The sequence below is a fragment of the Lepus europaeus genome, chromosome 14, assembly GCF_033115175.1.
Source record: "Lepus europaeus isolate LE1 chromosome 14, mLepTim1.pri, whole genome shotgun sequence".
NCBI lineage: Eukaryota > Metazoa > Chordata > Mammalia > Lagomorpha > Leporidae > Lepus > Lepus europaeus.
In genome coordinates, this window is record NC_084840.1 from 87,273,590 (window position 1) to 87,417,768 (window position 144,179).

Consider the following 144,179-nt stretch of genomic DNA (forward strand, 5'->3'; position numbering starts at 1 on the left):
AGAGAGAGAGAGAGAGAGGTCTTCCATCCAATGGTTCACTTCCCAATTAGCTGCAACGGCTGGAGCTGTGCTGATCCAAAGCTAGGAGCCAGGAGATTCTTCTGGGTCTCCTTTGCGGGTGCAGGGGCCCAAGGACGTGGGCCATCTTGTACTGCTTTCCCAGGCCATAGCAGAGAGCTAGATGGGAAGTGGAGCAGCCGAGTCTCAAACCAATGCCCATATGGGATCCTGGCACTTCAGGCCAGCAGCTGTGCCACACCGCCGGCCCCTCCCACAAACTTTTTGAAGTACACATAAATAATAGTTCCCCTTCAAAGCCTAGAAAAGCCCTAGAGAAAGATATAGATTAGGTTCTTTACTTAGGTTTCTTTATCTTGCTTATATCAAGACACTTTGAATCTATATCCTTGGGCTGATATGTGGCATAGAGAGTTAAGTCACCACACGCCATAACCATATCACAGTGTCCGTTCCAGTCTGTCCCATCTTCTCTGCTTCTGACCCAGTTGGTATGCCTAGGAAGGCAGTGGCTCATGGCCTAAGTACTTGGGGCTTAGCCAATCATGTGGGAGACTCTGCAGGAATTCTTGGTTCCTGGCTTCAGCCTAGCCCGACCCTGGCTGTTGTAGCCATTTTGGGAGTGACCCAATGGATGGAAAACCTCTCTCTCTCTCTCTCTCTTTCTCTCTCTCTCTCTGACATCTGCCTTCAAAATAAATAAGTAAATCTTTAAAAAGTAATACATGTGTGCATATTTCAAATATATTATATATATAATCTTTTAATAATAATGCATTTTCAGTGCCAAAATTAAAAAAAAAGGATTGTTTGATTTCCCCAACTACCAGCATGATAGTTCTTTTGATGACAAGAGAAGAAGGAAGTGTTTAACTAATACATGAACATTAAAGATTCTCTGGGGGATTGGCTCACCTTAGCCAAACCCTGTCTCTCTTCATGGAGAACATAAACCTGACTGTGGTCTTTATGTTGTAGACTTTCAGAGGAGCTTCTACGGGATCATGGTAGTAAATGCATTTTCTTTCTTTCTTTTTTTTTTTTAAAGATCTATTTATCAGAGTTACACAGAGAGAAGGAGAGGCAGAGAGAGAGAGAGGTCTTCCTTCCGCTGGTTTACTCCCCAAATGTCCACAATGGCCATAGCAGCACGGATCCAAAGCCAGGAGCCAGGAACTTCTTTCAGGTCTCTCATGTGGGTGCAGGGGCCCAAGGACTTGGGCCATCTTCTATTGCTTTCCCAGGCCACAGCAGAGAGCTGAATCGAAAGTGGAGCAGCCAGGTCTCGAACCAGTGCCCATATGAGATGCCAGCACTGCAGGTGGCAGCTTTACCTGTTAAGCCACAGCGCTGACCCCACAAATGCATTTTCATATTTCTTAGATGCTTCTTGGCAGCCACAGTAAACAACAGGTGTGCTGTTGCAAACATGATAATTAACTTTAGTCAGTTATTTTAAAGTCTATAAGAATCTGTTCTGCTTTCAATTATAAAGTTATTTTTATTATGAAATTATGTAACCACAGAGTAGGAAGAAAGGAAAACAAGGAAAAACCTCATAATCCACTATCCTTTCAAAGAAAATCACTTCGTCAGCAAAAATTCTACCTGCATTTATTTGGTATAACATGAAAGCATATCAGTTGGTATAATGCAGATATCAGTGGTGGGATTGGGGGCAAACCCTTGGTATCCTTTCTTAGCACTGCCAGATGTGAAGACAAAGAGTCCCAGTGTCTTCATGAACTTTTTTATATCCAGAGGCTGCCTCAATGGGTAATGCCCCTAACGCATCCTATGTCAACCCAGATATAAATCTGATTTCTTCTACCAAATCCCTGCCCACCCGTCTCCCTCAAACACACACATAAACAGACCATCAAGTACAAATGCATCCACTCTCGTACACACATTAGGTATGTAGGGATTATGCCATTTTTATGAACTGCCAACTCTGTGCACCTTTAAAGAGAATATTTAAAGCACCCAGATCAGAAAGTGTTCTGGCTTCATAATTACTCAAAATCATTTTGTGTTTTACTTGGCTTACGATTAGATTCTGACTTTCTTGTATAGATTCTTTGGTGCTTTGCATTTCTGATACCAGATCTCATTCTCTCTCTCTCTCTCTCTCTCTCTCTCTCTCTCTCTTTCTCTCTATCTCATCCTTCTGTTTCTTCTTTAACAAAAGCAATATATCTCTTCATTTCATCAGTAAGTTTCTACTACTTACTTCAGAGGTTTTATTTCAGTATATTTCCTTGGAGTTTCTTTTTATTTCCTCCTCTAAGATGGAATAATAATAATTTTCTAAGCCTGATATACTATTGCATTCTATGATTTTTCCTTTTTCTTTCTCAGATTAGAGCTATGATTTCACAAATGCCATTTACTCCTCATTTTCAGAACTATAGGTTGTTTTGTTTTGCCATAGATCTTTCAGAGTTAGTTTAAAGGTGCTGTAAATAGGAGTTTACCTCCTGATGGTCCACAGACAAATCTGATTTGTTTGATTTGGATTTCATTTTTTTCCTTGAGATATTCTATATATTCCCAATTTTCTCCCTGTGCTACCAATTCATTCATCTTTTAATATTACTGTAGGTAAGTCCATGTATAATCCCAGTAAAGTACTCCTTATTCTCAATGAAAGCTCCTTGTTTTCACTGGTATCACCAAAACCATAGGTTCAATGATTTACCCTCAGAATTTTAATTAAAGTTCCGTTAGTTTCTAGTACTCCTCTACTATTCGTGAAGAGAGAAATCAGAAGCTGGATGTTGTGTTTCTTTTTCATTGTTATTTTAGCACAATATAAAAACACATGCCCTTTCTCAGTTCTAGAAAGTTTGACACTTTTGTTAGCTCTTCCTCCATTTTCTGGGTTCTCTCCTTTTTTGTAAAAATTAGAACTTTATTGATTCATTTATTGGTCTATTGTGTTCTCACATATTTCCTGTTTCTTTATCATTTTGTCCAAAATCAGATTTCTTTGACTATTTCTCCAATCCTTTCCATAGATTTCTAAGTTTTCTCCTTCTGAAATGCAGTCCTTTAAAAGCTGAACAGAAACCGTTTCCAGAATAGCATGTAAGGAGAGGAGAAGTTGTTTCTTTCATCACACAATAAAAAGAAAGCTGAACAAACCAAAAATCGGCAGGTTTGCCCCAGGATTGAGTTCGGGGGCAGCCTGCAGATGAAACGTGAAGAAGCAGACTGGTGGGTATGGATAATTATAACTTAACGGGGCCGAGCCTCCTGACCACAAGCCTCTGAAGAATCATGTACCAGGGTAGGACACCTGAACTGTAATGGATGAACCCTGGATGCTGCATGTTGACACATCTGCAAGATAGAATTTCCAGACACCCAGTCTCCTTGAGACCCCCCCACCCCCCACTTTCATGAAGTTCACCTGCAGAAAATCTCCCAGTCCCTATGGTGAAGACTTGTAAACATTAGCGTCAGAAGGGGAGGAGGAAGCAGCCACTTTGGAATGTGCCAGAGCATACTGTTCAGTACAACAATGCTGCCCTTTTACTGGAGCCTAATCTGCTGACAGTAGATCAGAACCAAACCTACCTGAGGGAAGGAAAAGACCGAATTCCAGCCCATGCTAATCTTCCTGTCTAGCTGGAGGGGAGGGGTGACAAGAAGAACACTTGAAGGTCCGAGTTGAGGAGGGAAGCCTACTAAAAGTCAGACTTGGGGCCGGTGCTGTGGCATAGCGAGTTAACTCCCTGGCCTGAAGTGCCACCATCCCATATGAGCACCGGTTCTAGTCCCGGCACTCCTCTTCCAATCCAGCTCTCTGCTATGGCCTGGGAAAGCAGTAGAGGATGGCCCAAGGCCTTGGGCCACTGCAACAGTGTGGGAGACCCAGAAGAAGCTCCTGGCTCCTGGCTTCAGATCAGTGCAGCTCCGGCCATTGCAGCCATCTGGGGAGTGAACCATAGGATGGAAGACTTCTCTCTCTCTGCCTCTCCTCTCTCTGTGTAACTCTGACTTTCAAATAAATAAATAAATCTTTTTTTTTTTTTTGACAGGCAGAGTGGACAGTGAGAGAGAGAGACAGAGAGAAAGGTCTTCCTTTGCCGTTGGTTCACCTTCCAATGGCCGCCGCGGTTGGCACGCTGCGGCCGGCGCACTGCGCTGTTCTGATGGCAGGAGCCAGGTACTTCTCCTGGTCTCCCATGGGGTGCAGGGTCCAAGCACTTGGGCCATCCTCCACTGCACTCCCTGGCCACAGCAGAGAGCTGGCCTGGAAGAGGGGCAACCGGGACAGGACCGGTGCCCCGACCGGGACTAGAACCCAGTGTGCCAGCGCCGCAAGGGGGAGGATTAGCCTAGTGAGCCACGGCGCCGGCAAATAAATAAATAAATCTTTAAATAAAGAAATAAATAAAAGTCCGAAACTTTATCATAGGATTACAGAGCATTCACTTTCCCTCCCTGGTGCCATCATCGTCCCATAAATAAGGCTCTTACATGTAACAGAGGACAGAACTAAAAGAATTGTGAGTTTCAGACATTATTTAAGAAGTCTCTACAGAAACTCAAAAGCAACAGGAAGACAAAAACAAGAACACTAGAGCAAATTTTATTCTTTGATGGAGCTACAGCACAGTTAACACAGACTAGCTCCTAGACAGATAAACAAAAATCTCATGCTAAATGTCTTTTTAGTTTAGTTGCTTTCACACAATGCACCAAGTCCAGCTTGCATCAACAATCTACAAGGCAGGGATCAGCATTGAGCACAGTGAGTTAAGCCATTGCTTGAAGCGCCGGCATCCCATAGGGGCAACAGTTCCAGTACAGTCTGCTGCTGTTCTGATCCAGCTCTCCGCTGTGGCCTGGGAAAGCAGTAGAAGATGGCCCAAGTGCTTGGGCCCCTGCACCCAAGTGGGAGACTCGGAAAAATTTCCTGGCTCTGGCTTTGGCCTGGCTTGAGCCTGGCCTGCCTTCTTCTGGTCATTGTGGCCATTTGGGGAATGAACCAGTGGATGGGAGATATCTTTCTGTCTCTCACTCCTTTTTGTGACTCTGACTTACAAATAAATAAAAATGCATCTTTTTTTTTTCTAAATATGTATTTTTATTGATTTATGGGATGCTGGCGCCGCAGGTTATCGCTATGTCAAAGCCCCAGCCCCGAGCATTTTCTCCTTGAGGAAGAGGTTAGGGTTTGGGCAGCATTCTCTGGAGCCTTTCCATTGTGAAGTTCTGCAAGGCCCCGAGCCAGACCAAGGTCTGGGCAAGACGTGTTTCTGCAAATTAGACAACTCGCAGCCCAGCTCCTTCACATTGTCAGGGTGGCTGACTTCAGGAGGTGCCACCTCTTGTCCCCACCCCGTTCCATCATCTCCTAATGCTGCTGCTTAAGGTACTGGGAGGCAGATAGCATGAGGTTTGCCTCGCTGTCCTGACCCCTGCAGTGTCACGGTGAGAGTTCAACACTTTCTTGCTTATGTTCAATCATGTGATGGATCATTTCAGGGCTGGTGAAAATATTGTATGAACCTAGTACATAAAAGTTAGCTCTTGATTATACTCCCATGGGACCATGTTCTTTATATGTTTTCCTTGTTAACATATTACGGTTAGTGGTACATTAAGCCTGTGACTATAAAGTGGACTGAATTTATCTTTTTGCAGAAATTTAAAAAGAGAAAGGAAGGAGGGAGATTGAGGGAGGGACATTGGGGAGGAGGGAAGTATGATTATCTGCTTAGAATTATACCTGTAAAATCCAAATAGCCTTAGCTTACACATGCGATGACACATACCTAATGTTCTTAACTGAAAAATTATAGTTATGTGAAATTATTATTACCATGATTAAACTTATCACCTTAATATACATATATATTAATAATATATAATAAACACTTGGGTATTCATCACAGGTAACAGATTGAAAAAATAAATCTATGTACCCATCCCTTGTCCTACCTTGCCTGTTTCTTCCTCTACCAAAAGAAATTGTTGGATTTGACAGCCAAGAAATTGAGCTGATGCTTCTAACTCTTTGTTTCTGAAAGCAGCTTGAAAGGCTCCGGCTGGTGTATTAATGAGGAGCCACGACCACTTGATTATTGGATTGAAATAATGTCAGTTTTGTTTTATTCAGAAGCAAAGACTTACTCTTTGTCATCAAAATTTTAACAGTAATTTGAAATATTTATACACACATATATGCATAAATATATAGTAATAAATTGAATGGTTTAATTAATCACCCCCCCCCAAAAAAAAAAACAAACATAGAGTTAAACTTAGTTATTTGATCTCACTTTTAGCATATGGTGGATATTAGGAAACAAGTATATTGCGATGTTCAGAATAAGCCACTTTTCATGAAAAGCTCCCTTAATTGAGCTGGTATCTCAGTCTGTTTTCTGCTGCTATAAAAGAATACTAAAGACTGGCTCATCCACACAGGAAGAAAATTGTTTCTCACAGTACTAAAGACTGAGAGGCTCAGAGTCCAAGTGTGGCATTTAGTTAGGGCCTTCGTAGTCCATTATTAGATGGTGCAGGGCATTACATGGTAAGACAGAGCAAGCATGCTAGTAGGAGTATGTCACTTTTCAAAAAAAAAATTCATTCATTCATTTGAAAGTGAGAGAGACAGAGGAAGAAACACACACACACACACACACAAACACAAGTCTTCTATCTACTGTTTCATTCCCCAGTGGTTGCAATGGCCAGGGCTGGGCCAGGCTGAAGCCAGGAGTGTGGAGCTTCATCCAAGTCTCCCACACTGGGAGCAAGGTAGCAGGTACTTGGGCCATCCTCCACTACTTTCCCCAGGCCATTGCTGAGAACTGAATGGGATATGGAGCAGCAAGGAGAAGAACTGGAGCCCACACGGGATGGCAGCAGCACAGGCAGTAGCTTTAGCCACTATGCCACAGTGCCGGTCCTTCTCTCCCTCTTACAAAGACACGAACATATCACGGGGGCTCCCCCTCAGGACTTCATCTAACCCTAGTTACCTCCTGGAGGCCCCATCTCCAAATACCATCAACATAGAAATTTGGGAATCGTGTTTGTAACACATGCAATGTTCAGGGGCACATTCAAACCACAGCAGCAGGTACAGTAGTTCTAGCAGCTGATTGGCATAAGCAGCACAGCATATGGGGTGTCAGGCCGGAAATTCCACTCCAGCATCACCTCTTACCTAGCTGTTGATGACTGGGCTGATCACCTCACTTGCTTCAATTGCATATTCACAATGTGTTCATCCTTAAACATAATTAAAATGATTTACTCAAAGTCCCTACAGAGAAGTGGCTGGTCAACATTAAACTCCTTTATCCTGATTACCTAGGTTTTATTTTGTTTTTCAGACAATTTCAAAGACAAGAATCCACAGAAAGAAGTTAAAGCACTTAAGTAAATTATTATCAAGAACTTCTTTTCTGCCGGCGCCATGGCTCAACAGGCTCATCCTCTGCTTTGTGGCGCCGGCACACCGGGTTCTAGTCCCAGTTGGGGCGCCGGATTCTGTCCCGGTTGCCCCTCTTCCAGGCCAGCTCTCTGCTATGGCCTGGGAGTGCAGGAATGGCCCAAGTGGATGGCCCAAGTGCTTGGGCCCTGCACCCGCATGGGAGACCAGGAGAAGCACCTGGCTCCTGGCTTTGGATCGGAGTGGTGCACTGGCCGCAGCGGCCATTGGAGGGTGAACCAACGGCAAAGGAAGACCTTTCTCTCTGTTTCTCTCTCTCTCACTGTCCACTCTGCCTGTCCAAAAAAAAAAAAAAAAATTTCTTTTCTAGTACTTTAAAAGCACAATGTACATTCATTAATAATTAGAACAGATTACAATCATATATATGTATATAAAATATCTTATAGGATTTTACATGAGAAATAAATAATACTATCTATATGTGCATAAGTCAATAAGAGCAATAAAAGGGTTTACACACAAACTTTCTGAAATTTTATCTAATTAACCTTTATTTTTCTAGCTTCTCAACTAGTCTAAATGAATGGTTTTTCTATATATTGAAATAAGAATAAAAACCATGGAAAAGTAAATTTGTAAGGAATGGAATAAACTCAGCATATAATTTTTTTTATGCATCGGCAGTTACAGAAGTAAAATGATTTAACCTAATTTAATGATGGTGTCACCTCAGCCTGCAGCTTCTTTCTTTCTTTTTTTTTTTTTTTTTTTTTTTTTTTACTGGCAGAGTGGACAGTGAGAGAGAGAGAGAGAGAGAGAGAGAGAGAGAGAGAGAAAGGTCTTCCTTTTGCCGTTGGTTCACCCTCCATTGGCCGCCGCGGCTGGTGCACCGCGCTGATCCGAAGCCAGGAGCCAGGTGCTTCTCCTGGTCTCCCATGGGGTGCAGGGCCCAAGGACCTGGGCCATCCCCCACTGCACTCCGGGTCACAGCAGAGAGCTGGCCTGGAAGAGGGGCAACCGGGACAGAATCCGGTGCCCCGACCAGGACTAGAACCTGGTGTGCCGGCGCCGCAAGGCGGAGGATTAGCCAAGTGAGCCGCGGCGCCGGCCAGCAGCTTCTTTCTTGATTTGTGTGAACTGGTGCTCATTTCCAGTAGCGACCCTGGTACCCCGTCTTTCAATTTGCTCTCTTTTCCTCTCGCGTTCCCTTCTACACCTTTCTGTCTCTTTCTCCCTTGCATTTAGTGCATCTGTTGCACTTGATTCTTCTAACCTTAATGGCTGTGCATCAAAAAAGAATTAAGCATTTGAAACAGTATGGATGTGGAAACTTTGCAAAGGAAATTTATGCAAAATCCAGGAGGTGTCCCATTTGCTGACAGAGAGGACTCTCCTCAAAGCGGTTCTATGTTTAGAATGTACCAGTGAGCGCATACAGCATCTTGAAGAAATTCCATGTCTTGTGTTTATGCCACTTCAGACAAATATCATTAAACATAGACTTTAAGAATCATATCTTCAATATTTTTGATAAGTCATTTTAGATGCAAACCTATTCTTTGTGTGGGAAACATCCTCTATTATTGCTGTCTAAAAATGGAATCTCAGACCCCTCAGATTTTTAAGGATGGACAAATTCCAGTTCTTCTTGAGCAATTCAAAACAATTGAATTGGAGGGAATCCTCTCGAACTCCTTCTATGAGGCCACTATCACCTTACTTACAAAACCAGAAGAAGATGCAACAAAGAAAGAGAATTACAGACCAATATCACTGATGAACATAGATACAAAAATCCTCAACAAAACCCAACAACACTTCAGAAAGATCATTCACCCAGACGAAGTGGGATTTACCTCTGGCATGCAGGGATGATTCAACATATGCAAATCAATAAATATGATGCATTAATTAATAAATTGGAGAATAAAGTCTTAAGATTATCTCAGTAGATGCAGAGAAAGCATTTGATAAAATACAACATCCTTTCATGATGAAAACTTCAAGCAAACTGAGTATGGAAGGAACAATCCTCAACACATTATATAACATGGGGGCAATAATCTTCTCACCTCTTATTATAACTGAGTTGATACTGTTAAATGTAAATGTGAAAATGAAAGCTAAATTATTTTTACCTATTTAAAGAAATTTTACAATTTGTACACCACCTTCACATTCTCAGACTGTGTATGACTGCTATAAAATACTATAAAATACTGTGCTGGCTAAAATAGGAAATGCATCCTGTATTTTGTTTTGAAATTGCTTAGTCTAGACATACTTGTTTCTTAATATTACCCTTAGAGAAATCAACTTACCAGTTCTGACCAGAGAAATGTTATAGTTAGGTTTTCTTGGTTGACAAATTCACCCCAAATTTGGGGACTACAACAGCCTAGGCCAAGTAGGCCATACATATGCATATATATGTGCAAAAACATATACTCACAGATTTGCAGTCAGAGTGGCTGGTGCTGCACCTGCAAAGAGCTAGAGGACCTGGGCCCAGGCTGAACAACTCTCTCATGCAGGCTCAGGGCCTCTCTATGCGGTCTTTCTACACAAGCTTTGTGCTTCCTCACATCATGGTGGCCTCCGTATAGCCAGATACCTCCCATGATGGCTCAGTGCTCCAAAGAGGAGGGGCCTAAGAAAGCCAGACAGAAGTAGGATGGTCTTTTCTACCTTAGATGTGACTGAAGTACTTCGTCACTAAGACACATCAGGATTCCAGGGCAGACAAATTGGCCCCATCTCTCAGTTTCAAAGTGTCAAAGTCACTTATTGAAATAAGCCAGACCCAAAAAGACAATATCCTATTTTTTTTATTTATGGTAGCTAATATATAGAGTACACACACACAAAACCACCTTAATATCTATGAGTGAACATAACATCTTGTGATTATAACCCTTGTCTATATTCCTGTAAAACAGTGACGTTTCTCCTTTTTACTTGTGGAAAACGCATTGAGCCTGTGATTGTAAAGTAAATTGGAGGCATGTCATCACAAACAGAAGGAAAGAAAGGAAGCTAGAGGCAGGTGTTATTGGATTCTTCAAATCGTATCCATGAAATTCATGAACTCTGTTCTCTATGTCTTAACAAACAAAATGTAACTTAGAAAAGAGCATACAGGATAGGAGGTACTGGGTATGCTTCTTTGGGAATAGTGATGCTATTCCCTCAGAAAGAATTTCCTCCAGGAAGTGAATGTCTCAGGAGTTGTATGTTACAACATATTGTAATGTTTTGTCTTCTGAAATCTACACACATAAACACCCCATACACTGGATTTCAGAGATCCATCGTCATTAGCAAAGGATGTCAAAGGGAAAATCCATGATTCTTACTGGAATTTTTAGTCCAACAGATGAACTCTCATACTGGATGAAATCTAGCATAATTAACTGCCTCTGCAAAGTCATCAAAAGGAGGCCATTATGTATCAAAGAAGGCACATTCATTTTTGAAGAAGGAACTACTTGAAAACTTCCCTGGTTCAGATTCAATAAAAAGGGAGCAGCTGCCAATATCGTGGTCCATTTAATTAACATGGGCCGCTATGAACTCCAGCCTTGCCAAGTTGCTCATTCAGTAACACCAGACCTGGATGTCCAGTTAATATTTACTATCTCTTTGCAATTTAGAATTTTTTTTAGTAAAGTGTATTCATAACCTCATCAATAATGTGTCAGACTTTGGGATAGAATGTTTACTGATTAGCTCTGAGGGATTTTCCTGAAGCCTCTCCTTGATTCTCTAAAATTAGTGCTGTGCAGAAGACCCTCCATTATATTATCCCTATATATATATATATATATATTTGACAGGCAGAGTGGATAGTGAGAGAGAGAGAGACAGAGAGAAAGGTCTTCCTTTTTGCCGTTGGTTCACCCTCCAATGGCCGCTGCGGCCGGCGCATCTCGCTGATCTGAAGCCAGGAGCCAGGTGCTTCTCCTGGTCTCCCATGGGGTGCAGGGCCCAAGGACTTGGGCCATCCTCCACTGCCTTCCCAGGATATAGCAGAGAGCTGGCCTGGAAGAGGGGCAACCGGGATAGAATCCGGCGCCCCAACCGGGACTAGAACCCGGTGTGCCAGCGCCGCAAGGTGGAGGATTAGCCTGTTAAGCCATGGCACCAGCCTGATATTATCCCTATATTAACATGTGTGTCATCATGATTGTCTTGTCCATCGTTGTAGAAGGCAGCACTCACTTCTTTTGAAGATTTTGCAAAAGCACTTCAACCTGTTGAAGCTATTGAGAAGCCCTGGCAGAAAGAAATCCAGTTAATTCCTTTCAAACTCAGCATTTTATAACATAACTTGATGTTGACAGTTTTCCCACCCAATATATTGAGCCTCTCTCACTCAATGCCTCTCCTTCTGTACCTTGAGAGAGCCAAGTTTGGATTATAAAGTTCTGCTCAGAAGGTGAATCTGATTGTTCTATGTCACGGGAACAACTGTCTGCAAAGGCAAACGCATTTCCACTGAGAAGTCTGTGAAAGCACTCACTATAGAAGTAACAATTGTGTCCACGCGCAAGAAGCGGGATGTGGAATCGGGAATTCCTCTGTGCTGCCATCACCTTGCTATTGCTATTGATGGAACAGTTTTCTTCACAAAGGAGAAAGGTCTGAGTGGGAACACTGACAAACTTGGTTCATTACAATGAGATAATGATGACCCAAGAAGGAAAGAATTGGATTAGGAGTCAGAAAATAAATATTGTGGAATTTGGATGGACCTCTTGCAGCAATTGTTTAAGCACGTTGATTACAGCACTACATGATGCAGACCTGAATGCTGGGTGCAAGACGACTGTGATTTAAGCAGTGCTCTCTGAACAGTGAGAAACATACTGTGAAGTGCCTGCTCCCCTTGAACCAACAGAGAATAGCAACGATGATGCCACTGTTACTATGAGATACCTTTATGTACCAGGGAACTTTGAAAATCTCATTATGTTACCATCTGCTTCCCTTGCTTAATATTTTTTTTTTCAAGTTGATGTGAGAAGCAATTTCAATAATGAAAAGAATTGTCCTGAGACATGGATGATCTGAATTCCAATCCGAGTTCTTTTGCTCATTTGCCTCAATGTATGTGGATAAGTCGGAGTGTTCAAGGTCTCAGTTTCTGCAGCTGTGAAAGGAAAAACGCTCTACCACCCCTGCGAGCATCACAAATCGGTGATTCTGCTCACTGCTTTGAAGGTTCAGTCCATTCACTACAGACTTTCCAAAAGAATACCAAATGACTCTTCCACAAACCGGTTACGGTTTCTGCAAAGCACAGATTAGTACTGCTTATTGACAGTTTTCCAAGTGATCTTTTGCTTTTTTAAAACTACATTTAAATTATTTTTCTCTCAGGTAGAAATTTTAAGTGCTTGTATTTATTCAAAATATTTTAATTATTCAATTGAAAGAGTTACAGAGTGGGGTGGTGAGTTGTGGGGTTGGGGGAGGAATCTTCCATCTTCTGGTTTGCTCCCCAAATGGTCTCAACTACAAGGGCTGGTCAGGGCTGAAGCTAGGAGCCAGGAGCTTCTTCTAGGTCTCTCACCTGTATGCACTTGAGCCATCCTCTGCTGCTTTCCCAGGCCATTTTCAGGTAGTTGGATCAGAAGCGAAGCAACTGGGACATGAACCAGAGCCCTATAGGTTGCCAGCACTGGTGTCAGTGATAACCTACTACTCCACAATGCCAGCCTTGTGGCTATATTTTGCAAAGCAACTGATATCATAAAGCTGCCTAAAACCCAAAGATCCCAATTTGCATGTTCCATATCATTTCACCTAGTTCTGATATGCGTTCCTGTGGCTTTCATTGGGTTCGCTAAAGTAACTCAGCAATAAAACTGTCTGACATAAAAATGATCTTGGCCGGCGCCGTGGCTTAACAGGCTAATCCTACGCCTTGCGGCGCCAGCACACCAGGTTCTAGTCCTGGTTGGAGCTTCGGATTCTATCCCGGTTGCCCCTCTTCCAGGCTGGCTCTCTGCTATGGCCCGGGAAGGCAGTGGAGGATGGCCCAAGTCCTTGGGCCCTGCACCCGCATGGGAGACCAGGAGAAGCACCTGGCTCCTGGCTTCGGATCAGCGAGATGTGCTGGCCGCAGCGGCCATTGGAGGGTGAACCAACGGCAAAAAGGAAGACCTTTCTCTCTGTCTCTCTCTCTCACTATCCACTCTGCCTGTCAAAAAAATAAAAAATAAAAAAAGGAAAAAAAATGATCTATTATTTCGGGGGCTGGCACTATAGCATAGCAGGTAAAGATGCCGCCTGCAGTACCAGCATCCCATAAGAGTGCTGGTCCGAGTCCCAGCTGCTCCATTTCTAATCCAGTTCTTTGCTATGGACTGGGAAATCAGTAGAAGATGGCCCAAGTCCTTGGGCCCCTGCATCAACGTGGGAGACCTGGAAGAAGCTCCTGGCTTCTGGCTTTGGATGGGCACAGCTCTGGCCGTTGTAGCCAATTAGGGAGTGAACCAGCAGATGGAACACTTCTCTCTCTCTCTCTGCCTCTCCTTTTCTCTCTGTGTAACTCTGACATCAAATAAATAAATAAATCTTTTAAAAAATGATATATTATTTCCTTAAATTTCTCTTTTTCAGGTTCATTGCAGACCTCAGAATAAAGTCAGGGGATATATATTTATTAGAGAAAGAGAAAGAGAGAGACAGAGAGTTTGATCTTCCATCTGCTGGTCCAGTCCTCAAATTTCCATAACAGTTGGAGCTGGTGTTGAAGCAAGGAGTCAGAGCCTCCATCTAGTCTCCCATGTGTGTAGCAGGGACTCAAGTACATGGACCCTCACCTGCTGTTTCCAGGGTATGCATTAGCAGGAATCTGGATCAGAGCAGAGGCAAGACTTGCACACCAACACACTGATACGGATGTGTCTCAAGAGGCAGCTTAACCCACTGTGCCACAGCACCCACTCCAATAAAGGATTTTAAGTGCTCATATTACAATTGCGTTCATACATAGAATCTTTTTTTCTTTCCTCAGTTTCTAGTAGAGTACTTACTTCTCGCTTTTTTTGTTTTTGTTTTTGTTTTTGTTTTTGTTTTTTGACAGTCAGAGTGGACAGTGAGAGAGAGAGACAGAGAGAAAGGTCTTCCTTTTGCCGTTGGTTCACCCTCCAATGGCCGCTGTGGCCAGCTCACCGCTCCGATCTGAAGCCAGGAGCCAGGTGCTTCTCCTGGTCTCCCATGCGGGTGCAGGGCCCAAGCACTTGGGCCATCCTCCACTACACTCCCGGGCAACAGCAGAGAGCTGGCCTGGAATAGGAGCAACCGGGACAGAATCCGGCACCCCGACCGGGACTAGAACCCGGTGTGCTGGCGCCACTAGGCAGAGGATTAGCCTAGTGAGCCGTGGCGCCGGCCCTTACTTCTCATTTTATACTGACATTTATTTTTATGAACTTTTAGTGTTCCTTGTGATTTCCTAACAAATAATAAGAGATGGAGATTATAGTAGCAATTCTATTTCTGAAACACCTTTTTCATTTTATAAATATGTATATATCCATCTTCCATAAAAGTCAAAAGTATATTTAATTGCCATATTAGCCTGAAGTTTTGTCTTCAGTTCCAAATAGACATGAGATGCTTTGTTCTTGCTTAGTTGATTGCACAATGTATCTTAAGTCAGAACATTCTGTGATGTCAACTCAGTGTTTACATGGCTACTTACTTTATGTACAAAATACATCTTAACATACACTTGATGAAAGTTGGTGATAATTGATGAAAAATGGCACCAAGAACATTTCAGTTTAGTATAATTAAAGCTTCACATTACTATATCAGCATTAGATTTTACACTAAAAGAAAAGTTAAATTTAGGAGCTCTATTGTATACAAGCTTTGATATGTCATTTCCCCTCCATTAAAGCAACCAAAACCTTAACTTCCTATTTTAGCATATAATCTGTACCAACCAGCAGATTTCAGATCTCAATTCTGCCTGTTGAATTACAAAAAAAAAAAAAAAAAAAAAAAAAAAAAAAAAACCCTCAGTTTAATTAGTCTTTTCAGTGGAATTTTAAGTAATTCCAAGAATGCAAATAGCTAACAGCAAGCATCAGATATTAGTCAGAACAGTTTCACCTTCTGTAACAAAATTAGATCTCAGTTAACATTTGCAGATTCCATGGAAGGAAAAGTGAAGCAGAACTATTTGCATGTTAACAAAATGAAATGCCTTGCTGATCACAGTTTAGTCTGTGGACCAGCCTTTGCTAAATATCACTTACAGTGACGTGCTTGCTATCATTGGAGGCCAGGTGGACAGAAGTGAGTTAAATACTTTCAATTGATTAATGAAGACACCTTTGTTCATTGGGAACTTATCATAAGCTCCAGGAATGGAACAACACAAAGAGGACTGATTTATATTCCACTTCCAAGGAGTTTAGTAATGAATTGAATAGAAAATACACATAAATGTTTTAAATATCTGCATGGTGAAAACATTATGAAATGAATGTCAAGTGAGTAACAAGGACTAAAGTATCAGGAGTTCAGGAAAAAGAACCCATTGCTGAAGAAATCAGAAACTAAATAAATGACTGCAGAGTTTTGTCACAGTGCTATCCAATAGCTTAAATTGCTTCAAATTTGACTGTGAACACCATTCAGATGGAGTTCAAAATATTCTGTTGAATATGAGTTGGGTGGATTTTATGAACTTGTGAAGGATATAATGATTCTTATTTTGTCAACTGAAATATGTAACATTATTATATGGAACAGACCCCGATTGAAACAGAATTCTCTAAGAGTAATATGAAAGTGACAATCTTTTAAACCATCACATAGGATCAACCTGGGTTACTTATTTCTTTATCCAATTCTTAGAGATACTTCTAAACCTGAGTGTTTTTAAGGTTGAATTAAAACCATCCAAATTTGCCAGAAACAAAGAAGAAAGCACCATAGTTTTTCCCTAACACATGGAAGCTAAGAAGAACCTCTATCTGAACACAGACTGGTGATTACTGGCGGCTGGAAGGGATAGCGGGAGATAGAGGGAGTTGGGATAATGGGTACCAACTCAGAGTTAGCTTGAAGGAATAAACTCCTAGTGTCACACAGCATAGTGGAGAGTCTACAGCTCATAGTAACCTAGTAGATGTTGTATGATCAAACAGAAGAAGCTCCAAGACTCCAACCAAAGAAGGAGAAATGTTGGTTATTCACCCTGATCAGCACACACTGTATACATGTATTGAAATGTTATGCTACAATACATAAATATGTTCGATTATTGTAAATAAAAATTTTTAAAAAGAATTTAAAAACTATCCATGAGTTGTCTGTGTTTGTGCATGCAGGCACATATAATTTAACATGGTAAAATATATACTGGATTTTGACATTACCTTTTTGTCTTCAATGAAACTGCTAATATTTCTTAAATCCTTTGGAAAGCAGTGTAGCCTCAGTTTTGGTTCAGTGTGAATCTTCTTCTGGGTGTCCATACCATCCACCTTGGAACATGAATTCATTCAGCAAATAATGGTAAGCACCTGTTAGTCTGGTTTCATTCCAAAAGTTGTGCTACAAAGAAAAAATATCCCTGCCAACAAGGAGAATAGCTTATTGCAATTAAATATCAATATAATAAATAAGTAAATTTATACTATTTTAGAAGATGGTAAGTACAAAGAAACAACCAGGAAAGGATGTCTGAGTTGTTGGATTTGAGAGAGAGATCTTTTCACCTTTTATTCACTCCTTAAATGTCCGTAACAGCTGGGACTGGGCCAGGCTGAAACCAGGAGCCAAGAAATCAACCCAGGTCTCCCGGGCAGGGACCCCACTTACTTGAATCATCACCTGCCGCCTCCAAGGGTGTGGATTAGCAGGACGCTGAAAGTAGAACTGGGACACTAAACTAGTGGGGTGTGGGTGTCCCAAGTGGGACTTAACGGATGCACCAAATGCTGCTGCTGGGTTACAATTTTGAATAAACAGCACAGAGTAGTTTTCATAGATAATTTTTGGTAATGTTTTATGAGAGGTGAAGGAGTAAGCTTACAGGTGTCTTCCTGGAAACAATGTGTGATGATGAGAGGACCAGAAAAGGAGTGAGGAATGTGATGAAGCTGGAGAAGTACAAAGAAACCACAATAAGAGATGGGGTTTTAATTACCATGAAAATGTGAGCCACTGGAAGGCTGGAGGGTGGGAGCTGTGTAATCAGACTTTTGTTTTAGCAAATTGCTGTGTCGGGGGTGAACGTTTTCCACAGTAGTTAGGTTACAACTTGTAATACCTGCATCCAATATTGGAAAGCCTTTTCAAGTCCTAGCTCTGCTTCTCATCCAGTTTCCTGGGAAGCAGCCAGTAATGGCTAAAGTATTTGCTACCTATGTGGAAATCCAAATTAGGTTTGGGGCTCTTGACCTTGGTGTAGCCCAACCTGGGTTGTTTTGACAATTTGAGGAGTGAAGTAGTAGGTGGAATATTCCAATATTTCTTCTCCCTTTGTCTTTCAAAAGGTGGAAGTGAGTAATTTTTTAAAAAGACAAAAAAGAAGGTTATGGTGTTGAGATAGAGTGAGATGATGAAGTTTCAGCTGAGGGGCTAGGTAACACAATCCACAGAAGAGATGATGGTGTCTTGGATAATAGCAAAGATATTCAGCTCATGAAAAATTGTCTGATTGTGATTACATTTTGAAGGTAAAGACAACAGATTTTTCCAATAGTTTGGAAAGAGAAGATAACTGTAACACCAGGTTTGTAACCTGTTACAGAAAGAATAGAAATGAGTTTTGAATGATTAAGAGTATGTGGTGATTAAGTTGGAGCAGGTAGACATGGATCAACAGTTGAGTTTTAGGTATGTTAAGTTGGGTGTCTGTTGGAAGTCCAGATAAAGACAACTAGAGAGCTGGATCTCAAATCTAGCCTCTAGGAAAGAGATTGGAATGGAAGCTAAAATTTGAGAGTCATTGGTGTGTGTATGTCCTTTAAAGCATGAGGCTAAGTGAGATCTTGAGGGGAAAGAGTGAAGATGGAAAAGGGCAGAGGGAAATGTCATGCCTTGAGTCACCAGCATATCAGAGACTGGAAACAAAGCAGAAACAAATAAACCAGAGGTGACAGGACCAAGGAGCTCAGCGGATAAGAGCCAGAAGTGAGGCATATTCTGGAAGTTAGGTGAGATAACTGCTTCAGCAATGAAAAGATAAAAAACTCTTCTAGAAGAGGACTATAAATTAGCCTTTATAGTCCAAAGGAATGAGAACTTGGGGTGTTAGACAAGAGGTTTGGTGGTGATGAGGGGAGTGTGAGGTGAACATGTAGCAGTAGAAGGCTCATCAGAGAATGGAGTGAGAGAATTTGGGCACAAAATGTATGGGAAATTACTATTTAAATTTTTAATTTTATTTCAGTTGAAAGGCACACACACACACAAACACATACACACACACATCTTCTATCTGCTAGTTCACTATCCAGAAACCAGGACTGGGCAAGACTAAATCTTGGAGCCCAAAATTCAATCTAGGTCTCTAACTTGGGTAGCAAGAACTCAAACAATTGGGCCATCTCCTTCTGCCTCCCCAGGTGTGTATTAACAGGAAGCTGGATCAGAAGCAAAGCAGTTGTGACTAAAGCCAGACACTCCCATATGAAATGTGGGCATCCCAAGTGGCAACTTTAACTGCTTCTGCATGCAAAGGCAATTCTTTTAAGGAATTCTACAAAAGGGAAAATGCTCATAAGATGATAGTTGACAGGAAAAGTAGGTCAGAGGACTTACGTTTCCCAAAATGGTACAAATAGCATGTCTTGTATAGTGGTGAAAATGATTGAGGAGAGAGAGAGAGAGAGAGAAAATCTATTGAGTGGGAGATGAAATAGAGCATTTCAGGAGCTGTGTCTTTGAATAGCAAGTTGAGAGGAGATCTATGAACAAGTGAGCTGATTGATGTGGCATAAGAGTACAGAGAACTCATCCATGAATAGGTGGAAACAACATATGGCTAGAGGCAGTGCTGAGCGGATAGTTATGACAGTACAGAGGAGGAAGGTACAACAATCAACAGAGGGTGAGGATAGGGGCAGTGGAGAAACTGGAGATTTGAGTAAGTGGAAAAAGTGCAAAATGGAGCACAGTTATTAGTACCATCATGATGATTAGAGGCATCTGTCAGGATGCCGTTGTGTTTGTGACTGTCAATGTAAAATGGTACCACTCAGCATGGTTCTGCATTTTCCCCTCGCACCAAAGGCACAGCTAGAATTGTTCTTCATCAAGGGTGTGTGGCTTTGCCAGGTGAGCGTCTCAAGCATGTGAGGAGTGAAGAATAGAGGTTTAGGTACACAGAAACCACTGGATATTGTGTAAATCTCTTTAATACGAAAGGTAGTAGTTAAAAGAAACAGAGAAAAAGCACTATAGGAGTGGGCATTGTGGTACAGTGGGCTAAGGAATGCTTGGGAGACTGTCATTCCATATTGAAGTGTCAGGGATCGAGCCCTGTCTCTGCTTCCAGTCCAGTTTCCTGTTACGGCACACCCTGGGAAGGCAGCAGGTGATGACTCCAGAATATAGGCTTCTTGTGGGAGACCCAGACAGTGTTTCTGACTCTTGGCTTTGCCTGGTGCAGTTCCAGTTTTTTTGGATGTGTAGGAAGTTAACCAGATGATGAAAAATCCCCCTCATTTCTGCTCTGTTTTAAATAAGTGAATAAATTTTTTTAAAATAAAACCATAATAGAGGAATAGATCATGGAGATAAAAAACTTAAGCAAACACATCAACCTTCTTCTGGACTGTGGAATCTGAAAGCTCCTGCTTTGTACCATAACTATGGCTCTGAGGTTACATCACGGTCCATCAAAGAAAAATGCAAAAATAGAATACTAACTGCTCTGAATTTCTGAAGCCATTATTTCCTTTTTTTTTTTTTCTTTTTGACAGGCAGAGTTAGGGAGAGAGAGAGACAGAGAGAAAGGTCTTCCTTTTCCTTTGGTTCACCCCCCAAATGGCCTCCACGGCCGGTGCACTGCGCCAATCCAAAGCCAGGAGCCAGGTGCTTCTCCTGGTCTCCCATATGGGTGCAGGGCCCAAGCACTTGGGCCATCCTCCACTGCACTCCCGGGCCACAGCAGAGAGCTGGAATGGAAGAGGGGCAACCAGGACAGAATCCAGTGCCCCAACCGGGACTAGAACCCAGTGTGCCGGCGCTGCAGGCAGAGGATTAGCCTATTGAGCCATGGCGCTGGCAATGCTCTGAATTTCTGAAGCCGTGAAGCCATTATTTCCTTTTTTTTCTTTTTCTCTTTCTTTCTTTCTTTCTTTCTTTCTTTCTTTCTTTCTTTCTTTCTTTCTTTGACAGGCAGAGTTACACAGTGAGAGAGATAGACAGAGAGAAAGGTCTTCCTTCCATTGGTTCACCCCAAAATGGCCTCCACGGTCAGCGCCCTGCGCTGACCCGAAGCCAGGAGCCAGGTGCCTCCTCCCAGTCTCCCATGTGGGTGCAGGGCCCAAGCACTTGCGCCATCCTCCACTGCCTTCCCAGGCCACAGCAGAGAGCTGGCCTGGAAGAGGAGCAACCGGGACAGAATCCAGTGCCCCAACCAGGACTAGAACTCCGTGTGCCAGCACCGCAGGTGGAGGAATAGCCTAGCGAGCCACAGTGCCTGCCAACCCATTGTTTCCTTTTATAGTTTTTAAACATTTATCTGAGAGGTAGAGATGCACACACACACACAGAATGAGTGAATGAGTGAATGAATGAATGAGACACAGGATAAAGAGAGGGAGAGCACTCAGGTGCTGATTATTTTTTCGAATGATGCAATGGCCAGGGCTGGCCAAGGCCAAAGCTGGAAGCTGGAAACTCAATGAAGGTCTTCCACATGGGTGGCAAGAATCCAATTATTTGAGCCATCACCAATGTATACAGGGTCTGTGCTAGCAGATAGTTTGAGATGGGAGCTGGAGGTAGTAGAAGAACACAGTTACTTTACTGAGGGATGCAAACATCTCATCTGCTAGGCTAGTTGTATCCTTCTCCTTTGCCATCCTGAATAAAGAAGACTTATGCATTTCTTTTTTTGTTTTTTTTTTTGACAGGCGGAGTGGACAGTGAGAGAGAGACAGACAGAAAGGTCTTCCTTTTGCCGTTGGTTCACCCTCCAATGGCCGCCGGCGCACCGCGCTGATCCGATGGCAGGAGCCAGGTGCTTCTCCTGGTCTCCCAAGGGGTGCAGAGCCCAAGCACTTGGGCCATCCTCCGCTGCACTCCCTGGCCACAGCAGAGAGCTGGCCTGGAAGAGGGGCAACCGGGACAGGATCGGTGCCCCGACCGGGACTAGAACCCGGTGTGCCGGCACCGCAAGGCGGAGGATTAGCCTAGTGAGCCGCGGCGCCGGCCAGACTTATTCATTTCTTTCTTTGAGAAGCAGAGCAACAGAGAAGGATGGTGGAGGAAGGGAGAGAGAGAGACAGAGAGAATCTTCCATTTGGGGGTTCACTCCTCAAATTGCTACAACAACTAGAGGTGGACCAAAATGAAGCCAAGAGCCAGAAACTCCATTTGAATAGCCAGGCCCCAAGTGCTTGGCCCCTCATGAGCTGCCTTTCTAGATGCGTTAGCAGGAGGCTAGATTGAAAGTGGAGCAGCCAGGACCCGAACCAGCACTCTAGTATAGGATGCCGACATTGCGAGCAGCAACTTAACCTGCTGCTCCACAACCCTGGGCTCTCCTAAGTCGTTCTTGCTGAAGGTAATTTCTCCCTGGCCATCCTCCTCCTCAGATGGGTGGCCATCACGTTGCTCTGCAACACCTTCGTTCTACATTTCAAACCATTGTGTGCCTGGATTTCCACAGTCCTCTCAGGGAAATACTGAAACCTTGTTAATTACTATTCAGAGCTACACACATCTTGTTTCTCTGAAGAAGCCTAAATCATCTAGGCCAGGAAGCCTTGCCATTAATCACCAGACCAACCAAGGAAGACATTTTCCTTAGACCTAGTAGTGCAAACTTCAGGAGTCATTTTTAAAATGACTATTTCCTTTTCTTATTTTAGTGTCACTTAAAACTATCAGCTATATTGTAATTTATTGTTCAGTTGTCTGACTTTCTCATTAGAAAGCAAGATTTTGAAGACAGGTTCTGGGGTGTATTTGTTATTATTTCACTAGTATGAAACTATTTGATCCTACCTTATAATATTCATAAAAATTAATTCCAGATGTGTTACAGATCTAAATGCAAAAGAGAAATAATAAAACATTCCAATAAAACAGGAGGATATCTTCATGTTTTTGGGTGAGTAAAAAATTCTTTAAAAGTATTCTAAAAGTATTGACTATAAAAGCATAATTCACAAATTGGATTTTATTGTAATTCATAACTTTCATCCAAATATACCATTAATGGAGTGAAACAGCAAGCCACAGAGCAGGAAAAGATATTTGCAGCTCATATGGCACCAGCATTAAGGACCTATGTCTTGAATATTCAAAGAAATTCTACTTATCATTAAGAATAACAGAAAAACTTGTTACAAATATAGCCTAAAGAACTGAAGAGACACTTGATAAAAGAGGTTATACAAATAGCCGATAAACATAAGGAAAAAAAAAAAACTCATCTCATTAGTCATAAGGAAATGCAATTTATCATCAAATAAGATTTTACTACACATCAGCCAGAATTGCTAAATTGTCAATAGGATACAATGGCATGCAGGGGAAAAGCTGAGAAGCAACCTTAACTCTCGGCCACTGCTGGCGAAACTATCAGCATATGCAATGACTCTAAGGAGTAGTATTTTTAACATGGAAGATACACATGAATTATCACCCACCATTCTACTCCTAAGAATTTATCTAACCAAGATGAGAACAAATGTTCACCACAAGGTATGCACAAAAATATTTATCATGATTCTATCCACAACAGTACCAATGGTGAAACAACCTTTGCCTATGGAGAGCAGAACAAACACTGTAGAGCAGGGAAGCTTCCCAACAAATTTAAGATGTGACACAACAAATATTAAGTGTTAAAAGCAGAATGGGTCCTTTGGGAGAGCGTAGGGCTTGGAGGCATTGGATTTCTTAGTAATATTTCACTTCCTGAACTCCCAGTGGTAATGCAGAGGTGTTTGTCAGAGGGGGTTGCTTTGTGAAGATGTTCCCATCTGTGCATTTCAGTTGTGCTCACTCCTATGATTGGTGTACTAGTCAGTATGTAAGCTATACTTTAGTAAAATTTAATAGAATTGTTTATGTTCAATGGTAATTAAATTTTAGAAGTTTTTTCTAAACAGAAAGGGCAATGCTATGAGTAACTAATTGATTTGGATGCTATAAAGAACAAGTAAAGCAAGTGGTGAAGCATCATACCTGAAAAGCCGAGTTCCTTCCAGACGTTTTCTAGTTCTATAGAGTAATATACAGTCGGCCATGCTGATTAGATTTGTCAGTCTGAATATTTTTGTCCTTGTCATAACTCCATTTACTAATGAACTATTTCAGGAATTTTTATTGTGCCCATTATAAATATTGACATCAAAAGACCTTATTGCAATGTTAAAATGGGCTCTAACATTGAAGGCTGACTGTGAGCTATAATGGGGTCATGACCTTATGGTATTTGCCAGTCACAGCACCCTTAAGTCATTAATTTGCTAAATACTAAGAGCAATCTCAAATATCAAAAGTACTATATAAGCCAAAATTCTATTTTGTTTTCTATTAATCATATTTGATTAATATGATGTGAAATATCATTAAATAATTTTTATGCAGGTGTGTAGATTAAGACTACTCTAGAGCTCGCATGACATAAACATTGATAAATTATGTGCAAATTTAAGTTGCACAAGTGATTAATCTGTCATTCGGCAGTTAAATTAATTATTACACTCATATTTACATGACTGGCTCAAAATATGGCCAATCATTAACACACTGCATTTACAAAACATTATTTTTTAAAATCAATCATATATTTTATGTACAGCAAGTACAAAGAATAAGAGAAAATCAGATAAGAACTTTAATGATAACTTTTTAAGCTCAGATTTAGCTGATAATTTTTTAAATGATGGAGGATATTAAAATATTTTATTTTTTTGATCTTCACAGATGTTTAACAGGATAGTTTGATTCTTATGAAGGAAGTAGACTGAATAAAGAAGTCTTGAATGTTATGAGTCTCAAATTTCAGCATGATTTTCTAGTAAGCAATGCACTTGAGTGTTTCCAGCCTCTCTGATGAACACAAAGAATGAGTGAATAGACTGAAAGCTTTTAGGGTCACGTAAACACAGGAGGAAAGTCCAGAAGGACTGGGAGCCATCCTAGAGTTGATCATTTTGTCCTCCAGCTGGGAGAGGTCACTTGAACCACTCCAAACAGATAAGTATGAAGTTACTTCAAAAGTTCATGGAAAATGGAATTAAAAGACTATTTTTGTGCAAATTTTTTTTTTCAAATCCATGCATCTCCATGAATGCTTTGAAGGTCCTTCATAATTATCTTGCTTAGCTCTGAATGGCCAGGATATGTGTTCAATGTCTTCCATCCACTCTTGTTAAAGTTGATGTCCTAACTGGTTGCTGACATGTTTCCCAGCATCTGTTTCCTGCAGAAATACTTGGATATGAATGGTAAGTGAAAGGGTATGGGATGAAATATTTAGTGAGACGTTTGTGAGAACTAAGGCCCACAAAGGCAAATAGCTGAGTGGGTGAGAAATCAATAGATGATATAAATTATCTTTTATTCTTTATTCTATTTGAATTTCAATTTGGTTCATTTCTATTGACCTGTTGCTTCAACAGAAGAACCTGTTACTGGTTCTTTCTTGTTATGTTGAGTCTACTGGTGAGTCTTCTAAGTTATCATGGTATTTTTATTTGTTTAGCATTCAATCTGACTTTTCCTTATAATTTTCCTCTTGCTTCTAAATCTACCCCATCACTTCAGGCACTTTGTTCATTTTGTACTACAGCATTTAACATGCAAAGCATTATTATTTAAAAATTCTCTCACAGATATAACATCTGAACTATCTCTAATCTGGTTCTCTTGATCATCTTTTTTTTTTTCTTATTCAAAATACTTTTTTGTCCTCCTTGGTTTGTACTTACTACTCTTAAAGTGGGGTCAGGTATTATGTGTAAAACAGTAAGATGCAGATCAACATTACTCATGTCTGGACAAGCATGGTCAGAGGAAATAAATTTCCTCTTTAATATTCACATGCGTTTGGAGTTAGAAAAGACCCCTGAAACAAGACAGATTAACAAGAGAAGAACAAAGAAGCTTATTAATGCATGCAGCATACCACAGGAGAAATGAAAGATCAGTTAAGGCAAAGACTTAGAATTTTAGTGTACAGAATATCTTTAAAAAAATCATAGGGCTGGTGTCCTGGCACAGCAAATGTAACCCTTGCTTGCAATATCAACATCTCATATCAGAGTGCTGCTTTGAGTGCTGGCTACTGTTTTTCCTAAATTGGAAAAGCAGTGGAAGATGGCTCAAGTGCTTGGGCCATGAGACTTTGCTGGAATTCCAGGCTCTTGGCTTCAGTTTAGCCTAGCTCCTGCCATTGTGGCCATTTAGGGAGTGAATCAGCAGATGGAAGATCTCTTCTCTCTTTCTTCCTTTGTTTTTGTCAATACACCTTTCAAATAAATAAATCAATATTTAAAAATAATAAATTAATAGAGAAAATGGCAGAACAGCAGCTTTAGGTCTCCAAGGGCAGGAAACCATGTGGCAGAAAATTCGTGGGAAGAAACAAATGGAGTGGGGTCTGTTAGTAGATTCCTCTAGTGCCATCTCTGAATTGATAAGAGTTGTCTCCAGTAGAGAATAATTTATACCCTGTTTTTAGGGAGTTAATAATGTATATAGAGAGGTTTTCCTTTTTTGCTGCTTCTTTATCTCAATAATAATTTTTATATCAAAGAGGCATATTTTTGGTGACATATTTCAGATTCACTCATTGGCATGCTCTTCATTCAGGCTGTTAGTGTGGGAGATTGGGACAATCTAGTTAGGAGTTGAGTTGTTTGGGCTTTGTTATGTGTATGATTACCTTTCAGCTATCATTAGCTTTAGTTTCCTCTGGGTTTAGGATGAGGTGGAGCTGAAGGGACCTTTTTCTCTGCTCTACTGCTATATGATCAGCTTCAGCCTTCTTTGTGTGTCTGAGCTACCGGTGAGAGCCCTTCTTCATGCTCTGACCCTCCTCTAGCAGTAGGCCTCCCTGCTTGTGTTCCCCGACACCAGAGCAGGCAGGCAGGGAGGGGAGCTCTCCGTGGTCCTGGTCCAGCCTCAGTCTTAGGCAGGGTCTGGCTACGACCTATGCCTGGGTCTCAGAGGTGGGAATTTCTCAGTGAATCTGTCTGCACTCTTGGCAGAGAAGTGCTCCTTATATATTTGATGACTTTTCTATGGAAGGGGAATTCTTGGTCCTACAGTAGTAGTAGGAGAAATTGGATGTATTGGTAAAGGGTCTTTGGGAATAGTTTCTTATTTCTTCCTCCATCTTTAGTGCATCTGCACCTATGACTATCAGTGATAGGGCTTGCTTGCTACTGCTTTTCTGGAAGGTTTCAGCAGCATGCTTTCCCTTTCACACTCTCGGGTCTTCTACCCTTCCATAATCTTTCTCACAAGCACCAACTGGAGGGTCATTGAGAAACACCTACACGTAGGAGTGGATTTCTCTTCTGCCACCATGTTGAGTTCTTTTTTTTTTTTTTTTTTTTTTTTTTTGTGACAGGCAGAGTGGACAGTGAGAGAGAGAGACAGAGAGGAAGGTCTTCCTTTGCCGTTGGTTCACCCTCCAATGGCCGCCGCGGCCGGCACGCTGCAGCCGGCGCACCGCGCTGATCCGAAGCCAGGAGCCAGGTGCTTCTCCTGGTCTCCCATGGGGTGCAGGGCCCAAGGACCTGGGCCATCCTCCACTGCACTCCCGGGCCACAGCAGAGAGCTGTGGAAGAGGGGCAACTGGGACAGAATCCGGCACCCCAACTGGGACTAGAACCTGGTGTGCCAGCGCCACAAGGCAGAGGATTAGCGTATTGAGCCGCGGCACCGGCCACCATGTTGAGTTCTATGCTCTGCAGTTGGTATAGGTGCAAACTTTAATCATGTATCGAGAAATTGAACTGAGTTCTTACCTGCTTGTATGCTGCTTGGCCTCCCTCTCTCAGATGCTCACTCTCTTTCTAAATCCCTTCACTCCTTGATCCATCTCTCACTAGATTTAAGATTCCTTGGTTGTACTGCAATATCAACTTTCAGATGAGTTCAGAAAAATTGTGATTTTATATATTGTTATTTTTTGTTATTGTTGGGTTGGAACTTTTTTTTTTTTTTTTACTTTTCTATATACTAAGCTGAAGTGAGACTCATGGAAAGCAGTGTTTGAACTTGGGGTTCTCACTCAAAAATGTCTGCCATTTTCTCACATCTCTGCCTAGCTTCTAGAAGTATGCTAAGTTAACATGGCTCTGTAAGAAGCAGTTCCAGTTTACCAATAACATGTACTTTAAAACTAGCCTTTAACCAGGTCTAGAATCTTGTGTTAGTGTGATCCCGAACACCTAATTACTCATCAAACTATAAACTTCATTTTCTTTGTTTCAAAAATTCTTTCCACATACATTCACACAGTTTTACATGTTTCTACTACTGTAATCCCATTATACCGTGATATTTTCAAAAAGATCTAATAATTTACATTTTCATATTAATGTATGAGAGTATCTTTTTATGTCTCAGTTAGTAACAACAGTTATTTTTTCTCCCTGTGTAGTCAATATAAAATTATAGTTCATTGTTAACTGTAATCTACATATCTCTATTGTAAATGTGAACTTATTGTCATAAGTTTTCTAGCCATTTAGCTGTGCACTTCTATAAACTGCCTCTTTGCACTGTTTGCTCATTTTATATTGGATTGCTTGTCCTCCTTAGCTGGATTTCTGACATCTTTGGGTGGTTATATATTGGCAAATTCACCCCAAATAATTGTTTCTCTATTTGTGATATATTATATCATACAAATACTTTACTACTATAAACTAGAAGATGTAAATTTTTGTAGCTTCTAAGATTTAAATATCTGTTAAATCCTTTGATTATATTTATATGTAACATAAAACACAGATAATATGCATATTCATATTAGATCCAATCCTTAAATTATATCTGTGGCCACCCCATTTGTGTAAAGTGCACAAAGACGCAAACAGCTGTAAAGATACAAAGTATACTCGTAAACAGAGTAGCTCACTGAGATAGTGGGTGGTACTCAACTTCTTGCCATTCTGCAGAGGTTAGTGTGTTGGGTACATATGGACTCCTTTATCATTTTAGAACAGTATAGGGGCTGGATGCAGCAAACACATGTGGTGACAGAAGAAAGGGGAGCTCTAATTCAGTTCTATTAAAATACTTCCTGCCAGAAGTGGGGAAGTGAATTTCCAGGGCCATCTGGATTTGTCTCTGCTCACTTAGGTATTCTTTCAAAGCCATGTTATTCTATTATTTTAAAATATTTTGTTTAATCTCTTAGAATTTATTTTTATATGAAGCAAAATAGTGCTTAAGTTGTACTTTTTCTAAATGTCGCATTTATTAAAGAGTATTTTTTTCACTACATAGAAATGTTGTCATTATCATGTATTGATCTTCCATTCCATCTATTTGGGTATCTCTGTGCTAATCCTACATTAATTTTATTTTAATGGCTTTATGGTTTTTCTGGTATCTGGTAAGCCAAACCATTGCCTTCTGAGTTTTCATATTTAAAATTTTATTGGCTATTCTTAGACATTTATTTTCTCATATAAATATCTTGTTCATATAATTCAAATATAATTTTACCTAATAATTAGCATTATATATTACATTTTTTAAAATTAACATTTTATGTATCAAAGACTCCTCATTCAGAACATTGCATATGTTTTCATTTGTCCAAATTTTATTTCCACAGTGGGATATTATATTTAATATAGATTCTATTTTTTTTTTAATTTTATCCATAGATATCTCATGTTTTTATCATTAATGTCAGATATTTTTCTCATTTTCATCTCAGTTCTCATTAATAAGACTGAAAACATGTAATGTTTCCACATGCTTGTTTTATATTCACACACTTTATTGAACTGCAATAATTCATATTTGTTAATTTCATTTGCTTAAGACACTTTTGGATTTTCTAGTTAGAAAATTATGCAATAAAAGGAGATAATTTTATCTTTTGTAAACTTTGTCCCAATCATTTAATTCTGTATCTAATTACAAAGACTAGAACCTTAAAGGCCATACTAAATGATAAGGGTAATAGAAGGGGTATGTATTTAATTTCTGATTTTAATTTTAAAAGTTCACATTTTGTCACTTAAAATAGTTCCATTTGTTTTGTAGAAATAATCACATTTATATTTCACCCAAGCAGTCCAAATTTATTCTTCTTTAACATGAAATTTTAAACTGGAATGGCTAAGAAGAAATTTAAAGAATACTTTGCTTATTTTCTCTTTTTGTGCTTATACTTGTATAATAGATTTTACATGACCAAGTAATAATTTATCTTTCTGCCTGCTCCATGCCCACATTCCACGCTCTCCTGGATGAGTGTGGATGGAGTAAACTAAAAATCTTTAATCAAATTCTGAAAGCTATCTACCAATCATATCTCCATAGTCCTTTCACCTTTCATTCTGCTTTTCCACACACTTGCTACACTTTCCCCTACATTCTTATCCTTGGTGGCTGATATCACTTTGTGGGGAATGGAAATAAATCTGAAGTAAATTCTCGGGCTCCCTCCCACGCAGATCACCACTGCTCCTGTTCAGTGTCTCCTGCTGCTTTTAGCAAAAGCCTCCTCTAGAGGCCCTGAATTTTGGCCTTAGCCATTGCCTGTGACATCGGAATCCCCAAAACGGGCGCCAGTTGGAGTCCCAGCCATGCCACTTCCACTCCAGCTCCCTGCTAATGACCTGGGAAAGCAGCAGAAGATGGCCCAAGGCTGGGGACCCTGTCACCCTTGCGGGAGACCTGGATGGAGTTTCAGGCTCCTGGCCATTGTGGCCATTTGAGGAGTGAACCAGCAGATGAAAGATCTCTCTCTCTGTGTGTCTCTCTCATTCTCTCTGTAGCTCTGCCTTTCAAATAAATAAATACAGCTTTTAAAAGAAAAGAAAAGATCTTCCCTCTAACTTTATATTATGCCTCTCTCTTCCGGCTTGCTTAGGACATTGCTACAAACATGCTCTCTCCTTTCTTTTGATGAGTTAGTCTTCCTTATCAATATACAAACATGCTGTCAATCTTCCAATCATTAAAATTTAATTTTTTCTGATCCATTATTGCTGTTTTTATCCCTATGTTATGGTATAACTCCTCCAAGTTGTCTGCATGTACTTTCTCCATTTCATATCTCCTCTTTAAGGTAGTCCCTTCCAATTAGGTTTTGCACTCCATTGAAATAATCTTCATTTGGAAATTACTCCTTGGAAATATTGCTTTTCTATTTAAACTCTCTTTGCAACCTGAATTTCACAGCTCCAAGTAACAACTATATACTTATTCTCTCCATGCTTTTATTTCCAGATAAAAACTCAGCCTATCATAAATCAGATCTCCTAAATCCACCCTACAGTTTAATACCATGTGGATATCTAATGGGAATCTTGGACTTACAATATTTAAAATTCACCTTGTGATCTCTACTCCTTCTCAACCACATTTTTTCATCCCTCTGTCTTTCAGTCTCACTATGGCTTCTCCAGCTCTGTTCCTTGGGATAATCCTGATCACTTCTTTCCTTTACTTCATATCAAAAATTCAATTCATCAAGTTATTATCTTGATTTTATATGGATAAAAAGCATTTGCATGTATTTTCAATGAAACCTCCATGAAGATGTAATAGAGATTTTTTTTTTTTGGTCAACTTCTGTATTTCTAATACAGTGTAGAGTATATGGAACATGGTTAGGTACTCAACAAAAATATTTTAATTACTAAAGGAAAATACTGCAGGAATGCAATTTTTTATATATACGTATATTCAGATTCACACCATTCTCATCATCTTCAATGTCACCATTCTAATCTTGGGCACCGCGAATTCCTGCCTGGATTATTGCAAAAACTTCCTAATTTGTTCCCATTCAGTTCAATCCTAATATAGCTACCAAACCAAAAGAGTTTAAAGAGAAGCCGTACAATGCCAGCTCTTCATTGAAAGCCTTCCAATATCTCCTTAAAGGACAGACTCCTTATTACTTGTGATGTGTGCCCTGATACCTTTGTGATTGCATCTTTTGAACTTTTTTATGTTTGTTTTGTCCAGGTGCACTGTCTTCTGTGCTGCTCCTCAGGATTTCTCACTGTTTTTTCCCTATGCCTTAAATGATTTTCCCACAGTGTCCCCAGTCACATGCGACTGATCCTCTCTGATCTCTTGCTGACAAGCCTAAATCAATCACTCCAATACCCAGATCCTTCCCTCTTCACCACCAATTCTGTCTACATTCTCTGGTTAATTTCTCCCCCATCACCTACCATTATCTAACACATTAGGAATATATGAACTTTTTATTGTGCTTTGTATCTTGCTCTTCATACTAGGTGAAAAGCTCCGTGAGGATGTGCTACAGATTTGTGTTTTTTTTTTTTTTTTTTTTTTTACTTTGTGCCTATATTTCTGACAGTGAAGTGCATGGAACGTGTTAGGTACTCGATAGATAACATAATTCTTCACATTTTAATAAGCTTTTAGCCAGTGTCTATCAACTAGCTCTATCTACAGTCTTCTTCCATTGTTCTATCTTTATCAGATTTTTAAAAGAGTTGTATTTCCTTTGTAAAATGAATTGGGGAGGTCTTTCATCTTTTTTCCCCAAGTCCTGAAATAATTTAACTTTGAAAAGCTCTCTTTCTTAAAGGTTATATAAAATTCATGTTACATAAACCTCAGCTGGGAATCCATCTGTTCTTGGTGCCTTTTTCAATGGTATATCTTTAAGTGTCTTTTTCTAAACTCTCTTTTGGTAACTGATGTATTTAAGTTTCCCCTTTCTTCTTGGGTGAATTTTGGCAATATGTGTTTTGCTGGGAAATCATCCATTTCCTCTCAACTTTCAAATGTCTTGTCAGAAAGTTTTACATATATTTTTATGACTGCTTTAATCATTCATATATTTATGGTTATTGCTTGTTTCCCTCTCCTAATTTGGTATACATTTCCTTCTATTTTTTTCCATTAAATAAACTCATTTGGCATTGGTATAGTTAACTTCCATTAAAATTAATGTTATACAAAACAGAAAATAGTAACTATGACAATGTATAGAAACTGGAACTCTGGTGCACCATTAGTGGAGAGGTCAAATGGTACAGTTGTGGAAAACAGTATGGGAGTTCCTCATAAACTGAAAAATGGAATTACCATACTGTCCTGCAATTTTACTGCATGGCATATATCCAAAATAACTGAAAGTAGGGTATTGAAGAAATATTTGTACATCCATGTTAAAAGCAGCTTTAACTATACTACCAAAAATGTGGAATCAACACAAATGTTCATCAACCAATGAATTAATAAACAAAATGTGATATATGCATGCAATGAAATATTATTTAGCATGAAAAAAGGAAGGTATGCTGGTATATTATATAGCATGTATGAACCTTGAGGCCATTATCTAAGTGAAGTAAATTCATACAAATACTGTATGACTTCACTTATAAAAGATCTGAATTTGACTTTTGTTGCAATTATTTTCTTTATTCTTAAAATGAACACAAATACTCTTTGTTTCTTTGGTGCTTTGTAAATTACGATAGTAAGTCAATTTTAAGTGTGTCCCTCTTTTTAGGGATTGCTGGGTGAGAGCAATCTCTCTCTCTCATTCAGTCTCTCTTAATTTCTCTCTATCTCCCTTTCTCTCACTATCTCCATCTTTGCCTCTCATAAAAGTCAATGTAAAAGCTTTTAAATTTTCTGTTCAGTAAATGTATACCAGTTATATCCTATTCAGATTTCTTTTTTGTGCTTCTTTATTTGAGGGACAGTTCCCATCCATAAGTTTACTTCTCAGATGCCCTCAGTGTCTTGGAGATTGAACCTGGGAGTGGGGAAATCAATTCTGGTTTCCTACTGGAGTAGCAGGAACCCAAATACTTGAGCCATCACTACTGCCTCCAGAGTGTGCATTAGTAGGAAGCTGGAGTCAGCAGCCCGAGTCAAGGATTAAATGCAGGCACTTCAATATAGGATGCAAGCTACCCAACTGATATCTTAACCTTTAGGCCAAATGCCTGCCCTCATTTAATTGATTGTTTGATCGATTTTACTCAAAGAGGCAGATTAAAGCACATCACTAAATTTATAATACTAACAGTTTAGATTTTAAAATTTATTTTACAACAGAATGTTCTTCTTCCTCATCATGTCGTGTTTTTTAATTAAAGAAAATATTGTCTCAAGTTGCTATTCTAGCTTTCTTTTTTCTTTACATTTGTAGAATATTTACTTATTGCCCACTCTGGGTTCCCAACTAAGATGTAATTGCTATTTGATTTCCAAGGGCTTTTCCAAAAATATTTTCAGGTAGGGCATGAGTCTGATATAGTTTCCAAATACCTGCATATTCACAATATTTTCTTTTAATATTATCTTGAGATGGTATTCTTCTATTTCCTGAAGGTGCTGCTTCATTCTGTAGACTATATTATTTCTCAATTTACTTCTTCACTTCTCAAAATGTATAGATTTATTCTTCGTTTGAGGACTATGTGGGAATTTTTTCAGAAGTCCATTTCTTCTTTTCCTGCTAGATTGTTTATTATTCTTATATTCGATTATTGGATTTACTTCTAGTTCTGAATTTTTTTGTGTGTGCTTTGAGATATTTCTTATAATTGAATTTCCAAGTTTTTAATTTAGTATTAAATGATAACTGTAATTTTAAACTCATGTATGAAATGGTTTAATCATGAAATTATGAATTGCTTGCGTGTATGTGTATGTGTGTGTGCTGCACTTGAATCTTTCCAATTGAAGTTATCACTGATGGTTCTATTTCATTCTGAAGATGTGACTGTTCTTCCTCTCTCAGGTGGTTGGACCCTCTTAGATATGTGCTTGTTTTATTTGCCAACTACAGTTCGGCTTTGGTTGTTAGGACATGGGTACTACTAAAAACAGAGAAATGCAATGTGACTCATCATTGTCTGGACCACCAATGTGGAGGAAGGCAGTTGCTAAGCCACCACCTGGGACTCCAGGAAGAATCCTTCTTTCTACTTGCTAGTCTTCATGTCTCCCATGTTCAGGAACAGATAGGAGTCTGCCTCCATCCCACTGTTTTTTCACATGCATGTTTGTAGAAAGCCAATGCTGACCTCACATCTCTGAAGTCATAGATGTTTACACTTTACAAGTTCCCCTAGTCTACATTCTCGGTGACTGTGGTCACCGGCGTTGATGACATCTAGATTATGGTTCAGTCTGTGTGGAAGGGAGCCTGTGCCAATTTCCCTGCTAGTCTTTCCACAGAACTAAGGTCTCACAAAACCTCAGGCTACTGTTGCCATGTGACACAGGAGTGGAGCTTGAGGGAACTAGTCTGGCAGTGGCTAGGAGGGTAGCCCTGTTTAGGCAGCACTGTCCCAGACTGCTCCCCTCTTATCTCCCCTGGCTGTCTCCCACAAATGCCTTGTTGGTGCTATTTAAATTACTCATTCTTCTCCTCAATGCAAGCAATTTTTCATAGTTTTCAAATACTTCTAAGATGTTAAAATGATTTAAATCAATCCTCAAACTTCTTAGTACAGAATAATATCCTCAATTATCCTCATTCTCCACAAAATTATTAATTGATAAAGAAATTTATGTAAAACAAAACAAATCAAAAACCATGTTCTAGATTAAATTCCTCCTCTGAACAAATTTTTAATCTGGTATAATTATTATCCTGCCTGGGATTTTCAACATTTATTATATTAAGATGCCCTTGTTGATATACAGATCAATAAAAATAATTTAAATAATCTCTGTAACCCAAATGGTAATTTCTGATAAACATAGGATTATAAAAGAAGTTTTGATTGAATATTCATTATCTTTTAAAGATTGTTTCAATATGGTCCTAAGGCATTGAGCTTACCTGAGGTAAAAGTACCTTCAGGGGAATGACATTGCAGTGCAGAGGGGTAAGCCACTGCCTGAGAGGCTAGCATCCCATATGGGTACAGTTCAAGTCATGGCTGATTCAATTCCAATCCAGCTCCCAGCTAATGCACCTGCGAAAATAGCAAAAGAAGGCTCAAGGACTGAGGCCCTTGCTGCCCGTGTGGGAGATGTGGATGAAGCTCCTGGCTTCAGCCTGGCTTAGGCCTGATTGTTGTGGATGGATGATCTCTCTCTCTCTCTCTCTTTCTCCTGTGTGTTTGTGTGTGTGTGTATGTTTGTGTGTGTGTCTCCCTCCCTCTCTAACTCTGACTTTCAAAATAAATAAACAATTAAAAAAGAAGTACCCTGAGAACTATCAGGTGTTAAGCAGTAGGTAGGGGGCTGTGAAGGGCAAACGCTGGGTATTTGATCAGAACCAGTTAATGTCATTTATATTGAGAACACAGAGGTGTGATGATTCACCCCCAACTTACACTTTAGTTTCTGAGTTCTGTATTCCAAAGAGGAAATTTATTTTCTACCACATGAACCCCGGCCCTTGAGAACTTCATTTTGGATACCCTGAGCCGCCATCTACAAACTTCAGGTAAGGGGATTGTTGTTGCAGCTAAGTCTGGAGCAGTGTGCTTCAAGGTGTTATCTTTTGTACTCTTTCTGTCAGTCAGGCTCTTTTCAATGAAATGTTTTTGCTCATTATTGAAAGGATGAATGCAAGAAAAAAATCAGTGTACCAATTTTAGGATAAAACGTTTTCAATATCTGATTCAAATACTTCTCAAGCATGCTACACTGTGCATGGTTTTGTTTGTGTTAGCTTTTCATTTTTCTATGAGTATGATGTCTCCATTTGGGTATTTTTTATTTTATAAGTTTGTATTTTGGGATTACAGGGTTAGAGGTGTGTTGTTTACTCTTGTAAATGAAACAGACTTTTCCATAGAAAGCAGCATGTGTACCACCATTCTACATGGAGACCCTGGTATATAACGTATTTGTTGATTTGACTTCACCTATGTATTTTTTTTGTTTGTTTTATCAGTGACAACAAAGATCTTCAAAATAGGTCTTTGAATATAGTATGTCAATATTCCATACTGCTTGCTTAGATCTTCATGTAACAGATTAACAAACTAGGAACCAGATAATTAATGGGGCTCACTAAAGGGGGCAAGCTAACAAAACTAGGAAAACTAATGTTCTCTTCTACCTTCCTTTGCTTCATTTTGCTGCCTTTCTCTTTCCTTTATCTTCCCCTAAAACTACACCATCCTTCCTAGTTTTAAGATATAATTAAACAAAATAGCCAAATAGTATATGGAGACATTCCCTTTTAAATGACCAAAAATTAAGCAATATCTACTAAGTGCTACAGTTGTTGTAATTTCATAAAAGTTTTTTATATATTTATTTACTTATTTATTTATTTTGCTGCTTCTTGATGGCTAGATTATCACCCCTGGGATAGTAGGGGAGAAATTCATGTTGTATGAATGTGGACAGAGCAGGGCACTTTCCCTATTTCTGATTGTGAACTAGACTTGTGGTGGGGAATTATGGTTACCAAACTGTTGAATGAGGGTTCAGTGAACCAAATAAATTAAAGGTAGAAAACTCACAGAGAGTGACATGTGTGCTGTCCCTTGGGGGTCAAGTGCAAGTGGAGCTCCCGCTGAGCTCATTCCAATTGCATCTTGGAGGAGGGTGATGTGTTGTGGGCTCCTGCCACCTGACTGGAGACACATCTGCTGGTGCATCTCCATCTGGAGAGAATTCTCTGGCTGCCAGGCACTTCCTTCTGCAAAATCTCTCTCCACAGTCAGCCCTGCTTCTTTTAGAATTCTTACAATAGGAACAAACATCTCCTTACGGGTCCTGGATGTGCCTGTCAGATATAGCTGTTTTAGAGAAAACCTCCAGGGCTGATTGTCTACCTTGTGAGAAAGGTTTTCCCTCTGGCAGAGAGTGGAACAAGGATATTATAAGAAAATTTCTCAGTTGCAATCAAGGGCTTTTTTTAAGATTTTATTTATTTAGGAGGTAGAGTTACAGAGTGAGAGGGAGAGACAGAGAGAAAAGTCTTCCTTCTTTTGGTTCACTTCCCAAATGGCCACAATGGCCAGAGCTGCACTGCGCCAATCCGAAGCCAGGAGCCAGGTGCTTCTTTCCGGTATTTCATGTGGGTGCAGGGGCCCAAGAACTTGGGCCATCTTCCACTGCTTTCCCAGGCCACAGCAGAGAGCTGGATTGAAAGAGGAGCAGCTGGGACTAGAACCAGCGCCTACATGGGATGCTGGCGCCACAGGTGGAGGACTAACCTACTGTGCCACAGTGCCAGCCCCTCAAACAAGGAGTTTTTAAAAGCTTATTTTCCATATTTGGATTTTGTTATCAGAATCTTCTTTATTTTCTGGAAATTTCTTTTAATGGCAGAAGTGCGTTTTCTGAATACACTAGTCAGTTCAGACTTTCCTTGCTTGCAATTTGTTTGCAGTTCCGTGATTCTGACAGCAGTCGGAAGGGTGGATTAACAGAACAGTTCTGGTTTTAGGGCTTCTTAGGTCTGACTCACCAGTGCTAACATTTTACCTGAGTAAGAGATAAACAAGAGAGGTATAGGATATGGTTAATACCCAAGAAGAACAATTATCTTTTTAGTTTATATATCTGAGAGACAGAGAAAGGGGATGAACAGACAGAGAGAGAGAGAGAGAGACAGAGTTCCCATCTATCCATTGACTCCTCAAATGCCCACAGTGGCTAAGGCCAGAACCAGAAGCCAAGAACTCAATCCAGGTTTCCCAGGGACCCAATTGCTGGAGGCATTAATTGTTGTCTTCTAGGGTCTGTATTGACAGGGAGTGAAGAGCTGGAGCCATATATTAAACCCAGGTACTCTGATACGGAACATGAGCACCCTAAGCAGTGTCTGAATTGCTAGGCTAAACACTCACCACAGACATCCATCTTTTTCATGAAATATAGCAGTAGACAAGTCCCATGGAAAAATTCTGAAATATGGTTTACAATTTCCTTCTGGGAAGACCAAACACTTATGAGGAGCCAGGATGATTGAAGATAAAGGAATGATTCATTTTTAAAGTCCTCATATAGATCACACCCATAGTTTGATGTGGGTGGAACTGAATGAAATAGTGGAGATAAAACTTATGTGAGTTCATCCTTGGCAGGAATTAGATCGTGTCCTGAGGATGAGAAGCTACACTAATAACAACAGGTCAGAGGATGAAAACAGGAACCAGCAAGGCTGGGGATGGACGACATTTGCTTGCTTAGCACTCAAATGCAAACTAAGGAAAAAGAAACATGCTCTGCTAAGCGCTCAGATCCTATTTACTTTGCATGCGACACTCTATACAACATCAATGTGACTCCATTCTACGTTGATGTAAACATTTTTAAACCTACTATTTAATTGATGATGACATACAGATAGGAATGCTAATACATAAATAGAATTCAAAGGGGGAGAAAAGAACCTGCTTCCAATCCACCACTGAAACATGTCTACCATGACGATTTTCAGTACATTTTATGAAACAACTTTCTATACATTAAGTACATTCAGAAATCAGAGCAAATCAGTGAAGAATAACTTTTATATTATACTTTTAAATAGTGCACATTATGTTCTTCATTTGTGATGGTTTCATATAAATATCTGGGCTATTTTTCTATGCAGAATCAATACTGACCCAAGCCAAAAGGCTCCGGATTAAATTGTGGACCTATCACTCCCTTTAAACTGTGGAGTCAGGTTTCTCCTTGGGTGCTGTTATATAGAAGGAAGCTCATGGAAATATTTAAACACTAGTGAAAAGGTAAGAGCCAAGAGACCCTGCAGTAAGCACTGGTATTGTGTTAGTTTGCCACATACCGTATTGCTTAAACAGCAGAGGGTTCTTTCTCTTGATTCCAGAAGCTGGAAGTCCAAATTAAACTGTAAGCAAGGTTGGCTTCTGCTGAGACCCCTCTATGGGCTGGCAGATGGCCACCTGCTCTCTGTGTCTCTCACATTGTCCTTGATGTGTGTCCAAATTTCCTTTTTTTTTAATCTGAAAATGCTTTAATAAATAAACATATAATCTTCTTTATATTACTCTCCTTACAACAATTTCTGGAAGTCAAATTTTAGACATCAACTAATATTTTAACATAAAACACGTTGATGGTAGTTTTACAACAATTTCATGCTGCTTTGTACCCTGATACAATATTAGTAACCATAAAATGCAACAAGTATTATGGTCAAGATTAAAGATTCTAAATTACTAGAAATCTCTAGAATATGAAATAGTTTAGGTATTATCACTGAATTTTTAAAAATGGGAAAATTTGTAAACTTTTAAAATTATTGGCTTATTTAAAAAAATATATTAAGTTCTAAAAATAAGTATCAGGATGGGAGGCTGAAGGGGAGGCCGTGTCTGAGACGAGGTCGATGAGCAGCTGCCAGTCCCCAGTGTAAGCGGGGTCACAACTAGGCTTAGTCATGGAAAGATGTCCTCCACGGACGCTTTCCCTCTCATTTATACTACTGCTTGTCTTCCCTTTGGCTCTAGCTCCCAGTAACCCTTCATCCTAAATACACACTTTTTTAGCTTTTTCTCTCTGTTTTGCCCCACAGTTATAATACACTGAGCTTTGGTGAGCTATCAATCTGTGGAGGAGAAAAATCACAGAGGAATCAATGGTGAAACTTTACCCAAGTATGAGAGCGCTAAAAAATATAACTGATTAATCATTGTTTGCCCAAAAGCATTCTTTGTTTCTCTTCCAAGTTGAAGATGACTCTTCATACATTTCCTTTTTCCATATGGGCACCTTGGCCTTTAAATTATCAATGGCATAGCTCACAGCTTCAAGGGATGCAGCCCTGTGTGCCAAGTCGATGGAACACTGCTATGTGTGTGACTGGCCACTTCTGCCTGATGTCACTACAGATTTTCCTGACCTCGTTTTCTGCCATTGGTAGATAAGCTTCATATTCTAAGCTAACGACTTTCTTCCCTTCAAAGTTATTTCTCGTAGTCCCTACAAACAGGGACACTGCACCACAGGGTGGAGAAATTACCAACTGCGAGACCTCAACCACGGAAAGTTTCTCAGCAGTGAATTTTATTATATCCTTAGGTTTCTCTTCAACATCATCCATATCTTTCCTACATGGCTTAAATGCACTAGCCTCCACTAATGGGGGGGATAACAGCAATTTCGTCTCCGGGCTGAAGCTGGAGGAGCTGATCTCCAAGCTCGACATATTCTTGACGAACAGCAAATATCACCTGATTTCTAACATCAGCCAACCCAGGATGTCGAGCTTCTATCTCTTTCCACAGCTGCGATGCTTTTATTTCTTGGGGCACAGAAATGGTCTCGGAACGAACTCCTGCTATTTCAGCACTCTTTGCAAAATACAATACTTCAACCTAGCACCGCTGCACCATCGCTCCGAGGACCCCGGGACTGACTGACAGGCGCAGAGGCCGATGGGCAGGCCCAAATTTCCTTTTATAAGGATACCAGTTATAGTGGATTAGGAATCCAACTTATGGTCTCTTTTAACCTTAATTAAATGATCTCTTTAAAGGTATCATACTTTTCTGTATTTGTATCTAATATGTTCATATCAGGGACTAGGGCTTCACTATGTGAATCTGGGAGAGACTCAATTCATAACAAGGCCATCTGCCAATTATTTTACTTTTTAAAAAAATTTCCCTTTTCTTTTTTTCTTTTTTAATTTGAGAGCCAGAGATGGAGAGAGGTAGAGAGAGAGAAGCGGAGAAAGAGCTTTCCATCTACTGGTTTATTCCCCAGAAGTCTGCAAAGTCTAGAAGTGGGCCAGGTCAAAGCAGGGAACAGGCAGCTCAGTTTGATTCTCCAGTGTGGGCAGAAGGAACTTAATTACTTGAGCTATCTTGATTCCCAAGGTCTGCATTAGAGGGCAAGTTTGAGTCCAGAGCCAGAGCTGGGAATCTAATCCAGGCACTCCAGTGTGGGGGTGGAAGTCTTAACTGACATCTTAGCTGCTAAGCTAAATGTCCAGCCTCTCTACCATTTTTGAAGTCTTATTTTCTACCTGGTACTGAGCTAAAGCCTGTGTATAAATTACTACCTTTAATTCACATGAAACCCCATAAAATGCACTTATTTGTTTTTTTTTTTTTTAAGTGACAAAACTAAGGTGTAGAAAAGATGAATAGTCAAAGCAGTATTGCAAAATTTTAAGTGACTGGACCCTGGTTGAAACTCGACTTATTATCTCAGGTTGTCTTTCTTCCTCTCAGCTATAAGATGTATTACTTAATAAGTAAGAAAGGAGGGGCCAGTGCTATGGCATAGTAGAAAAATCTGCCGCCTGCAGTGCCAACATTCCATAGGGCTCTGGTTTGAGTCCTGCCTGCTCAATTTCCAATCTACCTCTCTGCTATGGCCTGGAAAAGCAGCCGATGGCCTAAGTCCTTGGCCACCTGCACCCCTATGGAAGGCCCAGAAGAAGCTCCTGACTGCTGGCTTCAGATTGGTCCACCTCTGGCCATTGTGGCCGCATGGGGAGTGAACCAACAAACTGGAAGACTTCTCTCTCTCTCTCTTTCTCTCTCTCCTTACCTCCCTCCTTTCCTCCCTCCCTCTGCCTCTGCCTCTGCTTCTCTGCTTTTCAAATAAATAAATAAATCTTAAAAAAGAATAAAGTAGGGTTCTTTCTCATCTCATATCACCCTTTACAAGAATCCTCTGAGGTAGAACTAATTCACCTGTTATACACATACGAAAATGGAGTACAGGCTGGACAAACAATGCAATCTCACCCAACACATGATAGAAGCCATGTTCTTTTCGGGGCACAAACTTCTGCTATATCATGATTATGGGGAAAACCAAAGTGGGAGATATTGCTTGTTTTTGTTTTATGTTTTTTTTAAAGAGACTCAGTCAGTCTTTCCTTAGTCAGTCATTTTAATTTTCTGAGCATGTAAAAATGAATGCGATCATCATTTTGGCATTTATTTTTTCATCATGATGTTCTCATAGCACCTTATTTTCATCACTTTCACATCGCCATGGATAATATTTAACGATGTGTGGCTAAGACAGCTACTGTGTATGTTGAAGAACAAGCAACGGCATTTCCTGGTGAGGGACATGGTGCTTCTCACCAAAGAACAACACTGGACCATTCTGAGCTCCTCTGGTTGTGGATACACAGCACTCCATTTGTGCTCGATACTATGCTGCATTGTGGCTTACTACTTTTTTTTATTATTGAATCTTTTTGTCTGCATGGTGTATCACTTCCGTACATTTGATCACCCCACTAGAAAAAGGGCTGCCTTCTATACTTCTCAACCTTTTTACATATTTCTAGAGTAGCGAGCATGCCACTGAGAGGCAACCTTTGCTGACCTTAAGAACAGAGAAGATGGCATGCCTATGGTGAGGCAAGGAAAACTGAAGTGATTCCACTTGTCTCTTGACAGAGGTTGATTGAGCTTTCAATTTTATTTAAATTGTGCCAAATGTTTAGATTATTTAGAGTCTATAGTAAATAATGGTAATTGGTATACTGTGGAAATATGATTAAATTGATACATAAGTAAAATATTAATTCCTGAGAAATCATAAAATATGATTAAATGTATTATTTGTTGATAAGCAAGTGATGATATTATTTACTTTAATGTACTCCTTATTTTTCAGAGCTTTATTTATTTATTTGAAAGGCAGAGTGATAGCTGGAGGTAGAGATAGAGACAGAGAATCTTCAATCTGCTGGTTCACTCCTTGAATGCCCGCAACAGTGGGGCTTGGCCAGGCCAAATTTAGAAGTCAGGAACTTCTTCTGAGTCTCCACATGGGTGGCAGAAACCTATGTACTTGGGCCATCATCTGCTGTTTCCTAGCCACATCAGCAGAGGTAGGATTGGTCACTTCAATTTGGGATGCTGGTCTCAAGTGGTAGCATAGCCTGTTGTATCATAGCTTTATTTTAAACAGAATGTTTAGGTTTACAGAAAAATTATAAAGAAAGTACATAGCATTCCAATATAAGGCCTCTTCTACACTCTCAACCAAGCGCATGGTTTTCCCTTACAATAACATGCTGTATTGTGTGGAACATTTGTTAAAATGGGTTGGCCAATATTGATATATTACTAATTAAATATATGGTTGACATGCATTAGTGCTCACTGTTTGTGTTGTACAGTTCTAAGGTTTTAACAGCTATGTTGTATCGTGCATCCTCCATTACAGTATGGGCCAAATAGTTTCATTGTCCTAACACTTCCCTCCTGTTCATCTCTGTCTCCTGTCCTGAACATCTGACAATTCATATTTTTAGTGTATTCAGTATTTTGCCTTTCCCAAAATATCATGTAGTTGAAACATTACAATAGATAGCCCTTTTACCATGCTTCCCTCACTTAATGATAGGCTTCTAAGTTTCCCTCATGTCTTTTCAACTCTTGAGTCTTATTTTGATTACTGAATAATATTCTGTTTTGTGGATGTACCAGAGTGTGATTATTCACTCATCTACTGAAGAAATTTGATTGTTTCTAAGTGTTGACAACTATGAATAAAATTGTTATAACATTCATGTGCAGCCTTTCATGTCAAAACTAATTGTCAACAGACTGGGGTGAATAACGAGGAAAACAATTACTAGGTCATATGACAAGAATATGTTTAGTTTTGTAAGCAATTACCAAGCTGTCTTCCAAAGTATCACCAGCATGCTGCATTCCAACAAGTAATAAATCAGAATGCCCTTTGTTCACCACCAGAATTTACTGCTATCCATGTGTTTAAAGTTTACAATTTAATAGGTATATATTGCTCTTTTATTGTTGTTTTCATTTGCAGTTCTCTGAGGACATATGATATGAAAATGCTTTTATAGACTTATTTTCTTTCTGTATATCTTCTTTGATGAGTTATTTGATTTGATTTACTCCCACTTCTAAATGGAAGTGTATGTTTTCTTCCTGTTGAGTTTTTAGTGTTCTTTGTATATTTTGGATAAAATCTTTTTTCATATATAGGCTTTGGAAATATATTCTCTCAATCTGTTGCTTATTTTTTCATTCTGTTAACAGATACTTTCACAGATGATAAAATTTTAATTTTAAAAAAGCACTACTTCCCCCCCTACATACTTTTTTTGGTGTTACTGGATTGTCCTTTTGCTGTTGTATATAACATTTTCACCAATCCCAAGTCACCTTGGTTTTCTCCAGTATTCTGGATATTGTTTATAGTTGGATGATGTCTATTGGCAGCTCCACATGTTCTGGGCTCCCTGGTTCCCTGGTGAGGGTGCTTGCTGAAGTATCCATGTTCATACCAAGGACTATGTGGATCCTTGAGTGGTTCTTGTGGCAGTTGAATAAATATTGTGCCCACTGGGGCTAGCACCCAAGTATTGTTCTCCTTGAAGGAGAGGAAGTGAGCATCAGACTACACCAACAGAGCTTATCAAACCTCTCCTCTAATAAAAAAAAATAGATTTACCACACCCAACATGGGTGTTACCTTGGATACTCCACTGACCCTGGAGCACTAAACAGAGATCCCTGGCCCCACTCAGCATATGCCTCTGGGTATCCACTGAAAGAGCAGACACTCCACTAAGCCACAGAGGTATAGTCCAAAGATAAAAGCCATCACAGGGGAAGAAATGAACCAACCAGTCTAAAAATAATGCAGTAATTCAAGAAACAAGAATAAGGAAGACAATAGGATGCCCCTGAAGGAACACAACAACACTTCAATGCTAGAATGTGAAGATGAAGAGATTGAAAAAATGGAATTAAAAAAAAATTGATTGTAGGATTACTCAGAAATGATCAGAAGCAAATCCATGAATTAAAGAAATCCATACATAACATGAATGGAACATTTTCCCATGAAAGTGAGATTTTAAAGAGAAATCAAAATAAAATGTTGGAAATGAAGAACGTAATAGATCAAATAAAAAATGTGGTAGCAAGCCTTAACAGACAAATCTGCAAATTTTACAGTCAGACCAGAAAAAAGAAGGAGGAGGAGGAGGAGGAGGAGGAGGAGGAGGAGGAGGAAATATTAGAAAACTAAAAAACAATGTTGGAGATCTATGGGATACTATCAAATGACCCAGCATATAAATCTTAGGAGTTCTTGAAGGCATGAAAAGAGAGAATGGATTAGAAGGCCTTTTTAGTGAAGTAATTGCAGAAAACTTCCCCAATTTGGAGAAAGAAAGGGATGTCCAAGCATAGGAAGAACAAAGAACTCCTTATAGAAATGACCAGCAAAGATCTTCATCACAACACATTGCAGTCAAACTCTTCACAGTAAAACATAAAGAAAAAATTGTGATGTGCATGAGAGAAATACCAGATTACTTTCAGAGGATCTTCAATTAGACTCATAGACTTCTCATCAGAAACCCTACATGCTAGGAGAGAATGGGGAGATATATTCCAAGTCTTAAGAGAAAAAAAATTGTCAATCAGAATACTGTACCCTGAAAAACTCTCATTTATGAATGAAGCTGAAATAAAGACCTTCCATAACAAACAGAAGTTGAAAGAATTTGTCACCACTCATCCAGCCTTAAAATACATTCCTTTGTTTGTTTTATATGTGAAGTTCCTGTTATTACAATACTATTTGTTGTAAAGTGTCACATTTTTCTATTGAATTGCCTTTACTATTTTGTCAAACATTGATTTTTATGGTTATATTTCTGGACTCATTATTCTGTTCTATTGATCTATGTTTCTACTATTGGTGAATGCTATATTGTCTTGATTATTAATATTTTATAGTAAGTTTTGAAATTGAACAAGATAAGTGCTCTGAATTTTTTCTTCTTCAATAATATGTGGGCTATTTTGGGTCATTTGATTCTCCCCTGTGAACATCAGAATTAGTTTGTTGATATTTATAAAATAATTTGCTGGAATTTTGACTGAGATTGGATTCAATAGATCAAGTTGAGAAGAACTAATATTTTAATAGTATTGTCTTCCTATTCATGAAGGTGACTGTCTTTCCATTTTATGGTTATTTGATATATTTCATCTGAGTTTTATACATATAAATGTATATACATATACATATATATCACTTTATCACTTGCACCTGTTTTTCAGGATTTATAATTTGTTTAACTTTTTTTTTTTTTTTTTTTTTTTTTTACAGGCAGAGTGGACAGTGAGAGAGAGAGACAGAGAGAAAGGTCTTCCTTTTGCCGTTGGTTCACCCTCCAATGGCCTCCGCGGTAGGCGCGCTGCGGCCAGCGCACCGCGCTGATCCAATGGCAGGAGCCAGGTGCTTCTCCTGGTCTCCCATGGGGTGCAGGGCCCAAGGACTTGAGCCATCCTCCACTGCACTCCCTGGCCACAGCAGAGAGCTGGCCTGGAAGAGGGGCAACCGGGACAGGATCGGCGCCCCGACCGGGACTAGAACCCGGTGTGCCGGCGCCGCAAGGCGGAGGATTAGCCTAGTGAGCCGCGGCGCCGGCTAAGGATTTATAATTTGTTACCAGCTTTCTTGGTGTTAATATGAGTATAAATGATGTTCTCATGTTCATTACTAATATATAACATATAATTATATCTTCTATATTTCCTTTGAATCCTACAAGCTTATAATCATTCATAAGTTTCAGAAGTTCTTTCACTGGTTCATTGGAATTATTTAAAAGGTTGAATGGCAGAATTAAAGAGACAGAGGAAACCCACAGACACATACAGAGAGGGAGAGAAAAAGAGAAAAAGAAAGAGAGAGAGAGAGAGAGAAAGAGAGAGAGAGAGATGTTGCATCTTCTGGTTCACTTCCCAAATGCCATGGCCTTGCTGGGCTGAAGCCAGGGGCAAGGAGCTTGTTCCAGGTTTCCCACCTAGATACAGGAGCCCAAACATTTGGGCCTTCCTCCATTACTTTTCCAGGCACATTAGCAGGGAGTTGAATCAGAAGTACAGCAACCACGACTCTAACTGGTGACCACGTGGGATGCTGGCATCACTGGTGGTGGCTTAACCTACTACACAACAAAGTTGACCCCTCCTTGGAGTTTCACAGAAACGATCATGTCATGTGAGCAAAGGTAGTTTTATTTCTTCTTTTGCAAACTATTTTTCAATTCTTTGTTTGTTTGTTTTATTTATTGGATAGGACTTCTAGTGGGATGCTTAAAGGGAAGGATCAAAGCAGTTATTCTTATTTTGTTCCTAATCATTGCATAAAACCATCCAATTTCTCTTTATTACTTATAATGGTAGCTATAGGTATTCTATATTAGACTGAGAAAGTTCCCCTTTATTCCTAGTTTTCTGAGACATTTTTTTTTATTTGACAGGCAGAGTTAAACAGTGAGAGACAGAGACAGAGAGAAAGGTCTTCCTTCCGTTGGTTCACCCCTCAAATGGCTGCTACGGCCAGCGCACTGCGCTGATCCAAAGCCAGGAGCCAGCTGCTTCCTCCTGGTCTCCCCTGTGGGTGCAGGGCCCAAGCACTTGGGCCATCCTCCACTGCCTTCCCGGGCCACAGCAGAGAGCTGGCCTGGAAGAGGAGCAACCGTGACAGAATCCAGCGCCCCAACTGGGTCTAGAACCTGGGGTGCCAGAGCCGCAGGTGGAGGATTAGCCTAGTGAGCTGCGGTGCTGGCCCTGAGAGATTTTTAAAGAACAGTATTTGATGTTATAAAAAAAAATTTCTGAATGTGATTACATAATTTTCTTATTTAGCCTGCTAATGCGTGGATTGCTTTCAACATCTTTTGATTTTTGAATCAGACTTGCATATCTGAGGTAAATATTGCTTGTTCAACTGAAATAAGAATAACTGGTAATTTGCCAAAATTGGTAGCTGATATCAAACCACAGATAATAGCAGTGCAGTCCCAGTGAGCTTGTGTCCCCAGAAGCCATGATCAAGAGTATTCCCCACTCTCTCCAGGATATGTTCTGTGACCTGAAATCTCTGAAGAACTAAGAAGAGTTCTTGATCTTCAATTTTTTCATCTCTCTCTTGCTCTCAGAATGCAAGTGATGGCTTTCTCAAGCTTTACATGTCAACCATTCATATTACTTTTTGAATAAAAATTTGGAAATGTTTAAGATATGCAAGAATAAAACACATAAATGTTAATATTCAGTGTAGTAGCAGTCTTTTAATTCCGTTTTAGGCTAAAATTATCTGCAATAAAACACTATAAGCAAGATATTTCAGATTGCAGCCCATGAAAGTGAATTCTGAAGGACATTATGTAGGATAAAAGACCAAAATAAACCAAAAACTCATTAAGTACAATCTCTAACTTTTGACTTTTTTCCAAGCTTTCTCAAGAGTAATGTTCTTCTTTTAAAGTTTCTGAAAAGTTCTTTTGTCTTGCCTGGTTACTTCACGGGTTTTATGAACTGCAGAAACTTTAGCTTATGAATAATGAAAACAACTGAATTCTTTATTATGGCATCACTCATTACCTATTTGGCTCCTACATAGAAAGGATCAAAAACATACAGAGCTCTGACCTTGATTTGCATAATCTAGAAATTTTTTTTTTGACAGGCAGAGTTAGAGAGAGAGAGAGAGAGAGAGAGAGAGACAGAGACAGAGAGAAAGGTCTTCCTTCCATTGGTTCACCCCTCAAAGGCCGCTACGGCCAGTGTGCTGCGGTCGGCGTGCTGCGCCAATCCGAAGCCAGGAGCCAAGGACCTGGGCCATCTTCCATTGCACTCCCGGGCCACAGCAGAGAGCTGGAGTGGAAGAGGAGCAACCGACATAGAATCCGGCGCCCAGACCTGGACTAGAACCCGGGGTGCTGGCACCTCAGGCGGAGGATTAGCCAAGTGAGCTGCAGTGCCGGCCCAACAATCTAGAATTTTAAGTCAAAACTCTGTAGAAACTGTGTATATTGTATTCTCAGTTGTTTGTTACTTTTTTTTTTTAGAGTATTTTCTTCCTACATTGAGAAAATAGTTGATATATATATATATATATATATATATATACATACATACATATATTATATGGTCCAGGTGATTCTGTTTGATTATACTCATCTTTGTGAAAGATTACTTGCCATTAACAGTCAAACTTTTTGCTTGCAATTGCTGCTCTTATTTGGGGAAGTGTAAGAAAGATTGTATATTTCTGGGTCAAAGATTTAAGAACTCTGATTTTTCCAAATTATAAGCAACCTACAGACATGTAATTCTCCATACTAACAATGAAAATAAAAACAGCTGTCATTTGTTAGATCTTTACCATACTTAAAGTTAAGACATGCATGATGTTATTCATACATTTCAGCAGGTATTTTTGTTTGTTAAGTAACCAAAACTTAGAAAGAAGTGGCTAAGCTAATAGGAAATGAAGTTGGAACAAAGATCTTGGCTGTTTTTAAAGTATATAATACAGAGCTTCTAGATAATTCAATGTTGTACAACCAAGTCTTTCAATCAAGTTCCACAACATTTTCCTCACTCCAAAAGGAACCCATTTCCACTAAAAAAGTCACTCATTATTCCTGCCTTTCCTAAGTTCATTGCAATCATCAACTTGCTTTCTGTCTGTATGGACTTATTTCTCCTAGATATTTTATGTAATTGAAAACATGTAGTGGGGCCAGCGCTGTGGCACAGTGGGTTAACGCCCTGGCGTGAAGTGTCTGTATCCCATATGGGCACTGGTTCTAGTCCTGGCTACTCCTATTTTGATCCAGCTCTCTGCTGTGGCCTGGGAAAGCAGTAGAAGATGGCCCAAGTCCTTGGGCCCCTGCACCCACATGGAAGACCCGGAAGAAGCTCCTGGTTCCTGGCTTCGGATTGGTGCAGCTCTGGCCATTGTGGCCATCTGGGGAGTGAAACAGCAGATGGAAGACCTCTCTCTCTGTCTCTACCTCTCCCTTAACTCTATCTTTCAAATAAATAAAATAAATTAAAAAAAAACACTAAAAAAAGAAAATATATAGTAGTTGACCTTAACATGTAGCTGATTCTTTTCTGACCGTTCTTAAATTCTCTATGTTCTTTTTAGCAACTCCTTGCTGACACACATTTTAGAATAGTCACTTAAACATAGTGAGTAACTTTGTAAACATATGAGCTAAATTTCCGGTAAGCAATAACAATAATAGTTCAAGAGATATCTGTGTGCATAAGTCTAAGAACACGGCAAGGTGTACTCATGCGCACATCCAGCATCACCATTGTTGTTTCTGTAACCACCTTCTCTAACTTGTCTCCCCTCACCCATGTGACCTTTTTCTTGAGTGCTTATTTTCTTCAGGTTTCAGTACATGTGTCCATGTTTTGTGTTTCTTATTTAGTTCTGCATATCATGCAACTTATATAAATGACAATATTTTGGTTGAGATTTATTATCCACATTGTTGAGTCTCTCTAAAATCTATTTTGTTTGTTTATTTTCTTTGTTTGTTTTTATTTTTTTTAATTTTTTGACAGGAAGAGTGGACAGTGAGAGAGAGAGACAGAGAGAAAGGTCTTCCTTTACTGTTGGTTCACCCTCCAATGGCCGCTGTGGCCGGTGCACTGATCCGAAGGCAGGAGCCAGGTGCTTCCTTCTGGTCTCCCATGTGGGTGCAGGACCCAAGCACTTGGGCCATCCTCCACTGCCTTCCTGGGCCACAGCAGAGAGCTGGCCTGGAAGAGGGGCAACCGGGACAGAACCGACACCCCGACCTGGGCTAGAACCTGGTGTGCCGGTGCCGCAGGTGGAGGATTAGCCTAGTGAGCCGCAGTGCTGGTCTGTTTGTCTTTTAATATTGATTTATTTATTTGAAAGGCAGAGGGAGAGAGACAGAGGATGAGGTCTTCTATCTGCTGGCTCACTCGCCAGTGGCTGTAATAGCAAGGGCTGGGCCGGACTGAAGCCAGAAGCCAAGAGCTTCACCTGAGTCTCACATATGGGTGGCAGGAGCCCAAGTACTTGGGCCATTATCCATTGCTTTTTTCAGGCCATTAGTGGAGAGCTGAATGGGAAGTGGAGCAGCTGAGACTTGAACTGGCCCATATGGGATGCCAGCATCACAGGCAGTGGCTTTACCTGCTATGCCACAATGCCGACCCATACAATTGGCTTTTTCAATAACAAACACACCATGAAATGATTGTATAAAAAAATACATTTTTGGTGATGGGCATTCGATATACTTCTAACTGCATGAGGACACTTCAAAATTTCATGGAAAATGCAATTAAAGATGCCTGGTTTAGTGCAAAATAAATTGAAACACTTGGGCACTTTTTTTCCTTTTTTTAAATTATTTGACAGAGTTAGACAGTGAGAGAGAGAGACAGAGAGAAAGGTCTTCCCTCCGTTGGTTCACCCCCCAAGAGGCTGCTATGGCTGGAACTATGCCGATTCGAAGCCGGGAGCCAGGTGCTTCTTCCTGGTCTCCCATGTGGGTGTTAGGGGCCCCTGGGCCATCCTCCACTGCCTTCCCAGGCCACAGCAGAAAGCTGGATTGGAGGAGGAGCAGCCAGGACTAGAATCCGGTATCCATGTGGGATGCCGGAGACACAGGTGGAAGATTAACCAAGTGAGCCACAGCGCCGACTCCACACTTTTTTTTTTTTTTTTAAGATTTATTTATTTACTTGAAAGTCAGAGTTACACAGAGAGAGGAGAGGCAAAGAGAGAGAGAGAGAGGTCTTCCATCCACTCATTCATTTCCCAGTTGGTTGCAATGACCGGAGCTGTGCCAATCCGAAGCCAGGAGCTTCTTCTAAGTCTCCCACATGTGTGCAGGGACCCAAGGACTTGAGCCCTCTTCTACTGCTTCCCCAGGCCATAACAGAGAGCTGTATTGGAAGTGGAACAGACAGGACTTGAACCGGCACCCATATGGCATGTTGGCACTGCAGGCGATGGCTTTACCTGCTACGCCACAGTGCTGGTCCCCTTGGGTATTTTTTATGATACACATTTTACATGAGCATTTCATAGATCCTTACTATTATTATGAATATTGCTATATATATTCATCTACACATGGATATCTATATAGAGATATGTCCTGGTAGATGAGGTGGATGGTGGAATATTCCTGGAAATGTAAAGGCTAGATGGTGGGGATTGCCTGATTTTTCAACCCTATTGTATAATGTCAAAATATACATTCTTATAAGTTTGCAAAAGTTCCCATTCACTCCATTTTCTCACTAGTACCAGTTATTTTCAGACTCATTTTAATGTCTGCCAATCCATTAGATTAGAACTTAATCTCTGTTTTACTTTGTCTTCATTGTTTACTACTGATGGTGAATTTTTTTCTTATATTTCTTTGTTACCTGAATTTCCTCTTCTGTGAAATTCTGCTTTATGTATTTCATCCAATTTTCTATTTGGTTACTTGCGTTTTTCTTGTTCATTTGTAGAAACTCTATCAGTAATATATACGAGCTTTTGTCAATGTATTAAAAGTAATCATCTCTTGCTATATGCTTATCTTTTCACTGTCTTTATGTCATCTTGATCAACCTAATTTTAAAATGTCTAGCAACCTAGATTGTTTTAGCATAACAGATTTTAGTTTAATTTATCTTCTTTATGCATTGTATTTTTTCATGTGCTATTAAAGAAACTGTGTCCTAGTCTGTGAGTTTGAAGCTATTTTTATATATTTTCTAAAATTTCTATCTTGAACATTTGTTTTCAGGGGTGTGATGTAGTAATCCACTTTCATTTATCAATAATCCTATCTCTTTCTTACTAGTCTATAAAGTGAGCCTATTGTAATTTCACACATACACCCATATATAAATTTATGTAATTTTTTCTCAGACCTATATTTTTACATTATATGTCAGTATACACATTTCACAGCTCTGGTGCTCAAGTATAAATTTAGTTATTCCTCTGTGTATATACAGTGTCATCTTCCTTCCTACCTTTGTCTCTCCTCTTCCTTTTAAATTTTAGCTTCCCTATTTTTAAGATTTTTATTTATTTATTTGAAAGGCAGGGTAACGAAGAGGCAGAGGCAGAGAGAAGAGGGAGACAGAGGGCTTCCATCCACTGGTTCATTCCTCAAATGGCCACAATGGCCAGAGCTGAGCTGATCCAAAGCTAGGAGCCAGTAGTTTCTTCTGGGTCTCCCATGTGGGTGCAGGGGCCCAAGGACCTGGAATATCCTTTACTGCTTTCCCAGGTCATAGCAGAGAGCTGGATTGGAAGTGGAGGAGCTGGGACTTGAACCGGTACACATATGAGATGCTGGCACTGTACTGCAGGCGATGGCTTTACCCACTGAGCCACAGCGCTGGCCCCTAGATTCCTTTTTTTTTTTTTTCCATTTATTAAACTTTTATTTAATGAGTATAAATTTCCAAAGTACAGCTTATGGGTTACAATGGCTTCCCCCCTCCCATAACTTCCCTCCCGCCCGCAACCCTCCCCGTTCCCGCTCCCTCTCCCCTTCCGTTCATTCCTTTTTAACACCTTTACCACCCCCATTTATTCCACCCACTGGAAGATATTCTGGAGTAGTTAATGATTAATATGTTGCTAATATAGCCTTTTGCATAATGTGTATCTTTACATAAATGCATTTTCATGTAAGTGAATGGTGTCTTCTTTCTTTTTTTAAAAAGATTTATTTATTGGGGCCAGTGGCCAGTGCCATGGCTCACTTGGCTGATCTTCTGCCTGCGGCGCGCCGGCAACCCATATGGACGCCGTGTTCTAATCCCGGCTGCTCCTCTTCCAGTGCAGCTCTCTGCTGTGGCCTGGGAAGGCAGTGGAGGATGGCCCAGGTGCTTGGGCACCTGCACTCGCATGGGAGACCAGGAGGAGGCACCTGGCTCCTGGCTTCGGATCGGCACAGCGCTGGCTGTGGCGGCCATTTGGGGGGTGAACCAATGGAGGGAAGACCTTTCTCTCTGTCTCTCTCTCTGACTGTCTAACATCCTTGATGCCCGACTTTGCTTAGCTTTTCAAGTTTACTAGTCCATAGGCACGATATGGCATCATATTACTTTAATTCAATGCCTCTGTTACTAAAGCTTTTGAACATTTCTCCATTTTCTTTATTTTCTGTTTCTATAAAAATGTTAACTCATATGCATTTATGTGTAACGTATTTATGCATTTCCTGTTAGATGTTGCTATCTTTTGCTTGTTCTTTTACAGAAATCCCTACTAAATATTATAATCTAGATTTTTTATTTCTCTGGTCAATAAAAATATGCTCTCTTATTTTGGCACCTACTATATTTCTTCATAGTGATCTTCATTTGATGAAACAAAATTGTGCCTTTCCATGCTATCTTGTTTGCTTTTATTTTTATTTTTTAAGAACATTTTTCTTACCCTAAGTCCTATGATATTTGCTACATTTCATGTATTTTTTTTCTTCATGATATAATTTCTTCAGACTTGTATTCTGGTTCACTATCATCACTTAATTTTTTTAATACAATAAATCTGAATGTCAAGTTTTAATTTTCCATTAGCACAGATTTATATCTAGAAGTTCAATTCAACTTTTAAAAAATCTACTTCATCATTTTTAAGTCATTTATCATGTATTCCTATTTAATTGAACATAGTAAGCATATTGAGTTTTATTCTATATCTAATACTTCCATATCAAAAATAATCTTTGCTGAGAAGTTTCTGTAGTCGTTTTTTCTTTCTTTCTTGCCTATACCTGTTTGTGTTTCTAGAACTTGTTTCTCTTGTGTGAAAAGAGACCTTTGTAATTTTACTTCTAGACATCTTTTGCTACTCGCATCAATCACATGACAGAGTTAACGTTTCTGCCAACCAGCTCTATTGACTTTCACCAACCGACCTTTTTTTTGGGGGGTGGGGAGGATCATAAACAGCACAAACTCAGAAGGCAAGTTTCTGTAAGGATCATCTTGTGATCGGAATTTCTTTGGAGAGACTGATCTTCCTTCACACATGAGGCTCTTGGGACTTCGTCAATTTGGGGCAAAATCGCCAACAATGTGTTTTGTTCTGAGCATCCTAATTGTAATGAAAAAGCTGTCTTGTTAGGCTTTTCCTCCTGGGTTGGGAAATAGATGTTATTGGTAGCCCAGTGGAAACCGGAGCTTGGAGTCACTGCATTCAGCCTGCCTTTGTGGCCATGCCAAGTATGTGCTTTGCGCCTCTTCCTGAAATCCTTCTCACACTTAACTATTTGATCTCAGATTGTATGTTCCTAACTTGCTATTTGTAAGCAATTTTAAAGATATTTTAAAATACATTGTTCAGACTTGCTTGCATTTAGCATCATGATTAGTTAGAGACCAACTCTTCTTTCACTTAACATAATTTGCCATCTTATAGGAAAATAAACATTGTTTTTTAGAGTCTTCATGGTGTGGTTGCATGCTCATACTTGAAGTCTTTCTCCTTATTCACATTCCACCTGAACTATCCTCTCAAACTACTTGATCTCACCATCCTGTCTTCAGTATGTTATGTTGGTCACTGCCAGTGTTTCTCGTTCCAAGTGTTGGCATTTCAATTTGACTCCACTCACTCGGCAGGTGTGTATGCCTATCAGTCACCTTGGCCCTTTATCCTTCAGAACTGTATAAATCATCTTCCTGATTCTTTGGGTGCCAGATCAAGGTGTCCTTATTCCACAAAGCATTCTCTGCCAACTCTGAGCCACATTGAACCCACAACTCTGAAATCTTTTTAAGAGGACTGAGTCAATAATATCACTGATTCACATAATTAAACTATTTATCCAGGCTTCTCACCAGATGGTAACCTGCCTGAAGGCAGCAAACATAATCTACCCTATCTGTTGATTCTCTGCAGCATCTAATACACTATTGGTTAAGAAAGCAACGGCTGTACTCAATAGCAGTTGATTCCATTTCTAATTTGGCAGTGGGCTTGATTTAACATCCTCTTTTTTATTTCAAGACAATATCATATAACTGTTTAGGGGTTGCCAATAACATGTGGGAGTACCCATCTGCCTTTGAGTTGAACTGCTCTTTTGGGGGTTGCCACATACATTCCAGATCTATGGATTGATCCAATGACTTTCACAGATCATATCTACTTAGTTCCCAGAGAGTTAACTAGAAAATTAGTTCTCAATTTGGAACTTCAACTACATATATAAAATCTACTCTCTTGATTAACCACTTCAGTCAGGTAAAGCTAGTCTTCAGTTTAATAATTTTATTAATGTTCTAAAACTATAGTAGGCAATATTAGTTTTGTTGATAGCTAGAAAACTAAACTAATTTTTTCAGCAGTATTGCCTTCACACCATTATGTTTCACTTCATCTTAGTAAAGCAGTATACGTGTAAACTCAAACCAGATGATTGTGGCCCCACGTATTTTTAAAAGGGTTGTAACGATTTAATAAAAACAAGGAAATCAGTGTCTTATTAACCAACTTAAGAAATAATGCTAACCTTACAGAAAAATCAAGCATTTTCTGTTTGAGTCACCATTGCACGACATTTCCATCAGCCAATATGTTTAAAGCCCCCAGAATTGAACAGCAACAATTAAGGTGAAGTGTGTCTTTCCAGTTAGATCTGCTCTACATATGCAGCTGAGCACTCATGTCTACTAAGTTACGGCATAGACGGTTCCAAAGGTATGACCTCCATATACCCCCAGCATCCCTGTGTATACCATGAATCTTTCCGCCACGGGAATCTTTTGAATCTATTTGCTTGTTTCTCCTTCTTTAAATAGCAAATGTGAGGTAATTGGGTGCTTGGATATTGTAAATTCTATTTACAATGCATTCTTGTTTATTCTTACCAAGGTATAGGGTCAATGTGAGTCAAAATTTAAATATATATGCTTCAAAACTGAAGGAAGGGGCTTGAAGTCTCAATCAAGCTGTAGGTCACCTGTGTGTTATCATTTAGGATTCATTATCAAAGGAATCATTGGGGGAGGTAGCCAAAGCACAGGAGCAAGGAATGCAAAAAAAAATTCAATATATCAATGAACATTATCCATGGATAGAATGGAAAAAAGAGAGCTATTGTCAGATGGCATCAAGAATCTTGTGTTATTGATTGGAACAATCACCCTGAAGGGTTGAGGCAGAACTAGTGTCTAAAATGCTGAAAAGAATGCAGAAAAAAGATGTACACATAGGGAGGAATAGTGTAAAGAAAGTTGAAAAGATTTTTCTACTGAGCTGCTTTTGGAAAACATTTATCCATTGATTTTCAAATCCTTTCCCATGGAAGGGCCTGTACTTTAGCTTTCTAATGAAACCAAAATGGAAGCTGAAATTTTTTATGTTTTATCAGAAGAGTAGAAACATGCCATTCACATTTAATTAACCCATTTGGAAAATATTGATCAGAACATCCTATTTTTCTAAAAAGTATTTAGCAATTAGTACTCCAATCACTGTACTATTAACATCATCTCCATAAAATTAGTCACTCTTCCTTTGAGTTCTACATCATGGGAGATGTCGGTTTGATTGCTTAAAAAACAATTAAAATGAGTTGTAATTTTACATCAGACATTCAACCATATATGGATTGATGAATGTTCCCAAGTCATACTTTAAAATGCAACCAAACTGGTAATTATCATATACCATCAAATATAATTATATACATGCTAATCTCCATAAAATCCTACAAGTTAATATCATATATTAGCAGTTAATCATATAGCTTAAATAGGTCCATGATGCATTTTTATGAACTCTCTAATCTGCATCAGTGAAGAATGAATAGTGTAGGGAGAAAGAAATGCAAATGAGTGCCTAAATGCGAAAGGATGCATTTTGAAACGTTAACCAATCTTAAAAGAAAGCGAGCTCTCATTCAAGAACCTGGGCTGAGAGTCTAGAATCCTGTCAACACAACAGGTTCTGTTAGGCAACACTAAGAGAAGCTGCTTAACTTCTCTCTCATTATTATACTTGGGAAGCTTCCAAAAGAGCCATCAATGGATTTGTTTTCCCCCAGGTACTTCCTTACTTCCAAAAACCTCTCCACTGATAGATAGCAAATCCACCAAGTGGTTTTTCTTGCACTGATTCCCTTTGATTTAGCCCTGACGGTACCCTAATACCGAGCTCCATCACATAGCCCTTTTTCATTTTCAGGAATTCGAAATCACTCCATCTAAAAATTCTCTGTAAGAATTCTTGGGTATCTATATCAGCACTTAAGGGCCCTGTATCACCTCCACTGAGCTGTGAGGTGCTTAATGAAAGCTTGTTGAGATAAGACATTGAAATTCATTGTGAAGGCTATTCCCATGTTGTGATTTTTAACAATTTTTTAAAAGAAGTTTTGCTAATGAAAAAAAAAAAAAAAGAAGAAGAAGAAGAAGAAGAAGAGAAAAGGAGCAGCTTTGGGAAGTAAGGAAATCCAGGCTGAAATGTTGCATTACAACGTATGTTGAGTCTATATGCAAAAGCAGAGGCAGCTTAGAGTTGCTGCTGGAAGCACTTGTTCCCTAATGGCAAAGACGAACTCCTTCCCTCACTGTGAGATTGGGTCAGGTATCTACTGTGGAGCAGAGAGTGACGTGGTCCTCCACTGTGTTCCCATTTATACTAGAAGATGGAGCCCAAGCCATTCCACAAATTATTGGAAGACAAATTGCATGTGAAGCTTAGGTCATATGGTGGGGCAGGGAGCTTTTCAAAGAACATTCGCAGAAGGAGCAGACAAGGGTGGCAAGCTACAGGGCTACTGCGTTCCCTAGGACTTGGAGATCAAAAGGCTTAGGGGTCCTCACTTCTTGCACAGCTGTCAGTGTTGAAAGGAAGCAATGTGGATCTCCAAGTGCTGCACAAAGTGCAGCATCACAGCAAGTCGAGCGTTGAGTGTGGAGCCACTGCTATATACACAAGATGGGTCCCAGCAGAAATGGAAACTTAGTAAAAGGATGTCCCTGGTGGCAGGGAGCCAGAGGTCTGCTTAGAAAAATGAACGTGCCACTGCTGCCAGAACATGCTTTGTTTGTTTGAGGTGGAGAAATTGCTCTGAGGGAAATACCCATTTCTGTCATAATTTAGTTATTAGAAAAAAATTAGTTATTAGGGAAAAAAAGAAAAAGAAAACAAAAAAAAAGAGGAAACAAAACACAAAACAACAAAGGAAAACAGGGAACAAAGAAAAAATTGTTGCTCTTTTTATCGATATAATTACATTTTAAAGATAAAGAATTGACTATTCTTTTGTTCCTGGTGGTTGCTGATGTTGCTCCTTTTTCCAGTGGCTGTAGTTGTGTTGTCTGCTTTCAGTCTGGCATTCGGAAGCAATTCAAGGGAGCCTGAGCCACTGACATGACTCTAGCTTTACAATGACTAGCAAATAGAAGAACAGGAAGAGGGAAGAAGAGAAGAGGGGAGAGGGCAACCAGATAGGTGATTTAACACCTGGGCATTCCCAGCACCCACAGGCGCCGTGTTGAGTTCTTGCAGATGATGATTCTCTTACTGTGTCCCTGGAGAGAGAGAGACAGAGACAGAGACAGAGGTTCTTAGTGATTCACAGATGAGACTCTCAGACACGAGTGTATTTACAGGCTTTCCTAAAACCAGACAATGATTTGCTATGAGGTGTCCCAGTCACATGTTTAAGACTCTGAATTCCACATCAATGATTTAAAAAGGGAAGAAGTAGCGTCTGATTGCTAACTCAGTCTGAATGTTTCAGTTTCACTGTATTAATGTCATGTCCTATGTTTCTGATGAGCATGTGTATGGGTGTGGGGGGATCAGTGAGGGAAGAAGACAGAGGGAGAGTTAGAGGGAACTTTTCCATGGAGGAAGCAACCCATCAATAAGCCTGGAAGACTAACATTGTAAGAGTGATGAGAAGCACTGGTATTCCAGAAGGCAGGAGATTTGTGGGAATAGCTGGATTTTTTGTTAAAAGATTTATTTTATGTATTTGAAAGACGGAGTTACAGAGAGAGGTAGAGACAGAGAGGTCTTCCATCAGATGGTTCACTGCCCAGATGGCCACAACGGCCAGAGCTGCGCCGATCCGAAACCAGGAGACAGGAGCTTCTTCCGGGTCTCCCATGTGGATGCAGGAGCCCAAGGACTTGGGCCATCTTCTACTGCTTTCCCAGGCCATAGCAGAGAGCTGGATCAGAAGAGGAGCAGCCAGGACTAAAACCAGCGCCCAAATGGGATGCTGGTGCTTCAGGCCAGGGCTTTAACCCGCTGCACCACAGCACTGGCCCCAATAGCTGGGTTTTATCATCATCTAAGCCAGAGTTCTCATATTGTTCCCTAAACTCATGGCTATCTAAATATTCATAAAATGAAAATCAATCACTTCATACGTTTGGGTGATTCTGCAGGCCACTTTTTTTTAACTACCTCATTTGAGATTCTGTATAAAATATTCAGAGAACTACAGGAAACAACATTTAAGTGTGTCTATTTAGACAGCTGATTTCCATGTGACAACTATAGATACTCCCCTTGCTGTGCTCCTCCCACAACATTTGTGGGTTTGTAACCATAATAAACAAACATCCGGAGGGACGTTTGCCTCGCTCCAGTTCACTAGATCAGGGAGTGACTCCTTTCCTATCTGTGGGACCGGCTTCTGGTGTCCTGTTCTATATCTGTGTTCACCCAGGCTTGGCCATGGCTGATGATGTCAGAGACATAATTCTCCAAACTGGGGAGTTACACTCTTATTCTTTGAAATTTGGAACCAAATGCAAGAGGATTCAGTCCAACCGACTGAGTGTTTAGAATTATATCAGGCAAACAAGGTGGGTGCTAGGAGGCAACCAGGTTCTGTTATATGGAGTAGCAAGATAGGGCACGAGAATAGCAGATATATGGATGAGTGGACAGAGAGATGATAGAAAAACAGAAATCAGAAAGAAGAGAGACTAGGCAAGAGAGGGAAGTAATTGTGCAGAGAAAAGCATGACTGAAAGACAAAGATTTTCATTCCAATTTTCCAGGAGCTTATCTGCATTCATACTCATTAATGAAACAACATATATATATATATATATATATATATATATATATATATATATATTTTAACCAAACTCCTACTTTAAGCTGAAAAATTTTTTTTTGGTTACCTGTGGCGAAGTCTCCTAATTAACAAAACAGTGAAGCACTATGACTAAACTCCGTGTAATATTATAATAGCTTTTAGGATATATTAGAATGGGACAAAGCTAACAGTGAAACGCTGGTGTGCAGTCAAGGCTTATCACTATTTTTCTCCTAAATTAGAATCCCTGGTAATGAGGAAGTGGTGTACAGAGTTCGTAACTGCTCTATCAGCCATGCATGCAAGTAGGGGTGTAGGAGGGAAACAGACGTGTAGCTCAATTGCATTTCTTGGAAGCATTCATTCATGTACAAGTGATAGGAAAGTTACAAACAAAAACTCAGTGTCCTTGGCAGATGCCTGTGGCAACACAAGAGCAGGTTTTTTTTTTTTTTATTTTTTATGTCTCATGTGTTTCTCTAATTTAGGCTTTTCATTCCTTCAGATTGACCTTGTTTTTGTATAACTTTCTTTGTTCACATCATGTGAAAGAAATTCCATCTCTTTGGCATATATGCATCAAAGATTCAATAAAAAATGAAAGAAGTATTTGAAAGGTCACAGAATGCCTGGCTCAGAATAAGAAAATCAATACTGCAGATTTACTACTTGCAGAATACCCCCCTGTGCTTTGCTACGCTCGTCGATTCTCTTACCTTTAGGTGCCAGTGGTGGTTGTGTGGGGTGGGAGCTGTGGCATGGCAGTTAAACTGCTGTTGAGATCCTGTATTCCATCCCGGTGTGTGGGCGTGCCTGATTTGAGTCCTGGCTCCTCTGTGCATCCAATTCAGCTTTCTACTAATGTACAGAGGTGGTATATGATGGTCCAAGTATTTGGGTCCCTGCCTCCCATGATGGAGACCTGGACGGAGTTTCCTGGATCCATGCCTTTTGTCTGGGCTACCCCAGGCTGTTTGTAAGCGTTTGAAGAGAGAACCATTGAATGGCATCTCTCTCTCCCTTTCTCCTCTCCCTGTCACTCCACCTTGCAAATAAAGTAAATATATCTTACAATTAAGTTTTAAAAAAAAAAAAGAAAAGAAAGAAATGGCATGTGTTTTTTGTGGACTGAAGCCAATATCTCTCCCACCAAGAAACAAACCTACTCTCTCTTGACTCTTGGAATCTATGAAACTGAGACAGGGCCAGTGTTTTATAAAGAATCAAATTGTGAAGTGTCATCTGCGTGCTCCGTAGCTCTGTTCTAAGCCTGCTCACTCGGAATTCTCTGATTTCCACTCTTCCTGTTGTCCTTAAGCACAGAGTAAACACAAAAGGAAGGAGAGGACTGTTCTGTGAAATGTATTAATCACCAGGGCTCTGGGGTCCGGGAGAGCTGGGTTTCTTTCAGTCTGCCATGTATCCTTGACCTGGGAGACTATGGGAATGGTCTAACCTTCAGGATCCTCACCTGTACATAGATAAGATGAAAATAACTGGGTTGTCATGATGTACAGATTAATTGAAAGTACACCGGTTGCACACAGGTGAAGTGTTCTGCAGATTGAACTATGATGATTTGATGATTACAAAGCAGATAGACGATGGCACATTTGAAACAGGCAACTATGAACCCTGCTGCAAAGTCTGAGACCTGGAGTCTGACCGGAGCCCTGTAACACGTTTCACAGGGATATTCCTTGATGGACAAGTTCTCAAAGTGGTGCTAATTTTAACTCAAGATATGGTCATAGAACTTTTTATGTGTCTGCAGGTAGGTATGCCCCTGAGTTCTGTGAACCCCAGTGAAAGCAAAGGATAGTTTATTCATCTGCTTTGTCATTCATTACAGGCACCAACAGAGTTTTGCCTAAAGAAAATGTCATCCTTTCTCTAGGCAGCAAAAACAGAATTAGTTAATAACAAAGGGGTTTTCTTTATGATTTTTCCTTCACCACTTGATCTAAACCACCTGCTTGTCCCTTAATAAGGGCGAGGTTGTGGAGCCAGCAGGTCCAGCTTGCTTTGCCTGCCTCTAAATGCATGTCATTTCTCGCTATGCTCAGAAAGCAATTTCAAGTTTTATGGGTGTGCTGAGAAAAAATGGCAAGAATTTGCCTACAGGGAAGCAAGAACTCAGCAAAGTGACAGATGTCCTAGGAGGACAGATAAGCCAAAGGTCCTTGGCAAGGAAAGACTCAGGCCTGGCTGTAAAACCAGTTCTTAGTGTTTTATGGGTGAGGTTTGCTCAATTGCAAGACCAGAGTGGCTGGACTTGTCATTCAAATAAAGACTTGAGTTGTTCAATGAAACTTTTTCACTTTTCTCCTGAAACTGAAAGAGCGAGATAAGGATGTTGACTCAGCAAGTCACAGCTTACATGGGCAAGTCACAAAGTCCAAGTCCAAGTCCAAAGACACCATGAAATGTGTTAGGAGAGAGCTGTGTTTACCTTGAAATGAACATTGTGCAATATCTACAGCTACTGAGATGGTTCTTGCTAGATTCTGATGTGTACTTTTAAAAGTAAACTTATTTTAAACTAAAAATTAAAGATGTTACATGGTACTCCACACATTATGCACAAGTCAAAAAGAAAAAGAAAAAAGTGCATGTTCAACAGGTAGTGAGATGGTGAGATAGATGCTAAGGCCCTTACTAGGAAGAAGTTTATGCTTAGAAAACAATTTAAAGCAATGATGTCACTGAAAACAGTGATGAAAATTATTTAAATCACTGAGTTGCTAGCAGAGAAATTGAGGCAAAACCCAACCATTAATGAAGCTATTCTTTCACTTCCTTTTGCTGTGTACAGACCTATAATTCAATTATTTGGACTTGACACTGTCCTGAAAGCTATCATATTTTATCTATTTCTAGATGATTCCAAGGGGCTTTTTGTAAATTTTCACTTTATTATTATTTTTGCTGAATGATAGAATATGCTTCTCCTTTCAACTTTGTACAGGAAATCAAATTAATTTTTAGAAATATATCCTGCCTTCTTCTTACACTAATGATTTGAACCCAATGTCCTTCCTAAAATCAGTTCTATCAGTCACATTTCTGTAGAAAATCCATTTTGGGTATTCCTCATTTAGGGATGCTCAGGCCGTCTGAATCTGTGCTATCCTCCCTTAAGACAACTCTACCAATGCAAAGGTTTATTCAGAAGTTAAATCATTGACATTTTTTTCCAGATGCCTCATCAGTAAGAGGAGTTAAACATCTTACTATTCATGCCATTATTTCCAGCAAGGTAATTGTTGTGCAGAATGTCAAGCATGTTGTCATGTCTGTTCTGCACTTCGTCATTACAGTATTGCTATTTGCTGACCAGAGAACAAGAATGAAACTGATGGCAGCTCTGACAGAGTGAATTGTGCAGATAGAAAACAGCATTTTCAAGGGATCTCAATGAGCTGAACATGGGTTTGAAATCTCACCCTCTTAAAAATAGAATTTGTGGTTTCCTTGTATGCCCTTCCTGGTTTGGAAAGCAGAGAGAACAACAGGAGAAACTGCTCCTGTAGATGTGACTCATGCTGCATTTGTAGTACCCATTGTGTAGCATCCACATCCCATGGTCATTCCAGTGTGACAGGGGCTTGTGAGACTCTGAGCTATCCAAAGGTTAGCGCTGAGCTTCTGTAGAGTATTTAACAGCAAGGGCAGTAGAATGAGACCAGCCATGACTTCCATTTCCTGCTCTTCTTACTAGTTCTCCGACCTCAGCAACTTACACGGGTTCTGTGAGCCTCCTTTTTTTTTTTTTTTTTTTTATTAACAGGACAGTTAGTCTCATCTCCTGGATAACTGCAAAATTTAAACAGCATAACAAGAAAAGAACTCATGGTGTGCTCTCATTGCTCAGCAAAGAAGAAGCAGTTCATCTCCATCTTTCCTCCAGGAAATCTTCACATGGATTTGTGTCTATGTCTGCCTGCTTTTCTGCTATTGAAACAAAGTGAGAGCTGCTCCCCACAGCAAAGGTAGTGCCTCCACCCTGGGTCTCATCCTCTGTACCCCTTCCCAGAGGATCACTTCTCCAGTGGCTCGTCTCTCTTGAAGTGCACACCTCCATCCTCAGTGGGCCCTTCCTAACACGGAAACCACAACTCGGTGGTCTTCAGAAACACAACAAAAGAAAACCTACAAATCCCAAACTCTCCCCTGAGCCTTCATCTCCAATCCAGTTTTCTTCTCTCCCCTTCTCAGAAATAGTCCTTGGTGTTGCATCTGTGCCATTTCCCCATTTTTTCACTCCATTTTATTTTCCCTGTGTAGTTAATGATTGCTCATGATTTTTTTTTTTTTTAAATCCAGTTTGGGTTTAGTTTTCTAAGTTTGGTTTCCAAACTTTTCATTCATTCCAAAGCCTTTGCCAAGGTTCTACTTTCCTTCTCAGTAAACTGGGATATATCTTCCCCCTCTCGGGAAAACCTCTGCTGGCTTTTTTGTGCACCTGTTCATTCTGTGTTCTACCTCCACACCTGCCTCCGAGCCATCATCCCAAGAGCTCCCTGTAGCACCACCTGAGTGGGTGAGTGCCTTCATTTTGGCTCATCAAAACAAATGCCTGAAAACTCATTTTCTGAGAGATCTTAGGATTCACCATGCACAGTGGACTACATGATCTATCCTTGTTATTTTAGGGTTATAAAGGAATGTCTCTTTGTTCTCTGTTTTTCAGAGCTGCTGTTAAGAAGTCCAAAGCTGTTCTGCTCTTTGATCTTCTATAGGTGATCTAGGTTTACCTTTTCTTTCTTGAAACTTGATGAATCATTGCTTTGCATACACTGTGCAGAAATTTCACAAGAGAATTCTCTGGTGTGGATCTATTTTCATCTCTTGCTGTGGGCTCTCACTGAATCTGTTTTAGTCTAGCAATCTTTCTATTCTAGGAAATGTTACTGAAGTATTCCCTTGATATTAGTTTGTTCTGCAGTTTTTCTCTCTCACTTTTTTCCCACTTTGGTCTGGCATTATTAATAACTAGAGGTTGAATCTTCTAGACTGCTTGTTAAGGAAATTTTTTTCTTTTTTTACTCATTTGTTTTTCTCTTCTGTTTAGCTCTTGTTGGATTTCCTAAATATGACTGAAATATTCTCTTACCTATATGTTTTATACCATGTTTAAGTGCATTTTTTTTCAGTTTTTCTCCCTTCTTCCCTCCCTCCCTCTCTCTCTCTTTATATATATATATATATATATATATATATATATATTCATGTTTCACACTGCCATATTTTCTTTCATCTATGAAGATATTCATATGTTTATTTATTGGTATACTGAGAAATTTCTGCAAACTGTAGTATCTCTCTTTCAGGTGTTTTTGGCTTTTATTTGTTTTGTGCATTTTTTTTTTTTGGTAGGAGTCTCAATTATGTTCATGTTAGAGGCTTTCCCTGAGTATTTTGTGAATTCTTTTTCCTGATCATAATTAAATAAATGGCTCAACTTCATCTCCACCATCAGATTCTGGCTATATTTCTGGGTTTCTCATATATTTACTCTCCAGCTCTTAAAAGTGTGTCTGGGTCCAGCGCTGTGGTGTAGTAGGTTAAATCTCTGCCTGCAGTGCCAGCATCCCATATAGACACAGGTTCTAGTTCTGGCTGCTCCTCTTCCACTCCAGATCTCTGCTGTGACTTGGGAAAGCAGTGGGAGATGACTCAAATGCTTGGGTCCCTGCATCCACTTGGGAGACCCGGAAGTAGCTCCTGGCTCCTGCCTTTGGGTCGGTCCAGCTCTGGCTGTAGAAGCCATTTGGAGAGTGAACCAGCAGATGAAAGACCTCTCTCTCTGTCTCTCCCTCTCAAATAAATAAATAAAAATCTTTTTAAAAAAAATAAAAGCATATCGAGGTTTTACCTGGTCATTTTGGGTTTCTTTCTTCAACAAAATCATTTGAGTATTGTTTATTTTGCTCCAAATGGGAAAAGTAGAAATCTGTATTCATTGTGCCATTATCACCTGAAAGCCTGCCCCTCTCCTGTCCCGTATCAAAGGCACCTCTCATCTCTGCTGCCCTGGAACGACTTTCCTGGAATCTACCAATCATTTCCAGACGCCTCATCCGCGGCACACTTTGTTTTGCCAGTTTTCTAAAGAGTGGCCATGCCCTCCTACTGGAAACATTTCTTCTCAAGATTGCCTTGCTACGATGACCTGAGCATAGCTGTCTGACACACTCCTCACTCCTTGAGGAAAGCAGCATTCCACAGAGGGGCCATCCCCAAACCACACAGGTTCATGTCCTTGGAAGAGAATTTCTTCCCTCTTTTTTCATTGGTCCCTTCCAGGAGAGGAGCACCAGAAGGCCCCACTGTGCACTCACTGGATCTGGGCTAAACACAGTGGAATCTAACAGCAAAATGCTGAGGTTGCTCGTGTATTTATTTCTAGCATTGCTATCTGAAAGAAATGAAGGCTTGACATGTGCTTTTAGCAAAACCTGCTTTTCTTTACCAACCGCAATAAACTGTTATATGTATCCTATAAACTGCTGTAGAATTTGGTCCAGAATCAACCTCAGAATTTCTCCTTAAAAATGAGGTTAAACAGCCAGCTGGTGGCACATCTTCCATTCACAACAAGTTCTGGTGGTTACCACACCTGGAGGTTTTTTTACATAGCACAGGCTGTATAACATAGCACAGGTCATTAGGGCTTTGTGCTTATTCATACATAAAAATTCACACCCTGACTCTAGCCCATGGGAACAGATTAACTTCATTTCTTCCAATGGGAAGATTATTCTCTTTGGTGCAGAAGATTAAAAAGCAGAGAAAATGAGCAATTTTGCTTCCTATCTGTCATGTCACCTTCACACATAGCTCAAAGTGATTTTGCCCCAAACCCCATGGAAATGAAATTTAAAATTCATTTTTTTATCTTTATGACTGACCTCAAGTAATCTGCACTTGGGTTTTTCACATAATATTCTTACAAGTCTATTCCATCATTGAATGTAGCCATAGTTAAAGTTAGCAGTAACTTTTTTTTTTTTTTTTACATATGCTGGTTTTTACAAATATATCTTCCCATTTGTTCCCCCGCATTTTGGTTTGGATTTTTCTCATTTTGGATTTTGTCTCATCTTGGATTTTCTTTAAAGCTTCTTATTTATAAGAAGTCTCATGTTTAAAGTCTCATGTTTTTTACTCCCATTTTTAAGGTAGAAGAACCATTGTGACAGAGGATAATTGCACCATGACAAAATTAACTTCTTGATCAGCAGTAGCAGAACAAGAATTGAAAAGCACATCTCTACAGCTGGTACATGTTAGATGCCGAGGGAAAGATACGGACACATGGCGCATAGCCTTGGATATTGATTAGTTTGCCCTGCCAAATTTGAGAGCCATTAGCCAGTAGCTGCTTGGGCCATCTGAAAGCCGAGGCAGTTTAAGAGGACGACTGTAAATATTCCACACATCCCTGTACTCATGAGTTGCAAATTGCTACCCAAGGGAGGAAAAACGGGAGATGAGGGGCTTTTTGTCCTTGGGAAGTGTGAGAACTAGCAGCTTCAGCCGGCTCCAGCTCAGCTTCCTGTGTTTCTCTAAATGAGTATTAAATGCCAGAAATAAGCATCCAGCATAATAGGAATTCCACAGACTAGAGTGAGAGAGACCCAGAGGTACGGAAGAAGAGAGTGAAAAGCCAGCACAGGGTCAGCAGGGTGCTGCAAAGTCTCAGAACACAAAGTCCTGGTTGCTGTTGTTGTGATTCAGAAGCAAAATTCTAAAAGGAGAAGGAAAACTGGACCAGTGTGCAGCCAACTGGGACACGATAGTGGTTTACGTTCAAGGAACATTTACTGAACGCAGTGTCATGTACGTCTTCACTGTTTCCCTTCCCACTCGTTTGTAAAAGCTGCAGGACCACACGAAGGCTGAAGGGACCAAAGAATTCTTACCCCCAAAGGAAAGAGAACATTATTGGCTTTGCCAATTCTTTTAGTGTACTGATCAAAGATTCCAAGAACAACTGGCAAGAGAGGAGATGCAATGTGACTGATTTGCCAGATTAAAGTGAATGGGCAACTGAAATTTAAAAAAAAAAAATCTTGAAAAAAATTGCATCATGGATTTTCTGTTAAAGTGTTTTGATGAGGATGCCAAACTGGTTGGAGAAATAACTGCCTTCTAGAAAGAAGCGGATGAAATAGGCTGTGTGCCTTTGATTGTGTGCATGTGTCTATGTGCATATAAATGAGCATGTGGACACACGTGTGCTTACATACATGTCTGCATCGTGTTCATGCATGTATTGTGCACTTGCTTGCATTACACATATGTGCGCGTGTGTTTACTGCACATGTTTAATTGCATGTGTCGACATTGCATATGTGTATATGTGTGCACAGGCATACTTGCATATATGTACTGTGTGCTTGTGTGCATAAATGTGTGTGTGTCTGTGTGTGCATTACTTTAATGTCATTGGAAACAGTTGAGTATTCTGAGGATACCATCGTCCTGGAGTCAGGATCCAGTGTTCATAGTCATTGGATGTGGCCTGAGATATAGCAGAACAGACCTATGGTGCTCCTGAACCAGTTTGGAGGGACAGCAAGCCCAGTGCCAAACTGTTAGAGGCAAGTTTCAGAAGTATTGGCCAATATAATTCCTTTTACTGTTAAACTTCAGAGTTACTGCATATTAACTGTATGGTTATGTCTGTCTCTGTACGTGTGTTATTTTCTTTTGGAGAAGAATTTGCTCTGGATCTATGGCAAATTATTCAGTGTTTTGAAATTTGAAACCAGCCATCTCCAATTCTACTGTGAAAACAGCTGTCCTGGGAAGTGATGTAGAACTGGGCTTTCAATAAAGGGATTTGCTTGTAAAGCTTCCCAGTGACCACTACATTTTCCTTTGAAGACACAGCCTCTAAAGCCACAGTTTTCTCATGCTGTCTGATCTCACTCATCCATTTAATGTGGTAGAATAGATATGATATTTTATATATGACAAGTCCACAAGAGGAATTCTATGATCATTCTCTCCAGTAACATAGTCTAGCATGAACTAATCTAAGGAGGAAAAGACTCATCCATTTCATGTGAACAGCTCAACTATTTGCTGCCAAAATTCCAGGACTGTCATTTATTACTGACATAGAGAACATTTTCTTACATAACCATAAAAGCACTTTCCAAAAAACCACTTGGGGTTGATGAATTGCTTTCAGCTATGTAAGTGGTTTAGAAAAGGGGAAAAAATTGAAAATATCTTTGCACTGCCAATATTGAAATAAAGGCATGATTTTCTTAGGTTTTAAAACTTACATTGAAATGATAATTATTGGATGATTAATTTTTTTTTTTTTTTTTGGACAGGCAGAGTTAGACAGTGAGAGAGAGAGAGAGAGAGAGACAGAGAGAAAGGTCTTCCTTCTGCTGGTTCACTCCCCAAATGGCCACTAGGGCTGGTGCACTGCGCCGATCGGAAGCCAGGAACCAGGTGCTTCCGCCTGGTCTCCCATGCAGGTGCAGTGCCTTCCCGGGCCACAGCAGAGAGATGGACAGGAAGAGGAGCAACCGGGACAGAATCCAGTGCCTCAACCAGGTCTAGAACCTGGGGTGCAGGTGCCACAGGCGGAGGATTAGCCTAGTGAGCACCGGCGCCAGCCTTGAAAATTAATTTTTAAATTTGGACTCCTTAGAAAAGGAGTACTTCTTTCCTGGTGAAAAGACTGTGTAGCATTTTGTGAAACAGGATTATTTGTAATTTAAGTTTAAGAAGAAAAGAATGAAATATAGTATTTAGCATTATTGTACAATAATATAAATGTCAGAAATCTTTAAAATACACTGGCAGTTTTAGCATTCCAATGGTAAAAATGCTTCTTGAGATGACATTACTTGTGTTACAAAAGTATTTTGTGTTATACAGAAGATAAAACTCTTATTATAATTTGCTCATGCATTATTTTGAATGTGCACAATGTGGTCAATATTATAAAATTGAGGTGGGAGACATGGATCTAGTCTTTATTCAGAAGCATTCAATGTTTTGTATAAATTTAAACATAGTTTATAAGAAAAAGGAAAAAATTAATTTCATTCCAAATTACATGGGACAACCTAAAATGATACTATCATTTGAAAACAAAAATGAGGGGTTTGCCTAGGAAGAAATTTCTAGACTATTTATTTGTTGTTTTGAAGATTAATTGATTCATTTGAAAGGCAGAGCCATGGGCAAGAGAAAAAGGGAGGGAGGGAGAGAAAGAGGGAGAGAGAAAGAGATCTTCCATCCACCGTTTCACTCCCCAAACGCTGCAAAATCAGATGCAATCCAAGAGCCGGGAGCTCTATGCTGGCTTCCCACTTGGGTGGCAGGAACTGAGTAACTTCGACCTTTTCCTCCTGCCTTTCCAGGTGTACTAGCGTGAAGCTGAATTGGATATAGAGTAGCTGGGACTTAAACCAGTACTCCAAGGTAGGATGTGGGCATCACACGCACTGCTCTAACCTGCTTGTAACAGCGCCTGCTCTATCTGGACTGCTTTCTTGAAAGGATTTGGAATGTATTTAAACTGTATTGTATGAATTCAAGAATGCCACTGTTTGATATAATTTAAGTGCAAAAGAAAAAATAAAACATTGCATTGAAATTATGCGCTGTTTGCTGATTTTAAATGCATATATCACTGACTTCTAATCCATAGGTTAATTTCCAAAACATAATGACTGATATTTCATGTTGTCATGACAAATAATCCATACTGTGCTAACTCTGTCCACCTGGGGGACAGGTGACTCTTACATAACTGGAAATCACGATGAGAGGAAAATCAAACTATTAAATATTTTTATTTTAATGTTTATTCTCAAATTATTTTATATATTTTTCTTACATTATCCATCATTGATAATCATGCCATCACTGACTAGAGGTATTTCATTAAAATCATATTGTATCTGCAATACTTTCCCTCCTCCCTCATTTCTACTAACATTTTTTAGGGCATTAACCACAGTTATTCCTAGATCTATCCTTTTTTTTTTTTTTTTTTTAAGGGAAAGGGTTTATTGAGGAACACCCAACAGACCGTAGTGAAGGGGCAGCGAAGGAAACAGAGAGGGAGACTGTAAGAGAGACAGAGAGGAGGGAGAAGAGAGAGGAGAGGAGGAGAGAAGCCAAGAGAGGCCAAGAGAGCAGGGAGCAGAGCCAAGAGAGCACGTGTTCAGGAACAGGCCCTTTTAAAACTTTGCCTGAGGGGAGGCAGGGAAGCAGGAGCAGGGAATCCCATTAGGATGGGGGTGGAGCCTGGCTCAGGTAGCTGGGCCATGCTGCCATGGGCTAAAACTGCACAGTTTTTATAGTATGGGGTTACATTAGTCCCAAAAGTCCAGGAGGGGTAGAAGGACGATGATCTGTCTTTAGAGCTACTTCCTGCTGACATGGGGTGATGAGGTACTCTTTGCTGGCATGTAGATCTATCCCTATAAATATCCATGTATACAAAAAGTTATTTAGTGTAGTAAAATTCATATAGAAAAAAGAAGAATTGGCAGCACCGTGGATCACTAGGCTAATCCTCCACCTGCGGCGCTGGCACACCAGGTTCTAGTCCTGGTTGAGGTGCCAGATTCTATCCCGGTTGCCCCTCTTCCAGTCCAGCTTTCTACTGTGGCCTGGGAAACCAGTGGAGGATGGCCCAAGTGCTTGGGTCCTGCACCCGCATGGGAGACCAGGAGGAAGCACCAGGCTCCTGGCTTCGGATTAGCGCAGTGCGCCGGCCGTAGCAGCCATTGGGGGGTGAACCAACGGAAAAAGAAGGCCTTTCTCTCTCTCTCTCTCTCTCTCTCTCTCTCTCTCCCTCTCTTTCTCACTGTATAACTCTGCCTGTCAAAATAAAAGAAAGAAAAAAGAAGAATTGACATTTCAGAAACAGTGTATTTATTAGGGAATTTAAAAATAGTATCTTATATACCTATTTTTTTCTGAAAAAAATGGAAACTTGGTGATGACATACTATAAAATAAAAAAATTGAAAAACAGCAAAAAGCATAAATCAAACTGTGATACAATATAGCTAGAAATTTCTTGAAAATATATACAAATATATATCCATATGTATTTTAACTACATGTAAAATTGCAAAAATTATGTTTAAATACTAGTAGTATTTATCTCACAATAAAAATTATGTTGGAGTTATTTTCATCATTGTACTATTTTATTTTCCTTCAATGAGCCTACTATTTTGTAATCAGAAAATATTAGAACATTATTTTAAATTATATTATAGAAAAACTGAAAATGCAAGTACTGGGGAAATCCAATCAGCTTTGGTTTCAATCTTGCTTGACTCTGGAAATCTTGATGGAGAGTCGTTTTGGATGCTCTGACCTGAACAGTGGTATTTGGAACTTTATTCAATCATTGTCCGTGTGAGAAGTGAGATAGAATGTTCTCAATACCATTGTGTGTGAAATGGTGCCAAGTGAACTTGAGACTCTCCCCTTAAGAGTCTGTCTGTGCTATGTTTTATTCAGAGCTGACTCAACACGTTCTCTCTCTCTCTCTCTTTTTTTTTTTTTTTAAGATTTTTAAAATTTATTTGAAAGTCAGAGTTACACACAGAGAGAAGGAGAGGCAGAGAAAGAGAGAGGTCTTCCAACCGCTGGTTCATACCACAGTTGGCTGCCTTGGCCAAAGCTGCAATGATCCGAAGCCAGGAGCCAGGAACCTCTTGCAGGTCTCCCACATGGGTTCAGGGGCCCAAGGACTTGGGCCATCCTCAGCTGCTTTCCCAGGCCATGGTAGAGAGCTGGATCAGAAGTGGAGCAGCAAGGACCTGAACCAGCACCCATATGGGATGCTGGCACTGCAGGCAGCGGCTTTACCCACTACACCACAGCATCGACCCTTCAACACTTTCATATATGCACCTAATGCTCTTTGAGGAAAGTCTTAAACTGTATTAGCAAGGTATGTGTTTGGCACAGGGATTAAGACATAGACCAGGATGTCTATATCTTATAACTGAGTGTGCAGGTCCGAATGCCGCTTTACTTCTCATCCTGTTTCCACTGTTACCGCCTTAGGAGGCAGTAGGTGCTGTCCCAAGTGTTTGGATCCCTGTCGCCCACATTGAAGATCCAGATTGAACACTGGGTTCCTACTTTCAGCCTGACCCAAGCTTGGCTGTTGTGGGCTTTTGAGGAGAGAATCAGTGGATGAGATCTCTCTCTCTCTCTCTCTCTCTCTGTGTGTGTGTGTGTGTCTCTCTCTCCCTTTCACCCTCCCTCCCCCTTCCATCTCTCTGCCTTTCAAATTAAGTGAAAATAACTATTTACATATGAACCTTAAATTATAATTTAAAATGCGATTTATACTTTATTTCATTGAAGAAAGTCCAGTATACTGCTCAAATCTGTTTACTTTGCTAACTTAGACTCTAGAATATAAAGGCATTTAATATCATTGGATAAGAGAATGTCAAATTATCCCTGTGTGCAAGTATTTAAATATGCAGAGAAAAAACTTAAAGGCACCACACAAAGACTGTTAGAAATGACAAACATACTGAGTAAAGTTGTAAGATACAAAATCAGCACATAAAAATCAGTAATATTTTTTAAAAACAGTAACCAAAATGCTGATTCATTACGCATTGGAGTGCCTGGGTTCAAGTTCTGCCTCTGTTTCCGACTCCAGCTTTCTGCTAACGCATACCCTGGGAAACAGAAGGCATGTCTCAAGGAGTTGGGTCATGGCCACCCACATGGGAGACCTGAACTGAGTCTGGGCTGTCTCTCTTTTCTTTCTATGTCTCTGCCTTTTAAATAAAATGAAAAAATAATAAATTAAAAAGAAAAAAATTAACAAATACTGTCAAAGATGTGGAGTAAAGAGAATCCTGATCCACTTTGGTTGGGGTGCCAATTAGTATAGGTATTCTGGAGAACAGAACAGTAATTCCACAGAAAACTGAAAAGACAACTACCATCTGATATAATATTCACACTTCTAGATATATTTCAAAGGAAACGAAATCAGCTTATCAAAGAAATACCTGCACTTACATGTTTACTGCAACACTATTCAAAATGATATGGGATCAACCAAGGAGTTTGGATAAAGAAAATGTAGTTTATACACACAATGGAATATTATTGATAATATATAAAAATGATAAAAAATTCTGTCATCTGCAGCAAAATAGGTAGAAGTGAAAAGCATTTTGTTAGGTGGGAAAAAAAAAACAGGCACAGAAAGACAAATACTGAACACACCATCATACTTCAAATTTAAAAACTGACCTTAACAAAGGGAATACAGATAGTGATTACTACATACAGGAAGGACAAGGGGGAGAAGGGATAGCATGAGGTTATTTAACAGGTACCAAATTACAGTCAGAGAGGTGAAATAAATCCCAGTGTTCTATAGAACAGTAGGATGGCTGTAGTTTACAATGAACTATTATATATTCTGCGAATGACCTGAACAGAGGAGTTCAATGGTGCTAAACACAAAGAATGATAGATGTATAAAGATATGGAAATGCTAATTACATCAATCTGATTGTTATACATTATATATATGTATCAAATTATCATACTGTGTCTCCTAAACATGTGCAATTATGTGTCAGTTAAAAAGAAAAATAAAGGGCTGACTCAGCGGTGTAGCAGGTAAATCCGCCCCTTGTAGTGCCAGCATCCCATATAGATGCTGGTTTGAGTCCTGGCTGCTCCACTTCTGATCCAGTTCTCTCCTATGGCCTGGGAAAGCTGTAGAAAATGGACCGAGTCCTTGGGCCCCTGCACCTGCATGGGAGACCTGGATGAAGCTCCTGGCTCTTGGCTCCTGGCTTTGGATCAGCACAGCTCTGGCCATTGCTGCCATTTGGGGAATGAACCAGAGGATGGAAGACCTTTCTCTTTCTCTCTGCCTCTGCCTTCCTACAAATCTGCCTTTCAGATAAATAAATAAATGTTTTAAACAAATAAATTTAAAAAGATAATGAAAAAAAGTATTTGTAGAAAGAACACCAAAAAATGTGATTAAAAAAAGTCTCCAATTCTCAGATTGCCCCATTAGCTGGGTACTTGGTGATAGATCTCCTAGAATAAGAATGGGGTGTTCTAAAAGAGAGATTTCACCTTTTTTTGTTCCCTCAAATTAGTAGCATTTTAATTTGGCTCCTGTTATTTTTTTGGAGTTGATGCACAAGAGTTTATTGGGAATGTTGAATTAAAAGCAGATGGGTTTTTCAGCTCAACTTTCCTCCCTTTTCCTGTTAATCTGAAAAAAAGTTCTGATGATGGGAGTGCCTAAGAGACTGTTTCAGTGTTCAACTGGAATCAAATCATCTAATTCTAATGTTGTACAAAGAAGTTATTAACCACAAAATAAATCTTCGTTAAATAACTCATAATTAATTTTGTTTTAAGTAATGCTACATAAAGATATCATCTTGCTTCCACTTTTTCTTTCTTTCAAACTATGCTTTGAATTTGCCTGACTTTTTAAAATCGACATTCTTACCTTCTGGACATGTGAATGAAACATTTCTTTAGTTGATTGTATGCAAGAGATTTTAATGAAGCCAAAAAGCTTTTGCAAGGTACTGTTTTAGGAAAATGTGCTGAATCACCATGTACATTTCTATAATAATCTCACTTGGAGAATCTTAAAATTTGAATCATTTGTATTTTATTCCTGAACTTGTAGTTAATCATTCATGTTTAACATTCTGATCACATTCCTTATATTTTTTATGAAAGGCAACATATAGTTTTGAGATTGTTACAATAAATCTTCATTCATATGCATATATAGATTTATTTTTATCTAAGTATAAACAATACATGTGTTTGCCCTCTTTTTTGTATTATTTTTCTGTTACTGAATAAATGAATTGTGATGTGACACCTCTCAATGCCCAAATGTACAGGAAGACAATACTCTCCTACTCAATCACTGGAAGCTTACAGAGAAATGGTAGAACATGTAAATGGCTGCTACTGGTTTCTCCTCACATGGGTAGGGAATTGCAAGATGGCAATTGATTGTTCCATAAGAATTTCCAAGTTAAATTCTTCAGAAAACTTGTGACTATATTAATTGTGGTCATAGAGCTGAATCCAGACACAGAACTTGGAGCTTTGTAAATAAAACCATTTCCCTCTTCCTATATGGTAGCCTGTTATTTTTTTTTTTTAATTATTGATTGAAGTTATCTATCACTGTTCCTCAGCCTAGAAAGTCTTTTCTTATTTTATAAGAAACTGGCCTTTAAGAAGAGATATGATATGTTTCTTGGATAAAGATGTCATAATTATACAATGGTATTTCCAGAAGTTTGTGGAAAATGTCATTGCCTTACAATTCCATTTTTCTATGAACTATTTTAAATACCCTCATACTACACATGAATAACAAGGCTTCCAGTGAACAATTCCCATTGACACTGGTTCTGATTTATTTCTCTCCTGTCAATGTAAGTGACCCTGAAACAACTCTGAATCCCATATTCTTTCCATGATACACTTGGCCTTCAAAGGGAAAAACGTTGAATCTTTTTGCAAACACCCATGTTCCAAATCAAACCCAGGAATAACTTCATTGGATGTCTTCTTAGCCCATTGTTTTTAATACTATAACAAAATATCTAAGGTTTGGTATTATATAAAATAAGGAGGTTAATTTGGCTTATGATCCTCATGTATAGAGGGTTCAAATAATATGTCACTCATGTCCTGACTGTGTCACAACATCTTAGAGAAGCAGAAATGGAAGTAGCAGTGTGAAAAAAAAAAAAAAAAAAAAAAAGCCCAGCTAGACAAACTCACATTGGAACATCATCTTGTAGGAACAAATCCAGCCCCAGCATATTTTACTTACTTCTTCAAGATCGTATCAATCCACTCATGGGGAATGTGCCCATATGACATAATTAAATGCCACCTCTTGGAGGTTCTATCACCTCAGTTTTATTACACTGGGAACCAAGCTTCCAGAACATAAAACTATGGGCAACAAACCATGGCAGGATGGTTTTCTTGATAATATAGGGACACAGAAATAGAAATTTTGCTTTGTGTTGTATTGCAGTGTAATTGTTTCATGAACATACTTTAAGACACAATCAGTGGATGATATTTATACTGACATTTTGGGGGGGTAAATGAAGCAATGTGCTTGGCTCCAGCCTCAACAGAAAAAAGGTGTGTTTTATTATATTTGGTCTACATCCTCTTGCAAAAATTTATAGCACATTCGTGCTGCTTAGAAAGAGGCTGATACATTGGTGAAGCCAAAGACAACATAGAGTAAGCCCTAATAAGACTTTTGTTTATCTTGCCTAATATTTATTTCTCATACCAATACTGCTGAGAAGCGGTCATAATTCTACCCTCTTCACCACTACCAATCTTTTACTTCACAAGCTCTCTTATTCCTAGTGATGGAAGGTGGGCCCTATACTACTGCTTATTTGGTCAAAAATATATGTAAGCATGCACACCTCTGTCCCATTAAAGACTGATTTCAGGAGACAAACCAAGGAAAATTGTAACTTTGTGCCCAAAATGATAAAACGTATGATTCTTGAGAAAAACAGGATTGAGTGTCTTCATAGTGTTTCTTGCTTAGTTATGACAGAATTTTGAAGAAAGAAAAAAAGTATGAGACTAGTTTAGCATTTGAATATGTCACCAAGGAGACATCTCTCTTTACAGATTTTCCCTGTGATCTTTTCCAATTCCAATGCATCCCAGTGCTGACCTGCTTACTCTCAGTATTTTTCTTTTAAAATAGATCTTGCCTTTTAGTTCTTTCAGAGACTTTTTATTATTTCAATGGAGAGAATAGCACTTCCTTTTTCATAGTGATACCACAGCACTCTCTAACTCTGGAAAGCTGCAAAAACATACTTTGAAGATGTTTCTGTGGGGGCTGTTTCTGTGGGGGCCACATGCCGTTCCTGTCTCCACCATACCCTCCCTGGCCTTCTGGCTGGCTCCATGTGTATCTTTTAGTTTTATAGACACAGCTTGTGACAAGAGATGAAAACTCAACGCTGCTAAATAGGAGGGAGCTGAAAAGGTCTGGTTACAAAGGCATGTTTTGAGTGTTTGCTTTTTGGAGGATTATGATTCCATTTAACCAAACACCCATTAGCAGATGTGATCTGTCCATGCCCTCAAGAGCTACTATGATACTGAAAGAACCAAATAAAAGATCAAAACGGAGTAGTTTGTGAGATAGTCTCATGGATTTCAGAAGCAAAGCAAAGGGACTTTTGAGCTAATGGATCTTCAACATTAGCTATTTCGAATATCACCAAACAGATACGAATTTGTGTAAGGAAACCATTCATCCAATTTCCAGCTTAAGATTAGATTATAATTGATTTTGCACATCTAAAACTTCCAAGATGCAAAAGAGAGGATTGTTTTTAATCAATTATATTCCTCAATTCCTGACCACATCCTCTCTATTATTTTGGTTAAGCAAAGAATGACCTTTTAGGAAATACTGTTTTAATCCAGATGCAGCTCGGCAATGTAGGCTTCCTCATTTCTTTATCTATCCTGACTCTCCAGAGGACTTTTTAACCAGGATGTTTTACTTTCTTTGCTTTATTTTGCTTCTGAAACTGAGCATTCGTCAATACACCATGAGTATGCAAACACTGCCCTCCACTAAGAGACTGGACCTTCTTGATTGATTATCTTGTATTCCACAAGTATATTTATATTGTATTCCTTCTCCATCATAGTAAATTACCTGGTCAAGCAAACTTTGCTTCTAATTCTTTGAATTGTTCAAGCATTGAGTACAAAGAGACACTGAATTCCTTAGGCTGGAAGAAGAACCATCTCTAAATTCAGTATTCTTTAGTTAAAGGAAAACCTTCCATGGGTATTTGGATGAAATCAATGAGGAAAATGCATGGAAGGAGGAGAAGGAATAGAAAAGGGGGGATAGAGGTAAAAAGATATTGGGTCAGTACAGTATATATTTATATTGGAGTTTTAATATGAGAGTATTGCTAAGTACATGTATTGTGTGATGATTTTTAAAGTCTTTATCTATTTTTCTTATATGAATCCAATTTTTTCCTTTCTAAAATCATGTGGAAATGTCTCTGACGTTACCTAATTCTCAAGGTCTTACCAAAGCTTAGTCCATTTCCGAGACATTCAATCAATCTGAAAAATCCTTTGAAGAATACATATATACAAAACACTGTAGCCAGGGTTGGGCCAAACTGCTTGTCTCACACTCTGCCGGGGGGATACTCGTGCTGCTGAACCACATTTTGAGGAATAAGGCTCTAGAACATGGGCATAGGCATTAAGAGGGGGAGAACTGTTACATCAATTAGGAGACACAAACAGATTCACAATAGAGTCCCTAGAATAAGTTTCTAAGTCTGGGATCAGTAGCACTCCTGAGTCCTGACACATTCTATGAACTTCAAAGTGGTGCTTCAAGAGACAGTACATTTTCTTTCATGTTTTTTAAAAAAGATTTATTTTACTTACTTTTGAAAGGCAGAGTTACACAGACAGAGGAGAGACACAGAAAGATCTTCCATCTGGAAGTTCACTCCTTAAATATCCACAACAGTCAGACTGAAGCAAGGAGCCAGGAAATTCTTCCTGGTCTCCCAAGTGATTTCAGGGGCCCAAGCATTTGGGCCATCTTCCACTGCATTCCCAGGATATTAGTAGGGATCCAGATCAGAAGTGGAGCAGCCAGGATTCGATCTAGCTCCCTTATGGGATGCTGGCATCATAGACAGTGGCTTCACCCATTATCCCACAACACGGACTCTGAGTATGTTTTCTTTAATTCTGTCACTTTAGCAGGATTACCTCCCTCCTTATGAATTTATTCTCTCTCTCTCTCTTTCTCTCTTTTTCCCATCCAGCTTGAGCAAAGAGGGTGTTTTATATAACAAACATGTAGAAACCTAGCTCAAGTTGTATTCAGAACAGTCCATGTGTGTTTTGTCCTGTTGCTTGTGTGTCAGCCACTGTAGAAAGGAATGTGGTGCAGAGGGAAGGGTTGATGGCATTTATGACATTTTTCTTCATGGAGTTCAGGGTACAAATTCGGGTTTCAGCTCTCTGCCTCCTTTTCTTAGCCTCACACATCTATCTTAACAGGTCAAGTTTGTTATCATCAGTCATTTTCTAGCTCATTTCATCATTAACTCATCACATTTGCAATGTACATATTTTAAAGTGGTCTAGACAGTAGAATTAATATGCTATTTTGTTTGTATGCCTGAATTGCCATTTCATACATTGCTGTCCATTTAGTAGTCAGGTATTTCCCTAAATACCTGTAAGCTCCTTGTGAGAAACAAACAATTGGTTTTTTTTTTTTTTTTTTTTTTTTTTTTTTTTTTTTTTTTTTTTTAATTTGAGTTAGTGAGCGAGAGATAGAAAAAGGTCTTCCTTCCGTTGGTTCACTCCCTAAACGGCTGCTGAGGCTGGCGCACCGCGCTGATCCGAAGCCAGGAGCCAGGTGCTTCCTCCTGGTCTCCCATGCGGGTAGAGGGGCCCAAGCACTTGGGCCATCCTCCACTACCCTCCTTGGCCAGAGCAGAGAGCTGGACTGGAAGAGGAGCAACCGGACTAGAACCCGGTGCCCATATGGGATGCTGACACCGCAGGCAGAGGATTAACCAAGTGGGCAGAAACAAACAATTTTTAAATCTCTATTTCATATATTGAAACCAGATAATAAGTTTGTAAGAAACTGATTAGTGGGTAGTGTCAACATAAACATTCCACTTAGTAAAATCCACAAAGTAAAACCATGAAAAAATAGATGATATAGCCTTATTATTGCAATATCAGTCTAAACAAAAGTAGAAGAAAAAATATCATGAACAGATTGTAGGATCTTGTTCAGTTCCAAATACATGATCTAAAGGTGATGACAGTCAAAAACTACAGTGAGTTTTCATGCTTTCAGTCACTCTGTAGCTACTCAGAGCTCACCATCAGCTAACTTTATCACCTCACATCTAAATATGTAGCACTTTTAACTTTTGGAATGTTGACAGTTTTTATAAAGACTGTACAATGTCTAGAAGAAACATGGAAAATTTATTTGTGGTTTACTATCCGAGTGAGTTCAACAACAACAACAAAAATTTCCTTTTAAACATGTATAAATGATGAGAGCAATCATTTGTTATAATTTCTTTCTTTGGTTGTTCTATTAGGAATATTTAAAACATACTTAAATATTGGGGCCAGCACTGTGGTGCAGTGGGTTAACGCCCTGGCCTGAAGGTCTGGCAATCCCATAAGGGCTCTGGTTTGTATCCTGGCTGCTCCAGTTCCAATCCAGCTCTCTGCTATGGCCTGGGAAAGCAGTAGAAGATGGCTCAAGTCCTTGGGCCCCTGCACCTGTGTGGGAGACCCGGAAGAAGCTCCTGGCTCCTGGTTTTGGATCTGTGCAGCTCCAGCCATTGCGGCCAACAAGGGAGTGAACCATCAGATGGAAGACCTCTCTCTCTGCCTCTCCTTCTCTGTGAAACTCTTTCAAATAAATACATAAATCTTTAAAAAATACTTAAATATCAAATTCATAAATGAGTCGTTCTGAATGGAGAACACTCAGGGCTAGGTGGATGGATACTTTTCCTGGAGCAAAGTCAGAAATCTTACTAGCTGATGGCATTAAGGTGTCAAGTAAATAAGTCACTATATTGAAGAAAAGTGTCTAGTTATTTTCCCAATATATCATATTTCAATCACACCTAACACCTATTTTCATGTTAGACTATTCCATTTTTTAAAAATTAACTTTATACCTACCTCTACTTAATAATACATAATCTAAAATTTAAGAGTATTCCATTCCCATTTCAAAGTCAGAAAAGATAGGATTTTCTGTCTGGAACTGGTGAGCCTACAAGTGTTGAAACAACTCCTAAACTGAATAGAAGGTTACATAGCAGGTATACGGGTAGAAGTAGATTCCAGAACCCTTTTGACATTTTTTTTCTTTTTCTTTTTCTTTTTCTTTTTCTTTTTTTTTTAAGATTTATTTATTTGAAAGTCAGAGTTATACAGAGAGAGGAGAGGCAGAGAGAAAGAGAGAGGTCTTCCATCGGATGGTTCATTCCCCAGTTGACCACAACACCAAGCTGCGCCGATCTGGTCTCTCATGTGAGTGCAGGGGCCCAAGCACTTGGGCCATCTTCTACTGCCTTCCCGGGCCATAACAGAGAGCTAGATTGGTAGTGGAGCAGCCAGGACCTGAACCGGCACCCTTATGGGATGCCACCATGGCAGGCAGCGGCTTTATCTGCTATGCCACAGCGCCGGCCCTTCGGTGTTTTCTAGAAACCTCTCTGCCTTGCATGCAGACCGGGTTCATCCCAATGCCCAGTGTACAAAGGGAACAACCTGCCCCTGCCTTTTCAGAAATCCAATAGAATTTACCTCTGTGCCTGGTGGGCTATCCACTGACCTACATTTCCAAAGGGAAATTAGAGGAAGGGCCATGGTTCTCTCTCGAATTCTTTGCTGTGTGATGCTTGGTCTCCTCCCGGCACAAAGGCAGTTGACAAGCAAAGATGTCTGTCTCCTGTGAGACTCCACCATCACTTAGCAGCCAAGTCTGCATTGCATTCCAGTGGGAATGAACTTGTTCCTCCGCAGATCACTTTGTGCTGGCTTGTACTGATAGCCTACCACACGTACCATTCACTAACCCACCATCTCTTTACAGTAACTCTTTGTAGGATATATTTCCATCTTGTCTGTGCATGGCAGATTTTTCACTCTCTACTATTAGAAAACAAAGAAATATGGCAAAACCCTCTAATGCATGTGCTGGCATATATAAACATTGGTTTCTACTGCCAAACTGAACGTGTTCTTCGAAACTAGACCCATTCTCATTTACATGTAATTTTAATATATTAATAAGCAGAAGGAAATCAGTAAAGACCAATAAAAAGAACCTAAACTCATAAAGCTGCTGAAATGGCCACACAGAGCACTTTCAAATCTTCAAAGAACATTAGAATTAATGCCCAATTAATTATCATCACATCCGTGCAAGGTGGGTTTTTAAAGATGCAATGCAGAGAAATTTAGTAACATGCCCCAGGCTTCCAGGGGAAATATTATCCAAGTCTCAGCTGCTCTCAATCCCAGGCATAGGTCTGCTTGCTCTTTCTGAGCGTACGAGAAAACCCGAGCCCATAAAAGGTGATTACAACATGAATACCTGATGTTTCAGATATTTGTCATAAACTCACAAATAAAATCTATCACCCATAAAGAGGTTTTATTGGAGCAGGACTTCTGGCAATGATCTATTTGCCTGAGGTGATGCTATAAAGCATGACTTTGACACTCAGGGTTTTTAACGGCATGTGAAATACAATAACCTTCTTCAAGTGAATGGATGGGAGTGTGATTATTTATACACACTGAAATTTACGTACCAAAGCAGGAAGGCAGCCAGCTAGGCCCATTTGCTAAAGATGTTAGGCACAGGTGTGCATGCTTGACAGTATGTCATAAAATGCTGACCGGGCCAGGTCTGTTCTGGGTAGTGGAGGTAGCAATGTTGAACAGTCTTAAGTGGATTACGAGGCAGGGAAAGGTGGCATGTATTTATTGGCCTTTGCCAGTTTCATCAATCAGAGTGGCATGCTTTGTGAAACCACAAAGAATAGAACGTGCATGGAACAAGGCACCTTATCAGCAGGAAGCCCTTCAGGATTATTTGGAAAGGCCCTATCCATATCCCTCTCCCAACGCTCCGCTCCCTTCCCAGCTGGTGAGACGAGGTACAAGGTACTTGTTGTGCTTCACAGCCTAAACAAAAGGAAAGTTTTAAAGCTTGTCTTGAAAATGACTCACTGCACATATCTCTCACTCAGCATTTCTTAAAACTAACCCTTTGTAGAATATATTTCCAGCCTGTCTGTGCATGGCAGATTGAAAATTTCTCAATCATGTGTCAGCTCTTTTATCACATGCATCTAAAAGAGGTAATTCTAACAAAGCCAATTGAGTGAATCCCCACTATGTCTCTCTCTCTCTCTAAGAGAGAGTGATTAGAAGGTAAAGGAGGGAGGACATGATTTTGAAGCAGTCAGGATCTGTTGTGCCTCACTGCCTGGCTTTCCCTGCTTAAGCTTTCCAACTAAATTGACTGAACCTCATAACTACCGTAGAGTCTTATCGTTGCTGGGACTTGGGGACAACATGCGCACAGGTCCCAAGGGGGCCAGATTCTGATTGCTCAAATAAGAAGAATAGGGTGCTCTCCTGTGGGCCCAAGATGCCATGGTAGTAGTTCAGATGTGGTCATCATGTGGCCCCAAGGGGGCTGTGGGGTGAGCTGTCCATCCTGGATCAAGTGGCAGACTAGGCACCAACAGAGCCTCTAAAACGAAATTTTTAAAAATGCATATTAAAAAGAATAATTGAACCAATATCCACATATGAGTTTTTAGAATATAAGAAGCTTGGAGCCAGTTTTGTGGCATAGTAGGTTATTGCTGACATCCAAGTTCAAGTCTCAGGTGCATTGGTTCTGATCTGGCTCCCTGCTAATGAATCTGGGAAGGCAACAGAAGAAGGCCCAAGTTCAAGGACCCCTACCATCAACATATAAGACCCAGATGGAGTTCCAGGCTCCTGGCTTCATCCTGGCCCCACCCCAACTACTGGGGCCATGTGGGGTGTGAAACAGCAGATGGAAGATTTCTCTGTGTGTGTGTGTATGTCCCTCTTTCTATCACTCCTCTTTCAAATAAATTTTTAAAAAAGGGAACAAAAGTTGCTTACTTTCCTACATATAACTGAGTTGAGAATCAAATTTGAAGCAAACAACCATTTTAGACATAATCATTAAAATTTGGAAGAATGGTACATAACGACCTGGGAAGAGCCAGGTTAGAAATCCGTCAAGCAACTCTTGAAAGCCAGACAACGTGCAGATGCTGAGCTACGGAGAGATGGCCATGTCTTAGAGAAACTCTCAGTGGAGGAATTGAGCACGTGAGAAATAACCCACAGGGGCCAGCGTTGTAGCCCCAGGTCATGTCCTGGCTGCTCCACTTCTTTTTCTTCTATTTAAAGACTTATTTATTCATTTGAAAGGCAGAGCTACACAGAAAGGGAGAGCGCACACACACACACACACGCACAAAGAGAGTCAGTGCTGGGCCAGAGCAAAGCCAGGAGCCAGGAGCTCTAGCCAGGTCTCCCATATGGGTGGAGGGGCCCAAGGACTTGGGCCATTCTCTGCTGCTGTCCCAGGTGTACTGGAAGTGGAACAGCTGGGTCTCAAACCGGCACTCACATGGGATGCTGGCTCTGCAGGTGGCAGCTCAACCCACTGCACCACAACGCTGGCCCCATTTCTCCACTTCTGATCAGCTTCCTGCTAATGGTCTGGTAAAAGCCTCAAGTGTATGAACCATAATACCCATGTGGGAGATTCGGATGAAGTTCCTGGCTCCTGGCTTTGGCCTGACTCAGCCCTGGCCATTGTGGCCATCTGGGGAGTGAGTCAGCGGATGGAAGAATCTCTCTCTCTCTCTTTCTCTTTCTCTGTAACTATGACTTTTAAATAAATAAATCTTGATAAAGTACAATATCTCAAAGACACAGAGTATTCGTGACAGTCAGGTCATTTTCTGTAATACTACATCGAAGACTCCCAGATTTCCATCTCTAAGCCATACCAATTTCCTTGAACTCCAGACAGTTTTAGTGAGTTCTACTATAACACAACACATGTATGCCAAAAATCACTTCAGTGTGTAAAATCAGGCAGTCAAAACCACAGGGTTTATAGAGGAAATGAGGTTAAGCCCAGTGCTCAAAAACTCATCAGGGATAGATGAATGAGTTAGAGAGCTAATGAGGATGTCAGCACAGTTTTGCACAGGCCATGTGATTGAAAATGTTTAACTTTGCAAGGAGTCTGCAACTTTATTTTGAAAAAGACCTACTCTTTGGAAGTGGGTGTCCTGAAGGTTGCAGCTTAGGAGTTATTGGGAAGTGGTGGCAGGGACATTACCTGATAGGGGATGGAATGTCCCAGCACAGAGTGTGGGGGTGAACTCTTGCCACCAGAAATGAAGCCTGAGCTGAGCGCACGGGTGCATTCGTGTGTTTCTACATGGTCTGTTTCAGCTGGGTTATGTTTTCCACATTCACCTAGAGATCTTCATGGACAAAACCATGCATAAGCAGCCATGAAATTTGAGAATTCCTCTTATGCTCAAGTTATTCCCTACAGTATCAATTGCATTGGATCCGACCTTTTCCAAATAAACATGGCCACTTATTTTTGCCAAGTCATCAGATCCTCCCTTGGTTGTTTTAATAGCCCTTTTGGATATCAAAAAATCCTAACAGAACTTTCCATTCTGTGCTTCACAGGTGTTCTCCCCCACTTCCCACCTTCGCCACATAATTAAAAATTACGTCCATCTTCTTGCTCAGCCTCAAACCTTGGGGCCCACTACAACGTGTCTCTGTTACTCCCTGCATCCTCATCGCAGACTCAGCCATCTTGCTGGCCTCCTGCTCACCATGTATCGCCACTTATCACTGCCCTCTGCACCTCCAGTCTCTTGCCAGGTCTCCAGCAGTTGCCTCTTGCCTGGCCTCGCTGCTTCCCTCCATTCACTTCCCAGCATGGCAGATACACGGTTCTTTTGAAAACGTGACTCATGTTATTCTATTCTGATGTAAAACACTCTTGTGGTTTTACTTTTTAAATGTTTATTTATTTCATCTACTTGAATGGTAAAGTGACAGAGAGGGGTGGGAAGGGAGATAGAGAGATACAGAGATAGAGAGAGATGGAGATAGAGATAGAGATAGTGATGGAGGTGGAGGTGGAGGTGGAGGTAGAGAGAGAGAATCTTCCAATCTTCCACTTTCTGGTCCACTCCCTTAAATGCCTGCATCCACCAGGGCTGGGGCAGGAGGAAGTCAGGAGCTCAGAATTCCATATGAGTCTCCCTTCATGGGTGGCAGTGACCCAAGAACTTAAGCCATCATCTGCTACTCTCAGGGTGCATAAACAGGAAGCTGAATTGGAAGCAGAATAGTTGGGACTTGAACTAGCACTCAGATATGAGATGTGGGCATCCCGAGCAGTGGCTTACCCTTTCATTTATTCACTTCTTCACATTTTGAAAGGGTATCAAGTTCACTGCCACTTCTGGGCTTTAGAAATATTTTGTTTTCTGTTTGCTTGTTTTTCTTGGCATTGGCTGATATTTCCCCTTGCTTTCAAGTGGTCTGGCATTTTCCTTATTCTCAGGATTTACTTAAGAACGTTTCTTCAGGAAAGACGTCTTTAACTATCTTTATGAGGAGCAAAGTTTGTAAATGCCAAACACATTTGAAAGACACTGGATTCAAAGGCTGAGAGATCACAGGGAACATGAAGCCATACGTTGCCAAAAAGAAACAGATGTGGTGAGTGAGCAGAAAATTGCCCCATCATCATCCATGCTTCCAATTCTCTGGCTCTGAGCACACTGGCCCTTTGCTGAGAGTCCCTGCAATAGCAACATCTCCATCCCATAACTGGTTCTTGTTTACCAACTCCATCTGCTCCCAGTCCCCAAAGAACTGAATTGTGTATTCCATCGTGGCAGCCAACTAACTTGCTAATCCCTATTAGATTTTCTGTGCTAGTTATCTCACACCAGAAATAAAAATGCAATGGTATTGGGTGCACTTGATCAACCACGGGAATGAGAACCCTTCAAGTGGCATGAGCTGGCTGACCACAGATATGGTCCACTTGTGCGCAGAGCTTTTTATGGGCAAGCACTGTTACTGAGCATATATTTCATGCTGGATGAATGGAAGAGAAAATGGCATCTCCATCATGTGCTCGGCACCACTGTGCTGAGTCTAGAGCGAAGCTACAAAACATAGGGTAATGGTGTGACCGATAGTACAACTGTCCCCAGTGGGCACTGTTATGACAAAATAAATAAAATTCTGCAGGATATTCTTAGTTACTCGTAAATGCATTCTCGTATGAATGGCCCTGAGTCTGGCTTCCACGCTAGCATTGCTGGAGCATCATTCTGATGGGAACAGTGTGCACAGATGTGCTGCGTGCCTCCAAGCACCATGATGCCAGAGTAGCCTGGACACTTCTGTTTGATCAGAGTTTACATGTCCAGGTTGGAAACTGATGATATTTATGGGTTCTGTCTTGATGTCATCCTTAGTCACTTACGAAGCTGTTGATGGTGCAGTTGCTTCATTAGGGCTTTGTGTCCCTCAATCACAGCAGCTTAACAGTGTAGACAGAAGCAGACTGTGGATTTCTTGGATATATTTTAATTTGCCTATGTGCTGAGGGTCAGTTGTGTAGTTTTTGAGGTGTGGCTTCAAGTTATACCAAATTGAAAATAGTTATTATACCCTGTTATACTGGGGACATCTTAACATCAACTCTGAATATCCTTCATGTTTTTACACAGAACAAATTCATTCAATGTGCATGGAGTAAGTGAGGACAAAACAGAGCCAGATGGTGGCTTCCTGAAAAATTTTTCCCTCTGGAAATTTGTCAAAGCAGCTGTGCATAATGATTTATATTAGTCAGAATGATTGACTTTTCCTTTGAACTCATTATTAAATTCCTTGCACTTAAAAGGTATTTGGTGAGTAGGTGTTGTTTGGCTGTTTCTATCCCTCCCGTCTGATTACTTCCACATGTATTAATATTTTCAAACGGACCCTTGCTGCTATATAGAAAATACTGTGTGAGTTGCGAGAAAGTCTACATCATTGTTGAATTTCTGATTTTAGCTGACTGTGTGGCATGCGATAAGCAATTTGACTTTTCTGGCTATTACTCTTCCAACTGTAAAGTGGAGGCAGGGGAGGTGGCAAAAATTATTTTTAATTTGACTTACAGCTTTCAAATTTTACAGCGTTTAAGCCTATCTGCATACTTAGCATTTTATTACTATTGTCTAACTTTAATCATGTTCATAGTTCTCTTATGCATTCCCAGTGTCTTCTTCATTCACCTTAAGTCAGAGGAATCAGAAAATTAACGCAGTCCTAGTCTATGAATTTAAAAAGGGTAAACAAAAGAATGAAATCATTGCCTGTGTTTCTGAGGATGCCTCCCACCCATTAGATATATAATATTAGAATTGTTTGTCAAGCTCTATTGTTGTAATAGACCTGTCATCCCAGAATTTACTTAAGCCTAAGAGGACCTGTTTTGTGTTTTCAGCCTATTAACTTTTTGTTGAACTCAGTGCATACTGATCATGACATATTTTTCCACATCTCTCTTTTTCTCAGGATACAACCGGTCAATTTGCTGCCATTTCCAAAGGAAATATCACTATTGGTAGAATCATTTCTACTGTGAAGAAATGAATAGGCATGTTTTCAAAATATTTGCCACTGAGTGTATCTGGATTCAAACAATTGTTTAACAAAATTACAGGATATGCTTACACAAGAAGTGCTGGGAAGGCAGTCAATGTGACAAAACATTGAGTATGGAAAGGTATATACTTTTGATTTTACTGTTATGAAAATTGTTTTATTATTATGTAATGCATCACAGTGGAAACAGTTGCTGAAATAGAAAACTAATTCTTATTCACAAGGTGTCAGTATTTTAATTTTTTAAGGAAATTTTGCTGTACACATCATAGGCACTATGTATCCCATCAATCACATCTAATGGATGATAGATGACACACAATAGACTAAGTGCCACACCATTATTAACAACTAATAACCATGGTGTTGCATTTCATTAATTTGCCTAGCAGTTTTCCTTCAATGAAAAAATTGACTTATGTCTTCAGTACATCTTGAGTTTACTCACCAAACTTTCATTTAAAATTCTAAATTCCAGCTGGAGGACTCTCAAGGAAAGGAGCCTTTAGGATGAATGCAATTTAAACATGAAGAGACAGAATTATACTATAAATTATTGAATATTACCAGGCACAAAGAAGTACAGCAGATTACCTATAGAGAAGCTAAGCATTCTGTTTCTGAATTCACACTGTTGCTTATATTTAAAGTGCCCACATTTAGACCTTAAGAACTTCACATTATCCTGGTATAAAGTGATGAGGCATTGGTCCTAATTTAAATTTGGGTAGGACCTCTGTCCATAATGAGTTGTACTATGAGAATTAACAGTAAAACTTGTCTTCAAACAGTATTTTATACTTTGTGTGTCTGTGTGGGTGTAAATTGTTGAAATCTTTACTTAGTATAGAGTTGATCTTCTATTTTTATTTATTTTCTTTTGACAGGCAGAGTTAGACAGTGAGAGAGAGAGAGACAGAGAGAAAGGTTTTCCTTTTGTTGGTTCACTCCCCAAATGGCCGCTAAGGCCATCGCGCTTTGCAAATCCGAAGCCAGGAGCCAGGTGCTTCCTCCTGGTCTCCATGCGGGTGCAGGGCCCAAGCACTTGGGCCATCCTCCACTGCCTTCCCGGGCCACAGCAGAGAGCTAGACTGGAAGAGGGGCAACCGGAACAGAATCGGTGCCCCAACCAGGACTAGAACCCCGGGGTACTGGCACCACAGGTGGAGGATTAGCCTAGTGAGCCGCAGCGCCGGCCAAAAATGGATCTTAATGAAGAATGGGATGAGAGAGGGAGTAGGAGGTGGGATGGGAGTTGGGGTGGGAGGGTGGGTATGGGGGGAAGAACTGCTGTTATTTCAAATCTGTACCTATGAAATTTGTATTTATTAAATAAAAGCTTTCTAAAAAGATTGGTTTATATTACCTTGAGAAAATATGATTTCATGAATATTTGGGCTTTAGTGAGCCAATATAGACCGGGGCAATTATAGTCAGAGAGGCTCTCACACTGAATGAGAGAGCTTCTTGCTGGCAGTAATCTATTTTCTTTTCTTTTTTTAAGATTGATTTATTTGAAAGGTAGAGTTGCAAAGAGGCAGAGGCAGAGGGAGAGAGAGGTCTTCCATCTGCTAGTTTACTCCCCAAATGGCCACAACAGAATGTGGAACAGAGCTGTGCCAATCCAAGCCAGGAGCCAGGAGCTTCCTCCGGATCTCCCACACAGGTGCAGTGGCTCAGGGACCTGGGTCATCCTCTACTGCTTTCCCAAGCCATAGCAGAGAACTAGATCGGAAGTGGAGCTTCTGGGACTCAAACCAGCGCCCATATGGGATATCCTCACTGCAGAATGCAACTTTAACCTCTACACCACAGCACCGGCTGCAGGAATCTATTAATTTTGTTTTTAGGAATATTAAGAAAGACTTTTATTTTATTTTTGCTTAGAACTCAGATTTAATCCTTCTTTGAAAGTTGAGGAAAGATGAGTAGAATATTTTAGGAACAGGAGATGTTGGAAAGTGACCTGCAGCAGGATGGTAGGGTGTCAGGTGACAGGGACAGGGAGTACATTCTGGACAAGAGAGAAGGTTCATGCAAAGGCAGGCATGCATAAAACACATGTTGATTTTTGGGAACTAAACGTCATTTGGAGTTATTAAACACAACATTTAAAGGAATTCGGTTATGAAGCTGCAGATAAAGAAAAGTAGCCACCAGACCATAGTTTAATTTTTATAATTTTGAGATTATTGTTAACTGACATTATAGTCAAAGACTTAATGTACCACTAATTAAAGAGTTCAACAAATACAAATTAAAAACACCATAGTGTTCAACAGGAACACAAGCAAGAGCTATAGGACATAAGCAACTGAAAAAATGTCAACTTCACTCATGTAAATTTTAAAATAGTCACAGGTCATTAAAAGTATAAGAATTTAGGCAGCAACATTATAGATATTAACCTAGTGAGACTCTTCAGTCATTTGTGTCTTTAAGGATCTGCTGTTTAACATCACGGTGATTAGTAATTGAAGTGCATGAAATGGTCATTAGTAAATTGGATAACAATGTCTGAATATTAAAGGACAAAAACCTGGTGCCCCTCCAGTTCTCTTAATGTTTGTTAATATTAAAGTGTGTCCAGGTGGACTGATACAATTTTGGGATGGAGGCATCTTTTCCCTTGATCTCCCCCTTGAATCTACCCGAAAGAAAGAGTTTAAGGTATTCATGTATGCAGGCCAGATGGTTGTACTGACATGGACTAGGAGGGGGATTAATGGATTATTGGCTCTGAAATCTTAATTATTATCACAGGGAAAGGTTATAGATTCATTATTCTATATTTATCAAGTTTGGCCTGCACTCCCCATATTTAACTGAGTGAGTTGAGTTAGAAGATTCTATGCAGGCACTTTAAGAGGTTTATTGGAAAATGAAATTAAAGGATCAGTTCATTTTGGCACAGGATCACATTCGTGGGCACAGGAAGTCAAAAATAACGCTCAGTTATTTCTACTTTTTTTTTTTGCAACAAACTGAACCTGGAAGGTATGAGCTCTTACAATGAAGTGTTTGTGGTTGATTCCTTTTGTCTTTGTTGCTTTTTTTGCTTGTTTTATAAAACTAACGATGATTCTTGATCATTCCTACTCAAAAATTAACACTGCTACCCGACCCGCAACTACCGAACAGACCTTTGCATCCCTGCAGGTTCATTAATCTGTAGGAAAAGTTCTCAGGTTACTTCCTCAAGAGATGGAGGCCTTCTTTCCCTTCATCCTCTTTATGTGAGCTAAACATTCAGCTCTGAACACTGCTATATGTTCCCGTCAGGCTCCTGAACTTCCACAAGTAGTTGTAAATCCGCTTAACGCACACATTTGTGCCTCTAGCCAAGGGCACAGAATAGCTGCGTTCCAGACCCTTTCTGGGAGTCTAGCTTGCAACTAACTCACCATCATTTCTGCTTAAAAGGTTCATTATAAAAAGATTTTGCAGAAAGAAACAAAGCGGACTGATGTGTGCACCATGCATCCTCAGCTACAGGAGTCTGGCACTGCGAGAGTATTGTTTCTGCACCACACTCCACCTTGCCAGCAACTAGCCAGCCGTCCCCAGGCCGCCCCATCGGAGCACTTTTTCTGTGTAACAGCACTTGGGCGTCACGCTGTTCCCTTGCCTTGAGGGGCACAGTGAAAATAAGTGCTGTGTTTCTGAGGGGAGTGCTCTTTAGAATGACATTTATGTGTCGCACGGTATCCACTTCAGGGATATCCACAGAGGAAATGTTCTAATGAACTGGAAATAGATGTGTCTCTCCCAAGGGAGTAGTGTTCTTTTTTTTTTTTTTTTCTCACAGAATGTCCAAATCACTTAGCTAGTCATGTGTGTTATTCACCTTTATTTTTGAGTCAAATATGTGACTTTCTAATATCAAAGTTGGGGAAATTATGGCATACATTCTATATGTTTCCTTCAGTAACATCCAAGCCTTACATTGCCTAAATATAACTGTTCACTTAAAAAAATCCTCATATAATGTGCATATTTCTATTAAATGTTTTATGAAATAAGATAGTTAGTTTAATTTAAAATAAAGTATCAGTGATATAAATAAATATAATAAATAACAATATCATTGGGGCCAGCGCTGTGGCACAGCAGGTTAACACCCTGGCCTGAAGTGCTGGCATCCTATATGGGCGCCGGTTCAAGACCTGGCAGCTCTACTTCCAATCCAGCTCTCCGTTATGGCTTGGGAAAGCAGTAGAAGATGGCCCAAGTCCTTGTGCCCCTGCAACTGCTTGGGAGACCTAGAGGAAGCTCTTGGCTCCTGGCTTTGGATTGGTGCAGCTCCGGCCATTGCGGCCAATTGGGGAATGAAGCAGTGGATGGAAGACCTCTCTCTCTCTGTGTGTGTAACTCTGACTTTCAAATAAATTAATAAATCTTAACAAATAACAGAATAAATTTTTTTGTATTTATATTATTAATATTAACCTATTTTAATGTCTTAGCAATGATGATGTATTGTTAAATATAAAGTAATAAAATAAATATATGTAATTTATTCAATGAGAAATAAAACACATGATAATCATTGTGTAGGATCATCTTACCACTGAACTTGAATTGAAATAATTCTGAGCCCATTTTTTTCTTTAGTTGTATAAATACTTGAGTTTAATTAGAATGGAAAAAATTAATCAGACCTAGCCATATGACTATTTCATTGTGGCCATCTCACCTGCACCATATGTCATTCTCCCAAATTCCAAGAAAAAGCCAAATAAAAACATTTGAAAATGTGCTCATGGAAAATATACCCTGTTTTTTTAAGTGTTTTTTAAAGATACTATTTACTTACTATATTTAAAGAAAGTTTAAAACCCCATCAGGCGGAAAAACCAAAATTTCAAATTTGACACAAGTGAAGCTGGAATTTTCTTTGCGTAGCTTCCAAAGAGACATCCACTGTTCTGAAGAGCCCCGGTATCCTCCTCTTAAAAGGGAAGGTGAGAGGTTGAGCCCTAGTATTCACTGCCTTGGACCAATCATATCTCATCAAATGAGCCGTATGGTGGGTTGTCACTGTGGTTAAACAGAAAAACACAAATACAAACAAAAAGGATAAATATCAAAACCAGCATTGATAGGAGATCATGGTGGTGAGAAAGGGTGAAAGTACGTACCAGACTACTTTATCTTTCTGGATTCAGTCACTCTTTCCACCCTCTTGGGCTCCTCCATCTTTGCCAGCACTGTGTCACTACAACAAAATACCTGAAACAAACTGAAGAAAAGTATGCTTAGTTCACCATTTTGGAGTCCCAATGGCATGGTACATGCTTTGGTTCTGGTGAGGAACCCATGATGGATAGTGAATGGTAGGGTGCCTATAGAAGGGTCACATGGCAAGCCAGAAAGGAGATGGGGTGAGAGAGAAAGTGGAGTGAGGGGAGGAAAGAAGGGACCAGCAGGGGAAGGGAGGCGAGAGGATGAGAGGGGAGGGGAGGGGAAAGAAAATAAAAGAAAACTCAGCCCACCAGCCTTTGGTAATAAGCCTTTCAGAACTGCCAAGGAGTTCCATAAGAACTACATTCTGAAGGCATTCTCTCAGAGGTGTGAAGACCTCCCACTAAGCCTGTCTCCTAAAGGTTTTACAGCATTCCAATAACACCACCCCGAATCTCTGAGGGACATTATCTTTTTATTTCCTCTCTCCTTATAAACTGTAGTTGACAATGATTTATAGTCAAGCATACAAAAAAGATAGAACATACTTTTGGGGAGAAGAATATTTTGTTTTCTTTCTTCAACATCACACTCCGTACCTTACACTATCACTGAACACAAAGTGTTAGAGATCCGAGTTCTTCCTCTGATGATCTATGCATGTAGAGATCATGGTTTAATGTTGGTGATCTACTTCTAGCAGCCTTGTCTTACACTTGCAAAGACAGACAAATGTGGATAAAGAGATGAATATGTACAGAGTACAGAGATATAGATGATAGACGAAATGGATTTGATAGATGATGGGTAGGTGAATGGATGGATGATGTAGATAGATTTCTATATGTTTGTACTTATTTTTTGTGACTATTTCACACCTTAAAATACACTGGCATCTATACCTATATTGACAAAGATATTGTAATCTTGAGGAGCACAAAATAAAAAGATGCTAATCCAAAATGAAAGAAAAATGATAAATGTCTCAGAGTGTGCTTTAGACTTCCTCTGAGTCTGACTATCTTGCACACACATAAGTATGTATTCTCATCCTAAAATTTATTTTCAATAGCCAGCAAATCATAGTGTATGATGTTTTAGGGTTCCAAGTTTAGATCATTGTGCTGGTCCCCCTAGTCATTGTAAAATGGAGATTATCCTAAGAAGAGCGGGGATGACATAGACGCTATTGGATTCTATTTCATATGCTGGTTAACTGACCAATTTAAATCCATTTCCCTCACCTTTTTACAGTGAGGATTGTGAAGAGAGGAATCTGCCTATGTTCCTTTGAGGGATTTTGTAGGGAAGATTATGTCACCAGGTATTCAAGTCACTGAGAAAGGGTTACCTGTGTGTTTCTTGACCTATGAACTTCTGTACCATTTAAATAAATGTATGACATCTACTTACTCAGTGGTTGGTATTACTTTCATTGAGACAATCCGTAAGTAAACATTGTAGGAATAGCTAGAGAGTCATGGGAAGACACAGGGAGTCCCATGTTAACAGCCAAAACAACACACAGCAAGTATTAAAGGCAATGGTGCAGGGCCGGAATTGTGCTGTGGTAAGAAAAGCTGCTGCCAGCTGCGCCAGTTTGAGTCCTAGTTATCCCACATCAGACCCAGATCCCTGCTAATGCACCTGGGAAAGCAGCACAAGATGGCCAAAGTGCTTAAGACTCCTGCCACCCATGTGGGAGACTGGAAGGAAGCTCTGGCTCCTGGCTTTGGCCTGGTCCAACCCTGGTTGCTTCAGCCCTCTGGGAAGTAACCAGCAGATAGAAGATCTCTCTCTCTTTCTGTCTCTACATCTCTGTCTCTATCTCTCCATCTCTCTAACTCTGATGTTCAAATAAATAAATCAATATCTTTGTTAAAAAAAATAAAGACAATGTTGAAATTGTTGAAGAGTGGGAAGGCTATCATCAGATGCTGGCTAAGTTTGAGAGAGTTCAGAAACAGGACATTAGACTTGGCACAGCGAATATGGTGAAGTAATCATTATGACATTTCTTTTGGCTGCCTCTATGACTGTCACTAGTTACATATCTGGTCCCCCTAACTCTCATCTCCCCCCAAAAATAAAGAAACAAATGCCTCAGCCTACACCACTAGGACTCAAAGTCATTTCCTGATGGAAATAGATCACCATGATCAAGTAAAGAGATATGACTGATCAAATACATTTACTTTGAAGCTTTTCACCTTATGTATCAAAATAAAGTGCTTCATATTGTGAAGCAAAATGAGAGGTTGATCCCAGTTTTAGAAAATATGTTCTATGGCACATTCATTCACAAGAATTAATAAATACTAATTCTACAATTCTGTGATTAATTGCTTAGGAATTGCTGGATAACCAGTTTTCTTACAGAATTTTCTCAAACTTTCTTACAGAACTTTTCTTAAAATTTCCTCAAAGTTCTTCAAATATTAATTGAACCATAAAATATTAAAATAATAAAAAGACTAAAAATATTAATCATGATTCTTTTCAAGGGAACAAAAATTATTTGTTGTTCCTCAAAGTTATTTGACCAAGCAATTCTATTTTTAAATTGTATTAATATCTCTGGAATATACATGTTTTGGTAAGCATTGCCATTAAAATTAAGATCATGGTTCAGGGGCGGCGCTGTGGTATAGTGGGTAAAGTCATCGCCTACAGTGCTGGCATCTCATATGGGCACTGGTTTAAGACCTGGCTGCTCCATTTCCGATCCAGCTCTCTGCTATAGCCTGGGAAAACAGTAGAAGATGGCTCAAGGCTTTGGGCCTCTGCACCCACATGGGAGACCCAAAAGAAGGTCCTGGCTCCTGGCTTTGGATCAGTGCAGCTCCAGCCTTTGTGGCCAATTGAGGAGTGAACCAATGGATGGAAGACTCCCCCCAACCCCGCCTCTCTTTGTCTCTCCTTCTCTTTGTGTAATTCTGAATTTCAAATAACTAAATAAATCTTTAAAAAATGAAAAAAAGATAATGGTTCATACAATCATAGACATTTTGAGCTCAAGGAATCTGTAGAGATAGCTTGTTCCAAGTTCATTAATTTAAGGACAAAGAAATTAAATGTAATATCCAAGCCCCAGTCATGAGACAGCTGAATTATCTGGCTTTCCTATGTAAGTGTGATCTTTGGCAAATTGTTTGACTTCGGTTTACCCATTTTTTTAACAGCAGAGAGAGTATCATTATGGTATTGGTATTGTAAGTTAAATACTGGAATGTGTATGTCACCATTGAATCTTAGTTCCTCCTTTCCTCCATATTCCTTCCAGCATGGCAAGACCAAGCAACCAAACAGAGATCCAGATCTCATCACTCAAGTCTTTCCATTTGATGGAGTTTAATTCACCTTGGAGTGTGCTTAGAGTTGATATTTTAATACTTCGTGTTCTGTAACTTGGATTTTGTTTTATCTTTTGGAGAAACTTATGCCTGCTCCATTTTCCCATCTAACCCTGAGATTTTTTTTTTTTTCAAATGAGTCTGATTATACTAACTGGCTACCATTTCTTTTTTTTAATAGTTATTTATTTAAAGAGAACAGATTGCATATATTTTATACATACAATATTAAGTACTTGATGACACTTCCTATCATCCTCACCTCCCTCCACCTTACCGTCCTTTCTTTTAATTTTTGGAATAATGTACTTTCAATTCATGTTATAGTCACAGGCTTATTGCTCTAGTAAATAAAGAACTCAAAAAGTAGTAAGTATAAAGACCACTGTATAGACAGGGGGTATAGACAAGGGCTAAAAACAATAATCAAATTTCAAGGTGTCAGTTTCACATCTTGAGATTACATTTTTTGCACTCTGTATATTGACTACCACAAATCAGAGCAAACATATAATATTTGTCTTTTTGTATCTGGCTTCTTTCACCAAGCATGATGGTCTCCAGTTGCATCCATTTTGTTTATGACAGGATTTCATTTTTTAAGAAATCTTTATGACTGTACAATATTCTATCTTGTACATACACTATGTTTTCTTTATCCAGTCATCTGTTGATGAGCATCTGGGTTGATTCCATATCCTAGCTGTTGTGAATTGAGCTTCCATTTCTTAAATTGTGAAGATTAGCATTTCTCTGGAATGGTGTTCTAAGCCGTTACCTCCTGAGTTAAAGCATCCTAAGATGTGGCAAGAGTTTCAGCTGGCAGTTGTTATTAATAGCTGCCCCAAATACTGTCTGATGAAAGTAGGTGGTCAAGGAAACTTGGCCAGGGATGAGCTGGTGCAACTCGCAAAGACAACATAGCCGCTCCTGTAGAGATCATGCTGATGGCTGAGGATGTCTACAAAGCAGTAATACAAACCTAAAAAGATTATGTAGTGATCCAATTGAATAAAACTTGCTTTCATAAATTACAGCTTATTAGATCTAAAAGACATGAAATACATGTGCCTTGAGTTGACAGAAAGAGACTGATTAAATGATGAATGGTCATGCTAGTTAAAGAGAAAGTCTTAACAGTGCTTCCCAAAGTAACTTTTTTTTGGGGGGGAAGATAAGACGTAAAAGTGACTCTTAAAAGCCACAGATGTCTGTATACTTTAAAGTTAGATGAGTTTTTTCTTTTGTTTTGTTTTGCTTTGTTTTTTTATTTGAGAGAGAGTAAGCTCTCAACCACTGATTCACTCTCAAATTGACTGCAACAGCCAGAAGTGAGCTGTGCTGAAGCAGACAGGAACCAGGAATGCAATCCAGGTCTCCCATGTGGGTGATTGGAACCCAATTGCTTGAGCCATCACTATTGTCTCCCAGGGAAGCTGGAATCAGGAGATCAAAGCAGGAATTGAATGTAGGCATTCTGATATGGGTTGTGGATATATTAATCAGTCTCTTAACCATTAGGCTGAACACCCACCCTAAGCCCATATGAGAGTATCTGAAACACAGGCTGTAGAAGAATTTTCATAGTCTAATCATAAATTCTAGAACCTGCCATTTCACAATGAAAGCAAACCACAACTATGACAGCAAAATGTTGCAGAAGTCAGGCTACGGTGAGCAGGTATTAGAAGTGGGTCATGAGGGTAGGGGAATCAGATATTGAAAGAGAGAGTGTTCTTTTTAACAACTCAATGAGATTCTTGCTAATACTGAGTTTTGTAGGACTAGTAAGGATTGATCCATTCAAGTCCCTAACTGGGAAAGGGCTCAAATGGCAGTTTGGTGCTGGATACAGTCTTTGACATAGTCAAGTGTAGGATGGGAGCTCCAGATTAGGAAGAGCCTGATAGCACAGGCTGCCCTTCTTGGGTGGAAAAACTGAACAGTACTCAGAACCTGACTTCACGTCAACACACCGGGTCAAGGCAGTCACTGCTCAGGAATCATCCTACAGAACCCTAACTGCCGTGCTGTTTTGTTTGTTTTTTTTTTTTTTTTTCCCTCTGATTTCTTTACCTGAACTGGATTTCAAATACTTCAAACAAGCTCATACACCTCTTGCAGAGATCAAACTTTTTCTGTGTGCCTTCATGCCTAAATTAAAACCACCAGCTCTAGAGTCTGTTATCAGACCAAAAGCTCTTGTCAGTTTTAGAAGGCTATAACCTTTTAACAGCCATTTCTCCTGTTTCCTGCACACTTTATAAGTTCTGGTTTGCTTTCTCTGGAAATCTTGAGCTTGATTTGGACACAATTCAAGCCTCTCGTCTTGCACAGACAGCTGCTGAATGAATGGGGAAAACACAAATTCTTCCCTTAACATGCAGTCCTCTGTCTCCTTAAAATACTATTTCTAGAAAGCATATGCAATATATGCTTACTGTGGAATTATTGTTCTTCTTTTGTTGTTTTACTCCTTTAATTTATTTTTGAAAATTGCTGCCATGTGAGAAATTTTCCAAATAATTATATCAAAAATAATACATTTTTTTTTACTCACATTTGTTGCAGAAAGACACAGGTGGAGAAAAAAGTTCCTCTTCTTTAAACCTATTGGCAACCAAAGAAAATTGAAAGGATTTTTTAGAGTATATCTTATGCAATATAATGTTCCTTGACAAATATGCTTAAAAACATAAGTGAACTCCTTACTCATTTTGGGCTACTCCAAGAACATGTGCTGAGTATTTCACACCCAACACTCCACTGAATTCTCCCAGCTATTCTGTAATGTTCTTGATTTACAAAACAGGGGTTCTGAAATGTGATCAATGTGCTCATGGCCACCCAGCAAGTGAGAGGGGATCCATTCTCCAGAGAATGTTCCAAGTGTGTTATATATTAATGTTAGCTGTCGCAAAACACACCGGAGTAAGGGAAAGGGTTTATTGGGGAACACCCTACAGACCAGAGTGAAGAGGCGGCGAAGGCAAAAGAGAGAGAAAGAGAGAATAAGAGAGAAACAGAGAGGAGAGGAGCTAGCAAGGAGAGAAGAGAGAGAAGAGAAGAGGAGAGAAGCCAACAGAGGTCAAGAGAGCTCGTGTTCAGGAACAGGCCCTTTTAAAACTTTGCCTGAGGGTGGGCAGGGAAGCAGGAGCAGTGAATTCCATTAGGATGGGGGTGGAGCCTGGCTCAGGCAGCTGGACCATGCGGCCACCTGGCTAAAACTGCGCCAGTTTCCTAACACCAAGGACAGCTGCCAAAACTTTCATCTCTTTGTCATTGGGAGACAATGATTTACCAAAGCATCCTGTAAACTGGGATCGGAAAAAAGGAAACATCTAAGAAATCATGCAATTCTATCATGTTGAAACTGTGCCCCATAGAGTGATACAGAGATTTCCACACGTGAATTGTAAGAAAAGAGTCGGCAGAACAAATCATGTGAAAGCTACTGGCTTTTTACCAAACCGACACCTTCTAGATGGGAAACTGAAGTTGATAAAGAATGCTTTCATCATTTCAGATCACACAGCCAAACAGACATGAAGTGAGATTTCTTTTCAGTCCGATGCTCTTGTACCTTGCTACGATGCTAAGTCATGTGTGTGTGCACATGTGTGTGTGTGTATGACATAGTTTAGTTTCCATCAGTTATTTTTAAGCTTCTCTGAGCTGCAATTAATAAATAAGCCTAATGTGCTACGCAATTATCTAATAGTAAAACACCTGATTGCAACCGCTGTCCCTTCAAGACATCAAAAACATCCACATAACTGAAAGTTACCAGTATAGCATATAGAGCAGGGAACTGGTACACCTGATGCTCTAAGAAGTTCTTCATATTAATGCTTACCAGGTTACAGGAGCTGTCAGGTGAAAATAAAAATCTAAAGTTCACCAATAAAAAATTGGGGCAAAATGCAATGTAAAAGGATTTCAATAAAAAAGCAAGGAATTGGGGGCTGGCACTGTGGCATAGTGGGTAAAGCTGCTGCCTGCAGTGCCAGCATCCCATATGGGCTCCAGTTCGAGTCCCAGCTGCTCCACTTCTGATCCAGCTGTCTGTTATGTTCTGGGAAAGCAGTAGAAGATGGCCCAAGGACTTGGGCCACTATACCCACATGGAATACCCCAGGCTCCTGGCTCCCGATTGGCCCAGTTCTGGCCGTCGTGGTCATTTGGAACGGAACCAGTGGAAGGAAGATCTGTCTCTCTCTCTCTCTCTCTCTCTCTCTCTCTCTCTCTCTGTCTCTCTGCCTCTGCCTTTCAAATAAATAAATAAATCTTTTTAAAAAGGCAAGGAATTGTGGAGAGGAGCTAGGGAGAGATAAACTCCAAGATAACCAGAGACTATATTTTGTGTATTATTTTAGAGGAAAATTAACAGCTTTAATGGGCCCCAAATGTTAATAGGTAGTCAGGGGCATGTTACGACACACAGAGAAAGAGAGGTCCATGTTCCATAATAGAAATGTTTTTTTCAAGTACTGAACTGCTTATGCGCAGCTGCAGATTTGTAATGTCTGAAGTTTCCTTTGCTTTTTCTAGCATCTTTTTTTCCAGATCTTTGTGTTATAAAACACTTTTATTCCTGTTGGTGTAATTTAAAGTCTAAGAGGGAATAGATTCCATTTTTAAGATGTTGCTTTGGGTCAATTCTTTGAGGCAGGTAAACAAGGCAGAGCTGGAAATCCAAGCAAGCCGGGACCTTTTCCCACTTTCCAATGAGAACAGGAAGTATTGCCAAAATAAAGTGATTCATCAAGTCTGCAGGGACCAATTGCCTGCCCCATCAGCCCCCCATTTTCTCAGTTCCTAGTAGCTCTACCCAAAGCAGGTGCATAGTCTGTGCCCAGTTCTAAATAGATCTCAAACTTATGTTGTAAGACAATCCCTACAGATGGGCTAGTTTAAAATTGGTTAATGAATTACTCTTCCCCAAAGTAATTTTCATACTCATAAGAAATTTCCATAAACTGTAAATCCTTTCAGATCCACAAAGTAATATAACTATAATGCTAGAATTTCACTTACTGAGACTACTAATGAGGAAAGAGGAAAAAGAAATCTGGGTGACAAGCTGGCTTCCACAGGGCCTCTTCCAATGTAAGTCCACTGTCACAGATAGTCCCTTGTCCATTTGTAAGACTAAAGGTGATTTCTCCTGGACCAGTCATGAGAGGAGCCCACGGAGTACATTTGTGCTGCTGGCTGCTAAAGAACTGTGTACACTTCCCAGTCTAAATACATTTGCAGTTCTGCTTTGCTCTTGGCAATCAATGCCAAAATATAATTTGCATGTGCACCCCTTTTCCAGGCAGAATGGTACCACGTAGGAAAAGAGCTGTATCCTAACATTGTCATGAACAACATTTGCCTCACCACCCTTTAAATTTCCTTGGCTATCAGGTCATAATGACTCACTATTCCTAGCAATAGCAGGGAAGGGCACATTTCTCCACAGGCTTCAGACTGAAGCAGTCAGGGTTGAACTCTTTTCCCAAACTCTACCCCAAAGCAAGGTTTGGCTTTCAACCCAGATCAACGTGTTCCCTTGATTTGCATCATCTCAAGATGAAAAAGGTGTCCTCCATGGCACCAAAGCACATAATGCTGGGAGCACCGTGCTCCACCTTAAGCACCTGCTCACAGGGGCCTTTCGTCTCCTCTCCAACCCATCCTTCACTGGGTACTTAGTTCCTGCTCCAGCCCTTAGGTTTCTCAGAGAGCTCACGTTGGAACTATTCTTGACTTCTGTCTGTCTACACTGCCTCACATCTAATCCATAAGCAAATCCCATTTAACCTTCAAAATATATCCACAATCTGATCACTTTAGACCACTTCCACTGTGACTTATCTACACTCACCCACCATTATTTCTTGCCAAGATTATCGCAGTAGTCTTCCAACTGGCTCTAGGTAAGCAATCGATGCTACAGTCTAAGCAGTATACTTAGAGGATATTCTTCCTCTCTCTGAATACGCTCCTCTCAGAGTGTACAATGACTGCAGGATAGGACCCCTGCCTCTTCTAAGGCTGCAAAGCCACCTATGTCCTCTTTCACCCTGGCCTTTCATACTTCCTCTAATCCTTGTCTTTCTAGAGTGCTTTCTCCATGTATTCACTCCGTTGAAGACATTGTCAAAATGTTATTCCTTTTTGAGGGCTTTTCCTCCACCCCCTTGTTTAAAATCACCCCCTCTGCCCAGCAGCGCTTTCCTCTGCTTTATTCCCCCACAGCCCTTACCTCGTATCTAACATGCTATCCATTTTAGTTATTTGCATTTTTTTTAACTTTACCCACCAAAATATAAACTCCAAAGATTTCTGGGTGCTTTGCACTGATTTATCCTCACTGCCCAGGAAAGTATGCAATGTATGATAGGCCTCCTGTGACTACCAACTGCCTTGTTGACTGAAACAGCCAAACAAACCCAAACTCAGCCCAGTTTCCTGCATGCTAGCTCTCTGGCTCCTGCATCAGTTACCTTGGGTTCTCTCCATGAGAAGCCGCCGTGTGAACACAGCCTGATCCTTTGCCCTTGCCAGCAGTATGCCTGCTTCATTCTCCAGGAGGAGCCTCTTGCACTTCTGTAGTCTCTCCAATGATTGAAAGCAGCCATCAAAAGTACTTCATCTTCCATGGAAGCAATTTCATCAGTATAAATCTCCATCATTATCAGAAAAAGACATTAAGAGGAAGACATTCTGTTTCCTGAATTACCCAGGATTAGATTAACAAAGTTCATTCATTATTAAACCAAGGTACTATCAGAATACACTACCATACTACAAGGCTGGTTATAGAGTAGTAAATGATTCAAAAAGATTATTAACCCATGCATCCTGTAAGACAATTTTGCATCAAAAACACTGTAAAATCTATCATAAATAAGCAAAAGAGGAGTAAAGATGCCATATATTTAAAACGTTAAAACTAGTTTTATTACTTTTGAAAGTAAAAGTAAATTTTATTTCTAAAAAAGATATAAATTAGAAGAAAACTGTGGAAATCTTCTGTAAGGGCATGACTGAAATGCAATTGTATTGCTTTGCCCTCAGTGAATAAATATGCTGAAGTCTTGCCCATAGGAAAGCATGCAATCAATTACATATTGCTCACATCATCCAAGATTATAGATCACTCCTCAGTGCATGGGTGCATTTTATAAACTGTGCTGCCATTGTCTTTAATACATTAAAAAATTGCGGTGTTTAATAAAGTCTTTCTTGTCACAAAAGAATGACTGTGTCTTCCCTATAGGACTAAACAGGATTAGCTATCCTAAAATGAAGGAGAGATTGGACATTTTTGAAAAATAAAAGGGAATGATCTTTTATCTACGACCTTGGATGGCCCACAGCAGCACAGTAAAGATACTAATGGTGGCGCCACTTGACAGAGACACAAAGTGTTGTATATAAAGTAAATATTAATAAACTCTACCAACATATAAAAAGACATATCTTTTTGTTTTGTTTTTGTTTTTTGATAGGTAGAGTGGACAGTGTGAGAGAGAGACAGAGAGAAAGGTCTTCCTTTTTTTTTGCCGTTGGTTCACCCTCCAATGGCCGCCGCGGCCGCCACGCTGTGGCTGGCGCACCGTGCTGATCCGAAGCCAGGAGCCAGGTGCTTCTCCTGGTCTCCCATGAGGGTGCAGGGCCCAAGCACTTGGGCCATCCTCCACTGCACTCCCTGGCCACAGCAGAGAGCTGGCCTGGAAGAGGGGCAACCAGGACAGGATCGGTGCTCTGACCAGGACTAGAACCCGGTGTGCCGGCGCTGCAAGGCAGAGGATTAGCCTATTGAGCCGTGGCGCTGGCCAAAAACACATATCTTAAAGGCAGCTTGTGCCTCAACATAAATGGCTTTGATGAGAACATCTGTGTCCACCTCTCTGCTCATCTGACATCACATCACTTGGGGTTACATTACCATTTAAAATTATATCAATATAAACCAAACATACATACACATAAATGTGCATCAGAAATTGAGGTTTGCAATTCACCTTTTAAAAAATAATTATTTATTTATTCTTTCTATTTGAAAAGCAGAGTGACAGAGAAAGAGAGAGAAAGAAAAACAGAGACAGGGATAGACAGAGGTCTTGTATCCTCTGCTTTACTTTCTAAGTGCTTGTGTCAGGCAACACTGGGCCAGGTTGAAGCAAGAGCCTGGAATTCCATCCAGGTCTCCCACATGGGTTGTAAGGGCATGAGTACTTGGCCCATCGTTAGCTGCCTCCCAGGATGCATTAGTAGGAAGCTGGACTTGAACTGCTACTCCAGTATGGGATTTGGATATCACACACAGTGGCCTAACCCACTGCTCCAAAATGCCTACTCTCTCACCCACCACCCACACTTTTATTCATGTTTGGTTACCAATCCATCTTTATTTGAGGTATTACAGCTCAAAAGGATATAATCACATCTCTTTTTTCAATTCAGTTTTTAAAAATTACTTTGGCTTTGACTGTGACCCTATTCGGAATAAGATCAAAGTCAGCGAACCCTAAAGGCTTCCATAGCCCTGGCAACTCATGACTAGAGCCTAGGGAGATTACTGACGCCATGAACAAGAGTGTCAAATTGTTAAGTCAGCAACAGGAGTCACTGTGTACTTACATCCCATGTGGGATCTGTCCTTAATGTGTTGTCTAATGTGCAGTGATGCTATAACTAGAACTGAAACAGTATTTTTACACTTTGTGTTTCTGCGTGGGTACAAACTGAGGAGATCTTTACTAATTATATACTGAATCGATCTCCTGTAAATAAAGATAATTGGAAATGACAAAAAAAAAACCTGGTGTTAAATTGGAAATGGCATAGAAAATTAATTAATTTTTTAAAAAATAATATGTAGGATCTCTGCCTTTAATGTGCTGTACACTCTTATTTAATGCTATAACTAGTACTCCAACAGTATTTTTTTTTTCACTTTGTGTTGCTATATGGGGGCAAAACTGTTGAAATCGTTACCTAATTTGATACTAAACTGATCTTTTGTATATAAAGAGAATTGAAAATGAATCATGATGTGATTGGAAGGGGAGAGGGAGCGGGAAAGGGGAGGGTTGTAGGTGGGAGGGAAGTTTTGGGAGGGGGAAGCCATTGTAACCCATGAGCTGTACTTTGGAAATTTATATTCATTAAATAAAAGTTAAAAAAAATTACTGGGATTCAACTGAAAAAAAAATTATTTTGGCAATAGGTTTGTCGTGCCCAGCCACACTCTTCCTTGAGCAAAACTTACATAAAAGCAGTAAGAAGAGACTGGTGCTGTGGCACAACAAGATAAAGCCAGGGCCTGCAGTGTCAGCATCTCATCCAGGCGCCAGGTTGAGTCCTAGGTGCTCCACTTCTGAGTCAAGTTCCCTGCTATTGTGCCTTGGAAGGCAGTAGAGGATCGCCCAAGCCCTTAGGCCCTTAAAGCCCTTAGGCCCTTACACTCATGCGGGAGACCTGGTAGAAACTCCTGGGTCTTGGCTTTGACCCAGCTCAGTCCTAGTTGTCGTGGATATTTGGGGAGTGAACCAGCAGATGGAAGATCCCTCTCTCTCTCTCTCTCTTGTCTCTCTCTCTTTGTGTGTAGCTCTGCCTTTCAAATAAATAAATAAATATTACAAAAAAAAAAAAAAGAAATATGGAAGCATCAGCTGCTTGAAACACTTGGAGCATAATCTAACTGCACAGAAACAAAGTTGTCCATATTGGGGGACTTGAATCTAGAAGGAACTGAGCTGAACCAGAAATTATTGATCTTTGTGAAGGTTTTCAAGTATTTCCTTCATATCTAATATTCTGACATAGCTATGCAATCACTGGTGAATCAGGTCCTTAAAAATTATACAAGTTTTGAGAGGTTTTCTGGAGTCATAAACCAAGAAAAAGTCCAGAAAGGATTTGGAAGAAAGAGAAGTACATCTATATTTCATTCTTTTACCTGCAGGCATTAGTAAGTGGTTTTCCCTGGTTCTGATAAATTATACAGCTTATATTTCGACATCCCTATTTATCTTGTGGCTTTTACTAACTCTTAAGTAGCTCAAACCCAGAAGCCGAGAAACCAAGCAATATCAAAGAGAAAACAAAAAGCAGAAATTTTGAATGTTGCACAGGACTTGGTAGAAAAACAAAAATAAAATCAGAGATTGGGTTTCGTAAGCGTCTCAGATTTGAAGGACCATACTCTTATGCCAGTGTTTTTCTCTAGGTATTTCCCATTTTTCCATAGGGTAGAGTAAGAGACTGCATAGAAAGCAACTGTAAAATTGAGCCTTTCTTTTGGCTTTCTCATGGTGCTCAGGGCACAAGCTTAGAGGTGAAGTCCCATTAAGGAAGACTGGCAATGACCACACTCGGTCCTTCAACAGACCCGTGGGTTCCTATCCAAGAACAGATAAAAACTGAAGCCAGCTTCCAGCCTGGGAAACCATTGGATTTAGATATTCAGCCTTACTAATTCTCTTTCAAAGAAGACTTTCCCAGAGCTTCCGATTTTTTTTTTTTTTTTGGTTTGGTACAAAATGCCCATTCTTCAATAAAAACATTATCACAGAATCAAAAAAATGCTACTCATAGAGAAAACTGACAACATAAACAGAAACATAAATCATCAGACAGAAATATAAATGTCTAGGGTAGAAATCAAGACTCCAGCTTCTGCAGACAGCAAGAAGTGTGTGTTCATCTGCTGGAAACTCATGGAGGTTTTATAGAGCCCCATTAAAAAATATTTGAGACGCAGTGAGGGAGAGAGAGAGAGAGAGAGAGAGAGCGCACTACCATTCATTGGTCTACTCCGTAAGTGCCCACGATGACGGGCAGCTGAAGCCAGGAGCTGGGAATGCAATCCCAGTCTCCCATGTGGTTTGCAGGCACCCAGTTACTTGAGCTATCACTACTTGGCTTCCCAGGATTTACATGAGCAGGAAACTGGAATCCAGAGCCTTAGCTGGGATTTGAAACCAGGCACTCCAGTGTGTGATGCCAAACACCTGTCCCCGTAAAGTCTGATTTCTCATCATCAGCTCAGACTAGCCAGGACCCTAGAAGGTCGGGGTGTGACTCTGTGATTGTATTGAGATGAAGAATAAGGTAGATGTGACAGTGTCTAACTAGCTACTGAAATGATCTGCAAGTCTCTTATCAAATATTATTCTTCCATGCAAAACACTATGGTTAATCAATTTAGTCTCATTCTAACATAATAGTCTTTGCTTGATCAAGTCACACATATTAACAATGTTCTTCCTGAATGCTGCCCCTCCCTTCCTAAAATGCCCTTCCACAAATCTGTACTTTTCCGTGTTACAGCCTTCTGGTCTTCAAGACGTAACTCAAAAAAGGCTACTTTCTCTGAAAAGTCTTTGTCATAAATTGCAAACAAAACTGTTTTTTTCTGCTTTTTTAATATTTTGCAAATATGTTGAATATATTAATTATCATATAATATTCATTTAGAATTATAGGTTAAATTTAGTATCTTTAGGAGACCTACTGAAGAAAGCATAAAATTAACTACTTAAATATGCTAAAACTCATGAAACTGTTGAGGAATTTGTACCCACCTGGTTCCCAGGGTACCAACCACAACTTCCTTTGCAGGCTAAACACAAATTCTCTTGAAGAATCTCAAATTCCCTTTGTTTAGCATTCATCTGGTGACCTGAGACAACAATGCTCTATTACCTATATTTTCTAATCTCCAAAACAACAAAGCTTATTCACTTTTTTAAACTTTAACAAACTTGGCATATAATGGGGTCTCAATATATATTTGATGTAGGTAGTCAAACTTTGAAGAACAATTGCATACCTGAGAACTCACCTTAACCTCTTCAATGTGATTATCATCTGGCTGTCATTGAAATGCTCTCCTTTTTTAATAAAACTGGCAATTTTCCACTTGTTTAAGAGTACTATTTATGAGTATACAATCTTAAAGTGTAGATAGATACAGATATAGATCTGACATATACCAATATCATAGCATTTATTCAAAACTGACATCAATATTAAAAAAATTAAATGATGACTTTCCTAAACATAAATATTTAAGTCTTCCATTATGAGATTTTCTAGCCATATTTCTATAGCATAGGTGTATTTAAGTGAATTCTATATGTTTGTTTTAATAACTGCATTTTTCAACTTTCTATTAACAAAAATAAACTTCCTCAAACACTGCTGATGTCTTCAAGTTGAAATTCCATGGGAACCACCTAAGAAATTGTTGGGCATCACTGTCTCCAAAGACATATATATGGGGCCAGCATTGTGGCATGGTGGGTAAAGCCACCATCTACGATACTGGCATCCCATATGAGTGCTAGTTTAAGAACCGGCCACTCCACTTCTTATCCAGTTCCCTGATAATGTACCTGGGAAAGCAGTGGAGGACAGCCCAAGTGCTTGGGCCCTGTACTCATGTGAGAGACCTAGAAGAAATTCCTGTTTCCTGGTTTCATTAGCACGGCACAGCTCTGGCTGTTGAAGCTATCTGATGAATGAAATAGCAGATGGAAGATCTATCTCTCTCCTCCTTTCTACCTCTCTCTCTCTGTGTGTGTGTGTCCTTTTTCTATAACTCTGCCTTTTTAAACTTTTATTTAATAAATATAAATTTCAAAAGTACAACTTTTGGATTATAGTGGCTTCCCCCCCCCCATAACCTCCCTCCCACCCTCAACCATCCTATCGCCCACTCCCTCTCCCATCCCATTCAGAAGATCAACTTAGTATATACTAAGTAAAGATTTCATCAGTTTTCACCCACACAGACACACAAAGTATAAAGTACTGTTTGAGTACTAATTTTACTGTTAATTTGCATAGTACAACACATGAAGGACAGAGATCCTACATGGGGAGTAAGTGCACAGTGACTCCCGTTGTTGATTTAACAATTGACACTCTTGTTTATGGCGTCAGTAATCACCCTAGGCTCTTGTCATGAGCTGTCAAGGCTATGGAAGCCTCTTGAGTTCACAAACTCTGACCTTATTTAGACAAGGCCATAATCAAAGTGGAAGTTCTCTCCTCCCTTCAGAGAAAGATACGTCCTTCTTTGATAGCCTGTGCTTTCTGCTGGGATCTTGGATGGGAGAATTCTGCCTTTTGAAAGCAAAATATAAAAATCTTTAAAAAAATAGATTTATAAAAGAAAGGTGCTTAGGGATTGGGCATTTAACTTAACAGTTTGGCAGTATCCCACAGCAAAGTACCTGTGGTGAATTCCTGACTCCTGGAGACTCTGGAAGGCAGCAGAGATGGCTCAAGCAATTGGGTTCCTTCTACCACATGGGAGATGGGATTGCATTCCTGGCTCTTGGCTTGGGCCCAAGTCCAGTTCCAGCTGTTGTGGGCACTTGGGAAATGAACCAATGGATGGGACCTCTCTCTCTCTCTCTTTCTCTCTCTCTCTCTCTCACACACACATACATACACACAACTTTTTGTCAAATAAAATAATGATTTTTTTTCTTTTTTAAAAAAAGAAAGTTGCTTTGGAAACTTTTTAATGAGGGTTGAAGAATTTGGCTTGACACTTTGCCCAAGCACCATAGATAATCCTTCAGGAAGTCTGGCTGTGCACCAAGTCACAGTCCCAACCTTCTTCAGGAATGTCATTCTTATATTTGTTTGGGTGGGGAACTGGAAGGGCGGGGGAAATAGCAAGACTTGCTGTGCAAAATTCTTCCTTGGTCAAGCTAACATTTAACTTCCAGTCACTCATCAGGAAGACATTTGTCATAGTCAGCTGCAGGCAGTACAGAGTTCATGTGCTAGTTAAAATTTGGGAGAGGTTAAGAGAGAAAATCCCAAAGACAAAATAATAAGGCCTAAGATTTTGAGACAAGTATTTGGCATGTAAGATATGCACAGCTGAGCATTAAGAAGTGACTTGGAGATAATGGCCTATACCCATTAATGAAGCCCCAAATTGTTAATGGAGGCAGGAAGCATAGAATATTCAATGACCCCACCCGCTGAGCGAGGATGTGCCACTGGGACTCTGATGCAGGGGACAGGCTTTCTGAGGAACTTTCTATTTTTGGGCAAATTTAGAAGTAAGCTTCAACATTTGTGCTTTGTACTTGGTAGTGGAAAATCTTGGGCCAGATCTTCTGTTTCAAGTGGGAATTGGATAGGCCTTTTGTAGAGAAGGTAGTGAATTACTTTTCTCTTTTCTATTTTAATTCCCCCTTTGATCTTATTTTTTTCCCAAAGGGAGAAGAGTGTATCAGCTGTACCCAGGGCCATGTCCGTGCTTGTGGCCAGTGTGTACATTCAGATGGAAGTGAACCGTCTCTGTGGTACCTTCCTATGAAACATGTGATCAAGGGAAGCCTGAAAACATGTGTGTTCAATGAACATGGGTTCAGTCCAAGTAGGATCATGTCTCCCCACATGACTGCTATTTTTTCCAGTGACTCCACAGGTGAGTTTTGTCAAACTGTCAACCAAATGCATTGTAAGTAACTCCCTGAGAAGTCAACTGACCCAACATGCCTGTTATTTAGAGGAGACCGACACAAAAGATATCTCATTAAATTTAAACAACCAGAGGCATAGTACTAGTGAAAACAATCACGCTAGTTTACTTTTACTGAGCTTTCATTTTACTTTTGGTATGCTTCTAAGTTTTTTACAGTTGTCAGCCCATGAACTTCAAAATAACCTTGGTACGTTTACTAGGGTTGTGGTATTGAAGTGCCAAAATGTGGATGATTTGAAAAACAGAAATGTATTCTCATAGTTCCAAAGGCTGGATGTCAGAATCAAGGTGTCAGCAGGACTGATTTCTGCTGAGGGTGTGAGGAGATCTCTTTTCTGATTTCTCGCCATGTTTCTGGTGATTTGTAAACTGTCATGGTAGACTTGTAGAAGCATCACTCCAATATCTGTCTTCATCTTCACAAAATGGCACTTTTCAGTGTGCATTCAAATTTCTTCTTTTTATAAGTACATTACTCATGTTAGACTAATAACCTCAATTTAACTTGATTATGTCTGTAAAGACCTTGTCCCCAGACACAACCGCACTCTGAGAACTTCGATACATGAGTTGAACTGGGGAGACAGATTTCAGCTCATAACAAAGCTCGTGATGTAAGCTTGAAGGCCACCCTCAGGTTACACATGAGGAAATAAAGGTGCAGAGAAGAAATGCAAGTTTCTCAAGTTTACACAGATACAGAAGGATCCAAGGTCAGTGGGGATAAAAGTACGCACTTCATACTGCTCTCTCCTGAGTCCTCCTTGGTAACATTGGAAAAAAGCCAAGAGCAGAAAGGATTATCCTGGCTACATTGCTAACTTTTTGAGATCAAAACTAGAAAACGTATGTTGGGACTGTCTGAAGACTTTTGAGCTTAAACATTGGTCTTATTTGAAAGAACTTTTAGGTTCTCCCACTGCACTTGGTAGTAACTGCTTTAAAAAGAGTTACATTTGAATCTAGGTCCCAATCGCTTTGTGGAGGATTTGGGATTTCTTGAATAATTAGTACTGTCTGAATAATAATGGTTTGGCCTTCCTCAAGCCCTCTTCCAAGTCTCTCTTGCTTCTTCCCATTCTCCTCCCTTGTCTTGTCTCTCTCTTTGATTTGTTTTTCTAAGCTATCTTCAAATGCAAAGGTGTGGCTAAATTCATGTATTGAAACACTGGCACTCAGATATAATGAACAGATGCACAAATTGGCAAATGATTTTTACTAATTCGTGTATGCCAACGTGGAGTAAACACAAAAAAGTAAATGCAACAAGAAGAAATCTTTAGGAATTTTTTATAAGGCAGTAGTGGGTGAGAAGCTTCGGCTCTGCACCTTACAAACAATTCATGTCAGGAATGCGCAACATTCGCCTGCTATGTCTATGATACCCAAGGAGAACAAAACTCATCGTCGTTCTTCCTGATCTGGACATTGTTCTCAGTAGCATTCAGTAATTCACTGTTGAGATACAAGGTCAACAACAATACTGACCTGCTGCCAGTTCTGGGTGTGACTCCCATTTTTCCTCTTTTTTGTGTGTGACTTCCATATCTATTATTGCATTTTAAACATGTATTACTCAGTCTGAACAATTCTGGAAAGATGGAAAGCTTTGTTGGAATTAGCAAGCAAGCTTTGTTTGGCAAATACACCAGGATACACCTCTCTCATGTATAAATTTCTATTCTCCCTGAATGGAGGGTTCTATTTTTGCACTGTGTCTTGAGAGCTGTCCACTCAGTCTCTATTGGCTCTCAACGACAAATGACAGTTGTTTTGAGGGATGCACGCAGCCCCAGAGGTCACCATAAGAGTAAGTTGGAGCACCATGCATGAAGGAAAGCTTGCAATTTTAAATCTCCACATGAACATTTGCTGCACGGGGGTTAAAGCATCTTCATTTTTTCATCGTATCAGCAGAAATGAAATCTTTCCACCTTAGACTGTTTCTCTCATTTGTAATTCTCAAATCCAGACTCAGACGTAGCACCGGTGGACACAAGTGAACCCACTGTCAGGACTGGGAACCTCTTTCACTTTGAGAGTCTATTAACACATTTCACATAAGTGACTGTGGGCTAGAAAGGTAGACCAGCCTCACTACCATCCTTCATTTGGCTACAATTTAGCCTCTTATCCTCCCTGCCCCCATGCATTCAAATCATATATTCACCCCGCTTATTTCCCTATTTTCATTGCTATTTTTTCTGAATCATTTCTTATCTGATTACATATAATCCAATAATCCAATTACTCAACAGAATTCACCATGTTCATAAATGTCTTCGCTGTTTGTTCAAAGTACAGCTCAGGGAGCAAAGTCAGCTGTGCACTTCTTACAAGCATATAAGCGGAAGTTTATTCTAATGTACAATCTCTTTCCAATGACAGCAACCATCTTATTCCAATTACTGAACTGATTGCAGTGACTCACCAAATTGGGAACTTTGTATACCTATGAATTGGTATCATTTTAAGGTATTATAATAGTGTATTTAGTAATAAAAATGTTAAAATATCTAATATTGTCCCACTGCATACAAAATAAATCTAATTGCATATCCTTAAGTAATGATCTCATTAAAATGGTTATTCTAATTCTGCCCCCTGAATTTACAGTCAGATGAACATGATTGAATGTTAATAATCTAATGTTCTTTGCTCTCAAATAGGATATAAACAGTGTCTGTCCTTTTTGCCTACTGATAGGCCCCTGAATAGCATCGATTATAATGCAAAATTGAGTGCTAATGATATTATTCATTAACATAAACTTTTTAATGAATCCCATTTTAGATATGCAAATATATCAGGTAGCTGTCTTGCTCCATGACAGAGTCAGGAACCCCCATCTTCATAGCCAAGAACATTAATGAGCCATTCCATTAGAAAACACCATGAAAGTCCTCTACAATTAATGAACATCACACTCAGAACTTACAGAAACACTTTAGTACTCACACATTCTTCAGTCTACTTGGGGCAGATAGAAAGGGCAGAGAGCCTGTCCTCCATGGCTGTGTATTCTACACTGGCTGGCATGGGGTTGAGGTCCCTTCGACACCCAACACCTCCTTCCTGGATGGTGGATCAAGGCAGAATGGGCGTAAGGGAGGACAGAGAAAAAAGCTAGAAATGCCTCAGTTAATTTAATCAATTCGCCTTATATTGAAAGATGCATTTTGATAATGCGTACACAAATAAAGAAAAAATTATTGTACATCTTTCTTCCTAAATGAGTCTTTCTGTGAGTTCGGATTTGATTCAGAACAACAACAAAAAAGGAGATCAAAATAGGCAAACATACAAGTTTTCCTTCTGTGTCACAGGGCATTTCACAGTTTCTTTTTTGTTGCTATTTTTAAATTTATTTATTTATTAGAAAGGCAGAATTAGAGAGAGAGGAGTAACAGTGAGAGAGGAAGAGAGAGATCTACCACCTACTGGTTCGCTCCCCAGATAGTTAACATGGCCAGGTTGAGCTAGGCTGAAGTCAGACCAAAAATCCATCCAGGTCTCCTATGGGGGTGGCAGAGGCCCAGATACTTGGGGCATCTTCTACTGCTTTCCCAAGAACATTAGCAGGAAGCTGGAACCACACTGGAGCAACCAGGACTCCAGCCAGTGGGCGGGGCAGGGAACAACTGAATCGGCTGAGCCACAACAGCCTCTCATTTCACACTTCCCACAATCAAAATACTCACCTTCCAAACAGGGATGGAACTCAAGGTGAGAAAAAACGCGATGTCTGACTTCGCTCAGATCATGCTATCTATGTGGGAGGTCTGAGTTGAATTCCTGGGTCCTGGATTAGCCCTGGCACAGTCCTAATTGTTTCAGGCACTTAGGAAGTGAACCAGTGAATAGGACTTCTCACTATCTGTTCTTCAGTGTGTCTCTAAAATAATAATAAGAAGAAATAGCTTGTAGTTATGTTCTCCCATGTGTCAGATATCTCTCCACTCTTGTGCAGAAGCCTCTTAGTTTGATATAATCTCATTTGCCTAGTTTTGCTTTTGTTGCCTGTGCTGTGGGAGTCTTAACCAAGAAGTCATAACCCTCTAATATCTTTTTTTTTTCATTTTTGACAGGCAGAGTGGACAGTGAGAGAGAGAGACAGAGAGAAAGGTCTTCCTTTTCCGTTGGTTCACCCCACCTAATGGCCGCTGTGGCCAGTGTGCTGCAACCGGCGCACCACGCTGATCTGAAACCAGGAGCCAGGTGCTTCTCCTGGTCTCCCATGGGCCCAAGCACTTGGGCCATCCTCCACTGCCCTCCAGGGCCACAGCAGAGAGCTGGACTGGAAGAGGGGCAACTGGGATAGAGTCCGGCGCCCCAACCGGGACTAGAACCCGGGGTGCCGGTGCCGCAGGCGGTGGATTAGCTTATTGAGTCTCGGCGCTGACCAATCCTCTAATATCTTGAAGCGTTTCTCCTACATCATCTTCTCCCAGCAATATCAGAGTCTCAGGTCTAAAACGTGAGTCTTTGATCCATCTTCTGTTGATCTTGTATGTGGTAAGAATAGGTATCTAACTTCATTCTTCCGCATATACGTATGTCCAGTTTTTTTCAGCACCATTTGGCTATCTTTTCTCCAATGTATTGGGCATTTTTGTCAAAAATTGAGGCACTTGGATTAACATCTGGACTCTCTGTTCTGAACAACAAATGCTGGTGAGGATAAGAAAAAAAACGAAATTTTATACATTGATGGAGAGAATGTAAATGAACCTGGCCCCTGTGGACAATAGTATGGAGATTTCTTATTAGAAACTAGAAATAGATTTGCCATATGATCCAGCAACACCTCGCTGAAAATGTACCCCGAAGACATGAACTCATTGTGACAGAGATACCTGCTCCACCGTGTTTATTCCATGCACTGTTCACAAGAGCCAAAACATCTAATCAAGGGAAGTGTCCATCATTAGGTGAATGGATAAAGAAAATGCACATATATGCAATAGAATATTAATCAGCTATAAAAATATTAAAATTCTATCCTTTGAAACAAAATGGCTGTAACTAGAGGACATCATGTTAAGGGAAATAAGCCAGACACAGAATAACAAATACCTTGGTTTGTTGCTATTATGTCGGAAATAAAATTTAGAGAAATGCCTGTGTGTATTAGTGTTACTGAAAATACAGTGTTTTCTCTGGCCTCAGAATCAGTGCTTAAGGCATTCGGATCTGGCTGAAGAGCCCATGAGAGTATTTTAGGCATGGAAAACCAAGACACTCTGGCAAAAAAAAAAAAAAAACAAAAAAAAAAAAACCTAAATGAAAGATCTCTGCGAGTGAGATCCCAGTGGAAAGAATGGGCCATCAAAAAAAAAGGTACCTTTCTCTAAAGGGAGGAAGAACTTCCACTTTGACTATGACCTTGTTTAAATAAGATCAGAGTTGGCGAATTCAAAAGGCTTCCACAGCCTTGGCAACCCATGACAAGAGCCTAGGGTAATTACTGACGCCATAAACAAGAGTGTCAATTGTTAAGTCAACAACAGGAGTCACTGTGCACTTACTCCCCATGTAGGATCTCTGTCCTTCATGTGTTGTACAATGTGAATTAATGCTATAACTAGTACTCAAACAATACTTTACACTTCTTGTTTCTGTGTGGGTGCAATCTGTTGAAATCTTTACTTAATATAAACTAAATCGATCTTCTGTATATAAAGATAATTGAAAATGAAATCTTGATGTGAATGGAATGGGAGAGGGAGCGGGGGATGGAAGGGTTGTTGGTGGGAGGGAAGTTATGGGGGGGGAAAGCCACTGTAATCCAAAAGCTGTGCTTTGGAAATTTATATTTATTAAATAAAAGTTTTTTTAAAAAAGAAAATATAGTGTTTTGACCAAATTTGTTTTAAATCTTTTCAGAGTCAAGCAAATTGATAGGAATTGTATACTATAGCAGTTTTAATAATGCTGCGACTATTTTTTTTTTATTAAACTTTTATTTAATGAATATAAATTTCCAAAGTATAGCTTATGGGTTACAATGGCTTCCCCCCTCCCATAACTTCCCTCCCGCCCGCAACCCTCCCCCCTCCCGCTCCCTTTCCCCTTCCATTCGTGTAAAGATTCATTTTCAATTCTTTTTGTACACAGAAGATCAGTTTAGTATATATTAGGTAAAGATTTCAACATTTTGCCCATATAGCAACATCAAGTGAAAAAACTACCATTGGATTACTAATTATAGCATAAAATAGCAATGTACAGCACATTAAAGACAGAGATCCTACATAATTTTTTTTTTCAAAATAATTAATTTTCTATGCCTTTTCCATTTTAACACCAGGTTGTTTTTTTTTTTTTTTTTCATTTCCAATTCTCTTTATACACAGAAGATCACTTCAGTATATAATTAGCAAAGACCTCATCAGACTGCGCCCACACAGAAACGCAAAGTATAAAAATACTGTTTCAGTACCAGTCGTAGCATCACTTGGCTTTAGACGACACATTGGGGACAGATCCCATGAGAGTATAGCAGGCATGGAAAGCCAAGATACCATGGGAAAAAAAAAAAAAAAAAAAGACCTAAGTGAATGATCTCTGTGAGTGAGATCCCAGTGGAAAGAACGGGGCCATCAAAGAAGGAGGTACCCTTCTCCGAAGGGAGGAGAGAACATCCACTTTGACTATGACCCTATCGGAATAAGATCAAAGTCAGCGAACCCTAAAGGCTTCCATAGCCCTTGCAACTCATGGCTGCGACTATTTTAAAGTTTACTAAATGAAACCAGTATATGAAAAACATACCTGCACTTCCATGTTTATAGCAACTTAATTCATAATAGCTAAGAAATGAAACCAACCTAGATGTCCATCAGCAGATGTTTGTATGAAGAAAATGTTGAAATGTTACTCAGACATAAAAAAGAATGAAATCCTAACATTTGCAACAAAATGGATGAAATTGAATATCATCATGCTAAGTGAAATATGGCAGATTGAAAATAATATATATTACATGCTGTCTTTTGTTTGTGGTAGTTAATATATAGACAGAGCAAAAACATTGTGTGGATTTTCTATCATTTAGTATATATATAGTTAAAAATATTGCTACAATGAATCTACTTAAATGACAATATCCCACATTGAAAAAAAAAAAGAAATGAATGGGTAGAATAATAAGGACTCTTGGGATAATAGTAATGTTTTGCTCTTAATTTGAGAGTTAGTTATGAATATGATTAGAGGACAAAAAGCTCATTTATCTATACACTTATGTACATTTCTTGGTATGTATACTGTATTTCAAGAAAATTTTAAAAACAACTAGACATCTTTCCATTTGATTATTGTTTATAACATTTGCCCACATTTTGCTGCTATGGCATCATCTTTTTATTTGTTGAATTCCTTTTTAGTAGAGCCACTATGTTTTTGAATAATATAAATTTAAAATCATGTTATGTGGCCAGCGCCGTGGCTCACTAGGCTAATCCTCTGCCTGCGGCACCGGCACCCCAAGTTCTAGTCCCGGTTGGGGCGCTGGTTCTGTCCTGGTTGCCCCTCTTCCAGGCCAGCTCTCTGCTGTGGCCCAGGAGTGCAGTGGAGGATGGCCCAAGTCCTTGGGCCCTGCACCCACATGGGAGACAGGGAGGAAGCACCTGGCACCTGGCCATTTTGGGGGGTGAACCAATGGAAGGAAGACCTTTCTCTCTGTCTCTCTCTCACTGTCTAACTCTGCCTGTCAAAACAAACTTAAAATCATGTTATCTCAAACAAAAGTAAGTTGAAAGAGAAGAAAGTTCATTGCTTCTAAGTGTGCAAATAACTGAACTCAGCAGTGTGTGTGTGTGTGTATGTGTTAAATATGTGGAGATTTTCAAAAAGACAGACAATTGACCAATATTCTGTAGGAAACTATAAATCCATGAGTGAATCTTTGTTAACTCATTTTTGAACCATGTCTTCTAGAGAAATTAATACCTAAATGCAGGAGTTTCTGATCCACAGCCTACCATATTTTTTCCATAATTACACAATATCACATCATCATAAATTATTTTCCTGCACAAACCTAGGCTTTATCTTGCACGCAATTAAAAACTTTTCTGAGATGCTGCCAGCCTGACGTCCTCTGAGCCATTAGCTTATGTAGGTCAAATACATCTCATTGACTTTGAAGCACCTTGGTCAGCGGAGACGGGTCCTGTTGACTGCACTACATCATTACGAGTTTTCCTATGTCTTTACTTTCTGATCCTTGACCCGTGAGTCTGTGTGATTGTGATTGATATGAACTTGTTACCAATATCAAATGATGTATTTATATTGTCCTCTGGGTTAAGAGAGAAACGATTGCTTGCTTGTTAACCTTTGGATTTTGAAGACTCTGCTTTGTCTGATGTTTTTGTTTGTGCAGTTGAAGCTCTGGGCTGTCTCCTTTCTCAGTGAATCAGAGGCCCAGATCTAGCAGTCTGATACTCTAACTCAGCAGATCAGACTCCAGCACCTGGAGCTGGCTCTGTTCTGATGCCTGCCATGGAAGCTAGGGTCGATACCCAAGCCTCCCAAGCTTAGAAGCACATAACTGTAGTGTGTGAAGGTTTTTAGTGGTGGAGGATCCACACTTTGTTTAGCTGGCTGCAGTTGCTGTGTTCCAGGAAGGCAGAGACACCTTTCCCAGTGCCTACACAGCCATCAGTGCTGGGGATCATATTTAAGTCAATGAAGAATGGCTTTCGGTATTTGGCCTTTACTTTTTCATTTCTTCCTACAGCATACATTTTGATATGTAAAAATTTTGTATACTTCATGCTTGCCAGGATTCTCAGGCAGAGTGGTTGGCTTGTTGAAATGTCCTTGTGCCGGCGCCGTGGCTTAACAGGCTAATCCTCCACCTTGCGGCGCCGGCACACAGGGTTCTAGTCCCGGTCAGGGTGCCGGATTCTATCCCGGTTGCCCCTCTTCCAGGCCAGCTCTCTGCTATGGCCCGGGAAGGCAGTGGAGGATGGCCCAAGTGCTTGGGCCCTGCACCTGCATGGGAGACCAGGAGAAGCACCTGGCTCCTGGCTTTGGATCAGCGCGATGCGCCGGCCGCAGCGGCCATTGGAGGGTGAACCAACAGCAAAAAGGAAGACCTTTCTCTCTGTCTCTCTCTCTCTCACTATCCACTCTGCCTGTCAAAAAAAAAAAAAAAAAAAAAAAAAAAAGTCCTTACCCTGATTCATGGGGCAAATTAAGAATTCTAAGTGAGAGACCTCATCTACCCGATGGCAATGGGCAGGGGGACATTGCCTATTCGTTTGCTTCTGAAAAGAGCTATATTGCTTTGCATATTGAAACCAAATTTTGCCAGATGTAAAGAAATAAGTACTGTTGGTTTCTGTCTTGATAATCCCCAAAATACCTGCTGCAATGGGTTAATATCTTTATATCTTCAAATCCACTTTTACTTAGATTTTCCATTTTAAATTGCTTAAAAAAATTAGTTTCACCCTCTCTCTCTGTGATAGAATACATTATTATATCATCCATTCTACCTCAAAATACAGAGATAATTTATATTTAATCTTAAGGACAATAATATAAAATCATTTAGTTGATATTTGTAAAAATCTTTGAAGATACATGAATTAAGTGCTAAATATGCCTCAGTAGTTATGTCTGAGTATATTTGATATGCTTTCAATTTATAGTTTACAGGTGTTTACTAGAGTTTCATAAATCTAGATTCTTAGCTCCCATATGGTTTCTAGTAATCCCAATGGAAGTCATAGTCTTACACACTAGCTTGTTGGAAGTATTAAAAATGGACTGTATTTCTCTCTTTTCAGGCTTCTTGAAGAAAGAAGAAGCTGAAGCTAGCTCTGAGCTTTCCTGAGATAACTTGAAAATTAAATGGAGTGAATAAACACGTTCCAGCCTCTTTCTATTGTCTCTGGTATATGTGTTAATTAAACTGTACTACCAATGAACTTATGCTTGCTTCAAGCTTAAGCTTTCAGTTAACGAAGGTTTTGAGTGTCTATTACTCTGAGGTCTCTAGACAGTAACAGAGATCACTGGTTATAAAATACAAAAGGCAGTTTTCACAAGGAACTTCAAAAGAGTTGAGTTTGGCAGGAAGAAGATACACAACTATTTGTAATCATTCAAATCAAACAGGACTTGTTTTAGAGAGGTATGGGTGAGGAAGAGCAGGAAATAAAATTTTGAAATATTAAAAAGGAAGGACTTAAAGCAGTTGAGTAATTGCATCCCTTTTTTTTCTTTTATTCCTTCATAATTCATTCTACAAATAATTTTACTGAGTGCTTATTTTGTCTATTTCACTGTGTTAGGTCCTTAAAAAATAGAAAAATGAATCTCTGAAATTAAGGATTTCCCATCCTGGTCATTAGAAGAGATATATATAAAGCACGCAACGTAGTTAAAATGATGTAGATTATGCTCAGACCACGGCAGCCGTGATGACTAATTCTGTGTGTCAACTTGACTGGATTATGGGGTGCCCAGATTAAACATTATTTTTAGGTGTGTCTATTAAGGTGATTCTGGATGAAGTTAGCATGTGTATAGGAGAATTCCATAGATCACCCTCTGCAATGCGTAAGAGTCATCCTCAACAGAACAGAAGGGAAGATAGGAGTTCACTACTTTAAAAATTTTTTTCAGCTGTCTTACTGCTTGAGCTATGACATTGGTCATCTCCTGTCCTTGGACTACATAGAATTATGTCACTGGCTTTCTTTCCTCAGCATCTATCTTGCAGACAGCAGATTGTGGGATGATGAGGAGGGATAGTAATAAATACATCACAATTCAAACCCTGGTGATGGTGTGGGTCCACAGCTCCACATCTGAAAAATATCATTTTTAAAAGCTAAACTAATGGGAAGCTGCTTTTTATCTAGTTCAAACAGAGATTTTGTGTCAAAGTTAGCAAAAAAAAAAGTGCAATGATGCAAATATATTTGCTACGTATTACTTATCTGTAAAATTGAAAAATCAAATTGTAATTTTAAAATATACTTCAAAAGAGATTGAACAAGGTTGTAAAGCTCCAAAGAAATTAAATTTTATCATCTATTCTCTTAGAAGTATTTCTTTGTCCTAGAAAATAATAATTTCATTGTTTCTACAAAGGAACCTTTGTAGAGCTGTTATTATGCATTTATTCTAACATATTGAGACTGTATTCCTTTTTAATGTACTTATATGTTTGTTTTATTTAGATACAAGAGAGCATTAACATTTTACACATTCATGCTTGGAACAAATGTTAATTGATCAAATGTATGTTTGAAGAATATATATATATGTATTTGTGCTTGAGATAAAAAATATTTACTTCATTCTACTCTTTTTTTGATGAGTTATTTTTTCTTATTAAATATAGGGAACTTAGAAAAACTCACATGGTAACTACTTGTTCAAATGTATATAGTCATGGTAGAATAGATGATTATAAAAGAAAAAATAAAATTTCCTGAGAGAAATTTGTTGAATATGTTGACCCATCTATTCTCTGTGCCTAGAGCAGTTTCCAGTATATAGCTGGTGCCCAGGAAACACTTTTGAAAGAAAACAGCACACATCAATTAAAAGATAAGATTGTTTTCGTGGCACTTGCACTGTGGCATAGCAGATGAAGCCAGTGTTTGCAGGGTGCCAGCATCCTGTATGGATGCTGCTTCAAGTCCCTGCTGCTCCACTTCCAATCCAGCTCCCTGTTAATGTAAATGGAAAAGCAGTAGAAGATAGCTCAAGTATTTGGGCCCCTGCACCCATGTGGGAGACCCAGAGGGGGCTCCTGGCTCTTCGCTTTAGATCAGCCCAGCTCTGGCCATTGCAGTGGTTTAGGGATTGAAACAGCACTCTCCCTCTCTCTCTCTCTCCCTCTGTCTTTCAAATAAAAACATAAAGCTTTAGATGAGAACATTTTGGTGCAATAAAGCCTTTGCAATTTATGCACACTCATATGAATGAACAAATATTATCATGATCTACTCATTGTAAGTTTTTGAGTTTACATCTTTTTCAATATTTGCCATGGTGGGGCCAAAGCTTTTTCTTAATCATTTAAAAAATTGAGTAAGATACAGAAAATAAAATTGAGGTAAGCACAACATTATTCCCCAAATTACAAGCCAGAAGCACTAGATACACCCTTTTAACAAAGTGCTTTTTGTCATTATCAAGTTGTGTTTTCTCTTATAGAGATTTTCAGTAAATGGGATTATTACTGTAAATGTTATGGGGTCTGGCCATATACAGAAGCTCAAATAGGGTGGAAAGACACACATGATACCTGATGTGCACCATGTAATTATAGGTAAGCCTTGAACCATCAGAGTCTGTTCCTACTATTATGAAAATAATGCTTACTATTATTGAGATTATAGTAAGAAGGACACATATGTATTGGAGCCACATGGTAAGGCAAGCAAAGATTGCTTGGAACAGAAGCTGGCTTAAAATATTCTGATTTTCCTCATTTTCTTAACCACATTTAAATTCACAACTCTTGATGATGTATTCCAATAATGTCTAAAATTACAGGTTTTATTTCTTTTTATAGAAAATCATGCATTAATTATGACCTAAGATTTTAAATGTATTAGTGTCCCCATTTGGCTTTGAACAACACAAAAATCTTGACATCACTGATACAATTTACCATAAAATATACCAAAGACTAGTAAAAACAATTAGATGAGCTGATTTTACTCAAACTTCCAAGTATACAAATATATCTTATAAATAAGTACTGAATAATGGGATCAGTCTAATTTGACCAGCATTTTCATAGATCTGGCAATCATTCGTGATTTGCGAATATGGTCTTCCGTAAATATTTATATGGAAAATACTAATAAATAAAGTAAGATATCACTATATCAGTGAAAGTAACTGCTATGACAAAAGAAAACATTAGGTTTATAAAAAGTAACATATTATATTCATAAAAGGCACAATTCACTGGGGAGATAAATAACTCCTGAAAGGTTATCCATATAATTACATGCATCATGCAAGAAATGATAAGATCATAGCAGCAAATCGATGGAACAATAATTATATATAACAGAAAACTTTAATAAACAATTCCCAGAAAATCCTTAGTAAACACCCTGGGATTTTAATAAAATACATAGATTCAATTGGAGCTTAGCATCAAGACTTGTTTGTTTTTTTACTCTAATTTTTTCTCTACTGATTTCCCCATGTTACTTTGTTCCAGAGTAATAAATCATCCTTTACCATAATGTGAAAACATCTTCCATCTCAATCCAAATGCAAAAGTCAGGACCTTTTGCAGTGGCTCTGGACGCAGGTTATTTTCAGAGTCCAGTTGTCCAAAGGCATCCCATAAGAGTATTTGTAATTATGTTACAAAGTGGAGGCAAGCACTAACTTGATTAGACAGTGATTTTCAAGCAAGTATATAAAGAGCTCTACTGAATTAGGATGACTTCCAGGAAGATGTTTGCAAAGTAAAATCATTAAGACATTAAAAGCACAGCTTTGAGGCCTGTATGAGAGCTATTTAGGCTGGATATTAATTTTAAATTATCTGAAAAATTAATGACAATTACATTGAGCAACTTTAGATCAGAAGCCTATGAGTCCTGTTATATATTTTACAATTATTTTTATTACATCAAAATTAAAATGAAATCTGTTTCATTGAAAACTAAAGATTATTTTAGAAATCAACATATAGATGTATCATTCTTCCTAAATCAAATCGAATTCGGTTTTAGAAGAATTACATTGATTTTTACCTACTAAATGGATCTTGTTTCAAAATTAAGACTTTGCGAAGTTCGCTATTTGGATCCCTCAAACTGAAGTACAGTCATGTAAAATGTGCCATTTGTGCATCAACCTTTCTGACTACCCATCCACTCATTCAACTTTCCACCTTCACATCTTTCTACCCATTTATCTATAAGTCTGTTCCTTATCCATCCTCATCTTCTCATTGTGCATCCATCCACCATTCTTTTTTTCTTTTTAAAGATTTATTTATTTCCACTGGGAAGAACAGGTCATCAAAGAAGGAGGTACCTTTCTCTGAAGGGAGGAAGAACTCCCACTTTGACTGTGACCTTGTCTAAATATGATAAGAGTCGGTGAACTCAAAAGGCTTCCATAACCTTGGCAACTCATGACAAGAGCCTAGGGTGATTACTGACGTCATAAACAAGAATGTCAATTTGTTAAGTCAACAACAGGAGTCACCGTGCACTTCCACCTCATGTAGGATTTGTCCTTAATGTGCTGTACGTTGTAATTTAATGCTATAACTAGTACTCAAACAGTATTTTTCACTTTGTGTTTCTATGTGGGTGCAAACTGTTGAAATCTTTACTTAATATATACTAAACTGATCTTCTGTATATGAAGAGAATTGAAAATGAATCGATGTGAATGGAAGGGGAGAGGGAGCGGGAAAGGGGAGGGTTGCGGGTGGGAGGGAAGTTATGGGGGGGGGGAAGCCATTGTAATCCATAAGCTGAACTTTGCAAATTTATATTCATTAAATAAAAGTTAAAAAATTAAAAAAATAAAGATTTATTTATTTATTTATTTGAGAGGTAGTTACAGACAGAGAGAGGGAGAGAGCAATGGAGTCCATCTGCTGGTTCACTCCCCAAATGGTTGTAACAGCTGGAGCTGGGCCGATCCAAAGCCAGGAGTCAGGAGCATCTTTCTTGTCTCCCACATGGGTCTAGTGGTGCAAGCACTTGGCCAATCATCTACTGCTTTCTCAGGTCATAGCTGAGAGCTGGCTCAGAAGAGAGCAGTGGGGACTAGAACTGGTGCCCACGTGGGATGCCAGCACTGCAAGCATAAGCTTACCTCACTATGCCACAGCACCAGGCCCCCATCCACCTTTAAATTCATCTGTTTCTCCCTCCTATCATCTTTCCCTAAGTCCATGTATGCCACACTTCATCCACTGGCTTATTCTAAAAATATTTATTGAGCTACTGCTATGTGCCAGGTACTGGTCTGTGTTATGGAATGCAGCAACAATGTCCCTAGCTATCTTTGACTTTATATTCTAATGAGGAAAAATAAGCAATAAACAAATAAATAAATATTTGTTTGCTTTGGTTGCACAAAATATGAGCAGTGTTTTCTGGTTATCTTCTCAATGCCAAGAAATCTAAACTTGATTATACATGTGAGTCCCTCATTATCTTTCCCCAGGCATGCTTTTTACAACTAAACCATAGAAAATTCTGGTAATACAGGAGCCATTATCCCATAACTTCATTTGCTTTCATAACATCGTAAGAGAAAGGAAGTATCAAAGTTACATAAACAGTAGGAAGTGTTAGTAAAATACATAGATTTCTTACTTAAGAACATGGATATAAGTCATTAAAGCTCTTAAATAATATGTTTGTATAAAATGGATTGAATTATAAAAAATTTAATTTGATTTTTATTGGTTCCTAGCACTTACAGATAATTTTCTCCTTTTCCTTACTCTTGCCTGTGGAACCTTGATGGTATTCCAAATTTACTCAGTTGGTGTGTGAAGAAAATATATTAAGTGAGGATGTAATATGGAATGGATGAAAGCAGAGTTAAGTTGAGTAAGCAGTTCATGTTGACATGATGGATAACATTTAAAATATTTATTGATCCAAAGCAATAGGTACTTCTACACAGAATGAAACTGATTAGTGCTAGACTTTTTTTTGCAGTTGAATTATTTTGAGAACATAAACTAATTCTTCCCTCTTATTTTCAACTACTATCCAACTCTATGCTAGTGTATTCAGTTCCGTAAATTCTTTCCTGTGCTATCTCCTGGAAAAAAGCATCAGTTTTTTAAAATAAAACTTTGAATGGCTTTAAGTCATTTTGATTGCTTCAATTTTGACTATAATATAATTAATTACAATCTAAGTAGGATAGATTTGGCAACATAAAGTACAATAGGTCTGTAAGAGAAATAAAGTAATAGCAAGTGGGGCCCAGTGTTGTAGCACAGAGAGTAAAGCCACAGCTGCGTGCGATGCTAGCATCCTATATGGGCTCTGGTTCATGTCTTGGCTGCTCCATTTCCCATATAGGTCCCTGCTAATGGCATGGGATAAATAAAGGACAATGGTTCAAGTGTTTGGACCCCTTCCACCCATGTGGGAGATCTGGATGAAGCTTTCGGCCTGGGTCAGGACTGGCTGTTGAGGGCATTTGGAAAGTGAACCAGTGGATGGAAGATCTCTCTCTCCCTCTGTCTCTTCCTCTCTCTATATAGCTCTTTCAAAATAAATAAATAAATGTTTAAAAAGATAACACTTAGCATAAAATATCTGATAAATTTTATATATTTAAAAACATACACTTCAGCTTATGACAATTTTATATTATTGTACTTAAAGCCTGCATTTGAGGTTGCAAAAATATGAGGTGTTTCAGGCCGGCGCCATGGCTCACTAGGGTAATCCTCCGCCTGCAGCACCGGCACCCCGGGTTCTAGTTCCAGTCGGGGTGCCGGATTCTGTCCCGGTTGCCCCTCTTCCAGTCCAGCTCTCTGCTGTGGCCCGGGAAGGCAGTGGAGGATGGCCCAGGTGCTTGGGCCCTGCACCCGCATGGGAGACCAGGAGAAGCACCTGGCTCCTGGCTTCGGATCAGCGTGGTGCACCGACCGCAGCGGCCATTTGGGGAGTGAACCAATGGAAAAGGAAGACCTTTCTCTCTGTCTCTCTCTCTCTCTCACTGTCTACTCTGCCTGTCAAAAAAAGAAAAAAAAAAAGAAAAAAATATGAGATGTTTCTAAGCAAAAATGAAAGTTGAAGTTAAGTAAGTGCTGTTGCCCCCTTCTTCTAATCAATGCCATTATAGGAAGGGACTTGAAAAAGTTCATTGAAAACTGATTTAGAAGTTATTTTGAAGCCCCAAGTTTTGAAATCTCTTATATAAAATATTAGTTAAAATGAAAATAGAAGATTCAAAACCCTTCTCACCTTGTCAAAGAAAATGTGCTTGTATAGGAACCCCTCAGATCTGTTAAACATTTTCAAGGAAGCACTGTAAAGCTTGTTCTAAATAGTACAACCTTAGAGTGATTTAATGAATGGCTGAATGAATAAATGAATGAATGGAACCCACTGGTATTTTTAATGAATCCACATGAAAGAAAATTTGAACTTCCAGTTATGTCTTTGAGCTTCATTTCATGAAACTTCCAAGAAGGATTTTCCTAGTTAAAGACCAACAGCTTTTGTTTATCCTGGCTTGAATTCCATTGAGTATCTCTGTCACCTACTGCTGATGCAAACATAACTTCCACCCAGAAAGCCAAGGCTTTCTCCCTGAAGGCAACAAGATTTATATCACAGCCACCGTTTCTCAACAACAATATTTATGAAATTAATATTATTTCCCTAACATATCCATTCTAACACAACAACCAGAACAAATCTGAAAGGTAAAGGAACATTGCTTTCCAACAATCGATGCATAGGGATCAGTAGAAGTTGCAAAATATAATTTCAAGCAGCTATCAACTTCTCTCTTCTACATGTTTGCCAATCACACTTCTGTCTAACATTACCCTTAGGGAAGAAAAGTTGAGAAAACAGCAGATTTCCTCCCAAATATGTACTAAATTACCTCTTTTGTCTTCCAATGATTTGCTGAAGTTCTCATCTATAACCTTAGGGTTACTCAAATTAGTTCCTGTCCAATGAAGCTGGTTTATTTCTTTTTCTTTTTTAAAGATTTTATTTATTTATTTGAGAGGTAAAGTTGCAAACAAAAAGAGGGACAGGCAGAGAGAGAGGTCTTCCACCCGCTGGTTCACTCTCTAAATGGCTGCAATGGTCAGAGCTGGGCTGATCTAGGAGTTTCTTCCAGGTCTTCCACATGGGTACAAGGGCCCAAACATGTGGGCCACCTTTCGCTGCTTTCCCAGGCCATCAGCATGGAACTGGATTGGAACAGGAGCAGCCAGGATGTGAACTGGTGCCCGAATGGGATGCCAGTGCCACAGGTGAAGGTTTAGCCTACCATGCCACAGAGCCATCCCCTGAAGCTGGTTTCTTAGAGACTATGGGAAACTGCATAGACCAGGCTGGTCTAGTCTGAGTTACAGTTAGTTTTCTGTCTAGGTTCAAACTTGTGGTGCAAGAAGTATTGACCACATCCATGACTTTATCTAAGGAAGTTAATTGCTACAGATTTCAGCACATGCTTCTGTGGAGCATTAACAACAATTTGCAACATTGGACACCAGGTAGTATCTACTAAATTCACTTGCCAGGATTGGTATTAGAATCCGAATTATAAATCACCCAGGTTAGCACATTCGTCTGGAAAAAACACCAAGTCTACTAAGGTATTAAATAATGCTAGATGTATTTGTTCTTGTATTACAATATTTGCAGGCATATACAGGCCTTCTCTATGCTTTGAGTTTGAGCCAAAGCCATTTTGACTTGTCTACAGGTTCACATGCATTACACAGACACAATTAAAGTTAACCTAACCTGGAATTTATCTGTAGACACATTTCATTAAGCACTGCCTTTTATCTTGCTATTTTATTTTTATGCCTTGTAGCTGCAGATCTGACATGACTACAATCCAGTAGTTTGTGTTTCTATGTCCTGGAGGCAAGAGTGATTTAAAACTCACTGAAGATTTATTATCGAGTTCAGACAGGTATTTAAAATATCCTTTACAGAGTAGATGCATTTATTAATGTCATAAGTTCTCACTAAACAGTAATTTTTCTCATCAACTTACTATGACAAACCTGTAGCTCCATAGTTCCACATTATTTCTAAATCCGATTATGTCACAGATGTTGAACGAAGACTAAGTATACAATTAGCTTCTGTCTTGTTGCATGTGAGCAACTCTCCATATAATGGTACCCTTAAAGGATTCTCTTTGAAGTATAATGCTATCCTCCAGTTTTACAAGCAGACATCACTTCCATATTTTTAATTGAAAAGTTCCTTCTACTACAGATGAGTTTAGCTTTTAATTACATGTGTACTATGAAAGCATCTTTCCCTGCCAGAAGTTATTACATTATAAATGGTTCTATAGAATATGCCCAATAAGAAATAATTGCCTTTCAGATTATAATGTTGACTTATTATGCAAAAGGCTGTATGTGGGACTTTCTCCTTCTTTTATAAGAAAGTTCTAATCTTTGTTCCTGTGATCCAATTATTCTACCTCTTTCCTATGAATATGATCTACAACTAGGGTTTTCAATTAGAATCCACTTTAAAAATGTTAAAGATATACACAGTAGCTGTAATTCTTTGATCATCATGTATTCAAAATAAATAAAATTTTGCTAAAGATAACATTATTCTTACCAATATTTATTTACTTATTATTTGTTTATTTTAAAATTTATTTTTACTTATTTTAAGGGCAGGTTACACAGATAAGGAGAGACAGAAAGACAAAAGAGTGATCTTCCATTTGCAGGTGCACTCCCCAAATGGCTGCAACAGCCAAGGCTGGGCCAGCCCAAAGTCAGGAGCCTGAAACTCCATCTGGGTCTTATACCTGGGTTACTAGGTCCTGAGCACTTGGGGTATCTTCCACTGTTTTCTCAGGCTCATTAGCAGGGAGCTGGATTGGAAGTGAAGTAACTCATATTCAAACCAGTGTTCCTATGGGATGCAGGCATTGAAGGCAGAGGCTTAACCCATTGTACAACAATAACGGTCACAATAAATATCTTTAAATGAAAACTGTGATATTATTCTAAAAAGTGAGTTTCTTTGTTTTTATTTAATTTACACTGAGATCTAAAGAAAAACTTGAAGTTCAGGAAGCAAGAAGCTGTTAGCATTTTTTTTGCTGAGGATAAACATTGAAATTTAGGTCTAAAATATTTTTTACAAAAATTATGTTACTTTGCAGCATGATTTTTATTAGATAGAAATAGAGAGAAATTTCATTTCAAGTTTGTCATTTCTCTTTTTGCTTACGTAAATAAAACACATAAGAGGAATGTTAGTGTTGTCTTTCTTTTCTTTCTTTACTTTTTCTAGTATATGCATTTCAACATTAAACAAAAACCTTTTTAATATTGTGGACTTTGACTTTTCCACAGAGTAGACTTAGCTTGGCTTGGCTCTATCATGTGAAGGAAATCTCCTCCCTTATGGTTAGGTATTCCACCTGGCGTGGGTGTGTGAAGCAGTTCTGCTTACATTGCACTGGCTGTACCTCAGGGCCTCTGTCCTGTTGTGACAAAGGATTCTTAGGAGTGAGTCAAGGAGTTGCTGGATAAGCCACGCCTGTATGAGATAATCCATGTTTGAGGGTGACCTGGAGTTGCACGTATGAGACACTGGACACTCAAAATGCTGCTGCTCTAGGTAAGTTATTGTTAGGAGCAACAGCAGACAATAACCTTGCTCATGCTCCCAAAGTAAAGAGAAGTGAGTGTCCTCCGTTGTCTGCATAGAGTTCTCTAGGGTCAGAAAATAGATCTGCTTGTGCCCTTCCAAATATGTTTTTAATCAATTTTCTGGATTATCAATGTTGACTAAATCTTCTATTCCTATGTGAAGCACTGGCCTACAAGAAAAAGATAACAGTTTTGAATGAGAGGGTAAATCCTAAATTGCAATAAATGGTTTATTTTTCTTATCCAAAAAAGAAGCATTTACATTTTACTTGAAAAGCCTTATCTACCGTAAAACATAAATAATATTTAGATTGTTACAAATAGAAAATTATAGTGTAGATCCACAATGAAGCAAATTATTATGTGTTAGAATTATATTAGCAAGTATGAAATGTATTTTATATCTTAAAGGACTGTTTGTTACAATTTACTTATTTATTTGAGAGAGCGAGAGAGAGAGCTCTCATCTTCTGGATTACTCCCCAAATGTCCATAGTAGTTGAGACTGGGTTAGGACAGAAAGCGGGAGCTGGAAACTCAACCCAGGTCTCTAGTGTGGATGGCAGGAACCCAGTTACTTTATCCATCACCACACCATGCCACATGTGAGCCAGCAGGAAGCTGGAATCAGGAGCTCAAGTCCTGAACCCAATCCAGGTACACAAACCAATGGTGGTAGTGTCTTAACTGCTAGATTAAATGCCCACCTCTAAAGCTTTCTTTTCTTCTTCTTTTTTTTTTAAAGTTGTTTTCATTCTCTTCAAAGTGATGCAACTATTTTTCCTACTGCAGTGCTATGGTTGCATAAACTTAATATCATGTTAGAAACCCAGTTTTGTTTACCCATGAAGTCATGAGCATATGGTCTCTTCCCAGCTTATGAGTCTCTGTGAATTAGGGGAGTTAAGTGCAAAGGTTAGGTAGGGCACAAGCAGGGCAGGGACTGATTCAGAGAACCCAACAAATTCTTTTCTCTTGATCCAAACAAATGCATGTCATTGTTGCCACATTCCTCGCATTGGAGTGCAGTGGACCAGTTTACAACCCAGGGCCTGGTACTGTCTGTTCTTAAACGCAGGGTTGTTTTTCAGACAGTCGCCCTTTTAACCTTCGTGATGGTGTTACATCAGTCTGATGTGCTATGTTCAAACTGTGGTCACGTAACGGTCGTTTGACATGATGGAAATGTTCTACCCAGAGAAACAAAAATGTGTCTAGGGGAAAATTTCATCTACAGAAATGTGTAAAGTCAGTCGCAGCTTAGAATGGTCTTTTCAGCCTTCTATTTTCTGAGAACTTCCAATTCTCTTAAAAAGTGTTTAGCCCATGAGGAGGCTCTGCACTTTGCAAGAATCAATGCTACTTCATTGGAATGTAAATCGCAAATGTTTTCTGTTTGGACAGAATCTTCCAATCCATTTTATAACCAAGATGGTTAGTATTTGCGACAGCTGAATTCCCACTATTGTCACCTGCAAGAGCAGTGTCACCAGGACTTTCTACTTCCAATCTGCCGAAATGTCTTCACTCACAGTTAATAGAGACTGAGGTGTTAGTTTGATTGCTTTTGACAGTCCTTATTCTTCCAAATTGCCTCTGCAAACCTGAAACACAACTCCAGAGCATCTGTTTTTCCCTTTCCTGACAGCATGTCACGTCAAAATACTATCAGGCACCATCACTAATCAGGCACAAAAACATTCTGAATAATAAGAATGATAAACAGAGCACATTTAACTCTTCCTTCTGAATCATCTGACGAGACGCTAGCAACAATTCCAAGGAGAATTTTAACCAGTGGAGGCATGGTTATACAAATACACAGCAGGACTAACAAATTAGGAATTGTGTCATCTTCAAGTGAATTGTGTTGTTTAAAACAACTTTTGTAAAACACAATGTCTTTATTTTGATACTTTCCATTTCAAAAAGCCTATATAAAATAACAAGTGTAAAAATTGCCTCCTTTAGGGGAAGAAAGGTGACTCCGAGATTTATCCAAACTCTTAAAGTGATTGGTAGATTATTGAAAGTTTCATAGTATCAATGCTTTAAAGAAAGCATCTTGATCATTATAAACCGTGACAGATAACAGTCATAATAGAGGGAGGTTAGATGGGCTCTCAGTACTTAACTCATTCTAAATAGACAATGAAACAGGTGAAACTCAACATCTGCTGAGGTCTTGTTAAAAAGGGCTTGGGGGGCCGGCAATATGGCACACTTGGTTGGTCCTCCACCTGCAGCGCCAGCATCCCATATGGGCACCAGGTTATAATCCCGGTTGCTCCTCTTCCAATCCAGCTCTCTGCTGTGGCCTGGGAGGGCAGTGGAGGATGGCCCAAGTGCTTGGGCCCTGCACCCCCATGGGAGACCAGGAGGGAGCACCTGGCTCCTGGCTTTGGATCAGCACGGTGCGCTGGCTGTAGCAGCCTTTGGGGAGTGAACCAACGGAAGGAAGACCTTTCTCTCTGTCTCTCACTGTCTAACTCTGCCTGTCAAATAAAAAAAATGGGTTGGAAAACCCGATTCTCAATGTATTCACATGTCCTGCAACAAGTAACCTCTAGAAATATGACGCAGATCAAGGAGAGGTTGAATAATAGATTCTAGGATAATTTCTCTGGGGTCAGTGTAGGAGGTAAAACTGTAGCCTGCAGGGCTGGTATCCCATATAAGCATTGATTTGAGTCCCAGCTGCTCCACTTTTGATTCAGCCCCTTGCTAATACTTGGGAAAACCTGCGGAAGATGGCCCAAGTGCTTGGGTCCCTGCCACCCATGCGGGAGACCTGGATGAAAGTCCTGGCTGCTGGTTTTGGCCTGGCCTAGCCCTGGACATTGTGATTATCTCTGAAGTGTACCAACAGATGAGAGATCTCCCTCTGTCTTTCTCTCTTTCTGTGACTCTTTCAAATAAATAACTTAAATATTTTTTTCAAAAAAGATTGCATCTATATCTATATTACAGACATATATTCATTAAGCCTCAGATATAAAACTGGAAATATACCTAGCTGCATTACAGAGATTTCAAAATACTTAGCTTAAAAAATAAAATCTATTTTTGAATGCAAAGTCATAAATGATTATTTAAGCTTGTTGAAGTTAGTGTTATGCTCTATAGGAAATTATCCTGGATTTAAGAAAGAATTTACAAGTATTTTAAAATGATCTCATGAAGCAACAGAAGTACAATATGCCACACTGTTTAAATATTTTTATTAAAATTTTTACTAAATTTTGCTATATGTAAAAATGGTCACTAAACAGTAAAAATAGAATTGTGAGAAAACTGTAATACCTCTTAAGAGAATAATTGATTTTAAGTAAAACATTTTTTCAAGAAAACATTTACTTATTTATTTGACAGAGACAAGGAGAGGTGGAGGGGGAGAAAGACACACACATTTCTCTCTCTCTCTCTCTCTCTCTCTCTCTCACACACACACACACACACACACACACACACACAGAGGGAGCGATATCTTCCAATCTTCCATTCGCTGGTTCACTCCCAGATAACTGCAATGGCTGGAGCAGGGTCATGCCAAAGCTGGGAACCTAGAACTCCATCCAGGTCTCCAAACAGGGTGGCATGGATCCTGGTTCTTGGGCCCTCCTCTGCTGCTTTTCCAGGTACATTAGCAGGGAGATGGGTTGGAAGAACAGTGAGGACTCAAAACGGTGCTCTGATATGGGATGCCAGCATTGCCAGTGGTGGCTTAAAACTGCTGTGCCGCAACACTAGTCCCTACATGATATTTCTTAATATTCATGTGTGGTACAAGCTGTGCATTGTGATTTAATGCTATAACTAGTACTCAAACAGTAGTTTTCCCTTTGTGTTTCTATGTGGGTGCAAACTGTTGAAATCTTTACTTAATATATACTAAACTGATCTTCTGTATATAAAGAGAATTGAAAATGAATCTTGATGTGAATGGAAGGGGAGAGGGAGCGGGAAAGGGGAGGGTTGTGGGTGGGAGGAAAGCTTTGGGAGGGGGGAAGCCATTGTAATCCATAAGCTGCACTTTGGAAATTTAATAAAAGTTAAATATATATATATATGTGCTATATTCTCTGATAAGGCTCTTAAATGGTAATGAAATAATTTAGGTTTTCAGAGAATATCTGGAAGTATAATGGCTGGCAAAAAAGGAAAGAGCTTATATTTTATAAATTCCTATTAAATGTCAGAAATATTCTATTGATATGTCTAATTCCCATCCAAGTCACACTCATGAAGAGGAAGACATTGAGACCAGGAGAAGATCCCCAGTGACAAACCAGTAGGTGGTCTCCTCCCCCACCCCCACCCGTTACTCCTGTACTCTGGAGCAAAGCCCGAGAAGCAGATGAAATGGGACTTCATGGATCGTGCTACATGAGGTGACTTTAAAGAATTTGTGCCACTTAAGACAGAAAAGATGACACTGTGGATTTTGCTTTAAGTACTCCACTGGATTAGACTTGTATTTTGATTTGAACATTTGAAGAAATTTAAAAACAAAAAAACATTTTTTGGCATACTATAAAATCAAACTTTTGTACAGAGATAGAATGAGTTACTTTCAGTTCACCATAGCTAAGATATGGAATCAAGCCAGCTGTCCACCAACTTATGACTAGACAAAGAAAATGTGATATTTATACATGATGGAGTACTTCTCAGCCATAAAAGACTGAAATCTTCTCTTTTGCAACAAAATGGATGCAACTAGAGACCATTATGCTTAGTGAAATAAACCCATCTCTAAAAGGAAAATGTCACGTGTTTTCTCTGATATGTGGTAAGTAATACAGAATACAAAAAATAAAATGATGTATCAGAATGAAACTGGCACCTTATGATTTGATGATTATGTATAGCCCTTGTCTATATTCCTGTGGAACAGCGGTCTTTCTACTTTTTACTTGTTGAACGTTATGGTTAGTAGTGCATTAAGCCTATGATTATAAAGTAAATTGAAAGTATGTTATTAAGAAATGAAATAGGGGCTGGCTCCATGGCACACTAGGTTAATACTCCGCCTGCGGCACCGGCATTCCCATGTGGGAACCAGTTCTAGTCCCGGCTGCTCCTCGTCCAGTCCAGTTCTCTGCTGAGGCCTGGGAAAGCAGTGGAGGATGGCCCAAGTGCTTGGGCCCCTGCACCCGCATGGGAGACCAGGAGGAAGCACCTAGCTCCTGGCTTCAAATCGGCACGGTTCCGGGCGTTGTGGCCATTTTGGGGGTGAACCAACAGAAGGAAGACCTTTCTCTCTGTCTCTCTCTCGCTGTCTATAACTCTACTTGTCAAATAAATAAATAAAAATCTTTAAAAAAAGAAATTAAGCAAAAGGAAGGAGAAGAGGTTGAGAGAAGGAGAGAGAGAAGTATGGTTACATTCTTAGAATTATATCTATGAAATGCAAGAAATCTTTTCTCTATATTAATAAAATATTTTTAAAAGAAAAATTTTTTGGTGTTACACAATAAGCATCTATAAATTAATTTGGGAAACTACTAAATATTTTGTAGCTTCACTTTATTCATCTATAAGATACGGATAAATTGAGTTTTCAGGGTTTATGGCAGAAGGTAAAAATCTCATATACCAGGTTACTGTTGAGTCCTGCATCGCTATTTCCTCTGCTCTTTTCCAGGTATCTGATGATAACTAAATTATAATAGCACTATTCTCACAGAGATAAAATTTTAGTGAGTTAGATGTTTCATTCCATTTAAGAAAGGATTGATCTAAAACTACTAATCCAAGATATGCATGATTGGATTCAAGAGATAAAGAAAGATGCAAAGATGCCATTGAGAGAAGACATCCCATTCAGCTGCTCTGAATACATGGCATTTGAATTGAGATCTGGAAAACAGAAACATGAAAATCAAATGTTATAATAGAGGATAAAGAATGAAGGAGTGAAATGATGTAACACTAACCTGATTGTTTCCCAGACAGAAGTCCTGGGAGTGGAGGAGGTATACATGCTGCATGTGACTCACAGGCAGAGAATGAAGGAATAAAAATGTCAGGAGATGATCCCAGAGAGGGGTCATCCCAGTTCACATGGCTTTGAGGTTGAGGCCAAGGTTCCAGGGTTTAAACTGTACTGAGGTGCAGCTGTTTTCCTAGCAGTTAAGATACTAAGAAATGCACATCCCACATTAAACTGCTTGTGTTTGAAACCTGCCTCTGGATCCTGACTTCCACTTCTTGCTACTACAGACACTAGGAGAAAGCATTGATAGATCAAATAATTGGCTTCCAGCCACCCAAGGGGAGACCTTGATTGAGTTTCTGGCTCCCAGCTTTGACCCTGATCCACACAACACTACCTGTAGGCATTTGAGTGCTGAACCAGTAGTTTGGAGCTTTCTCATCCTCTGTCTTTATCCTGATAACAAAATAAATATTTTATACTAAATTTCATATAGCAGCATTTTTTTATTTGATAGGTAGGGTTATAGACAAAGAGAGAGACAGAGAGAAAGGTCTTCCTTCTGTTGGTTCACCCCTAAAATGGCCGCTACGGCTGGTGCTGCACCGATCTGAAGCCAGGAGCCAGGTGAATCCTCCTGGTCTCCCATGCAGGTACAGGGGACCAAGCACTTGGGCCATCATCCACTGCTTTCCCAGGCCACAGCAGAGAACTGGACTGGAAAAGGAGCAACCGGGACTAGAATCCGCCACCCATATGGGATGCTGGCACCGCAGGTGGAGGATTAACAAAGTGAGCCACAGTGTTGGCCCCAATAGCAGCATTCTTTTGAAAATGGGACAATTGAAGGGGTCAGTGTTGCAGTGCAGCAGGTTAAACTACTGCTTGCTACACCAGCTTCTGATCCAGCTTCCTGCTAATGTGTCTGAGAAGGCAGCAGAAGATGGCCCAATTCCTTGTATTCCTGCTAACAGTGTGAGATACCATGATGAAGTACCTTGCTCTTTCTTTAGCCTGGGCCACATCTGGATTTGAGGGCCATTTGGGGAGAGAACCAGAGGATGCAAAATATCTTTCTCTTTCTTTCTGTCTCTTTCTCTCTCTATTTTCCCTTCTTCATCCTCCCTCCCATCACTTAACATTCAAATAAATAAACCTGAAAGCAATGGGACACCTGAAGATTAAGAATATGAAACATGATTCCTCTCTAGAATCAAGTTCTTTTGCATTAAAATTGATGTGGCTATAACTGAAAAGAAAATATCTACAGAATTTATCTAGGGGTTATCTATTAACATGTCATTCCAGAAAGGATTCTATGTACCTTTACTTTAAATAATTCAAAACAGTAGATTTTTGATCGGGTCTCAAATATTTACCATATTGTGATGGTTTTCACTCGTTCAACATCTAGACAATAGCAATTTAAAATATGGCCTTTTACTTATTTCATTTAAAAGCTAGTATGTTATAATTTTCTTTGGTGCTGAAAAATAAAAGAATGTGTTGTTAAAATTTTGGATAGAATATGCTCTTGAGAGATACTTGTAGCAGTGTGATTTATGTTTTAGTTTTTAGTTTCACCTCAAAAGTTTGTTAGAAGGGTAGAATTTGGGGATTCCCCCATGGCCCAAGAAAAAGCAAAACCTCTTCGGTAGGAGTTTTAAATACCCTAAAGATTTTATTTTAACCAGAGTAGATTACAGAGAGCAGGATCTTGATCTGTCTTCCTTGGTTTATTAATGTCAAACAGAATCTATCAAGCCCTCTCTGTGAATAGATAAGAAACACATACCAGCATATCAGGGGCTGACACTGGGTGAAGCCGTTAAAACTGCTTAGGACACCCATGTTTCTATCAGAGCAGGTTTTGCGACGTGGGTCTATTCCCTACTCCAGATTCCTACTTATTGCATCCTGAGATGCAGCAAGTGTTGACTTAAGTAGTTAAATCATGTCACCCAAGTGAGAGACACACAAATGAGAAACTAAATTGAGTTTCTAGCTCCTGGCATCAACCTGGCCCAGCCCTGTTTATTGTGGGATTTTGTGGAGTCAAACAGCCGATGGAAGATATCTCCCTCTCCTTCTTCCTCTCCCTCTCCCTCTCCCTCTCCCTCTCCCTCTCCCTCTCCCTCTCCCTCCCCCACACATGCTGCTTAATTTATAACATATGAATCTCATGTAATTTATATATATTTCAAAAATACATTTAATTTTTAAAAAAATACCTATCATTTAAATGATGTTGCTTCCCTCTACTTTCCCTCTTGTTCCACATCCAAATTCGTGCCAGTCCTAATTTCATTTGTAATTATTTATTATTTTATTAAATATTATATATTACCATCTGTATTTTGAGTCATCAACTTAAGTTAGCACTTCTCACTCCTCTCTCTCTCTACATATATATATGTATATGTACCATAATTACTGCCACTATATTTCCCAATATTTCTTTTTAATCCACTGCTTAAGCTAACATCAACCAACCACATCATTTCTTCTTCTTTGGCATAGGTATAACATTTAATTTTATTTTATATTATAATCTTCTCCTATTCCTTTCCAGTATTTTCTAAAATTTAAAAACAATAGTCAACATACCCAATAATATATTCATAGACATCTTATTCACTGTAGTATCAAAATTAGAATTCAATCATATAGAAAATTTAATTCCAAGTCACTAAAAATATGCCACTTGAAAGGCAATGTAACTAAAAGAAGTCTGGAAAGACATAAAGGAGGGATCAATGCCCTATTTCTTTATTATTAATAATGAGATCTAGATTCTAAGACATGCTATTTGTTAAGGAGAATTTGCTGTCTCTTAAAACATTTCTTCCTCAAATTTTACTCCTTGCCATTCATTCTCAGCACATACCCCTGTTATTCTCCGTGTTAATCAGATCCAACATGTCACTCTGTGTTGACTTCTATGTCTTGTATATTTCTAAGTAATCTTTCAAAGGCAAAATCTAAGAACTACACTTCCTTGACAATGCATTTTTTAAAAAGACTAATTTTTTACTCCTCCCACTTGAAGGGTATTTTTTAACTTTACCATTTTAAGTTCAAAATTATTTCCCCCTTAGACTTTTGAAATATGTCTGTACTTTCTCTTCCACCTACAGGTGCTAATGGAAAGTCTGAGGCAAATCTGATTCTGGTTTGAAGCTGGCTGGTTCGTCCTTTCTGGTAGACTCTGGGCTTTTCTCTTCACATTTAGGGTTCTAAATTTTTGTGAGGATATGTATAGCTTGAGTTGGTTAGCATTCATCTTCTTTAGCTCTCCTTGTAGATACACATGCCTGTGTACAACTATGGCATACATTTCTTCTATTATTTCTTTGCTAAATCTAGCTCTCTCATTATTTCTATTTGCACATTCCTAAACCTTTGAATCGACCCTTTATATGTCTTAATTTCTCACTTGTACTGTCCTCCCCTTTTTCACCCCCTCTCCTCTCCCTTTTTTTTTTTTTTTTTTTTGATGCTACGTGTGACATTGCTCTCTTTATGCTCAAGGTACATAAATGATTGGAAATCTTTTTATCGAATGTTGTTGTTGTTTGTAATTGTAGCATTTACATTTTTAATTTTCCCAATTCATTTGCTCATCATAACCATGTTTTCATGCATAAAATACCTACTGTGTCATCTTTTTAATTATTACTAGCATTTATTTTTAAAAATTGACATATTTACTTGAA

General features: G+C 39.5%; 1 protein-coding gene across 1 annotated transcript; it reads right to left on the minus strand.

The window, feature by feature from the left end:
- Positions 1-40,300: 40,300 nt before the first annotated feature.
- LOC133773907 (molybdopterin synthase catalytic subunit-like) lies at positions 40,301-41,177 on the minus strand. The gene is given in 2 exon segments (XM_062211447.1): positions 40,301-40,580; positions 40,582-41,177. Coding segments are annotated over 2 exon segments (522 nt in total). The 5' UTR covers positions 40,959-41,177; the 3' UTR covers positions 40,301-40,435.
- Positions 41,178-144,179: the final 103,002 nt, after the last annotated feature.